The sequence below is a fragment of the Brienomyrus brachyistius genome, chromosome 7 (assembly GCF_023856365.1).
Source record: "Brienomyrus brachyistius isolate T26 chromosome 7, BBRACH_0.4, whole genome shotgun sequence".
Classification (NCBI taxonomy): Eukaryota; Metazoa; Chordata; class Actinopteri; order Osteoglossiformes; family Mormyridae; genus Brienomyrus; species Brienomyrus brachyistius.
This window is the reverse complement of record NC_064539.1, coordinates 5,661,788-5,805,966: the sequence shown is the minus strand read 5'-3', so window position 1 is coordinate 5,805,966 and position 144,179 is coordinate 5,661,788. Positions and strand designations below refer to the sequence as shown.

At 43.2% G+C, this 144,179-nt stretch overlaps 4 protein-coding genes across 7 annotated transcripts in view; 1 reads left to right on the top strand and 3 right to left on the bottom strand.

Moving 5' to 3' along the window:
* Window positions 1-32,815: 32,815 nt before the first annotated feature.
* Window positions 32,816-72,824, bottom strand: LOC125746855 (endoglin-like). 2 transcript variants are annotated; one of them, XM_049021424.1, is made up of 17 exons: window positions 72,669-72,824; window positions 71,346-71,509; window positions 61,462-61,616; window positions 55,154-55,270; window positions 51,958-52,120; window positions 51,160-51,326; window positions 50,609-50,842; window positions 49,461-49,533; window positions 46,976-47,115; window positions 46,446-46,676; window positions 45,531-45,609; window positions 45,100-45,150; window positions 40,296-40,435; window positions 39,428-39,664; window positions 38,563-38,638; window positions 36,186-36,293; window positions 32,816-35,700 (listed from the first exon to the last, which is right to left on the bottom strand). In XM_049021424.1, the coding sequence occupies exons 2-17, from the start codon at window positions 71,407-71,409 to the stop codon at window positions 35,579-35,581; spliced, it is 2,157 nt and encodes a 718-aa protein (XP_048877381.1). In that variant the 5' UTR covers window positions 71,410-71,509; window positions 72,669-72,824; the 3' UTR covers window positions 32,816-35,578. The 2 variants fall into 2 exon arrangements, with proteins under 2 accessions (XP_048877381.1, XP_048877382.1); XM_049021425.1 differs by having other exon boundaries at window positions 35,597-35,730.
* Window positions 72,825-77,458: 4,634 nt separating this feature from the next.
* ak1 (adenylate kinase 1) lies at window positions 77,459-88,414 on the bottom strand. The gene is made up of 7 exons (XM_049021429.1): window positions 88,268-88,414; window positions 83,516-83,563; window positions 81,299-81,334; window positions 80,630-80,793; window positions 78,735-78,851; window positions 78,452-78,643; window positions 77,459-77,549 (listed from the first exon to the last, which is right to left on the bottom strand). The coding sequence occupies exons 2-7, from the start codon at window positions 83,520-83,522 to the stop codon at window positions 77,481-77,483; spliced, it is 585 nt and encodes a 194-aa protein (XP_048877386.1). The 5' UTR covers window positions 83,523-83,563; window positions 88,268-88,414; the 3' UTR covers window positions 77,459-77,480.
* Window positions 88,415-89,987: 1,573 nt separating this feature from the next.
* gpsm1b (G protein signaling modulator 1b) lies at window positions 89,988-117,144 on the bottom strand. 2 transcript variants are annotated; one of them, XM_049021426.1, is made up of 14 exons: window positions 116,977-117,144; window positions 107,206-107,427; window positions 105,404-105,539; window positions 104,788-104,930; window positions 103,635-103,758; window positions 103,238-103,353; window positions 102,617-102,772; window positions 100,458-100,566; window positions 99,246-99,360; window positions 97,275-97,345; window positions 96,832-97,023; window positions 93,466-93,583; window positions 92,864-93,072; window positions 89,988-92,135 (listed from the first exon to the last, which is right to left on the bottom strand). In XM_049021426.1, exons 1-14 carry the CDS (start codon window positions 117,033-117,035, stop codon window positions 91,929-91,931), a joined length of 1,977 nt encoding a protein of 658 aa, XP_048877383.1. In that variant the 5' UTR covers window positions 117,036-117,144; the 3' UTR covers window positions 89,988-91,928. The 2 variants fall into 2 exon arrangements, with proteins under 2 accessions (XP_048877383.1, XP_048877384.1); XM_049021427.1 differs by having other exon boundaries at window positions 96,832-96,996; window positions 116,977-117,143.
* A 25,186-nt stretch (window positions 117,145-142,330) lies between these two features.
* lhx3 (LIM homeobox 3) overlaps window positions 142,331-144,179 on the top strand; it is a 15,887-nt gene continuing 14,038 nt past the window's right edge. The window contains exons 1-2 of one of the 2 annotated variants that reach the window (XM_049019932.1): window positions 142,331-142,400; window positions 143,438-143,443. In XM_049019932.1, coding sequence (XP_048875889.1) covers window positions 142,331-142,400; window positions 143,438-143,443 — 76 coding nt within the window. The remainder of the gene's footprint in view (window positions 142,401-143,437; window positions 143,444-144,179) is intronic. The other variant, XM_049019931.1, reaches the window with a different exon arrangement.

Sequence of the window (144,179 nt, the reverse complement as noted above, 5' to 3'; positions counted from 1 at the left end):
CTGAAGTAATCCTTCCAAAGATAATACAGCAGAGGTATTCTGATACAACAAAACCTCAAAAATTCAAAAACATTTAATGAAATCTGCAAGTATAATTTAATAGAAATGTTACCCATCTTCACAAATACCATTTCATAAACATTATGATATTAGAGTATTCTGAATCACCTGTACCATTCCATAAATATTACTACATCAGAGTATCCTGAATCACCTGTACCATTCCATAAACATTACTGCATTAGAGTATCCTGAATCACCTGTACAATTCCATAAACATTACTGTTTTAGAGTATCCTGAATCACCTGTACCATTCCATAAATATTACTGCATTAGAGTATCCTGAATCACCTGTACCATTCCATAAATATTACTGCATTAGAGTATTCTGAATCACCTGTTATTCCACTACTTCTTAGTTAATCACCTATAAACTCACGGAAGCCCTTTGAAGTTTTTTTATGCTGTCATCTGTAAGGTATATAAGGCTGATGTGTGAAACGTGCTTGTTAATATAAGTATGATCGTGTTTTGACTTTTAAAGGTCATGGGTAGAGACTGTATTAAAGATTTGGGCACAGTTACACCTTTTCCGGAGGAATATAAATCATCCTGTTTTACTGTCAGTAGGAGAGTGCAGTTAGGAGAAGGTGAACATAAAATCTTGACAGCTGTCAGAATTTCCTGAAAGATCCACAAAAATCCGATAACTTCCCAGCAGTCTGAAATGAAACGTGAATAAGCCAATGACTGATGCACTTTGATGGACACTACCTGCTCTTCCCTCTCACCAGAAGGCAAAAGTTTGGTGCCCACAGCATGTCCGCTCTATATCTAGTTATCCTTTACTTATTTTAATGGTCAAGTTTTGGTTGAGTCAATAGGGTAAAGAAAGACCACCATGATAAGAATTTATAATTGTTTGCATTGGTGTTATGAAATTACTGGTCTATATTTAATACAAACCATCAACCCAGAGACTCCAACACCATTCAAGATAAACCAACAAAAATAACAAAGGAAATAAATAACTTGCAGCATTTAAACAAATATAATTTTTGGCATATTTTTGCCAAATTACTACTTGAATACGTATGATGGCCTCTGAGCCGCTAAATAAGCTGCATAACAAGCTACTAATCAACGACAGATTCTATAAACAGTTGGACTTGAGCAGCTGAACAACAACAATTAAAATGCGAGTATTAATTGAGGTGCTCAGCATTGCTAAGCTCCAGCCAAACAACAATCAAATCCATTCGAAGCGTGTTCCACGATCTCCGGCAAAACACCACGATGCGCGGCAAGATCTTGACAGCAGTGTTTTGTGCAAGTTGCGTCGATTCTAATTAAATTGCCGCTGATGGTGGTGCTGATGAAAGGCCACAGCAGATGTTTCCATGGTGTTTGGCAGGAATCTTATAAAGTAACATCTGTAGAACTTTGTACTTCGCTGTGTTTTCAGATTCCTTGAACAGTTGGGGGTTGATGCGTTAGGCCACCACAGGGAGCCTGATGCCTTTCAAAGATGTCGCCGAACAAATTAAGTGCATTTTTTGCTCATCTCGCACAAGTCTCCACCCATTAAAAATATGGCCTTCCTGAATTCGACTAACAAATAAAACCATTTTGTCAATATTAATGCAAATATTCAATTGCAAAGAATATGTGTTAATGAGAGCAAGCATGGCTCAGGAAACATGCAGTTTTTCTGTGGCATTCTGGAGCTAACATCAGGATGGTCTTTCTTTTAATTGCCGTTGTTACATTAGGCTGTCGTCCAGATGATTACGCCTTCAGGCAATGAGATACAATGCATGAACAGCAGGTATGCAAAGAGCAGTAATCCTCCCTAGTTCGTTGTAAACAGGGCCTTTAGCGAAGAAATCACGAGGGCTTTGTACTTTCCTGACAAGGTTTAACAAAGAGGGGAAATCTGTATTAGCAGAGGTCAAGGCTTGTCAATTACCGTATACCGTCGCTGCTAAACACCCCATAACAATTTGTTCTGACAGCATTAAACAGATTTTCCCCACTGTTTTCCTTGAGATGCAGATTAACACCCAGATTAAGCTAATGAGACTGTGATTGCATGCTGAACTGAAATGAACAGAAGGGAAATTACCCTAACACTGCAGCAGAATATATATTTCTGTTTAGATTTTTTATTGTGTGCAGCTCTGAGTTTCACTCAACAAAATAAATGTAATCTATCATCATAGCTTTTTAATTATTACTGCAAAATACTGAAAAAATAATAAAGATATTTTTTTTATAGGGGCGGCATGGTGGTGCAGTGGTTAGCACAGTTGCCTCACACCTCTGGGACCTGGATTCGAATCTCCACCTGGGTCACATGTGTGTGGAGTTTGCATGTTCTCCCCATGTCGTCGTGGGGTTTCCTCCGGGTACTCCAGTTTCCCCCCACAGTCCAAAAACATGCTGAGGCTAATTGGAGTTGCTAAATTGCCCGTAGGTGTGCATGTGAGAGTGAATGGTGTGTGAGTGTGCCCTGCGATGGGCTGGGCCCCTGTCCTGGGTTGTTCCCTGCCTCGTGCCCATTGCTTCTGGGATAGGCTCCGGACCCCCGGAATGTGTATTCTACTACATTTGAAAAACCTCTGTTAAGAGGTTTTCATCTTGGTGTGGGGTACCTGGTCCCTATCCCAGGTCGAATTCGCACGCAGGATGGATGCTAATTTATCATGGCGAATGCACATGCACACACTATGGGCCATTCAAAGAATCCCGAGTCACTTAAGTACAGGCCTGTAGGGCATAGGGGGGACTGGAATGCCCATAGCACACCTACAAAGCAAGGGACACACAGATGGGATTTATTCAATTGCAATATCAATATTAATCCACGACAAAGAACGATATTTTGAAGTCCGAGCCTTTTGCTCCGAGAAAAGCAGAAAGATCTGCTCTGGTTAGAGTGAAGCCAGCAGTCATTTGAAAGGCATGTTCCTATATTTAGTGGTTTATATGATGAGTGACAGGAGTTCTTAAAGGTTTGTGTTGTTTCAGGCAGGCAATGAAGATTCAAATGTTGATTCTAGAACCAGAAGTAAACATAAAGTAATGGTAGTCAACGATTAACTAGTTTGAAGGCAGCACTTTCAGACTGTGTGTCCAGCATAGTAGTTCCTCTCGCAGGGGAGAATAAACGGGCATGTATTAGGCACCGAACCTGCCCCACGTCCGCTGGCCATCTTTGTCGCTCCCCTCAGCACATCCGTGAGAAGATTTCCTCTCATGACTTCTGAAGCATCTTGAAAGGTGCGCTTTACGAAACTCACTTTACCTGTCGAAACCACCGTTAAAGGCTATTTTAAGCCAGAACTGGATAGAGGTATCCGCTAAAATGTTAAATTCTAAACAAATTGACAGAGAAACAGGGAGTTTGCAAGCCACTAGGAAGTTAATAATCAAGTAATTATAAAAAGAACTGCAGGTGGCTGGAACAATTAAATGAGAAACACGTTCACTATAGTGATAACAAATCCCACCTCTCCAGTTTTTCCTTGACACTAGCTAGTTATCATATGACATTTTTTTACCCACCAGCATGTGCAATTTCAGCATTTTCAGCTGAACAGAGACTAAAAGTCTTTTTCACAAAGCGGAAAGACAAGCTGGAATCCTGCTTATTAAGTGTGACACTGTCGTTCTCAGCATCATCTGCGCTTTAGAGAATTTCCTGCTTCAAATATGGACAAAAGAAATTAAACCGTAAGTTAAATGCATTGATTAATCACACTGATAACTTGCAGTTTTTTTTGTGGCGGAATCCCAGGGTCAGAGCTTGGGGAGTTTCTACACCTTCAGACGGGTTAAAATTAATCAATTTCAGCAAAACCACTCAGTCACTGGCATGGATGACGTCGCCCGAGTGCGTGGCGGGAGACGTGTCACCAGCCACCGTCAGCTAGTCTTCTCCCAAGTGGCGAGCGAAGGAGCATTCAGAAAACGCTTCATCACGGGAGGACCTTGGGGGGCAGAACCGGCGAATCCAGTGGCATTAATCATGCTTGGGGCAGCTCAGCACTAATTGGGAATAATTCCAAGGTACAGAGGAGACAGGCATCTACCACCATAGGGTGCAATCCCTACCAGTGCAATGCCATGTGGAGCCCAAGGCAAGTTGCGCAGGGAGGGTGTGTTCCGGGGTAGCATTTCATAAGTCGGCACCCCTTCAAAAGACTGTGCCATATACCAGGGGGGTAGCTAGAGATGTTAGATGTTTGGGGGAAGATGGTGGCGCAGCAGGTCGTGCTATTGTTCCTCAACCGGAGGGTTGCAGGTTTGAGTCCTGGTTCCTCCTGACCCCATCAAAGTGTCCTTGAGCAAGACACTGAACCTAGAATTGCTCCCGGTGTGCAGGTTGGCACCTTGTACGGCAGCCTCCGCCATGGGTGTGTATGAGGCATGAAATGTAAAAGTGCTTTGAGTGCTCGTAAGAGTAGAAAAGCGCTACAGTATATAAATGCAGTCCATTTTGACCTCATGAAAGCACATCATATGTTGCCTCTAACCCAGACCAATCCAGTTATGTTCCAAATCAGCCCAATATTCCCTCCATTGACACCCCTCCCCTATGCCACCCATGTTGCCTAATTTGTTGACCAGCACTGGTTTTCATGTCATTACAATATATGTACAACTGACCCTAAACTGTAGCTGATATCTGCAACTCGACAATAACTGGCCTACGGCACCAGAACACCCCGAACCAGCCCTCGTCCCACAGTTGCTGTTTAGTCAGTTTTCTTGATGACAAATATCTCTTATTCATTGGTAATAATATGAATATAAAACTATTAAACATGTACCGAGGTAGCTTGTTAACAACTGCAAGTGTGGCACCACACAGAGCTCTGTGAGGAAAAAAGTTCAGTCCTAATAGTTTCTAAATATGTCGTTATATAAGTGCAAAAGCTGTAAAAGTGCAATGGCCACACGGTACTGCATCTTGTCATAAAATGTATTTGTTCTATTTTTTAAATTAACACATACTATCAAGTGTTTTTTTTCTCAGACTAAATGTCATTTTTATATTTTAAAATGATACATTGTTTTATTTATTTTTTAAGTCACATTTACATTATCATGCATTGGAAAAGAAATGATGCAGTAGCAAGTAAGAAACGGATGAAAACAGCAATTAATAGAAAACCACTAAGTTAACATTAGCATTATAACGTGGGTGAGGGCGGGGGGGGGGCAAGTTACATGCATTTCTCAAGTACAGAGCAACACGTACAAACTTCTTATGACAGTTTGTCAAATAAAGCATTAAAAATGCACATGCACTAGATGTATGTTCCGGATTTTCTCATGTTTAATTAGCTGGTTTTGTAAACACGCATTTTTACGCCTGTCCGCGTGGGAAGTTACACCTGCGTTGGCACGTGGCTGTGCGCGCGCTTCTCGCGCTTCAATATCAGATTCGGCGATAACCCGATGACAAGGCTGCTGTCAGCACGTGCAATTCCGGTATTCTTCACGCCGGCGCGCGAAGGGAGACCACGCGGGAGCTGCGTTGGTGCCGCAAGCTGCGCCGGTTCGGTTTGCCCTACTAGCTTTCCTGAGTCCTCCCGACCCCCGGTTTCCATTTAAGAAACTTATTGAAGGCCGCATGTTAATGAAAAGAATCCATTAATAAATTAATCATTCACAAAACCAGTTAAGATTTCTGAGCTGTTCGCAGTTCCTAGGTTTCTCCAGCAGCCTCCGCACGAACCCGGAAAGACGCCATCCCAAAGAGCACTGTATTTTCCCGACGAGCTCCTAATACGTTATTAAATAATGTAAAAATGAGCCTTCAAAATTTAAAGTCGGAGCTGCAAATCTCTTTAATAATGACCTATATCCCTCTAATGAGCTCTTCAGGACAATGAAGTGATCACTTCGCAACAGGGCTGTGCGGAGCCAGTCCCCCCTGGAAGCAGCCCAGCTTTGAGATAATACTTATTAAGGCACGGTCCACTGAGACCTTCGGCTTTTATTACCAGAGTATTAATCATCTGTGCGCGTATAAAATAACCAGTTTTCGCTACACGCAATATAATGCTCACCAACATTGCAGCATTTCCTTGTAATAGCTACTGTACATTTTTTCTGCAATAAGCAATTTACAACAGAAATATTATAACTAATAATCATTTTTATAAGGCACAGTGACAGGAAACCTGGAGTATGGAACTGGTGTGGTGAGATTTATTTACGTATTGCATAAATATTCTGTAAATGCATGTTTAAATACTTCCTAACAAGTGTTATTAAATTTAAAGAAAAAAAAGTGATAAAGCTATCATTTTTAATCAAGTTCATTGCATCCCACTCCGTTGTTGTATGATTTACAAAAACTATGTATCTTCCATTTAAAAATGTAAGTCTGGTGCAGTAGTAGAGGATGACTGCTTCTCTTCTGGCTCCTGCGTGTGTGCACACATGTTTGCATGCGTGCCTGCATGATCTGCAGAGTGGCATCATGTGCCTGTCAGTGGGGAGTTGAAGAGGCGTAATTAGAGAGACTAATGTAAATTCCCTGTGCTAGAAGGGCTGCTTCCAAGGGCCAAAAAATAATTTCTCAGAAGCTTGGAAGAATTATGATGTTTCTTAATTTTCTTAACCACCCGTCCATGTTTTCTTAAGTATTTTCTACACTGAATCTAGAAAAGAGATGCTTTACTTAACCATCAGTATCCCACTTCTTACTATATTAACAAACAAAATTATTATAATAATTAATAGAAGAATTAGCCTTAAATCCATACATTTTTTATAACCAAGCATTAAATATTTACAGAATTTTTACATATTTTGGTATAGCACTTGTAGCATTCTGTACTAATACTCTACATTTTAAAATAAGGCAGTGTGTATGCAGTCTCTTGCAATGTAATTAACCAGTTTTAACAATGCAATGGTGTATCTTCTTACTTTGATACCTCCTAAATCTCTCGCTGTGAAAAAAAGACATGCACTTGAAATGAAGAACAGCTCAATCAAGCACAGTGTGGCGCAGGCCACAGAGCACAGTCTGGTCCAATTGGCTGGGAGCGCAGCTGCTGAATGCTGCACGTGTGCATGCATTATACTGCAAACGCAGTTTACACCACTGCTGCCTCACAGCATGTTCGTACAGCAGTGACGTTTCGTCAGGCTGGGGCTCACGGTCCAGCGGGGGAAAGACCGTCGATGAAGGAGGGGAGGAGTCTGACGATACCCACAATTGCTGCAGGAGGCGGGGCGACATAATGAAGGGAACCTTCAGAGTGAGAGGAGCCATGCTTGATTGGGGATATCAGGGTATAGCTGGCAGAGAATGACAGGGACAGCAGGAGCGTGGATGAAGCAGCGTGTTTGCAGAGCTTCTGAATCCGCTTGTTATGTTATGATGTTTACATCACGTTTTTCCTGGGCCAAGCCAGGTACAAGCCAATATGCCTCAGTGGTGTGCGCCTCAGTGTCTTATGAATTGTCCTTCTACCATTTTCCAGTCGACGAGAAATAGAAGAGGAAGTGGCTCTGTAAATTAAACAGCCTTTTTCTGAATTTTTTTTTTCATGTTAAGTATCAGTGGTGTGTACAAAATTCACAGTAAAAACGAGTTTTGGGTTCACGGATTGGGGTAGTATAATAAGGAAAATAAAATTTGTTCTGAGGAAATTTATTATTGAAACTGAAAATTACTATTAGCAAAACGTGTAATGCAATGCGTTCATTGATATGTCTGAATAACAAGGCAGGCTTATTTGCAAAATACATAAAATTTGAAAATCGAAAATCCATAATCATAACAATCATAATGAACTAAATCTCGTGGTCTTTTCTACTGCGTATGGTTGCCTATATGCAGCTGAATTTGCTTAGAGTCATACTCAAACTCGGATGATATTGTTTCAAATGAGTTAGCACATTGGTTGTGTTTTCAGCAACATATTCAAGTTTGGTGTAACAGAGCCGACAGACAGCCTTGGTTTTATCAGCTACTATCTCTCCAGTAGCGGTGTAATTTAGTGAGAAACCAAAATGTTCCCAGAATGCCAATTATGACGGACTGTAACCAGGATTAGCTGTAACAAACTCACTGCCACAATTAGCATAATGTTTTCCATGTCGAACAGCTACTTGTGAATTTAGGTTCACCGGTGTCAAGAAATGTCTTCATTCGTTTCATTGTGCATACGAACCGAAAACGATGTGCCAACGATTCCTCCTGTGAGAACAGCTACACTCATAGTTCTGTTTGAATTTAAAGAATTTAGCATCTTTTTCGTCCATTTCCTTTCACCCTTTCCTTTTCGCAATCTAACCCCGTTAATGATGCCTTGGTGAAGAAAGAGGTCACGCTGAAAAATGTTTCTGGTTCCACCATTATGTTTTGTTACGTCCAAGTACGTCATGAGTTACGTCAGTCTTAACAAGCGATTCCAGGCATCCCCCCCCCCCCCCCCGTCTTCTGAGGGGGTGCCCACTTAGCAAACCTCTGCCTACTACCCAGCAAGGGCACAAGCATGGGCAACACTGGAGATTTGGGGCTCCATTAAAGCATGTCATACTGAACCCCCAGCCCCTGTCCCTCAGGGACCCTTGAAATCACCCTAAGTTTGTCCCCCTTTATGTCGCCCCGGGATGCCAGGGGTGAAATTTGCCTAGGACATCAAATAGGCTTTGACTAGCATGTGCACACTGCACGCACTGGTGCTTTTGGAAACCGTTAATGTTTGTTTGATGCTCTTTTCCAGCAGGATCACCCCAGCGAATCTGATTACATCTCAGCTTCCCAAAAGCAGCATGCAGTGCAATCAGATTGCAAACAACTCCAGGACAGCCATAACGGCAATGATAGAATGCCGCATGTGATGCAGTCAACACTCCTTCTGCATTTCTGGGCTTGTGAAACACTAAGCATTGAAAACGGCCCGCCTCTGCTTTCCAACAGTGTTACGTCTCAAGATCTGCCGAGCCTGATCACTCCACTGCCATGCAGACATCCCTCTCTTTGTCTGAATTAACATTCAGAGCCAAAACCGAAAAGTAATTTAAGAGGTCAGATATCCAACGTAAGGCAGAGGAATAGCGTGGAGTGGCTTGCTTGGGCTTCAATTTCTGTGCCTGCCACATAAAATTTGATTAATAGCAACATGAGGTTTCATGTCAAGAGGCAATAAAATATGAAGGTGCAAGTCAACCCTCATCTTGAGTTTGGCAGACGTTCAGGTCATCCTCATCAGGGACCAACCACCTCCCCGAAAACTCAATCCAATGCCAGGGGCGTGGGCTGCGTGGCCTGAAATTAATGCTACCTAGTGACTTCATTTTATTTGAAAAGTAGGGACAATTTTCGTTCAGCGGTTACAGCATTTAGGAGATTTTTTAAAGCCTCCAAAATTCGTTAATTATTATCAGTGAGTGACAGAGTGTCATAAAACATTGAAACCACGGATCGTCAACCTTTCCGCAAATGGACAAGCGTGTCCTTCGCAAGACTCGGCTGTGTCTGCGGTAAAATGTTTTGATTAAGAAATGAATGTTTAGGCTATCTTGGTGAAATTGTCCATCATAATTCACCATGGTGTTGACCTCTGACTGAAACCCAAAAGCTGAATTCTCTTTTATACTCTTTTTCATTCCAACATTGTCGTGTGAGAATTTGCTGGGCTCACTTTATCTTCATAAACTTCTATACATATAAATGTATATGAATCCCCACCTGCTAAATGTCATGAAGTAATAGTTTTAACTTTTATTAATGGTTCACTTTGTTTTGTCTGAGTGCATATATCTCGATATCCTCATAGACGACTTATATAACGCTGGGTAATTTTTCATGTAAGACTTTTAATTAGCCTGCAGTCATGTAATGTAGTACTGCATAATTTAAAAGAATTTCTGACAATCTTATTTTCCCCTATTTTTTGCCTTTTTTAACTCGTGGAGTTACTAGGCTCGGCCTATTTCAGGCTCATGAAAAATAAAAACCACCATCAAACACCTTTTGGATTTCTCCAGCCGACGGTGGTCAGCTGAGAATATGGATGACAGCATCCTCCCGTCGTACGACAGCTTCCTGCCGATGCACCGGGTGTCTATGATCACCTTCACGGCCGCTATCGCAAAGCCGTAAATTCAGGGTGGATGAGTTGCCATGTCTAGACATCCTTTTGGTCTTATGCACTGTGTACAGTATTTTGTATATTCCCAGGTCTGACATCGTTAACACTTTTCAGACTATGTTCAGAATTATTGGGCAGAGACAAATTCACTGGATCTTTGACAGAACCAAAATAAAATGAGAAAATAGCAGAAAAAGAACATAAGCCCTAAAATGAATATATACAGAACATGTAGCACAACATCATTTAACGTTATAAAAGTGAGCCTTTATTTAATAGTTGCCATAATCGTTTTCATCAGAATTTTATTTTTGTTTTGAATTGTGCACATATTCAGTCTTTTTTTTTTCTCCCTGGGAGCAGAAAAGAATACAAATGAAAGCAGTGACCGTACTCTGCTGTGAGACAGGAAGGAAGACACAATGAAACAAGGACACAGCAGTGGCGAGAGGAAGGGAACATGCTAGTGGTTAGTGGGGGGGGGGGGACAACATGCATCGCCAGCGAGTAACAAAGACAGGAGCCTGGCTGTACACGGTTCCAAATCCCAGAACCGCATTGCGGGTCACAGCTCATGTCAGCGTCTCCGGCCAGTCCCGGCAGGTTTTCAGGCTTCCGCCCGGTCGATTTCACGCGGATGAAGACGCGGAAGCGCTACCTGAGGCGTGACTCGGTTTTATGTCACGGCCGTAAATGTAAGCGATCCGTTGAAGCTGCTGACTTGCAGCTCTGGGCAGTCAGAGAGGCTGCCTCAGCTGCCGACCTACATCTACTCTGCGTGAGGTTTAAGTGTGACGGATCCCAACACAATACTGCAGCTTGTGCTCTGACTGGGTGACCTGACCCCTTTTACGCCTGCCTGCTGCACTTACACATGAACGTTACATTAGTGTCATTTAATAAATGTTTGCAAGATCACTTGCAGTCTGTAAATGTAACTGCACATCCTGTCCAGGGTGTCCCTGCGTTATACAGTTTGCAACTTTCAATGCAATGTTGCATATTTTTTAAGCAATTCCAGGTGAGTACTTCAGGGGTAGAATCGCAGGAATCTTTAATCACCTGCCCCTAAAATCTTCATATTCCCTCTGCAGTACTCCTGTATAAGCTTGGGTCAATATGTAGCACATGGCCAGATTTAATTTCCATAAATTCAATAAGTCAAAGATTTCAGCAAGAGACTTTTATTATGAAACGCGGTGCACTTTTTCATCCAGATTCATTCAGCATATGAGACAATGCTGGCCCCTACCACCCCATCTCACAACAATGTATTCACCTATCCCACTTCCATTGTTCATAAACAGGAAATCAGAACAACAGCAGGACAGACAATATAATGTGGGCAAGGAATTCAGCCACTTGGATTCCACTGCTCAGACTCAAAATTCACCCTGTTATGACTTTTTTGAGAAAAGTACATGCTGCAGTATTTTGCTTGTGTCAGAAAGGTGAGGTTGTAAACTCATATGTCCTTATTCTTGTTTCTCTCGCACAAAGGAAATGTCGTTGTGACACTGCATTGTGTTACACGATCCAAAAGATCCCCATTCACACACCCTGGTGTATGTAAGACTGTTAACGAGGAGAAGAAGATGCCTAACCCTTCCCGTCCAGGGAGGACAGCCAACCTTTTCTGTCTCCGTAGGACCCGGATAATGTAATTAATTTTGGCTAATGTGTACAAGCACGCCATTGTGACGAACGCATGCTCTTGCCAGTGTGAGACTGGTCTTATCACCCGCTCTCCAGACCTATTCCAAACTCGTATTAGCTTCCCTCTGCCAGATTTTTTTTACTAGTTTGCTCTGGGATGGCCTGTTTTTCCAAGTGCTCCGTCTCACTCCATTAAAAATTCATCTTTAAATTTACTGAAAAAGAAATGATCTTGCTTGGAATACTGTACAGGATCCGACTGCAGCAGGAAATGTAAAACCTAACCTTGGGAAGGAGATTCAGTGATTCAGTGACGTTAAAGAAAGAAGCACTGTGCCAATTTGAAGCGGAAGAGCACACCGACGAGGGCCTTCAGACTGTGGTGTCGCAGTGAGGTCATCAGCAGGGGTCAAGCACTGCCAGTGAGCTGTATTGTTTACCTGCATGGCATCATTATTATCATGCATTCCTGCAGGTTCACAGTGAGGCTGGAGCCTCATTCAGGAAGCATGGGGCACAAGAAAGGGGCTCATCCTGGACAGTCTATCACGTGGTACATTCTGATGCAAAGAACCAGGTACTACAGGCAATTTAAAGACACGATTTTGCAGGAGAAATCCAGAGTGTCCACGGGAAACCATGGGAACTCCAAACACACGCTCCCAGCGATTCGAACTCGGACTAGGAAGGTGCAAGGCTACAGAGCCACCATGTCACCACTAGTCTATTAAATCGCATCAGCGATGAGAAACTGCATCAGAAGAGAAAACGAATGACTAGATGAACAGGATGCTTCAATACATCTGGTCCCCACCTAAAAATCATTGCAATGACCTTGCCTGTTCCTCTTAACATGCATGTCTCATGCTGTTCCACCAAGGCCAGACGTCCGAGTAGGTAAATCATACCGATGGTCAGGGGGACAAATAACATTTTAAACATTTTCCCACAAGGATATTGTAAAAGAAGGACTAACTTTAAGGTTTGCACAGTCCACATGCTAGATGTCTCTTAAAGACCGTGCCCAGAACATCTTGGACGTAGCAGAAGGTGAAAATGATTCGACTAAAAGGTTTATCCAGTTGCTAGGTATTTTACAGCCAAATCATGAATAAGCACTATGACTGTCTGGATTTCTAAATAAAACCACCAGCACTTTTCTACCAGTTGTGCCAGTACATGAATATTGGATTCTCAGGTTCTTTTATTTAGTGTGGGCTTGGTTAGCCAGAGGCGGGAAAGGGAGGGAGGTGGAGGGTGGTGTATTTAACACTGGGATCACGAATGCTAATTAAAGACAGAAATTAGTGTTCGGTTTTTAAAACGTAATTAGGCTGCGAAAATTAAATTAAGTGACAGCAGGCCGCACCCTCTCTAAGCCTCCTTCCTGAAGACCGCCAAGCTGTCTAGGTTTACGACTCCAACACCCCACCCCACCCCCCCCCCCCCCCCAGCTGAGAGCAGCCCCCTCTTGTTTTGATTTCCTGGTGTGAATCTAGCAATGTTTCCCAAATCTCCCCGCGACGGGAGCCATTGGCTTTTGTAGCCCCCGAAACGTAAAGCCACCGTCGCTCTCTCAGCACTGCTCTGAGAAGACAGACGAACCCAGATAGCGGAAAATATGTACAAGATGCGAATCGGGTGACGGAACGGCATGATCCCGTTTAGCAGCGACGGTGGGGCCGCGTTAGCTGCCGCGGCATGGCAATCGTGGCGTGGGTGGGAGAGCCAGCCCAGGAAGAGACGGCCCCAGATGGGCGGCACCACCAGCGGCAGGTTCTTGCTGCTGAGCCCTGCTGTTAGCCTTCTGGTCTGGGCGTCGAAGGAGACTTCTCTCAAACCTGGGTAAAAAAGGGAGTACTGAGAATGTAGCGCCGGAAGAGGACTGTCTCTGGCAGAAACCTCTTGCTGGTTGCACACAGGTGGTGGGAAGAAAGATCTGAGCTGACAGCGACGGCTACAGAGCCGGTGTGATAGCTTTCTTGCCAAAGGCCTCTCTTCGTCTATGTAGCTTTTAGCCTACGCATCTCTCTTCCAGCCTCATATCGAGCTATTTCCCCGATTTTTGCTTTGTCTAACAAGTCTCCACCCACCAGCGATGGAGCCAGAAGCAGACAGAAGCTCAGACATGCACCTCTCTGACTTCTGTTCCATTATCTCATCGTAGAGTGGATTCTCGGTTGCCATGCGAGACCTAGGGAGAGCTAAATCTACGACCACTGAGCTGGGTGTCGATTTGAGGAGGGATGGGTCTCCCTGCTGGCAACCGGCAACCCGCAGACACCTGATAGCTCCACTGAGTCTCTTTGAAGCAGCTAGGCAGGATTCTCTGGTCAATTTATCCCTTAGCCCTTCATTCAAGTGGATTCAAGATTAGCACAAATGTTTTGCTATTTTTCATTGTATTTGTTTAACTTCCTCCCTCAGACGTACTTTATAGTCTCGATGTCGCTAGAGGGTGGTGAAAAAAATCCCAGCCCTTAAATTTCTATCAGTCCCCATTAGCCATTAAATCTAAATATGTGTCGTTAGGCTGCTCTGGTTGCTCGACAACATGTTGCCCAGCTCCCCCCCCCAATCCTTCAGCCTCATTTGATGGAGTTTGGCATGCCTCCCACTTGAGCTCAAGTCGCTGTCAAGCAGATATGGAAGTTTTCGATCATCTCTGACCGGTGGGGGTCCCTAAGGATGGTCTCTACCCCCAGTCACTCTTGCAGAGCTTTTTGTCAGTCTCATTAAATCAAACTACAAAGCATTTCTGCCCTAAAATACCTACTAGTACAGCAACTTACGTGTTGTTTCCAAGGTATTTCAATTTGATCTTGTTTTTTTGAGTCAAAAAGTCCAGCTCTGGGTCAATATGAAAGATGTCATTATGAAACATCTTTTGTTCCATGTTTTATTTTGGATATTTAAGCTACAATGTCAACGTCTAGTCCTGTTGTATCAATCCGTTTGTTCGACTTCAATTTGTAGTCAGGTACGATATATGTAATCAGAATCAATACGGTCCGTTTACTGAGAGCAATTGATTTTCCATGACGGATTTCTCCACCAGCAATCAGTTCCCATCACTGGAGTATATTTCCAGCACCCCAGGTCAGGAATTTGAGGTTGATGCTTTCTTTTCTACCAAAGGTGCATTTAATCCAAGATGCATCCCTCAGTTTACGTCTCACATGCTTCCTCGCATGTTCCTGCATAGTGAGATGAATATGCGGGATGTTGGCCAGATTTCTGCAGAGATATATGTCTGCCAGGATAGACAAAAGTCTAGAACAAAAAAGGTTAATTTGTGCCGTGAACCGAAAGTTATTACCGTATCATTAACTTCTGAGGAATTTTTAGCAGCCAGGTTCACCACTGATGAATTATCCAAGGTTAGGTGTAAGAAATGATTTCATTAATGCTTAACTAAAGGTAATATTTTGACAATGATAATTGGCAAATAATATTACATATGATATTTTATTAGTTAATTGCAATTTATAGTGTAATTCTTAATAGTATTACATGACAAATGAATTGCGCTTTAAATTAAAATCCAGTAAAATTATTACTCTTCCTGGGTACTGGCCCTCTGTCCCTTCATTTAAAACTCTCTGCCACCGAATGTAATGCAGTGTAAGCTTTGCCGTTGTTGTATATAGCTCAATATGGGATAGTGTTGTTTAGACTTTGCCATACTTTCTTATAAGTGGTGTTTCCATTACTGGTACAGTACTTACCTGACCCATATTGGCGTGTGTGTAGTTAATCTTTCCTTAGTAAACCAGAGTAGTTAGCACGGTGAGGTATACTAATAAGCTACACTGTACTGCTTTCATGGTACCAAAATTAACCTACAACCTTTGTCTTTAGATGGGAATGAAACGTGCAGTAATTTAAAAAAGTACCATCTGTTGACTGGCATGGGGTAAATGCAGATTATTTTTTTTCCCCCGGAAGGAATACAGTCAATTCAATTTTGCATGCTTACATCTATGATTCCGCAGTCAGTGAATAACAGCTACTGTGTAATTTTGTCTCAGAAATATCACAGAGATGACAGTGTACAATGAGATTAGAACTCTGCAATCATCTTTAATTTGAGCGAACATAAGAAAAACTAATGAGATGGTAACGAGGAGAGACAATCATGTATGACAGGCTGAAGTGTGATTTTTAAATGTTAGATATCTTGGAAATTCAGGTTCAAAGAAAGATACACTTCATATTTAAATATATCTGCAAATGAATATGTATAGGTGCATGCACAAATTTAGCTAGGAATATTATATGAATTAACATGAAAGCTATTATATTGAAAATAGTATTGATTTATGCCTGATTTAAAGTTCACCGTGACAGCAGAATATATTGTACGTCTTTTACCACATTGCCCAACTTGAAATAATGCATTCCTGTCACTCATAACGTTACCAGCTAAATAATAGAATGACATGGAGGAGATTAAAGACAAAATTCTGGTAAAAGAAATAAAAAATAACGATAAAGAAAACTTCCCTACTTGATGCTTTTTCCATTTTCCTCCTCAGATGCACCAAATAAACCAGCAGACTGCCATTTGATGTAATTTTCTTTGAAGAGGCTACAGAACTGGATTGCCACTGCATGGAGTGCTTACTTTAAAACATGTTTGTTTCCACAAGGTATACATTTAGCACTGGGGGATAACGGAGATTGCAGTGGGTTTTTTTTTTTTTTTTTGGTGGTTGCACGGAACATGTTAATTGGGGCAAACAATCTGAGACCTGGGCCAGGTGCAGAAAGAGAACGAAAATTGATTTCTTTAAGAACTATTCAAAGTGTTTGTCTGTCTTGAAAGTGTGTCAAGATGGAGGAAAATACTATGGCTGAACTTTCATGTTTCCCATTGACTTTGATTTGATTCAAATGTATATGCTTGTGCCTGGAAGCTCATAACATTTGCAGATTTGGTGCTATATATTTATAAATATATATGCATACATTCTTAGCAGGAAGTAATGCATGAACAGAAATTTTCCAAGCCATGGATACAGCAGGGATCCTGTAAAACCCATTAGGGACCATTAACGTCTCACCAAAAGGAGTCTGTGTCTGTCTCTGAAGCTGATAAGAGCTTCTTGGCGAACTACAGAGGGGCTGCAAGGTCTCAGTAATGACTTACCCCCCACCCCCATCTCCCCTCTCCTGATAGAGGTCTGCCCCCCTGCCCGGAGCTCCAATATGGACAGGGAAGAACTTGAAGGGGACATTTGGTGATGGTGTTGTTTGTGTCATGTGGGTTAATCTGGTGTTGCTGTCTCCAGGACATTATTGTGGTGACATCTGTGATAGAGCACGGTGACAGACGTGTGTTCTGCAAAATCCTGCAAGGTCGCTTCACCTCGGGGTGACAGTGGTAAGAAAGGAAAGGGGACACGATGTCGCCTGGCGGTTGAATCTGTGGCAAACAGCTGTGCCCTACAAGAGTGAACGAGCCAGTCGGAGATGCTGCAGTCTACTTCTGTCAAAGCATGAAAAGACAGAAATGAATGAGTTCCAAGGTCAGCAAGGTTCTTCTTAAAAGAATGGAGGACAAAATCATGGGTAGATCTTCAGATCCACACTAGGAGAGACCTTGGCATTTACAAACATTTGCTTAATCAACTTAACCTTTACAGTTTCCTTGATGTGCCAATATGCTAAACCTAGTGAGAAAATTAGTTTTTACAATAATTTGTTGGAATTATTCTAACTGGTAATTTGAATTACCAGTAAATCGATATGTTTCATAGTTTACTAGAAAGGACTGATATATCAAAACAAAACTGAACGTTCCTTTGGCTTCACAAACCAAACTTCACTTGCATTCTGAAAAAAAGTGTGCATAATTCAAATAAATATTATAAAATATGCTGTAGTAAAATCTCACCACTTATTTGAATTAAAAAAATAAAACAAGATCCTTTTTCATTATTCCATAGTAGCTCTCCTGCAATAAAATATGAGTAAATAACTGCCTTGCTGCCACCTGCAATAAAATGAAAAATGTTTTGGTTGGCTGAAATAGTCTCAGCCACATTAATTATTGGCCATTTACCTCTCAAATGAGATATCAAACTGGAGGGAAAGCCTGCCCAAGCTACGGAAAAATGGCAGCAGGATGTTCAGTTATGTGCTTCCTGGTTGGTTTCATTCCAAGATGGTGTCACATTACACCATCACGGGATCCATGTAAATAAACCATGAACTACTATACTGATTTCTGTTGTTAGCTTATATGGTTTGCACAGTATAATTTATTTATGATCAGTTGTTTGCATCGTTCCCACTGATTAACATTTAAATGGAGTCATCATTGAGTTTACATATTCACCGCGTTTGCCAAGGGTTCCTCTGCGTAGCCCGCGTTCCTTCCAAAAACACACATGTAGCTGAACTGGTGGCATCCCGTCCAGGGAGCCCCATGAAAACAGAATTTCCAGAAGCTACATATATGGATATAAGATAATATGATCATTTTGATTACAGCAATGCGTCTGCTATGTGCATTTTTAGCTGGCTGTAATGGACTATCCCTACTACCCAGCCGTCTTCACACTGGAGTCTCGTGGGAGGCTATCGGTTGCTTCACTGTTAAGCAAACTGTAGCCTAAGAGAAGAAGAAAGCAACATAGATAAACCAGACTAACACTGCATCTCCCATGCCTTTGATACTGCTCCTCTAGAGCACTCCCACCTCCCACCCTGAAAGGTAACTTTTACCGCTGGCACCCCGCACTTTGATAGGCAGATTATTGATGTTCTGTTTTAAGTTCCCTCCCATGTCAGTCCCTGGGATATATGGATGGATGGATGGATGGATGGATGGATGGATGGACATAAATAATCACCGAAATTAATGATGCAGGCCGCTCCACTTTCCCCCTACCTTGGGACCTATCTAGATATAATTACCCTCCTGACTAAAATGTATTCAGTTACTTATTCAAGGGCCCCTGTAAAGTGCTGGACCCCCCAAATCTGCCAGGGTATCCCTGCCCCTCCGTCACCCCTGCCTTTATGCCTTGAATTAGATCTCTGGATGTTCTAAGGATTCAAAGAGAAAGCTTAGTAATATTTGTTTGAATGTGAGGTTGCAAAGCTGTAATTTTAATGCATTGACTCAGGCACTTCAAACCCACGATTTAACTCATTCGGGCTGCGACGTTTCACCCGAGAGCTGGTCTGCTGCCCTGTGTCAGGTCAGTCCGTGACCTGTGCCGGTTGTTAGTGTGGAAGAACGTGCTGGTTCAGGGATCTCGCTCAGATGCCGAAAATGAAAGCAGGACAGAACAACATGGGCCTCGACTAAGGCCAGCTGCCCTTGCAATTATATTTGTCTGAAATACATTTAATGGTGAAAGGACTAATTAAAATTCATCTTTATCGCTAAAAACGATGCTAAATCACATTAATGAGAATTTGAAAACATCTTTTGGCATCTATTGGCATCAATTTTTAATCATGTGTATTATGTTCCATTTAAAATTGCTTCATAAATATTATTATAAACCATTAAGCCAGTCAGCCAGTTCCTTCCCACATTTTAACATCCATCTATTACAGAATTCGAACCCGGGTATCCTGTGAGCCCAGCTATCTACCTAGTTAAGTGTCAGCACACATCTATCAAAACAGCACATTTATCAAAACAGTAATTTGTAAAGAAATAAATGTATCCAAACAATGTGTAAAGTTAAAAGAAAAACCAATGACACCTTTTTCATAAACCCAGACACAGCGGCAACACTAGACTATGCCGTGCGGTCCGTTGTTTATTTTTATTATTACTCTGTATTCGTAAATTTTTTCGTAAATCGCAAGCTTTTAGGTTATAACATTTGTACAACTATTGCATATCTTTTTGGTGAGCAATGGCTACCAAAATGATATAAAGTTCAGTGTATTACCTGATATTTTCAATAAAAAAAGCACTATCACCAACAAGCAACGCTACCGCAGCGCATGCAAGGCTGAGACTGAAGCGTTACCCTTTGTTTCCGCTTAGAGACGCACCGCGTGACTCATTTCTCCGCGCGTAAAACTTATCTTAGGTCGGCGTTCACAGTTCGACTTCTGAGATTCACATCGAATTCTAGGTCATTTTTGTTTTCGAACCGGTTGGTTCAACTTTTAAGAAATTCGAGTTCTAATGAGTTCGAGTACTGAGGTACCACTGTACCAGTAAGATTGTACCTCCATGAATCAAAACGAGAACGTAAATCATTACATCTAACATTTGCTCATCATAGAATCATTGAACAAATTATGGTATTACGTGATTACGGTATGTAAATTAGATTTTAGGATAACCTTTAGGTCAGCTGTTGAAACCCAAGTGTGAGGACTCTTCAGCCAATCAATCTACTAATTAGTAATGTAATTATGGCGTTGCAGCGAAAAAGCACACACACAGCGGCCCTTTCTGGTTAAGATCGCCCAACCCGCTTTAGTCTACACACTTCCACAGAAGATGGAACATATTGTGACAATAAAACATATACAACATAATTCTGAATGCAGTGTATATCTAGCCGGCATATATAATGAAAAAAGATCCTTAATACACCCTGTTGCAAGCTGTCTTCCATGTATAATTTAAAAAATAATCTAAATGTAGTTTATAGCTGGCTTTATAGTACATAATGCAATGGTGGTATGAATTTAATTCTTAGCTAATGTATATGTATATCCCATGAATTTTCCACAAGAAAACCTAAATTATCCTGTGCTTAGGGGACCTATGAAATAGCAAGACTCCCAAAGTTTAGGAAAAATGTAATGAAATCATGCATTTTTTTCAGAGGATTTAAATGTATATGACTGGCTGAAATCTACGGACTTTTCTTCCTTCTTCCAGCAGCCTTATTTATTTTATCATAAATGAGGAAACTTTTAGCTTTTAGATTAAAGTAGGGCCCCGTAAAGTTTTCAATTATCATTGGCATAATTTTATGCTATTTTTGGACACCTCCCCTGGATATTACTCAAAATTAATATGCCTGTTTAGCACAAGTCACGTGTGAGCCACAGGCCAAGTAATATCATTTTTTAATTTTAAATAAAATATTTTGAAAAACAGAGCTACTGCCAATATTGAATTAATGCATGACGTACTTTTGGCCAAAACATTTAATTACGTTACAGGTTTTAGTAAAGTATTTTTTTTCCACTGTTGCTTCTATTTATTTACCTGAATGAAAACTAATTTACACTTATCTCTCATTTTCATAATTTTTCTGAAAATATGCTTTAAAAAATTTAAGTATTTCTGAACAACAGCAGATATCAGGAATGTCAGTCTTTATTGTATTTCAAAGGCTGAAGGTCTATTGTTGAATTTGAGTGTCAACTGTGTGGCAAGTTGGATGCTATACCTCTGATTGGAAGGTCAGTGGTTCAAATCCCAGGGTCAGCAGAGTGATGTCACTGTTGGGCCCTTGAGCAGGACCCTTAACCTCCGAGTGCTCCATGGACTGTCTGAGCCTTTTTTCTCCCAAAGAAAAATGCATGTAGCTTTGGATAAAAGCTGCTGCTAAATAAAAGTGTAAATATTTAGAGAAGATTTATCGACGGGATGTCGACAAGATTATGCTATTTCTTTTTAGGGTAAAAATTTTGCAAGCTTGAAACACAGCACATGTAAAATATACTTCAGATGTCAGGAATGAGGACTTCCTGCTTTAGCGTGATCCCTGTGAAGAACAGGAGATGAAGAGCCGTCTAAAAATGTTTCAGGTTTAATCAACAATACCCATCTGAGTGGGTGAAATATTACCTGAGAGGAATAAAAATGACACTAAGGCATAATTTATAAACGAAAGGAAATAAAGTTCCAGTCTCGGTGTAGGTAGAAAATACCTTTTGTATAAATAGTAGTCCGATAATAGTCTAATAATGGTGACTTAATAGGGTGACTTGATATGAATGACTACATTAGCGAGAACACCTGGGACAGTACTAATGGTGTGCGGGTTTAAGGAAAACAGTGCAGGCATTTGTTTTGGAAAATCGTTTAAAGAAATTGTAACCAGGTCGGGAGTAATCACTCAGGGAGCTGCGTGGCGATGATGCCTGTCTAAACTGCCATTTTCATATAAATCATCCGCCGTTGTCGACACTCACTTTGGGCGACAGCGGCTTTAAGACATCTCCGTGCGGACAGGAAAGAGGCATCTCAGCATTTCCTTGCCAAACAAGCACAGACTTAATTCTACAGTAGTGAGGAGGAAAACACGAAAACTCTCTGTTACTATTCAGCCACTGAGATGTATTATTTTTTACCAGAATATGGAGCAAATTTTACATATAATAACTACCAGTTAACACTCATAACATGTTATTTTGTGCCATTTGTTGGCCGTGTGGCTCAGTGGGTGAGGATGTTGCGCATGTGATCGGCTGGCCATCAGTTCAAATCCCAGGGTTGGCCGAGTGAGTACACCACTGGGCCTTGGAGCAAGGCCTGTACCCTCCAGTTGCTCCAGAGATTGATTGATCCTGCTGCCTCAAAAAAATATAATAAGTTACTTTAGCTAAAAGTGTCTGGTAGAATAAATAAAATGTATTAAGACGGCTGGAAATTCAGGCAAGGTCATAAACCATTGGACACTATGGCTTCTTCTCCGGACTTGACTCCTGAGAATGCATAAAATGATAATATTTCCATTTATATGCGCATTAGCATGAACGCTACTGCTAAGTTCGTTCTGCCGGTGTCATCGTTTGAGGGCCGTCGTCAGCAGATTGGTTTATGCTCCTGAGTAATTTTATCTATATGGCCAGGTCCCATCTGGTGCCTGGTTCCCTGCATCGGCCTGTGTAGTTGCTGCAGAAGGCTCCCCTCCAGCTAATTAAAGCATCCGTGATTGAGCGGATGCAAGGAGTTTCAGACGAGAGTGTGCAGCTCCCAATTCCGAGAGCGAAACCGGTCCTCTGTACAGCCAGAGTGATGTTTACCTACCACTACTGTCCTGATTTGCATTTTTGTTGCTCCTGCGATTTGCATATCTTGGGACACACTGATGTATGGTGTAAATATATCAATCATGCTTTATGGGAAGGCGTGCTTGACTGGAGTGGGGAAGGGGGGGGGGGGGTGGCGGGTGTCCAAGTGTCTATAAAAACTAGATTCATTATCTGCGAAAGAAGCGTTACCCTGAAGACACGGTTTAATAACTTAAGGTCTAATGTTAGGGTTAGTCTACTGTCAAAGATAGTCTGCAGCGAAATCATCAACATGACAGGATTATTATTTTATTATTATTAGAAATAAAAATACACCCACACATTTCTGGAAGCCCATCCGTCTTTTAAAATCAGGATTTATAAACTCAGTTTGAAAAATATCAATGGTCAGCTTAATTAAGCATGTTACTTCAGCTCTGTTTTGTTTAAATTCTAGAATGAAAAATATAGTGCTTATGAGTACATAGATTCAGTAACAGTATAAGGATGCATTTATCCCCATTCTGGTTCTTGAAGACTCACAGCTGGTCCATGTTTTTGCTCCCTCAATGATCCCTGCCAAACTGTCCACATCCCTACCGGGAACTGGGAAGGAGCAAAAACCTGGACTGCGTGTGGGTCCCCATGGAATGTACTGGGAAACACTGCACTAAAAGGTCACGTTGAGCGTGAACCTCTTTCCAGGACAGGCCACGAGGCAGGCGGCCCCCTGGTTGGGCTGCTGAGGAGCATCAGAGCCATTTTGAGCCGGTCATGAGGTAACAGCATGGAAGTGGCATAGTGAAGACAAAACTGGGATACGAAGTACAGGGTATTTTCCCAATTTTCTCATAAGATTGTGAACTTTGATTAAATTGCAGCTGGGTTTTTTTTAAGAAACACTGCTTACTTTGACTTTTGTTTCTCGGCGAAGTGCGGACACACGCACACGCACATATATGTAGGGTATACCTATCCTTATGAGGACCGCTCATTCACTTCTATGGGAAAGATGCTAACGCTAACTGTGACAACCTTAACCCCCAACCAGCCCTAACCATAACCAGAAGTAACCAAACAAAATAGAGTTTTACCTTATGGGGACCAGGAAATCGGTCCGCATAAGGGAAAAAAAACATTAATATTTGTCACGTTACGAGGACAATGTGTCCCTATAAGTATAGATATACCCGCTCACACACACACACACACACACACACATCCACATACATATACACACATATGGATTTTTTTCCAGCCTCCCTGTGATCTGAGAATGTCAATTAGCCATGGAGATATTATAGGGCAGAAAGGCACTTTGGAATCAACTACGACTGGTTAATTAAAGTGGATCCCATACCTTTATACAAAAATGCAGAACAGCGACTGTAGAAGTGCTGCTGCTGTACAACCCCCCAGTGGAATGGTAACAGAGTAATCTACAGGTGTGAGAATCGAACACGATCTATGCACCCCAGAGCCAGGTGCGAGCTGCTGTACGCTTCATAGTGGGAGCCGTTGGCTGGCAGTCGCTGTATAGAAGTATGTCTGGTTTCAGTAATTTCGTCAGGCATGGACAAGGACGGCCAAGGTTGTTGGTTGGTTCTCAGGCCTTGTCTGTCTCGTTATTATCAGTCAAAAGATCCAGTGTGGATGTAGGTTCCGTACCACTGAAGGCCTGCATTAATATTAATTTGTGACTTCTGGTGAGGTGTACAGGTAATTCTGACTGCACGCTTATTCCCAGTGACTATCTTCTGCTGAGTGTCCTCAGAAACCTAGAAAATATTGTACTTCGTTGTCAGGACTGGATCGGTCCTGCTAGTTTCTTGATAACATAATGATTCGAACGGATCATAAATGATCTATACGCTTAAATCAGCAGTGAGGACACAGATGGCTGTTTTCTCATCGCTCGGATTCCTTCCTTCACCAGCTGTCTTCCCTGGTTTTTTCCCGCCTTTATTTCACCGCATCGCTCATTAAGCCGTGATATATCGACGGGACACGCGAGTTAGGATAAGGATATCAAATCTCAGCTGTCGATACGTTCACACCATTAATCAGTCGATACGCTCAGTTTCTTGCGGCCGTGAGAATGTTTGGCTTGTATCAATGGTACGCAAGAGAGGACCTAAGGACAGGGAGGCTTTTCTAGGAGTGAAAGGTGGGGGGGGGGGATAAAAGGGGGTGTTTGACTGCCAGGCATCCGAGTACCGCGTATAACGAGTCATCGTATGAGCCTGAGGAGTGATTCTTCCGGGGAGCACAAAGAAGGCGCGGATCTAGGGGAGGGCGATATCTGCCTGCTTATAGAGGGGCAGCGAGGTGTGAGTGTCCGCACAGGAGTACTCAGCTCACCCCGGTGTGAAAGAGAAGCTTCCCAGAAGCGAGACGGACAAAGAAACGGCGAGACAGATGCAGTCAGTGCCTCTCAATAAGATTTACAAGCCCGGTTACAAAAAACTACGCAGGAGAATGTAGCAACCAGATGCTTCTGCGGTCCTCGTGATAAGCACATCTGGCAAAGATAGGGATAATAAATAGGTAATAAATATTATGTTGGCGGGGGGTGGGGGGGGCTCACGCTATGTAAAGTCTAAAACGCCCCTGACCAAACCTAGGCTGTCATTCTTGTGCTGACAGAAAAGAAACGTATAAAAGCGACTCAGATCTATATTCCCCCCATTTCCACTGCAATTACCCTTTGAATCGAAAGCAAAACATTAATGATGACAAGGAGGAAGTAACTGTGTAAATTGCACAGGAGTAATTAGAGACTGTCGTCTTAAAATAACTCCGAGCGCTGTCTGGGAGCTGCTCTCTCCGCCTGACGCAGCACTCATATATAAAACATAGAGAACGACGCGCGTGAGCGCCCCCCGGCCCCCCCCCCCCATCCCCAACTCCCACCCCCGCCGAGCGCATGCTAACGGGTGCCGCGCATATTTTAATGCGCATTTCACAGACCGCAATGTGTTGTAGTGTCACGTCTTTCCTGCGTCGCGTTTTATTTTAACTGCGAAATCGCTGTAATCCCCAGAGCTTTCCTTTTGTTCACTTCTGCTGCAGCACGCGCGCACTCAAAACAAAGGCAAGAATAAACTTTGAAATAATTCAGAGTCAATTAAATCTATGATCTATATGGGGTAGCCAGACTGAACTAAATTCCAAAAGATTTTAACCATTTTTTCCCCTGGAAGATTAATGGGAATCAGATCATTGTGCATTACAAAATGCAAATTAATGGATAGTTCAGGACTTTTTCACAATTTAAAACCTAGTATTCTTAATTGCTTTAAACTTAATATTTCACAGAATGAAATATTCTCATATTCATGTTGAAAAACACACATGAATCACCACGAAGGAAACGATTTATCCCCTAAAAAAATCACTGATACTGGCAAGCATACAAAGTATATTTATCATTTTACCCGTGAGGTGCTCAGATCTGCACTAAATCCGTACATGACAAATGAGCGCCCTTTCAGCTCCTGTGTCATGGCATCAGCAGAAAGTTAAAGAACATGTAGCTTTATTGACGAGCAGTGTGCGAGGTACACTGACGTGTGTGTGTGTCGGGCTTTCTGTCCATTAGTCATCACACTGGGGCCGCCGATTACAAAGTGTATAAGCAAGGCCACTAAAGCAGGACTGGAGCGCAGAGCCAAATGGGGGTGGCCAGGCTGCACGAATACACAAGGATTGGTGATTAGCAGGGGCGGCATGGTGGTGCAGTGGTTAGCACTGTTGCCTCACACCTCTGGGAACCGGGTTCGAGTCTCCGCCTGGGTCACATGTGTGTGGAGTTTGCATGTTCTCCCCATGTCGTCGTGGGGTTTCCTCCGGGTACTCCGGTTTCCCCCCACAGTCCAAAAACATGCTGAGGCTAATTGCACTTGCTAAATTGCCCGTAGGAATGCATGTGAGAGTGAATGGTGTGTGAGTGTGCCCTGCGATGGGCTGGCCCCCCATCCTGGGTTGTTCCCTGCCTCGTGCCCATTGCTTCCGGGATAGGCTCCAGACCCACGACGCAGTAGGATAAGCAGTTTGGTAAATGGATGGATGGTGATTAGCAAGCAAGGACCAATTAGAAACCAGAAAACAGAGCAAAATCGCTGAAAGGTCACGATTGGGTCAAAACCAGGAAAGCAGACCACCAAGAGTAGATATGACCTATCCTGAGGACTGAAGAAGAGGCATTAGTCAGAGGAGGTTTATACAGACTGATTGATTGATTGTGGGTGTGACCAATTACAGATTGACATTTGTAATAACTGGATGCGGGTTTGGCCATGGAGGATTGACTGCGTGTCACTTGTGAAATGGATTCTGCACCTGATGTGACTCTTTCTTCCACCAAATCCAATCACTCCATATTTAAATAATCCACATATCCCACCTTATACTTCCCATCCATCTTCCTTTTATTACTTAATATAATATAATATAAAATAATATAATAATATATTGTGTTTCTGTTTCAAACATAAAAACGATTACATTTTATACTCCCGCTATTACACCATCCAGTAACGGACGTGAAGGTGTCGTTAAATGTCAAGTGAATTATTCGGGGGTTAACAATGCCAGCAGAATATGCAACAGCAAAATAGCTAGCACACGTTGTAATACAGGTATTAATAATGCATTGTATGAACTGCTACACACGCTTACCAAACTACATTATAAAATATATCTGCAAACTGCAGGACCTGCAAAAAAAATAAATAAATAAAATTTGACAAATGCATGTCTCAAATTATAGCTCAGAGAATCTGGTAGCAAAGTGCATTTGAAATGGTGGAGGAAGGTTTAATAAGCTTTTTGCCTTTGATTAAATTTCTCCAAGAAACAACCAATATATTCTGAAGCTTTGTACTCACATGTAAGTGAGAGAGGAGTAGAGGATGAGGTTCATGAAAAATCGGAACAGGCCCTTACAGTCTCATATAAAATGCATCTAGACATATGCTAACTTGTTATCTAGCTGCTGTATTAGGTATTATGTTCGCATGCTAGGCTTGCCGATTTTTGATAGCTGCATTGTTCTATGAGTACTGCAAAAGTAATTGGTCATACCTCAGTGGTTTAACCTAAAAGACTTTTTTTTAAAAAACTACAGATGTTTTTATCGTTTTGCACAGTTGTTTGAAAGATAAGTGTATTGAACTAAAATATCTGCCGGTCTCCGTATTCTTTCTGATGTGGCGATATTAGAATTTTGAAATTAATTACTGTATTGTTTTCCTTGAGTCGGATCAGGCAGCGATTACAAGCACGCTGCCAAACCTGTCCGCTACGGCTTTCAAAACCTCGTTTCTTCCACCACTGTGTGGTCCGACTTAAGTGTGGGGGATGCCGCTTGGGCTAGTTAATAAAATACCACATTGACCCACATGCAAAGCAAAAATGCCCATGTTACAGATCCACGTACAACTTTCAGTTACGCCCGGAACACCCGAAGCAGTCTGATTTCTTTCTTGTTTCAAAGTCGGTCAATGAAGGTAGACGAAACATTGCATGGAATAATAAATGCAAAACTGAGGTCCTAAAACATCCCTGGGCATCTCTCCAGAGAGTAGGAGGTACCCCAGTGTCTTGGCTAAAATTGCCCCTTTCAAAAATCTGGCCTACCAGTCATCCCCTAAACTGTATCTAACTGGTGAATTCTCTCATGCCCCTTCACCACCTTAGCTACTATGTGGGGTGTGTACTGGTGCAGAAGAAAACATTATATGATTGTACTATTATGTTTATTATTATCATATAATATTTGTTGTTGATGTAAATTTAAGGTGTTACAGTATGCTAGGGTGTAAGGTTGACTTACACGCTGCTTGTGAATGTTCTATGGATGCATTATACTGTAAATGCATTATGAAGGTGCAGTTCATGTGAAGCTTTACCTAGAAATGTATCATACATTCATTCAAAAGTTAGTTCTTCGATTTCGGGTTTGTAAACTTTGGGAAGTTTGTGACATTATATTCCACACAATGAAAGTTTAGTAAAATTGTAAATGAAATGAATTTGCAAGAATTTCTGCCTTGTGATGAACTATCCTCCAATCCAGGAAGTACCTGTCATTGTGCTTTCTGGGATAGACTGTAGGCTGTGGATGGATGGATGGATGGATGGATGGATGGATGGATGGATGGATGGATGGATGGATGGATGGATGGATGGATGGATGGATGGATGGATGGATGGATGGATAATTTGTCTCTTACCACAATTGAGCAAAACACCATTACATCCAAAAATGTTTGAGGAGAAACATCTGGATCAGCACTGTTTGCATACTGGAGGAAAGCAAAAGCTCTGCATGCTGAAATCCAGGCTGACACTCTGTAAGGCCACATGTCATTCTGTCCTGCCTCTTGACAGAGGAAACACAGACGGTCTCTGCTAAAACGCCCAAAAAGCATCTCTGACTGGCCCAGCTTTTTGTCACCTGTGAACATGTCCATTCGTCAAGATCTTATGAAAGGCTATTATGTCCGATTATATCACTTTTCTCCACAGCCCCGTTATCCACAGCCGGCTCGTCCTGCTTCACTGGGCCGACGCACAGGCGTTTCCACATCTCATGAACAGTCCGTGGGCAGCAGCCTGTCCAGAATATTCTCTCCTGAAAGCACGATTCTCCACTCTGTCAGTGGTACGGGATGCGCACGACCCATTTTAAACTTTTCACAATCCTGATGTCTTGGATGGGTTCATCACACTGATTGGGGCAGTAATGAGAGTTTTTCTCTTATTCCTGCTGTTTTTCTTCCTGTAGTTCCATCCATCCATCCATCCATTCACTTTAACAGCTCTGGGTCACAGTAGGTCTTCCCAGGAAACACATGTGCTACCATCTTCTCCTTCTTCTTTTCTCCAATTTGAAATTGTAATCCTTTGAAGTACCGAAATTCATTGTACTCAGGTCCCCACGCTGGCATTGATGTACCTAAACGTATCGATTTGAACATGGAAGTAGCTTTTCTGCTCGAACCCACAAAGCACACTTAAGACTACCTTTTGGGAACCTGAGATCAGTCTAGATTTAAATGGATGGATGGATGGATGGATGGATGGATGGATGGATGGATGCATAAATGGATGGGTGGATGGATGCATGGATGGATGCATGGATGGGTGGAAGTGTTCATATGAAAACTTCTAGATGTAATTTAATCCTGACATCAGCTACATTGTTTTTCACCGTTTTATAAAATGAATTGAAATTTTAAAACAAATTGTTTCTTACTCTCCTGTTTACATAATGTTGGTTGAATCTAAGTTATTTTCTTATTTTGTTAATTGAAAACTGAAAATTATATCACATTTCTTCTTTTTTGTGGTGAGAGCTTAACTCTACTACCACAGTAATGCACATACATTGTATAGCACCTTGTTATTCCAGATTTGGCAGTTTTCTAGAAGGACATACTAGTAACTAAACCCAATTCAGCTGCATTTATTTTAGTAACACGTGGATAATGCAGCACATATCTATCCATTTAACTAACGTGGCCTTGCATTCCAGCCAATTTGTCAGTGATCAGTGAGACAATATAGCCTGCAATGTGACAGTAGTACTGTATAATTTAAAAAATGTCTAATGTAGCTCCTTGTCCTTGTGTAATTTAGCTAGCCCACTTAGCAGCCAACACACTGCTAGAACGTCCTATTAAACTTTAATTGCCTCTTATTCATGTAACATTATGACAACACAGGTTTTATTGAATTTTGAAGACCAGGCGTGGTGTAAAGACCACTTCTAATGGCTGGTCCTATTTAGTGCCCTGAGTTGTCATGGCAACTTCAGCATGCCGCTAAGGGCAGAATCCTTCTTAAACCCACTCGTGAACTCTCGTGCACGCATGCATGCAGATAAGCATTTCTATCACCTGTTTATTCGATTGCTTCAATGGGACGGTGCACGTTACCGTACCTGGCTGACATCAAGGTTGCCATGCCAACAACAACCCTGTCAAGGACTAAAAATTATGATGTATGAATGACTCGGGTGACAAATTATCATGGTGCAGCGCTAGACCTTTGGGCTACTGAGCACCTGACATTCCCCTCTAAGTGTGACCGCGTCAGAGAACCTGAGTTACCCCCTAATAGAGAAATTGAGTCTTTATCTGTCTCCAAGCAACTTAAAAGTAATACCACAGTACATTAACACTGCAACTGATTTCTGAGCGTGCTCTGCTGCGCAGACGGTAATCTCTGTTGAGGCGTGCATCTGGCACGTGGCTGGAGAGTCAAATGTACCTCTGGGATGTATCCCATAAGCCCACTCTCTCTGGGGTCTCATCAGCAGGCTCCACGGGAGCTAGCGTAAGCAAAACACCTGCACTGTCACCTCGCAGATGTACTGAAGCTGCAGTGGAATGCTATGAAAAAGAGTGGGGTGGGGTGGGATCGGGTTCCTGCAGTCACGTCACGGATGCGCAGCTGCAGTCAAGGTCATTGGGATGGCTCTTTGTCCATGCAATGGCTTACATTTATCAAACTGAACTGCTGCCAGGAGATGCACTCCCTGAGTTTTGGACTGTGGTGCCGATGGGACAAACCATTGAAATATTGCTTCTGACCCTCCGAAACAGTTGCCATACTTCACTGCCTTCCCCTCAGATCTGGCATCAGCGAGCAAGAATCCCCTATCATTCTTCATCAGTCAGAGATCAGACCTACACAATGTCTGCACAATGAAGACCAACACGCCCAACATCTTCTGTGGTAAATTTGACCCATTCCATCAGGGTTTGGCAAAAAAAAAAAAAAAAAGCTGAAAATTGCAGTAAATTAAAACAGCTGATTGACACAGCTAAACAAATCGAGGCATGACACGCCTGTAGATGAAAGACCTGTTGTTGACTGATGACCGTGTGAGACTACAGGAAGCATTGAACCATTAGTGTTAATTGCTCAATTAATAACAGAGCAGTCTGAGGTCAATAAATCATTTCACTGCAGAAGATTCAAAATCAAGTCCACGGTCCATGAAACATAGATGACATAATTTATAAAGCTATCAATTTGATTTTTCCCCCCATCTTATAGAGGTCTTATTTGCGAGAACAGGAACATTTTAATCAATCAGCAGCCAATGTTTGCTCTAAATTTCAGTCTCTAATATGTAAAATGCATTCTTGTTCATCTTCAGAAACCCCATATTACCGCATTTTTAATTATGCATCTGAAGAAAAAAGGTTTTTTCTTCCACAGGTGAATCCATTGCAATATATAGCACGAACCACAAGGTGGCAGCCAACATTAGCAAACTTTTGTAGCATGATTCTGAACCAAGAAATAGTCCAAAGGAAAAGTCACTTGGAGACTTAATAAGGTGCCAAACCCGGTGAGCTGGATGTCAGGATGGGAACAGAGATTAATCTGCTTCAAGGAAATGCTAAGCAGACGAGTGATGGACCTTCATTTATAAAATTTTGGATTCATGTGCTATCGTTAGCGCTGCTCTGAATAATATACCATGTTTGTAAGCATTCATTAAAAGAGCACTTTTTCCACAGAGTAACTTCCTGCAATTCAGCTCCAGTCCAGAAATTTAAAAAAGTATTTTAGATTCTCGAAAGGTGTCTTACTACTTGGTTTTAATTAATATATCTAATGCAGATATGTGTGCTTGATATTTAATGGGAAGCAAGACGCAAATCATAGATGCGGTATATCATCTGAGTGATTTGGCTAACATTTGGTGTGTGATGGAAAGTACCAGAACATGCACTGGACATCCTGGGTTCAGTTTCCAGATCATTTTGCAAGCTGAACAGTCCATAGGAACAGTATCGCCGACAGAAAGCAGCATTTACCGTTAAATCACTACCTACCAGATCTGTACCTCAGTCTCAAGGTATCTGGTGAAACAGCTTGCAGGAGACCCCCACTTCGAACTACGTGAGGAGCTTCACAGCGCGGTATGTGCATCAGCTAAATGGAAGCACTGGACTTGGGACTTGGAGGAAGAACGTGGTCTGATTACTCATACTGTCTATAAACAATGACAGGAAACCCATTCTGGTACATCAGCAATAATGAATACAACAAGCATACTTAGATTAGTTTATTTATGTCTGTTGGTATACAATGAAAATTATATAAGAGACACCTTTACAAAATAAAGTGAATTTGCAGTTATCGATGACTAAGTCCAGGCTTTGCAAGGGCATTTCTGAAGACACACAACAGTAATGAAGAGAGAGAGAGCCTCTCTTGCAGAAAGGTCTGGAAAATTCCACACTCTGGTCAGCTCATAACGTTGTCTCACCTGCTTAAAATAAGGAAAGACATACAACACACTGACAGAGATGTGTGGAGTGCTGTCTCCGGGCGGCGGGCTGTGGGTTCAGCACAGGTCTTCTTGTAAACTGTTTGGACGGGTCCCAAAGCTGTCAGCAGTAGTCGCTTCCCTGAAAGCACCCAGGCGATATCTCGGGGCCCTGCCCTCCACCCCGCGTCCTTTCCTCACGAGACGATACTGTTACACAAACAGGCAAAATTGTGCTTCTTACGCAGAGTGAGTGATTTGCCCGGTGATGTAGTATCTCTCAGAGTGAAACACTTGACCGAGGTGAAGAAGGGAGCCATGGTGACGAGGAGCAAGCGGGCTGACGGATTGTGTAACTCCCCCTCCACATGCCTCTCAATCACCCCCCTCCAAATGTCTGTCTTGACGTCCTTCCCAAGGAGGCTCTGTCACTCCAGGCCAAAAAATATCCATGCCAACCAGATCATCTCTATACTCTATGCTGTGAGTCTCCCTTCTTGGGGGTAGGGAAATGAAAAGACCCAAAAGAGGGGCCACGGACTGTCAGAAATGATTAGGTTAACTGGCAAGTTTTGACCAGCAATCACTCCTTGTTGTACAGCACAGATCATGGCTAACCACAGTACACAATGGGCGAGGAGGCCAACAACAAACACTTGGAGTTGCACAATCAGTCATAAGCAGGGACAGATACATTTTTCAATAGAAGACACGTGCATTTTGGCATTAAGCTCAAAATGATTTAGACTAGTGTTTCCCAACCCAGTCCTTGGGGGAACCCTGAATAATCCACATTTTTGCTACCTCCCAGCTCCCAGCCAATCAGGAACACTGAATACCTGGTACAGGCGCACTGGGAGCTGAGAGGAAGCAAAAATGTGGACTGTCCGGGGTTCCCCCAAGGACTGGGTTGGGAAACACTGATTTAGACCATTCATTAGCCATTACAAGTAGGGAAGTAACTAACAACACAGGAATAAAACTATTATGAAATAGGAGATACTTCAAATACTACGTAACATAAATGTATACTTCAAAATATTGCACCAACTCAAGTGGCAAATATTTATCTCATATTCTCTCCACTTGCCCACACCTTGTGTTCCCACAAAATCTATCTCTTTCTTCTTTTTCTCACGCACACACATGCACGCAACACACTACACATATACACAGAGAAACACAATGTAGTGTCACCCGACCTCAATACACCAACATTATGTAAAAAAAAACATTTACGTGTGACATATATCTTGTGTTAAGCTACATCAAGTGAATGTTCTCATTTTCAAACTGTACAGTACTTACTGAAAAGAATCAGAAAATGATTAAGAAGTCATTCGGGAAAAAAATCTAAAAGAAACTTCTCCAAGAGGCAAGATACCAAAATTGAAATTCCAGGAAATGCAGCAAAGGTTTATGACATTTTTTTTTTTTTTTTTAAAAGTCATATATTTTGTAGTGCTTGACATCCTCACCAGAGCTGAAAAATGTCTTTGTTCCCAGCCAGAAGAAAGAACAAAGTACATTTAATTGAAGATACAAATCTCGTAAGTTCATATTTTCTGCACAATAAGACACAAAAACAATATATATACAGACATTTACTTTTCATTCAGTCTCTCATTTCAACTTTGGTCAAAATACTAGCAATGTAACACTCTCGAATATGAAAAAAGGCAACAAAGTGTAACCTGAGATCGATATTTTAGTTATCTGATAACATTTTAAAAAATATGTGGTTACTTCTCTATTTGGCATTTGAGGAGAATAACTTATAGAAGATTCTGCTAAAAGCATCCGATTTTCCTCAACACTAAGGGTGCCTTTTTACGACATATTGGCCAGCAATTTCCGTCAATGATGATGTGGAGGCACGAAAAACAAGGGAAGATAGCCTAACTTAAGGTGACTAACGTAAAAAGGCTCATGTAGGGTATCAAACAGGGGCGAAAGCATCATGGTTACAATCATGCAGAAGTTGGAGGCAGCCTATTCCAAAACGACCTCCAGTCTGACAACAGACGACCTTAATTACATGGAAGGTGGTAAACCCACAAAAAAAAATACACTGTATCACAAGAGAGAAAACTTTTTTAAAATGACAGACCATCCTGATGAGAAATAGGAAGTTAAAATCTCCGTTTCTAGATTATTCAAAATAGTTACTTATGTCTTGCCACATCTACTGAAGCCACCATAGGGCAAAACAGTCTGCTGCACAATGTCTAATAGCCTGTCTTTCTTTGGTTTTTTTTCTGGAGACATCTTATTGAGTGGCTATTGGAGCAAAAGTGCTTATTAAAAAGAATGTAACAAATTTCCTGTTGGTCCTTGGGGGATAGTCTTTGTTTTTCCTGTTGCTGGAAGCAGACCTTTCTCTTGACTTCCCATGTGTTGTTTTGCTAAGAGGTCTGGGAGATGACTGGGAGGGTAGATCAGAACCTTCCCCCCCCCCCCAAAGTTAACCATACCTCTCCAGCCCCTACCTCCCGAACTTCCTACAGGACGTGTGGTGGACAGCACCCAGCTGAGAAGACCTCCCTACGCCATGCTGCTGGTGGGCGTGCTTTGGGTGCTGTCAATGCTGCCATTGGCGCTGCTGTTTTCAGAAGGGGGCGGGATGGCAGAGACCGGATCCTGCTTGGTTGGCGAACGGGGACACCCTTTATGAAACATACAAAAGAGGCATCACCCTTAGTGAGAAAAAACAAAATAAGCATCAGTGAGGCAGAAGGTAATGTCACTTGCAGATCACCACAGAGTTGGCCCACAGAAACAACAAACCCACCCCTGAGGCTGCATTGATGGTTCTGAACCTATTTGTCTCTATCTGCTGTTATTGAGGCTCATGGCAGTTTTACCTACACAAAACTGTTCTGAGGGCAGAATGAAAAATTATTGGTTCAAAGAGTTAAGGGGTTAGGGTTTACACACACACACACACACACACACAACCTGGGCCATATTCAATAAAACCAAGCAGCATTGTATGGACTGATTCCATGCCCTGGCTTGATTTATTTTTTAAATTAATTTTTGTCTTTGTCTTGTACTGTTGGCATGAAGCGTTACATCTAGCGATACCAAAGAGAAACAGCATACAAGCTGGCATCTTGCTGATTTTAGGAAAGCAGGACTGAGAACTCACCAGTACGCACTCTGATGAACCACAGAATTCCCACGAAGACCACGCCAGTCAGGAACCCCCCAAAAGCCACCCCCAGGACAGCAGAGGGACCAAAATCAACACACTGCCCTGAAAACGGCAGATGTGACTCGTTAGGATAAGCACAGTACTGCGATAATACACTTCCTGTAGGCTTCCTATCGGGATCGTATTTAGTTTTAGACACTACTCTGTTTGTCGTCTTCACAAAGTCTGTTACGTAAAAGACCAGGGCAATGAACCAGGCATGTAGGAGGACTTCCAGGCGAAGGGCGGGGGGTTATGGGGGGGGGGGGAGGGGCAGAGTAAGGGGTAAAGAACAACGAGCCGAAGCAACAGCATAAAGAAAGGGAGTACAGAACATCCAAACAAGGTGGCTGCGGAATTTATTGCCATCAAAGAAATGTCAAAAACTGGTTTCAGCTAAAGTAAACAGAAGCCCAGAGGGCAGCGTATGAACTTCTTAAAAATGCACTCATTCATACAAACATACAGGTATACAGGCGAATGAACATTGCCTTTGCAAGTCGCTTTGTTTGAATAAAAAAGATGTCAGTGAAGTTACTTGGTTACGTGATGTAATCTGACAGCTATTCTGGTTAAAGGACATCGCGGTCAACCTTCTGCCTCATCCCTCCAAGAGCACAACCCACCCCCGCCCCCACCCATCGCCAGCCCCCGCTCTTTTCCCAACAAAGCCAAACAAGCCAGCTGCAGGTGCCGGGGACTGCTCCCCGATCTCGCCACGACCAACGGGCTCGCAGGCCCTTCCCCTCCTGGCTGCTCCGAGCCCTGATGTGGATCAGGGGGTAAGTGTCAGCCGGCTAATCGTCAGGCCCTAAGAGGCACTGACCTTGAAAGTGTCTCACTTACACTGTGCACCTTCCCAGCTGGCCCTCACAGTCTAAACGCGCATGAAGTGTGGCCTTCTGTGCTGAAAGATGCTGCTTTTTGTTTCTCTTGGCCTCCAGTACTTATACAGCTATAGTTATATTTCCTATATATAGCTACACCAAAATGAATTCCATCCCACCGGGGGGTGCACCCCAGCTGCCTGAAATAGGCTCCAGGACCCCTGTGAAGTGAGATGGTATGGGTGAGGGTGGTCTATACTGTAACTCATTCTTCCTCTTAAAGGCGTATTACGATACTACAGTGAGATAAAAGTTACATTTTATATTAGAATCTATCTATCTATCCATCTATCTATCTATCTATCTATCTATCTATCTATCTATCTATCTATCTATCTTTATAAAGGCCTGTGTCACGTGACCAAATCATGGAAAAATGTATTTTTATTTCCTTGTTCTGAAGTGTCAGCTAATAGCTGAGGAAGCAGGCACAGGAAGCAGGTGTCCTGCGAAGGAGGGGCTTGCATTTCTGTCTCCTTGGGGGGTAATGGAAGGGGTGCAGTAAATCCGCCCTCCATCATAAAGACGACTGTTACAAAAGAAACAAGGCAAAGATCTGAAAGGAAATACGAAGTGAAGCTGAATGATCCCTTGTGGACTCGATGTCCGCTGAGCATCTGCTGGGGCCAAAGCAGAATGACTGGCAGGGAAAAGGCGAATCCGGCCCTGGAAAGTGATGTCACTGGCATCCGTGCCTGGCAGGGTTTTTAAGGTCACTAAGCAGCCGCACAAGGGCTGTTTTACAGCAGGAAGCTTTAGACTTCCCCTGCTGGCTTCAGTCCTCACCCCAGCAAACCCTATTGTCCCTGAAGTCACAACCCCATTCCAGGACACGAAACAGAGGAAAAGAAAACAGACAAAAACAAACATCGCGTCCACACCTATTTATTTCCACCCAGAGCCGATGATAATCGGCTTCTATAAAGGGTCGCCGGAAAAATACGGATGCAAGACAACAGGACAGTGAGGCGGACATAAGCACAGGTGACCGACCCCCCCCCCGAATCGCTTCTGGATCGACGGAAAGCGGTAGCGTCTGATGCCGTAGACAAGGCACGCGCTTCGCTTTAATGAGAATCCGCCCCACCCTCTCGCTCCCCCCCATTCCTGATTGTGGCCAGGAGGTCAGGCAACAGAAGCTTCCGGAGGTGAACCCCCACCGCCCCCCAGCCCCAGCAGACATCCCATAGTCGCCAACTTGACGACAGCCAACGGCCATCACACGTCGTAGGGCGACCGCTGAAAGGAAGTCTTTGGAGTTCAAGGCAAAGGGTGGTTTTTTTTCTCATTTAAATTCACTGTTTTTTTGTCCATTTTGAACAGGAAGAAAAGCAAAGTGAAAGAATAATATGATGCAGATTGTTTCTCAAATGCGAGAGAACAAAATATTCTCTCTTGTACTACGGTCTTTCAGTCTAGACAAAGCTCTCTGGTCAGATACTCACTGGCTGGAGATAAGGATGCTCTGGTGATCTCTAAGTTTCTCTTCACGGAGCCAACATCTATGCATTGATAATTTATCTGGTGAAAGATAAAAAATAATCAGCAAAAACTGAGCTATTGCACACTGCTATTGTTCTGCCTAAATTGATTGCGTTGGATTCACTCGCAATTAAGATAAAACATGATCTGAGACACACATATATAACCCAAAATTCAATGTATTACGTTATATAATTTGAGTTGCGTAATGTGGGGGTGATGTACGGCTCAGGGGATTAGGGGGGAAGGGTGCCGGTATAAATCCTGTGACTGGCAAAATGATACCACCATTGGGCCCTAGAGCGTGGCCCTTTACTTTAAGCATGTGGGTCAACCTTGCGGGTCATATGAAGCTCTCATCTATAATGAATTACGGTATAGATACCTTAATAATGCAGTACAAAGCACCCTTAATGCTTATACTGAGCATTATAATGCATTATCACTTGCTATGAAATTGTTTATAAATTACTAAAAACTGGACCTTGAGTAAAGTGTTACCAAAACCAGCTGGTAATATGCTAAGTCCTCGTCATGCATGGGACACATGTTTATCACTAATCAGAAAGCAAAGGGACGTCTTGCTCTTTGCCGTGCCTCTGTGAGAGAGACTTGGGGTATCTGGGTGGGGGGGTAATGACACTTGGAGCTGTCAGCTTTCTGGCAGGTTCCTGGCACGATTCCTCCTTCTCAAGCTCATCACGTTACGTCATACGACTGAAGCGCAATGTTATGCCGCTACTTGGGGAGAATGGAATTGACTGACAATGCACGGCCTGCTGTGAAAGGAGCCCGACACCCAGAGGGCTGCCTGGCAGGCGGACGGACCTCTGGGATGCACATCTGGACGGGGCACTCCAGGAGCCAGCTGGTGGGGCGCAGCTGCCGGAGAGGCAGGAGAGAAAAGCTGAGCCGGACGCTGTGGGGGCACACTTTGGGCGGGCAGTGCTCGGTGGTGAAGGGCAGGCTCAGGCTGGCGTCGCAGCTGGACCTCGAGGTCACTATGCACGCGGTCACTTGGAGATAGAGGGACATGTTGATGTCGCCCAGCGTGCGGTAGGCAACCTGTAGTGGGCGAGGTACCGAAGGATGTAAGGAGCTGCAAGTAATCAGCTAGTGAGCTAGTAAGTCAGCACTGTCTACATAAACCAGTACAGGCAAAAGCACCTCTGAAGGCAATAGGGAAAATAAAATATTTATATTCTATGATTTGGATAGGCTCAGTGCACACTTAGAAAAAAAGGGTATAAATTTGTACCTTTGCTTGTCACTGACGCTGTACCCTCAAGTGTCTGCTACTTGTACCCTTAGCTGTAGGTAATTGTACATTTTAAGGTACAAAAATGGACTCTGAGGAACATTTCTGTAGCATTGATGGTACATTAATACTGTTTGTACTTTTGGGATGTTCCTCAGAGTCCATTTCTGTACCTTAAAAGGTACAATTACAAGGGTACAGACCCAGTGACAAGCAAAGGTACAAATTTTTAACCTTTTTAAGTGGACTGGGAAACACTGGTCTAGGGTGTCCCCAGGCTTGTGCCTCACCATGGCCCTGTACTGGTTAAATTGTTATGGAAGCTGGTGGGATTGATGGATTTCCGTGTTTGAATTTAAGCTGGCTGCTGCTTAGGAGTCACACACGTTTCTGTATATGGAAAGCAGGAGTCATCAGTCCCGGGGGGGCCTGTCATACCTCAGCATAAAGGGGCTTGTCGCTAGGAACCCGGGTCATCAGGTCGATCGGATCGCTGAAATCCGGGGAGGTGAACAGCTGCATCAGCAGAGGTACCTGGTCTTTCTGGTTATCCGGGGGGGGCTGGCTGGGCCCAATGTCTGGGTAAAAAGAGCAAGAGAGGGATCCTGTGTCTACAGACGAGAATTCAGGGCACACAGCAGCAGAAACCGTTACCTGAAGGAGATTTGATAAACTGAATAAGAGATATGCGAAATGTTTCAATTAAAAAATAATTCAGACTCAGAAAATACAGTACGACTTAAGGCCAGGTTTTTAGTAATTTATAAACACATTCATAGTTATAATAGTTATAATTCAGAGCATTCAGAAAGCAGTACAAATATGGCTATAAATATTTTTCAAAAGGCATAATACATTATAGATATGTGTATTATGCATTATGAATGCTCTCATGTATAATGCACTATACATACCTTCATAATGCATTATAAAGGTTGGTATAAGCATTAAGGATGCTTTGCACTGCATTATGAATATATCTATAGTGCATTATAGATGAGAACTTCATAAAGCATTCATAATGCACAACAAACATGGCTATAATGTCTCGTCTTTTTATAAATATTTATAGTCATATTTGTAATGCTTTATGAATGCATTATAATGCATTATGAATGTGCTTATAAATTACTAAAAACATGGCCTTAAGTGTTACGGAAAATATATTTTCCATACAGAAGAAACCAAACTATTAAATCTGATAAATTCATATTAATACAGAACAAACTGCTGTATATATAGTTAGTCCTGTCAACCATTTTGCCAATCATTAAATATCATATTAATATAGTTATTAAGATGTTTATTATACTGTAAGCAGGTTAAGATCTAACATCCTTTCTAATATAAAGCAACAAAGACCTTCATATTGTCCTTGGAGCTTAAACGTAGCTCACTCAGGAACTTATCACAGCCAGGAAAACCTGGAAGTTTCATGAAGATATTGTTAAATTGCCGGAATCACACTGTTCTCTAAAGTCCCCGGTCATCATGACTAATTCAAAGACCATAAGTGAAACTAGGGGAAAGTAAATCAATCGCACAGGAGATGGCAGGACTGGTGGCATAAGTCAACACGGTGAATTATAAAGCCACATACCAGAATACTCTCATGCAAATGGGAAACGTGTGAGACAATCCCACACAGAGCAGGGCAGCAGAAAACATTATGGACATGACCCCTGCCAGAGAAAGCCTGCGGGATAAAAATCAGATACAGCGCAATGCAGGCTCTGAAGAACGACTGCCAAATGGGGTCTTAACTTTGGATGGGAATTATGCAGTTCAAGGCTTGATTCCAACATTGAATGTGAAACAGATAAACACTGAGCTAGATGCAGTCGCATTACTGACTGCAGCAAGCTGCGCGATGTGCCGCTAAATCATGCGACACTAAAACCCCAGAACGAGACACCCCTGTCCTCATGTAGGCGGATTTTAACGCAACACAACAAGACAAAGAAAGTCGAGGAACAGACTTTCGCCGAGCCCAGTTGCAAATGCTTGTTGACAAGGAGGACACAAGGGCACGCTGAGGTGTCATCTGCCTGTGCTTTTCTGGGAGCCAATGGGACAAAGGCTGATTAGGCTCCCCAGCTGTGTCTGTGCCTGTATCCGGAAGGTCGCTGGCTTGAATCTCATAGCTAGCAGAGTAATCTTATTGCCAGTGGGCCTTTGAACAAGGCCCTTAACCCAAAAACTGCTCTGGGGGTGACAGGAAAATGGCCCAGTACTCGGTCCCAACTGATATGCAAAACCCAAAGAAATCCTGAGTACTTGTGCTTGTACAGATGGCAAATAAACTATCGTCATTATATTGTAATCTTTTCCTTTCTAGTTATAATTGTGCTAGCAGAGCTTGATGGTCCATTTGGTTGATGCTTGCTGATGATCTTATTTCCCAAAGGCAGTGTGCTAATGCTAATTAGCCTTCCCAGAGTCCAAGGTTAACTAGACACCATATTAGATACTTTCAGAAATAATAAAGAGCATCTAAAGACCATTGGTGCCACACCAAGAAAGCAGAAAAGGGGAAATGGCACTTTTTCAGGATTATTTGGGTCACTATTGATGCTGAAGAACTTGACACAGCACGGCAGTGTTGCCCAGCAGAGTCCTCGGGGACCCACAGATGGTCCATGTTTTTGCTCCTTTCCAGTTCCCGGTCAGACAGTCCACATTTTTGCTCCCTCCCAGCCAAAAAACGTGTACTGTCTGTGGGTCTCTGAGGACCGGACTGGGAAGCACTGCAGTACTGAAAACCAAGGGCCGTGAGCACAGCAAATTCCGATACACATTTTGATCAAAGTGAATTTTTTACCACAGATTTGGTGTTTACAAACTGCAAAGTTTTTTTCTCAATCAAAACATTTTGCCAAGGAAACAGACCAGTCTTGCCTGGGACACATCTGTCTGCGTAGAGACAAGTTGGTGATCCCTGCTGACAACCAATAAAATGCTCATTCATAGGAACGGGTAAGTAACTGCGGAGAATAAAGTGCACCCCCCCTTGCTGGATATCGCACACGATGTTAGTCACTAACATCAAACACTAAGTCATACATTGAGGACAGGAAATCCACCGTGCATGGAAATGACAGCAGCCTGTCTTTGTTGCCACTTGCCAGTGCAACTTCATGACAGCTTGCTAAGGGAAGTCTTCTGTGCCTAACTAGTACACGATGCTCCTGTCAACACACAGCTGATCAAGAATGGAACGTGATCATATCTAGTTCTGTCTACTGCTGGATACACTGGATCCGGCAGTTGTAAAGGAATAGCAACATTGATTCTGCATTAAAAGAAAACATCCCGGTTTCTTTATAACGGCTTTCTCCACCACTTCGTCTTTTGGCAGACTTTCATACACTACTGTAAGACTGTCATACCGAAACTTCGGTATTTTACGATACTTTGAAGTGGTAAATGATTCAGTGCTGGAGCATTCGGTAACTTCCATATTTAAACGGCGGCATCGTGATTTCACGATTGTGCCGACTGACAAATGGACGTGCGACGTAGCAACGCATCTCACAGCAGTTTGTTCAATGAGAAAAAAAGCATGGACCAAACAAGGTTAGAGGAATATGGTGACAACTTGTAGCGACTGTACTGTAATTCATAGTCTCTGGCCAAACATCTCGCTGACTACCCGTCATGCCCGGCTCGTACGCTCCTCGTGTGTGCCACGCCCCCTGATTACCCACGTGTGCTTCCCTGATCGTCTCCAGCTTTGTCCGCTTACTTTGATTAGTCCCATCCTATTTAAGTCCTGGTCTTACCTGTTCCCCTTGTCCGTCATTGTGGTTATGGTGTGGTTTGTTCCTGTCGGATGTTCCCTAGTCTTGATCCCGTAATAAACCCCTAGTTTTGCCCTGATCTTTGCCTGTTTGCCTACTCATTGCACGCCTGCCCGCACGATCGCCGCTCTCCCCGCACGTGATCGTGACACTACCATCCCAACCAATACTGAGAGCTCAAAAGCTAGCCCCTTGGTAAAAAAAAACTTGGTAATTAATACTTTGATGGTATTAATATTTAAATTACTTTTTGATGGTATTAATGTTTAAAATAATATATCAAGATTAAGCATACAATTACATTTTTTTGTTGCTCCACTTTTTAAACAGTTGGAAGGCATTGTTACACGACTGAAATCTGAATATTTTACAAAACTTACTTTTCATATTTAAGTTTATTTTAGGTATTTAATTTCCTTCCATTTGTTAATGAAAATCTTTTTTATTGTTGTTGACTGCTGTTTTTTTTTTTGAAGTATGAATAAAAGTTAAAAATAAAGAAAAAGAAGAAGAAAAAATAAAATAAACCCATTTACCTTCGGACTATAACACTTTAATGTTCTTTCATTTTTGTCGTAGTATCATATCAGTATCGAGAACTATGATATTGATATCAAAGTCAAAATTCTATTGTGTCAACCCTATACTACCGCACATCTTACATGCTTTTATCTTTACTGTAAACACAGTAGCCCAAAGAACAATTAATTCTTCACAGCTAAAGGAAAAACAACTGGGAATGCATCTTGACTTAAGGCCTCCACAGACAAAGCAGTGGAGCAAAGCGATGTCAAGTGTGAAGGCACACGAGAGTTCAAAGGTCGTACACTTCACTCCAGAAGGAGATGTTCTGGTGTGAAGAGACACCAGAGGTGAAAACTGGGTCATTGCCTCCATCTCTCCGATGGGACCTGTGTCATACAGAGGAACAACCTTGTCTGGGGAAAAGACATGGACTATTTGCCATGAAGCACAGCACTGTCAAAGGGTAGCAGCCTTTGAGGAGATGGAGCAGGCATCCCTGACATTCAGCTAATGTCCAGGCAAAGTGGGTCAATAGGCGTAACTCTTATACGTTTGGCAGAGCAAGTGTCGACCAAAACAGTGCTACATGGAGATTCAGCTCAGAGATCAGTTTTTGCTTAGAAAGCCTATATATATATATATATATATATATATATATATATATATATCTGTCTCTGGTGAATAATACCAAAGATTTAGCTGGGTGTGGCTTGTCCGTCCTCTAACCCTGTTAAGTGAAACTTGAAGCGGAACGTTATTACTGTTTCCAAATTTAGTAGCAAAGAAAATGTCCATTGTAGGATGCAGCAACAGCAATGTATTGTGGGAAGAAGGATTGCTGCGAGAGAGAAACAAAGCAAAGATGTGCTTGTGTAGTAGTCTTAACTTCAGTGAAATTGTTAATCCTTGAAACCTACCTTTCCGCTCCCTAAATACATGCGCTTGGCTGTCTGCCGTAAATGGTAAACCTGGGAATTAAAGACGATACAGTCAGTGAAATATAACACCCACATCATAACGTATCTGCCCTTTGTGAACCACACAAACTGATTTACAAAGTGCACATCAGCTGGTCGAATTAAAAGGACAATGTATGTGGGCAGCTGAGGTCACTTACAAAGGGCACAGACTGATCAATGAATAAACTGAAGCGCCGTGGTATGTGGCAGGTCGCCCGTCCTATTAACCTCTAGTATCTTAACAAAAAGTTACACTGAGGAATTAAATATCTGGTCTGAGACCTGCCGAGGCCATATATTCTGTGTCAAAAAATCCAGTATAAAAATTCCTCTTAAACCAAAAAAAAAAAGATTACAGAGGATTGTTTGGCAATAGATATTGTACTTACTGGTTGGAAATAAATATGTGGTAACCATAAGGTGTTTCCTCACTGAGCCGACATTTACACATCCAGATGTAAAGTCATCCTGGGGAAAGAACAGATAAATAAAACTGTTATACCCGTGGGACTAAAACAAAACCTTTTCGAAAAGCATAATTTGGAAATAATGCATAACAGCATATATTCCAACCACGCTGCCCGTGACCCTGAAAGTCTCCTCAAGCTGTTTGAAAATGGATGGATGGTGTAAGACCACACTTTTACCTTCAGTAACTAGAAATAAAAGTAACATACATTAAGGCTGTTGTAAAACTTCATTTTAGGGGTAACAGTAAAATCCACCAGTAATTTATGGCCGAAGATCTTTCTGTACACAATATAGTGTGACTGATCTCCATAAACGGGGTTAATATGAAGTGTTAAATTAATTTTCATATTTATTGGAAATTACTGTTGCATTTTATATGATCATATAATTAAATCAATGTTTGCTGGCATACCTCAACATTACATTGTAGTATTTTATTAAACAAAAGCCTAAGATTCAGGAAATTAAAAAAATAAAATCACTAACAAGGTCTGTGTTTGATTTCTGAGCAGCAGAATTTTCACTTATTTTATTAGAGAACAATCATGGACTGTAATATTATACATTTTAAATTGTTTAAATAAAATTGAATCTATTATGGAAGTTTAAGTGGTTCTAGTTGGAAGGACACCACCAGGAATGACTGGGGGCTTCAGAGTTAAAGTAGGTACATCTAGACCATAGGCCCAAAGTTTCTGGAAGGCTTGAGCTCAAATATGTCTCTTAATTACGTCCTCAGCCCCATCACATTGCATTATATGCTTGATACTGCAGCTGTTTTTCAATTTTCAAACTTGGGCACTAAACACACTGGCACTAGAGGGCACACCAACCATGTTGGCGCACATCTGCGCAGAGCACTCCAAGGCCCAGCTGGCAGCGGTCGGCTCTGGGAGCTCCATGAGGGAGAGGCGGAGCCTGGTGCTGTGGCGACAGGCTTGCGGACTGCAGGGCACCTCAGTGAAGGGCAGATCCCACACCGGGCCGAGATCGAACCCTGAAGTCGCCGAACAGCTGGTTACTTTGAACTGGAGAACGATCCCTCCCAGGGTGGTGCTGGAAATCTGGAGCAGCAAAGGAGGTGGGACTTAAATGTCTCTTCTAAGTATAAGTACATCGGAGAATGCTTCTTTGCACAAATCCCATCTTCCTCCATTTTGAGACACAGACACAGTTAAAGTGAAGCTTGGGGTTTGAGTACAAGGTCGGGTCTTTTATCTGGCTCCCCTGGAGCATTTTGGTGGGGAACATGCTCTGCTCGAGGGCCCAATGCACATGTGACTCTTCTGCCGAGGTTGGGCCTCAACCCAGCTATTACTGACACAGAGGCCTAAACCCCCCGGTTTGTCCTGGGGAGTGGTACCTCGGCATAAATGGGACTGTCCCTCGGAATCCGGGTCATCTGGTCGATCGGATCCCTGAAATCCGGGGAGATGAACAGCTGCATCTTCAGAGGTACCTGGTCTTTTTGGTTATCTGGGGGGGGCTGGCTGGGCCCGATGTCTGGGTGAAAAGAGCGAAAGAAGAGTCTCTTTGCCACTGTGTCACATTTAATAGGCAGAAATTATCACGATATTTGGAAAGATATCCCCATAATCCATTTGGAAGACTGTCAGTTCTCGTTCCAAATACGGGTATCCCCTGTCTTGCCACGAATCGGGTGCCGCGTTAGTCACTAAAGTCAACCACTAAAGCGTTGATTGAGTAGAGCAAATCCACCATGCGTGGAAATGCCGACAGCTTCTCCTTCCTGTCACTACCTTGATGACAGCTTGCTAACAGAAGCCGCCTGCTTCTAACTAGTGAACGGCGCTCCTGTCACCACACAGCTGATCAAGAATGGAAAGTGAACGTATCCAGTTCTGACTATTCACGGTGTCAGTAAATATGCCAAGATCTCTAGGAGTAACTGCAGATATACACCCATATATACCCATTTCAAGGGGAACAGATTAAACCTTAGATTCAACCTTAGATTTACTCTGGGGAGGAAAATATAAGTTCAGGATGGTCATTGTGAAACAGGAGGCAAGAGATGAATGGGTAGTACTGATGACCTTCACCTCCAGAGTTGGGGGTTTGAGTCCCACCTCTGTGCATGTGGAGTCCACACATTCTCCCCATGTTACAGAAATTTCTTCCCATAGCCTAAAGACACATGGGGTGTTTCTCAATACCAGCAACGCAAAGATCTTACTTGTGGTCTTGGCAAGACCAGACTTGCTAACTTGTCTCCCAAAAACAACCTGGGGGCAATGAGTCATGGGATTGGTCTTGATTGGCAAGGATGCAACCAAGGTATCTTTGATATTTGGGGGGGACAAGAAGGCCATTGGGGCGGCATGGTGATGCAGTGGTTAGCACTGTTGCCTCACACCTCTGGGACCCAAGTTCGAGTCTCTATCTGGGTCGTATGTGTGAGGAGCTTGCCTGTTCTCCCCATGTCATCATGGGGTTTCCACCGGGTACACCAGTTTCCCCCCACAGTCCAAAGACATGCTGAGGCTGATCGGACTTGCTAAAATTGCCCGTAGGAGTGCATTTGTGAGTGAATGGTGTGTGAGTGTGCCCTGCGATGGGCTGGCCCCCCGTCCTGGGTTGTTCCCTGCCTCATGCCCATTGCTTCTGGGATAGGCTCCGGACCTCCGGACCGGATAAGCGGTTTGGAAAAAGGATGCATGGAAGAAGGACATCTAGGGATTTTTACCATCCTCTGTACTTCTCTTCTTAATATTGTAACTGGTTTCCAGTAATGGAAGATGACATAAAACAAGGACAGAAGAACACAAGTACGGTCAAGAACGCATATTGAGAAACACTTACGGTTAACTGGCATCTCTAAATTGCAAGTGCCTCCATGCCATAGACTGGTATCCTGTTCCAGTTCTGGATTTTTACGTTCTGGACCTCAAACATCTACCTCTGGTCAACAGAACCATGTTGTGTTCTGTGCTGCCATGGATGGGCTACGGGCCAGCCTGCAACCCTCACCCGGTTATCAGGTTTGAAGATAATTGGATAAAAAGTACATGCACAACCACTGTCAACTAAATCATCTCCCATTAGACTGGAAGAAAGATTTTTTTCAAACCAAGTTCTTGCAGCAACACTGGACACTGGACACTAGACACTGGACACTGCACACCTACTCATAAATATTCCGATAATAGGAACACAACCAAGAATGAATTTTAACTTAAAGCCAAAGAACAAGAAATCAGTGCACTAACATCAAGACGGACAAGTACAAGTGTTTTATAACTCAAGATTTTCCGGTGGAAAATGTCATTGTAGCCATTATCGCCATAAAGGAACCTATAAAATGTCAGGACTTGTACTAGGAACAAGTTCATAAGGATAATAAGTGAACCAGCTGATGTCAAGACCACCACCATCAACAACCATGACCAGAAGATCGTGAGTAGATCAAATGAGAAGCCCTGACATTCAGCTAATGCCGAGACAAAGCATGCCAGTAAGAATCAGTCTTCTACAGTGACAGACAAAGTACTATCATTTGAAACAGTGGCACATAAATATTCAGCTCAGGCATTATTTGACACGGAGGACCCCTGGAACACGAATACCTGTATCTGTCTCTTGTGAATGAAGTGAAATAATGAACCAGGCTCAGATGGGTGTTGAATTAGTCCATCCTCTCACCCTAGTTCACAAAATGTGAAGCAGAATGTTACTGGAGTTTCCAAATTTAGTTGGAAGGAAATGTGTTATGTACCATGTATCTGGACACAGTGCATAGGGGTTAGGGAAGAAGGACTACAAAGAGGAGAAAGCAATGTATGAATGTATTTGCGGGACAGTCTTAACAGAATGGATACTGTACTCACCTGCTGGATGTGAGGACGGAGGCGTAAGTTCAATGTTTCGCTTCACTGATGTAGTATGTGCACATGGATCACTCTGTTAGGTAAAAAAAAATTGGGGGGTGACTAAAACGATGCACTTTTTAAAAGCATACATAGTGTGATAATATACCTTTTCCTTTATTGAATAATATCAAAAGTTATCCTGCGGTTTAGCCTATAATTATCTCTGTGGCCTCCATTTGATGCACTCCCTTCAGAGTACAATACAGTACGACTGTGTTCAATTACAGATAAACAATCGTTGTACTAGATATCAGACTGCCAGAGTATTAGTAAAGACACAGGCCTGAACAAATGCTAAGCTAATATGGGTCCGTATGCTTTCGATTTTCCGCGAATAGTTATTGGGAAACAATCTGTCAGCCTAATCAGAATTTTTATTGCTTGCTTCAGTAAAGTTCAAACCATCACAGTGGTTTTAGACATGGTGTCCCATGACTAATCACATGTATTCCTACAGATTAAAATCACCCATTAGTCGGACACTGGGTCAGTGTCCTAAAGAAGACAGGTAGGAAAATGCCACTTAACATTCTTATCTGTAGGTCAGCACCGTGAATGACATGGACTATGGACATGGACCATTGGCGTGGCAGTGAACACAACTAAGTTATAGTCAGGCTGAGTACAGAAGTTTTTGGCTAAAGTACTTTGTTTATCATTCATACAGTGCTATGCAAATGAAAGCATGAGACAAAGCCACCCTTTCCTAACATTACACAACATTCTGACATTCTCCCATGTCCAAGCAACACTGAATATCAGTGCTTTGGGATACCAGTGAGAACATGCTTAAGCAACAATCAATTAAGTATGGAAGTATGAAGTCTGAAGAATTGCAGCATGTCATTGAAAGAGTGTGAAACCCTTGGCCTAGAGCAGGGGTAGGGAACCTGATCCATGGAGAGCCGGTGTGGATGCGGGTTTTTGGGATGACCTCTCAGTCAGCCAATAATAAAGCAGCGATTTTCAACTCCAGTCCTTGGAATCCACTGTTATTGGCTGATTGAGAGGCCATCCCAAAAACCCACACCGGCTCTCCATGGATCAGGTTCCCTACCCCTGGCTTAGAGAGTCCCCTGAAGCTCAATGGTGGGAGGTGAGCCAACCTCAGTGGTCCAGACCATCAAGGAGCACTCCAAGGCCCAGCTGGCAGCGGTCAGCTCTCGGGGCTCCATGAAGGAGAGGCTGAGCCTGGTGCTGTGGCGACAGGCTTGCGGAGGGCAGGGAACCTCAATGAAGGGCAGATCCCACACCATGCTATGGTCAGTGCTTGAAGACACTGAACAGCTGGTCACTTTGAAATGGAGAATGATCTCTCCCAGAGTAATGCTGCTGGAAATCTAGAGCACCCAAGGGAGAAGGCAAAGGATTGTGTGCTTAGGATGCAGAGAAAGAGGTTCAGGAATCAAAATCAACCACTGAAAAAGCTATGTTCTTAAGTAAAACACTTAACCCAAATTGTTTCAAATAGCATGCTAATCTAATGTGTAAAAGTAAAAGCAAATTGCTTTAAAAAACCTGCTAACTTAGTTCATTTGCATGCAGTGGTTTTCTGGGGAAATACGTGTAACACTAATTTACACTTTAAGTTCCTAGTACTTGTGTGAAGTCCAAAGCAGCACACAGATGGCCGAACATGTTGAGAGAGCTACTGCACCTCTGCATAAAGGAGCTTGCCGATCTGAACACGGGTGGCGACGTCTACAGGCGCTGTGTGATCTGGGGAGGTGTATAAGTTCATCTGAAAAGTCATCCGTTCCAACTGCTTGCAGATGCTCAGATCTGCAGTAGCTTGTTCTGTCGGTGGCTGGGTGGTTCCACTGGCTGAATGAAGAAAGGGAAGAAGAACTTCTTTCTAACCAAATGATGTCATGTAATCTGAGGTAGACAAGCTCTCATCGTCTTCATGTTCAAGGTGCTACATTCTGTATTTCCACAAACAAAGCTTACGATCCGGCCTTTGAGATATCATTTTGCTGCCTGTCCTTGTTAATCATGGGAGTTTTACTTCCACATAAATGTTCTGAGAGCAGAAGGACCAAGGGTCCAAGGAACTACAGGAAGCAGGATTAACCAATCAGATGCCTTGGTCCAGCCTCTTCTAGTTGCTTGATCCCACCTCCTCTACAATCTGACTGGTTATATCTCTGAACCAATCATTTTTCCTTCTGCCCACAGAACATTTCTGTGTGAGTAAACACCCAATCTGATCTCGACTGGGCTGCAGGGGAAATTATAATCAAACTTAATCCAGACGTATGTGTGTGCTCTTAATTATGTTCAGATGTGGAAGAATGCTGTACTTCTTCATGGTTATGTCTCTGGAGCAGTTCCTAGCCATGAAAAGCTTCTGAAATGTCAGTTGATGTTCTACCAAAGAGATAAGCAGCCGATTTGTCTTAGTAGGCTCAGGGAACATATTACAGAACATTGCCTCATGTCAGTCAGAACATACCTTCTCCCCCAGAGAAACTGATAGATTTTGGATCTTTAATCGAAGTTGAAGAAGTCACGCCCTTGAAGAGTCCGGTGATGTATTTCAGGAGATCCTCTGCATTTGAAGGGAGGTTCATCATGACTGAAACATGACCTTCTGTGGACACCTGATCGTTTGTCATCTGTGGGATGAAGTAAAGCAGCTTTAGCATTGTGTCAGGCCAAAGGTCGTAATCTCACTTCCCAGGTCCAGGGCTCTTGGTTTGAACCAGGTCCCTGCTTTTCTTGCGTGGAAATTAGTCATGGATAAACTCCGGATCGGCACGATTATGAGCCGAAAAGCTGGTTACTAAATACAGATGGTGCTTGCATAAATAGTAGGGGTGTAACGAGATCTTGTGTTACGAGATCTCGCGATATTACAACATGACGAGATTTCTCGTCGTAGGGAAACTACCATAAGTAGATGTCCCAGACACTTTTAAATCTTTTGCGTTGCAGCCTTTTGGGTACCTGGCGGAAAATATAAATGGTGAAAGGATGACAGACAAAACACGAACCATCTGTAAGCATTGTAGGAAAATAATGCCGTACACAGCGGCTAATGCTACTGCTATGCAAAGCCATCTGCACCATCATAGCTCTTTACTTAAAATCCACTAAAAAGCACGTCACCATAACTGCAACAAACGTATCTCTGTTTCGGCTGGTTTTCATACATTTCTATATCCAGATATTCAGGGCTAACTGGAAACATCTCCTCTCTGTAAACATGTCATTAAGCATGAAGTTTTCTTGTAATGCTGAAAAACTAATGATTCATAGAAAAAAAACACACACACAGCTACCTATTAGAATCAAAAGCCGATTATAAATTGCTGGTTAAAAATGCCTTTGCGCTCCTACTTTATCTCAGAAGGTTGGGTGACCTTTGAGCCTCTGCTCTTTCTCTGCTGGTACGCTTTGGTGCATCGGCCCTGTCATCCAATTATCGGCTGCACCATCTTTTCCCTTTATTCTAGGACCAGAAGAGTCCAAAAGAAGGATTTACTACAGTAAAGCATCTTTGGTCCTCGAGTAAAGCATTTCCTTTGTTTTGCTGGACAGGAGACAAATGAGATCTAAGTTTGTGCATCAATGTGAATCACTGGAGTTTGTCTGTACATACATATATGCATGAATGTCACCCCATGAGTCTTTTGCTATGTAATAGTGAGCAAAGGCAGTAATTTAAAGAGTAAAAAAGTACAGCAGCAATAGGTGCTGGTCCACACTGGCTCAAAAGACATGACTTTATAATGTTGCTTTGATTTTTTATTGGCAGCACGCTGGTTCTTCCCCTCACACCTCCTGGCTTGTGAATTCGGATCTCAGAGTTAGAGAATTCTCTCCCATATCTGTACTCTTGTCCTCCATAATGTAAATATGCCTCATGTTGCCCATTGTAGATGGTCTACAGAGCTTTATGACACATTTACCTCCTATCATCTAACAATGTTTACGTCAAGACCTTCGAGCAATAATATAAGAATGCTCTCTGGGTTCACTCAACCAAAGCTGAGTGCCAGAAAACTTTGGTTGAACTGACAATTATGCATCCGGCATGACAAATGAAATGAGAATGTGCTGCTTCAGTACTTCTACGTACCTCCCAAAACTTTAAACAATAAAACTTAAGGAATAATTTCCCTCAGTGTGATGCGTGTAGAGTTCAGAAAATACCACATAGTCGAACATGTCAAGACTGCCAAGGATTGTCATTGTCTTATCACTGTTGAGCCTGTACCGTTTTTATTTAATATGATTCAGAGGCGCTGAAATATGAGGATATGACAAATAAAGACGGAATGTGGAAAATAAGAAGATAAGTAAAAAGGGAAAATATAACTGATCTGGTTTTATGTCTGAGGTTATCTTGCTTGGAAAAGTGACACACAAAATATCATGACGCAATAGGATGAGGCCCCAGAATCTTCCAGAAAATGTCAGCCAGACTTCCTTCCTGACGCCTTGGTTGATATGGCCTTCGGAGGTGGATCCATATGCCCTCTGATCCACCGGTTTCATTAACCCCAGCGAGGGCTTCTGGCGTGGCAACAAAGTGCGACATGGGTCAGGTGGTAAATGGGTGACCCCCCCCCCCCCACACACACACACGCACACACGCAAGGTCGTGAGTTATCACCCATTAACAACATTGAGTGGAGACTGGAACAGAATCCAAGTCACTGTCATCTCTCATTACGGAGACCGAATCGCAGCCTGATGAAGGGAAAGGTTAGGGTAACTCCCCAGCTCCCTATGCCCTGAAATGCCTTTTTAGAAGGCTGCAAATTATGTTTTTTAATGTCCACTGAGCTTCAGGAAAATATCCATCTTTGCGCAATTCTCGGTGACGAATCAAATGAATTGCATAACTGTATAACAGCCCAAGTCTGACTTGCGTTTCTCCACCAGCACGTTAAATTGAACTTTCAGACACAAAATAAAATTATGTTCATACTCTTTTTTAGTATATCTTCACCATTATAGTATAGAAATTTACCCATCCATTAAACTCCACTATTCCAACTTTTTGATTAAAAGTTCCTCACAAAACATAGGCTATGGTAATTACAGTAGGGCTGCCGACAAAATATGAGTATCCTGCATTGCTAAAACTGTTTCTTTGAATCAAAGAGTCACATCATTTTATGTAAAGCCACAGCCTCATTAGGAGGATCTTTGAAAGGGAGTCAGATTGGTATACGGAGCAAAAACTAAACACGGACACCCATAGCTGGATTGGTGCTTTTTCATTGGTGCATAAATCCCACTGCATTATGGGACTGGTTAGATCCAAACCACGGTGTGAGCTGCAAGACCCATGTCTACATCTGGGAGGAGTGACTGGAGCCTTTAAGAGGCCCCAAACATATCTTAAGTTTTCCAAAACAAAGTTTCCTAATGAAAATGGTATGAGCTAATTAAAATATTTGTCTAACTTGAATTTGAAAAAAAAAACAAAGCTCAGTACGTTTCCTCTCACAATTTGGAGCCCAGCTATCAAAAGGGACAGCCAGTACACCACAATAATCAATTAAGAACATAAGACCAGAAAGACACGTCAATCCCCATCACGGGTTCACTGAATAAACAAATCGAGTCAAAACAGAACAGTTTTGTTGAATGGAAAGAAAAGCAGGCCGAATAAACGGACGAGAAGCCACACTTACGATACTGAGACGATCCTTATTTTCCAAAGCATTGACGTAGATGGAAATCCTGGCATTGCTGCTGACAATCAGATGTGATGGCTTCATCGCAGTCAAGTCGAGTAACATATTCGACGACTATAAAATAAAACAAAAACAGAAATTAGACAAATAGTCTAACAGAAATTCAAATAGTAAATGTAAACGACTTTCATGTCCTACTTTTAAATGCTTTCTAAATGATGACAGAAACCTGCAGTCAGTAAACAAAGGGAAAATACATTCACTCTTTTGAACAGGATTTTCACATACCCATGATCCTATGTGCCATATATATATATATAAAAGCAGGCAGCTTAAATAGCATGTGGATTTCAGGGAGCTGCTTGATGCAGAAACAATTCAAAAAAGCTCCCACAGGAAATGAGTCTTTATTAGAAAAAAGAAATGATGAGGTCAACTGCTGTAAATACATTTTTCGTCTGTGACTGGAGGTCACAGAGAAGTGTCACCGCTCACGTGCGTCTATCGTAACTTCTCCTGGGGTTCGAATTACACATTGGCTTTCGGTGTGCACCACAACCTCCCAAACCACATGCACGTGCGTACATATGTGCACAGCAGCACAGTTAGTGACAGGGCTACGGTAAAAAACATTCTACTATTACTACTGCGGGCAGTTAATGCTGTCGGTAACATTTCATGTAGGCACAGTAACAACAACATAAGAGTCATGAAAGAAGTTTAGTAGCCTAATCAGGGCAAGAAAAACAACAAAATCAGAAAGCAGAAGGACACAGGTAACATCTTCTGCTTCTCATACACTCCCCTTCAAGAACAACACATCAGTTATAGAAAAAAACTGAGCATTATTTAGCGAACTTGTTTTTAACGACAGTGAAATAGAACAGCAGTCTGCGGCTCGCAGCTCATATTTACACTGTTATATTGTTGTTTTTTTTTTTTCAGGCACCTTCGTGTACGGAAAATAAATTATAACCTTTAACACAAAAGTAGGCAATCTTTTAGAGCTCCCTCTAGTGGTCGCAGGGGAGGTTTACAGGAGAGGTCGTGTCCTTTTCAGGGGGGCTGAGCTGCCCTTAGCTCCCCCGTAATTCGAACCATGAGTTCTCCACTTTCTTCAACTTTGTACCAAGAAATGGAATGATTCACAATTAATATGTTCAATAGGGACATAAACTCTCCCCCCCACGCTGATCACACACTGGGCCGTGCCAAACCACTACCTCCCCAACCATCCAATCACCAGGGAGGTAGTACAGCTCCTGTGCTCACTGCGCTCTTTACACTGCAATGCTGATAAATTTACCCCATGCTTTTATTCGTTCAGGAAAAGATCCATGTCTGATACAACCATGTCAGTTACACAGAAAGCTCCTCACTGGTGCCTTAACGTACTGAACATTTTCTGTCCATAGACATACAGTCAACGAAAAACATGTTATTCAATGACCTAATGCTGTCTGATTCAAGTTTCTAAAATTCACAATGGAATGTGACAGAGTACTTCCCTTTTATATAATAATGCACAGTCGGCTTGCGTTTTCCACAAGACGGAAGCTAAATGTTGGAAAGTTCAGGCGAGAATATAAATGCTTTATGAATTACTGTATATGTACTTCATAGTATTTCTTAAATCAAAGCTAATAAATATTTATTGTTACAACTACATATTTCACTACATTCTGATATAAATGTAAATATAAAAATGTGACATTGCTTGGTGCTGAAATTCTTAACGTTTTTGATGCTACCATGAGAAAGTGCTTCATTAATTTAAAAACACGGACTGAATATTGATTGTTAAATATTATTCGCTAAAGGACCTTTTTGGCGAATACTGAGTGTCTGACTTTAAGTACCTGAATAAGGAGAGTTCTTTATCCACAGTGATACGGGAACAGAAAGGTAAGGAAAAGGCACCCTTCACATTTAAAACGGTTTTGGTTCCTTCAAACAGCTGCACGCCCCTTCGGTCTACTTGGAAATGACTTGTCAGGTCTTGCCGATTTCCCCCCATCGAAATCACTAGCTGCCGACTCTAAGAACATTCAGGATCTGAACAGCTATTTTGTTCTGCAATTGGCTCTTTCTTTCTGCAACATAAAAATCCTGCACACCTGTACAGTAAAATCCAACAAATATTCAAACCATATTTTGTCCATAAATCTGGATCAACAGCCCAAAGGTCAACAGCTCATCTAATACTAGCCAAAGACATCTCTCTGCATCTTTGTCTGGGTTAGCTAGAGAATTTATGGCCCGATATGCACCAATTGATGCATAATATCTACATGTACATCTTTTTTCCAGTCAGAAATCCATGATTCTGAATTTGTCTGGTTTCCTCAGTAAAGGCATCTTTCTCCTCTAAAACGTCATATATAAAACATATCTAACACTTTTTTTTCTAAACTGCCAGTTTCCAATTGAAATAACCTTTTACACAGGCATAAATTACACCAATGCCAAGTTTCCTACAGGTGCAATTAATCCTGTCTGCCTGCTGCGTCAAATAACTCTACGCTTAAAAATCTGATATGCAAATAACTAAGTGAAGACGAAGAATTTGATTTTGTCAAAAGACTTAACAGAACATTGAAATTAGAATTTTCTGTTATTTTATGCCAAGCGTTTGTAGTGTTGTAACTGCTACTGACATCTTCTAAAATGAAAGGATGTTACAGAATCACTTCATTTTCAATTAGACTCTCTCCCCGACATTTCCTAGGCCGTGCCGATTTCAAAGGAAAATGGTACATCTTCTTGATTAGTCAAGCCGGCACCTGCACCGTTTGGAGTCCTGATAGACTGAGAGCTTCGGGGCAGGGGGAGGCGGGGAGAAGCAGCCGGAGCAGCACACTTTTCCAGCAGAGACCTTACTACGCCCAAGGCGAGGATTCTCCACCACGAATAGCCGGCTCTCCGCTCAGCGCTGACAGGAATGTTAACACCGCTGCCTTATCTGTCGCTCACGGTGGCTAACAAGCTTGACCGGAACAGGTTCTGCATGGCTACGATCATGCCGTTTGTCTAGCCTGGCATGGAGAATTATCAGTGCACACAGACCTGCTAAGCTAAACACCTAAAACAGTCCGCATCACGCTGGGGGAACTGGATGCAGTGTCATTACTCTCTAGTTTTTACCACAAAGCTCTTTAATTAATGCATTTTTCTCTTCAGTTGTTTTTTCAACAGCTTCCTCTGTGCGTCTGCAACAGGCTTTCAAATTGTGTTTGAACTTCCTGCTCCAGTTCTTTTTATAGGACTCTAACAGTCGATGACATCGCCAAGCGCCCGGTCGGTGTGGAATGTGGGGGACACTAAGGAAGTGTCCCCCTTGGCATCCGAAGTCTACTGAATCACACACGTCCAGAAGGCCTCCCTTGCCCTCCCCCGCTCACAAGTTCCACATGAAACGCACGTCTATGGCAAAGGTCCAGTTTAATTCCTAATATGCTTGTCATCTGTCACTTGTTGCTGCCAGCTAGCATTTACAGAGCTTGTCCACTCTCTCTCACACCAATTTAACAAAAATAATAATAATAATAAACCATCCCCATGAGTGTTTAGATCTGACATCATGCAGTAATTTAGAGCAATTGTGTATGACAGACAAGTAAAAGCTCAATCTTCTACTACTGCAACAAAGGTATATTTGAAGTTCATATTTAAGCAACACTTTTCTTTTAATAGTGATACACTCTGTCGATAATACTGCATAACCAAACCCAGGTTTGACGCATTTTCATTCATGGACTTAAAAAAAAAAAAAAAAGGTCTCGTTGGACAGTTCGGTACATGAAAGAACTCCCTTCGATCTTGCTCAGTCAAAGACATTCCTGTTTTTTCATGCTCAGAATCCATTGTCGGTGTGATTCCTATTCAATTAACCACAGTCAGACTTCCCTTGAACTGGCTGCAGAGGACGGAAGCCGATAGCTGATTCACAGGAAGGCCAGCAGAACATTCCTCCTTGTTTATGTCCTGGAATTTCCTCCCCCCCCCCCCCCCCCCATCCCTTCCAGCGCCTCAAATAGGTGAGCTGTCTGGAACGCAAGACCTCCGGAGGAGAAAGGCAAAGGGACCGCCCTGACAAGGCTGATTATCTCGTGACATTTAGGTTACTCAATCACTGTCTTGGAAAGCTGGCACTAAAAGATGAAAGCATGATGAATAAATCAGGTCCTGCCCTGACCTGCATCCCCGTCGCATGTGTCCAGTGTCACTAGTTACTATATTTAATATGGAAATCAAAGCCCTCAGGAAACAAAAAAACCATTCATTTTGTTTCGTTTTTTCCCCCCTGCTTCTCACCGGTTTTTAAAGTGGAACAGCCCAGCATTTTTGTCCATTTTCTCCATCACTCCATCACTGGACCTCGTCACACAATAAGCACTACAGCCCATGATTACTCAGTGTGGCTATTTTGGTTCCAGGGCTTTTAATGTCCTTGTTTTCCTTTTCAGACCAGTTTTTTTTTCCTGTCGGTCTGCCTGGTGCGTTGACTTCCCATTATTCCTGTCTACACCTCATCTCATACTCCGGCACCCGGACGCTAGGTCACTTGGGGAAGAAAAGAGGGTGTGACCACAGGGCCTGAAGGCTGATGCCCAAGTGAAGGCCGCCCACCCCACCCTAAGCCCTGGGTCACCCACCAATTGTTTTTGGCTCCCAAAGACCCCCACTGTCTACAGCCACCTGGAAGACACTGAAAACAATGGCAGTGTCACTGCATCTGGAAAATGGAATTTAATGTCACATTAAATAATTTCATCGTAAATCACACTGGGGGTGGTGCAGGACTCAGCAGAATAGGCAGCTATGTCTGCGATTGGAAGGTTGCCAGTTCAAATCCCAGCATCCACAGTGGGATTTCACTGTTGAGTAAAGTCCGTAACCCCCAACTGCTCCAGGAATTGTGGTGGTTTTGACCCCGTTTTCTCAAACAAATGTATGTTGCTTTAAGGTAAAAACCATTTGCTAAATAAATGTAGATATTAAAGCATTGAACAGCAAGAAGTTGCTGACTCCATGCAAACATGTGGGGTTTCTAGGCAACAGACATGTCATGGAGCCCATGGTCTGCTGTTGCCTTATCATGACGGAGCGTCACAAATGAATCACAAATTTTCGGAGTAACAATTTATGTGAAACAATTGCCATTCAGTTTATCGTTTATCCTTGTCAGTTAGTTGCCACATCGAGAAAACAAAATAAATCCATTGCTCTAACCTGTGATTACAAAGGGTAAAAAACTAACTGTGTGTAACCACATTAGTAAAGGAGTCACAATGCAGCTACTGACTTGGAACAAATGGCATTTTCCTTTCTGACCTCTGCCAGGTCACTTCGAAAGGGCTCTGCTTGACTAAAGTCCCACCACTGGCATACAGGAACCAGGCTGTACCCAAGCCGTACTGTCAAGAGACACTAGATTACAGCGCAGTTCCAGTTCGCTTCGATTTTCCACTGCAGAAGGGTCGGCTCAGTAAAGGCATTGCTGGGTTTGGGTTTGTGATGTAAAACCAAAGAGACACTGTGAACATCATAATTTGCTACATGCTAATTTTCACTAGCATGTCAGTGGGAATCACCATGTTACGTTATCATTAAATGCTAGCAGAATTAGCATTAACTTGCATAAATCCGCATTACGAATCCATTCTGTTCAGCCATTCTCTAGTACTTTTTTAAGTAGATGTTTGGAAATTTTCAAGTCCCCAGAGATCTGGAATACATCAATACATCACAATGTGCAATACTACAATTAATATTTAATATATAGAATATGACCATTTTTCCCTCAGATAATCCATGCACATCAATGCAGATCACCAGTATCTCGATGCATTTCAACCAATCAGATGGTGGTGATGCAACCAAAGCGATTTGGTCATACTTTCGGCCATGTCAGTGTGGGTACAGCTCAGATAATTTATAATGGAAAACCGTGCCTTTGCGGAACGGTTCTTCTAAATACATCGCAGTTCTCATTTGCCTTCTGAACATCACTTGTTTCTCTCCTCAGTTGTGTGATTAACCAGAAGAGATGCCAGGAAGATACACAAAAACAATTCTACCTTTCTATATCACTTTTTCAATTACTGCAATTATCTGTGGAAGGAAATTCATGTTGATATCGATATTAAAGTAGCACCTCGCCTCGGGACATAAAGCTGAAGCTGTATTGCAACTATAATTAATTCATAATGTGTTTGGATGAGTTTTTTTATAACTGGGAGGACAAGCAGTAGAGATACCCTAATGGAATATGATGTAAAATAATTGTTTAGTTTTTAACTTACGTTGCTGTCCGTAACAGTGAACACCAGGTGCAGAATGTGGACCTCGTAACTGTTACTGCTGTAGTTGCTCTGGCAGGCAGTTGAAATGTTCTGGGCCTCACCCCTCCAGAGTCCCTTATCTGTTTTTTCCAGGGGCTCACAAGTCCTTGGGTATTCTACAAGAGAAGAGAAAGGGGGACGTTGATTACGACTCTTCGCACAACTGACGGCCTTTTTTCCCTGTTGTGTATCACGCAAGGATCCAGACCAGCAGTTTGGAGGTCTGGCAGAAGCGTGAGAGTGAGAGTCAGCCATGTCAATAAGCAGATCTTTCTTCACCAGTAAGAATGCACTGCAACATTCATCGTACTTCACTCGCTTGTACATTGCGGTGAAGAAACGCGGCTGTTAAATAAACAAATGCTGACTATGTGCTAATGTGATACCATAACACGTTATAGGGAATAGCTTGTCAGGTGGCAGACGTGCTCTTCTTTGGGAAGCTCGGAACTGTCTGGGGGGGGGGGGGGGGTCCTCAGACCCTGTCTGCTCTGTAAAGGTCCTCTGGTGATTTAGTGAGGATGCGTCCGCACTGGGGGGTGCAAAGGGGGAGGGTTAGAGCCAAACCATGAGGTCAAGCTGAAGCTGACGAACGAGCTGTTGAAACGATTTACTTGTCCTCTAGGGAATAACTTACACAGGGTCAATAAATACCCCCGGCAAAGAAAACAAGAAGTGCCTGGAGTCTGCCCAGTATGCAGCCGGACCAGTGTCTTTCTGAAGTGGACATGTTTTGGCAAAACACAGAAGGTTTAGCTGGGGGGGGTATTGGCCGACGTGCATCAGTGTGGAGGAGGTCAGCCACACCCAATTTCAGGGCACCAGACTGTCCGTCTCCCAGGGCCCAGTCTGGACACTGTGTCTCTGCCACAAAGCAGACACAGGCCCGGGATGCACCGGCTGAGTGGCACGTGTCACGGCTGCGGAAAATATCGATTTTCATTTCAGTCCCCATGTTAACAGATCAGAGCAGCCGCTTCCTGCGTGAGACAGGCAGCAGCGCATCTCGAGAATCTGCGTGGCACTTATTTTTCATGCGTGGTAAGCGGTTCTAAGCGAAAATAGACAGTTAAAAGATCCGTTTATAGCCATACTGACATCATACAAGCAAAATCATGTAACTGACATCATTCACTATAGTTTCACTGTCTAGGTATATATCATAGACATGAAAAATACTGCATATACATATTAATTTTAACCATTTTTCTAATTGCATGTTATTAAATGACAAAGTAAAGGCTACATGTGTTATATTATTTTGATAACTTAACAGAACATTATGTGAAGCTCAGTAGTTTTCAGGTGTACTCTCTCGCTCTGAACGAGGGTGAACAAAAACCAAAAAACGAATACACAGGGATTACTGTATATTATTTATAATAATAATGTAATTATCATTATTGATAATAATAATTATTATTGTTTATTGTTAGAAGTGAGCACATGCTTCTTAACCTTTGTCTAAAGTAAATTTAAGTAAAATTTTTATATTATTGATGCCCATTATCAAAGGTAAACTCAATGTAGAAAGACAGGATTCGCACTAGCAGCACCGTAGCAGCAACGCTGGCGGTGTGGACAAACGCAGTTCAGCACCGCAGTAGCAACGCTGGCGATGTGGACAAACGCAGTTCAGCACCGCAGTAGCAACGCTGGCGATGTGGACAAACGCAGTTCAGCACCGCAGCAGCAACACAGGCGATGTGGACAAACACGCAGTTCAGCACCGCAACAGCAACGCTGGCGGTGTGGACAAACGCAGTTCAGCACCGCAGTAGCAACGCTGGCGATGTGGACAAACGCAGTTCAGCACCGCAGCAGCAACACAGGCGATGTGGACGAACGCAGTTCAGCACCGCAGCAGCAACACAGGCGATGTGGACGAACGCAGTTCAGCACCGCAGCAGCAACGCTGGCGGTGTGGACAAATGCAGTTCAGCAACGCTGGCGATGTGGACAAACGCAGTTCAGCATCTCAGCAGCAACACAGGCGATGTGGACGAACACGCAGTTCAGCACCGCAGCAGCAACGCTGGCGATGTGGACAAACGCAGTTCAGCACCAAAGCAGCAACGCTGGTGATGTGGACAAACATGTTGCAGCGACATACACGCCGCGCAGCCGGTGGTCCCAGGCCTTACTTTCCTCCCACTACAGTACATTTCTGTACCAAAATGTCTTATTTAACTTCAAAGTTATAAACAGTATGACACACTGGAGAGGGGGTGCTAAGGCAGGTTTTTAGCCACCAACGTGCTTCTTCACCTAATAAAGGAACAGGGCCAGCCAATTCTGTAGGCCACACAGGCGACCATAGGTTTCCATCCTCTGAGGGGGTGCTGACTCCACCACCCTCACCCACCTCTGGGCAAGCTTCATACCCCAACCTCACTGTCCAAGACAAAGTGAAATTGGGCAGTTAAGTCTTCTAGTGGAGTGGGTGGGTCATCAGCAATAAAACTTGCCTAGGGTATCGTAAATGCTACATGTGAATAATTAGTTAATAAGCTTAGTGAACTATACGCAACCAACTATAGACCAGCGCAGAACAGCATTTCAGTTACTCTGACACTAAAATATTAATGATGATGATCACACAGCTACAATTACCAGTCAACAATAATAATCTTTTTGTCCTCATCATCATCAGCATAATTGTGTGAGTCCACATGGATGACTGAACTCAAAGCTCAGACACAGATGTATGAGCAGTCTGTCATGGCAATGTGGGGTTCATGTGACACTCACTTCATCAGTACAAAAAAAAATCTCTGGTCTTGCAGAGTGATGGTGTGAGTGGGGCTCAGACACTAGGTCAAGATGCTGGGGTTTGTGGTACGATTTTCTCCTCTTCCTCATCCATTTTACTAGGTCTCTGTTTCGTAATCATGACCACAAACTGGCAGCCTAGACATCCAGCCCTGCAGTTGGGTTTGCATAGTTCCTCAACATTCAGACGTGAGTTTAGCTTCCTTTTTTAAACCACACCGATTGGATGTTAAGACATGTCACACGGAGCCAGAGGTGGAGCATCTGGTATGAACCAACAAAAGCGTTACTGTGGCAAAAATTGCAGGTAATTTTGAAGATGGTCACAGAGCCTTGCTTGCTGGTCATAATGTTTTGGCCTATCGGTGTATACAGTTATATCATGTTTGCTTTAGAGGTCATGCTACAATCTCTAATATGTAACACATCTCTTCCGTTGTTCGCTAATGCCAGACTGACCCTTTGACAATGCACTCCACAGTACCCCCTCATTTCTGAAAATGCAAAACAGAGCAAAGCGTCCGTCCATCTCCATTCAAGCTGCGCCTGATGTAAGAGATTTTCCGATCCATGGCAGAGAATGCTGGGAAAGCCGCTCAGTTCAGAGACGTGGCTCCATCGGGCTTTGGCCCTGCTCTGCATCTTCCTGTCACCGGGGGCAATAGGAAATGCCCTGTTTAGACGATATGCCAACGGCAGTAGATGTGAGTGCGCTGCCTGCTTTAGGAAGGAGACTGGAACTGTAAACAAAGCCTTACGTCAACACTGTTTGTCAGCCAGACGGCCAAATTCATCTGTCCAGACGACGGCCGGTTCATTCCTCGCGTGAGCATGTGAGAACATGCGTATGTTTACGTTAAATTCGGACTAACCCTCCAGAGAAACATGCCAATGTGCCCGCCAAGGCTGCACTCTCCTGCCTTGCTGACCCAGTGCCTTGACCCGGAAATGCCAGTCATCTCAGTGAGCAGTTCTACACTAAATGAGGCATGAGAGCTACTGGATTCCCCTCCGACGTTATCTTTTCCGATCAGTGACTTCAATTTTGTTTTCCATGACAACAAATGTTCATGCGGCGGCATAGCACACAGGCTGGAGTCTCTGGGAGAGATGCGGTAAATGTTTATCGCCTGTAGGAGACTCAGGGATGACGACAGCCCCCAGGTTATATACACCCCCCCCAATCGCCACCATCTCATAATGCAGTTCCTTGAGTTCTGTCAACACTGCGGTGATGGGCACAGTTTATTCTATACGTCTCGTTTTTCCCCATCCACCGCCTGGGTCTGCCTCTAACCCATCATTTGGTTTAACCCGCTGACCTGCTGTTAGGACGGGATGAATGTCTCATCAGGGAAGTCGACCCTGAATCGATGTGAAGCAAATGGAGCGTTATATCTCACAGTGCTGCTGCCACACAGCAAAAGGCAAAACCGGAATGACATGGGGGGAGGACAGAGTTTAAGGAACAGCTGTAGGAATATCCAGACCACTGATAAGTGTGCTATTTTGTACTGGTGAGGTTTTGCTAAAGAGTTCTTTGTTCTGGCAGTACTTACGGCCTTAACAAAGATACGAGCTAACAAATGCCTGAAGTGGCCAAGATTTAAACGATTTTCAGTATTTATTTGTACTCGTCATGTCGCGCAAAGTCCGTCACATACTGCAAGAGCAGATACGGCTCTTGAATGTCTCACTTCAATGACCAATTGTTGCGTTAGAAGCAGGGAATGTGTACTGTGATAAGACCAATGACAAGCCAGATCAGAGTCATCAGATTTCGGCTGAAGCATTGGATTAGTTAAAAAAGTGAATTATCCATGAAAGTTACTGGTAAAATTTATGCACGGCCCTGTAGGTATAAAACCTTACCCCAACTGATGATTGATAAATGGTCTATTTATACAAAATTTTGTTAATTCATATTTCTCGTGTACAGAAACGCAGCAGCAGGTCAGCGAGGCAGACAGATTGTTGAAGTGCAGTCAAAAGAATATTTGCTGCCGGGATCTCACATTTCCCAGTACGTGAGCAAGAGATGGTTTGAAAGTACAGACAGGGCTTCCAGGAACAGTGCCCCTCCTTCATGGAGTGGCCAGGAGTCTCCCTCACAGCTATCACACCCCATCCAATCAAAAGTCACAAGCAATACTGAATTTGTATTCGAATCCTTCAACTGCATTAAATTTGCATCTCAATAGCTGCATCTGGTATTCTGTAGTCTGTGATGGTGCATCTATAAATATGTGCATCACACTAACTCTTCTGATTTATTTGTCTGTAAAATTCACCCCATTGCTAGAGGAACTTTCCACCTTCACGTGCCGAATTTAAAATATCTCAGGAAACGCAGCAGGTTATCCTTCATCAGCATGCAAAACACCCAGTTTACCAGCTGTGACATTAGCCGGCGCCTTCGTAAATTGTATGTTTTGATGCATGGTGCGCTATGCAGCACATCCAGTGTAAACTCAACCCTCCGTGTAAATTTCATATTCACCAGAAAACATCAACTCAGCTGTAAAAATTGAGTTCTCAGTCTGCACTTAGCAAGCAGCTATTCATTTCTCATCAGCTCGTAAATTTGCAAAGACTATGGTTAACCACACTGCCTACTTCTGGACTTTCATTTCGCAAAACAAAATTTTACCAGACAAAACATATTTTTGTTTGTTCTTCAAACGGTTATTCTTTTTCGAGTGGCCTATAAATTTACAAAGACTATGACTTCAAAACTTCAACAACAAAGACTTCATTTGGCTAATCACATTAACTACTTCTGCACTTTCTTTTGCTAAACAAAACTTTACCAGGCAAAAGGTAGTATCGTTTTATAATTTATATACAATAGCAGAGGCAGGGACTTGAGTCACTGACTCACAACTCAACTTGGACTCAAGTCTCAGATTTGATGACTTGTGACTTGATCAGCAAAACATGGAAAGACTTGGACTCGACTTGGACTTGAGGGCAAAGGACTTGGATCTGACTTGTGACTTGAGAAGACTTGAGGTTATTTTGGATACCATAATGTTAATTGTATAATTTCAGTGTATATTAATTCTCTGCTGTCTGCATTTTCATTTGGCTGAATACAAGGTCTCCTGAGACAGTATGTTGGAAAGATGCACCACTCCCTGCGTATACATGGATGTAAAAACTGTGTGATGACAATCGTGACAGAGTGGACACTCTCTCTTCAACCTACCCCTGCCTATGAAGCATTTAACCTACATATTGCAGTGGGTTTTTACTGTAGCAAGTTTTAATGACTAACGGTAAGAAAAAACGGACATAGGCAGGGATTCAAGTTACATGACTCACAACTCAACTTAGACTTGTGTCACAAATTTGATGGCTTGTGACTCAACAGCAAAAATGATGGAAACACGTGGACTCAACTAGGACTTGAGGGCACATAACTTGAGAGTTGACTTAGACTTGCAATGTTTTGACTTGAGAGTTGACTTAGACTTGCAATGTTTTGACTTGAGAGTTGACTTAGACTTGCAATGTTTTGACTTGAGAGTTGACTTAGACTTGCAATGTTTTGACTTGAGACTTGACTGAGACTCGCAAAGGACTTGTTCCTATCCCTGGTAAATACCTAGATACAGATGTTCACTGGATGCTGTAACCTGACAGTTTTTTTTTTTCCTAAAAACTCAACGGCATTTCTGCAGGTGGAGCCTGGCCCACTCTCCGGGGGCGGGTGAACGAACTGTTTGTAGCCCAGGGTCAGGGTGTGTGTGGGGGGGGGAGTGGGGGAATACAGAGGGTGAGAGGCCCCGCCAGCCACAGCTCTACACACCTATTGTCCCAGAGTTTCCTTGGCTGCAGACGGAGGGCTAACCATCCACAGGAAGGTAAACAAACTCTTATCAGGGGCCTGCAGAGACCTACAGTGTCCCCTGGCCTCTCACCCTATCACCGCGCCTCTCTTCCCCACTGCATCACAATGATTTCTCAGTCGTAATTATTATTATTACCCGAGGTAAGGTCCTACCTACATTCTTGGCTTGTTTTTCAGTAATTCTGTTAAGTGGAGAACAGCAAGAACGGAACGCCATGTGCCTTTTTACGCCAAATTGGTTTTCACATCAGAACCATTGGAACAAGAAGCTAGGTATGGGGGGGGAATCTTCTAGTAAGGTGGTTCTCTCCAGCTTTTTTTTATCCTCAATACCATTAATAGCAGCAGGCTCTTTTCAATGCTTTTCAATACATACAACCTCACTTCATATTTATAAACAAGAATATGTGGTACGTGGCGGAACATGAAGCGAGACAGCTCATTCGATAAAAGTCCAAATCGGTGCTTACTGGAATGTTCTGAACCGCATGCCAAGACCGGCAAGGGATGTTTGCAGGCAGCACAGAATCAATCTAAATCTGCATGAATTTACTTGGTCCCACATCTCACTACATTGAGAGTTAATTGCCTTTACAGGTAAACATGAGTGCTTTGTGTTTGTATGTGTCATATGGATTTAATATGGAAACTGGATAATTAACCACATCATGCTATTATGTCATTCAGTAATTACCTTTGTGGCTACAGGATAACCTCATATAGGGAGTAGCACACATATCTATCACGTAATGAGAATTACAAATGCTCTGCAATTTAGGGCTGAGATAAGTTATAATCAGCTGTAGTTAAATTGCCAAGAAGGTTCAGGCAGCCAGTCGCCATTAATGACAGAGCCGGACAAGCAGGCGATGTGGACACCACAGCACGTTTTGGGCCAGGGAGGACAGTCATCGTTTTGTTTGCTAGCTACGCCCCTGTGACCCGAAGTCGGCCAGGGAGCAGCGACTTGCGCGGCTGGCCGGTCAGCTAGCGGTGAAGGGACTGGAAGCCTGCAGGACGTCTCAGACCACAGATCAGTAGATCCACACCGATAAAACCATGTGGTAGCATCTCTTATCGGCACAGACGGCGGCCCGCTATCAGTGCCGCGAGTCGGCCGCGTTCTGTGGTGAAGGGTCTCCGGTGGGTGTGGCGGGGGGGGGCTAATCTCGACCCACGACTAATGAGGCATTCAGAACTCTCGCCATTGCCGCCAACCCCCCCCCCCCGGGGGAATCAGACACGCTGCCCAACTGGGAGGGTGGGGCATCGAGCCGTTGATCTGTACAGCAGAGAGGCTCCCAGATTCACTATGCCAGTCACACATGTGTTGCTCCTACATCCAGATCAGCTCTGTCATCTTTCCCATTTTACTAATTTATGTAAAATATGGTAAAAATTAACACTCCCTTCAAAGGCACAAACCAAGTCTTAACTATATGCTTCTGACTGTCACATTTAAACATACCTAAGATTACTGGGGGTACCATACTTCCATACAAAAGCAAATACAGTAACTGTACTGCATGGTTACCGTGTTTTGGTGTTATACATCAGTTTAGTTTAAAAAAATCAAAGTATTTAACCTGTCCACTGTGCCACTAGATGCAGAACTTTCAAAACCTACAGAAGAAAAGACTTTCTAATTCACAAGTTCAGACACAAGTTACGAGAGTAACAGAAAGCTGAAAAAAGTAAGGGAGTCGGACATGGGATTGTTATTTGCTGGTCTGAGATAGAAATCGGTCTCCAAGGGCGACAGCTGGTCGCGTCAGTAGGTCTCCCTGCCACCCAGTCTGGCCGGTCAACACAAGTGCGAGGAAGTGGCTTATTTAGACTCAAGACGCCATATTTAGTTTTTTTTTTTTTTTTTTTCTTTTTCGGACCTCAGAAGCCATCTGTCGTCTCCCGGTCTTTCTGTTATTACCGTAGCTGCCCTTCACCCTTGTGAGTGTCTGTGTTCCTAAACAGTTACATAACCCCCCGCCCCCCCGACCCCCACTGTTGATTCCTGAAGATATCATTCCTTAGGATCCCTAAGTCAATCTTCTCTGACTTACCTCCCCCCGCACCCTCCCTCCCTGCCCCAGAGAACCTCCTTCAAAAACCCGTTCATGCCAAAACGCCAACCCCCCCCCTCCCCCCCCCGCATCCGTCTGTCCCTCCGCACCCTACATTTCAAGCTCTGGGTAATTGCCTTTGTACTTTTCCTTCTGCCCGTGGACTGTGGACCGGAAACTGTAGACGAGGTAGTTGGCCGTGCCACCGAACAGCAGCCTCTGGGCCCCCGGGGCGGCCCTGCCCAGCCCAGAGGAGCTCCAGGGCCATGCTAAGCCCCAGTGAACCCTGCTCACTCTGCACCTCGCCACTGAATTGGTTTAGGTACCCAAAAAAGTTCCTGCTGTTGTACCCTTGAGCGAAGCACTCAATTCAAACAGCTCCAGTAAACCATAAGTGGGAAAAGCTGTTATTCACTTAGATTATGAAAAGCACTGAGGCTACAAGAGCACAAATTATAATATTCATTAGCCCAGCATTACATCTAATACACTAAAAAAAAAAACTAAAAAATAATATTCATCTCCAGTAGAACACTACAACTGCAGGGAGATATGGAAATGAATTCATTAGTTATGTATTGCATTTCATCCTCAATATTATAAGGTAATCAATCTTTAAAAGATTTTAAAATTTAACTCATTGTCTCGCAAGGAATTTTTTAGGTTTAGGAGTCAGAATAGGCTCTAACTTCTACTCCCAGTGACATTCATTCTATAAATCCAGAACAGGGACCATTTCTTTGCAGATCGTGTGGGAAAAGGGGAAAATAGTTCAAAAGGTAAAATGAACACATCATCATACTGCCCATGCACACCAGGTGCTCTAAATGAGCAGGAGAAAATTTCACAGCCATCCCATCCAAAATCAAATGTGCCGAGAAAGCATGTGGTGTAATTAAGATTCAGCACCAGGTAGGTAAAATCTAACACAGATTCACAGGTATATATACTGGCATCTCAAAATAGACTAATAAACCACACTGATGGGCTAGAATCTCATTTAACTGAGTTATTTAGAAATGTCACATAACTGCCTGAAGGTATGGTGTGTTCTGGATTCTGATACTGAAACGCTAAGCCTTAAACCGGCTTAATAAGCATAAAATTCACAAACTGTCAGTGAGACATGTTCCAGTACTAAGCGGGAGAAAAGCGCTTACCTGAGGTTGCCATGGTGGCGAAGGCCAAAATCAAGATGGCGGCAGCAACGACGGGGGTCTCCATGTGTGAAGAGTGACTGGTGCAGTGAAAGCAACGGTGGGGTGTGTTGTCTTTCCAGTGGGCCAGTGGAGTGGATTCGGGGGGTGGCTAAAGTCCCAGGCAGCTGTGGGGCAATGGGGCAGTTTAGGTCAGCGCGGCTTATTTTGAACAATATGACAGACACAATAAGACACAGCTCTTCGGGTCAATTAGTCAAGTTACTGTCTCCTGTTCTTGTCTGCTTTCACTCGAACTACATTTTTAATAATGTTAAGAAACAGGCAACCAGAGAACTAATTAATGTTGCCATGGTGCCCAAATGATATCCACGTGGTACCTCACCCCTATCCAGCCTTTACTACTCTGACAGGAATTTCATTAGCCCACTCAACAGTCCACACTCAAGTATATGTTTCCATGGCTGTTTAAAAACTCCATTAATTATTGTGTTCACTTGTTGATTTTCACGTGACCGCGTGCCTGCAGCACGGACAGCCTTCCAGCCGCTGTCTCGCATACGAAAAACAGCAAGAATTACAGTACAGTTTCTCGAATCGCGCCTAATTAGTTTCACTGGCTAATAATATGGCCTCATAATTCCGACGGCACCTTAAATACACAAGGGCTGCATGTACTAACATGTTTGTGTAATTGGAGAAAAGGTTCTTCATATGAAAATAAAGCAATTAATTAGGCAAAGTCCCACAGTCATAAACGTGCATCTTAAAAGATCACGCCCCGTCACGCACATTCTTGCCATCCAAGCAGCAAAAACTATACTATTTTGCGATAGGGTTCTTCCAAAAACGATCTTAAATGATGTATAATACTAATACTAATATAACTAATAAGAATAATAAGAAGAGTAACAACAACAGCAGTAATAATAATAATAATAATAATAGAAGAAGAACCAAAGATAAACACGTCATGTAAAAGACAACTCTGTTTCGTGTTTTAATACTATATATAAAATTATCACTCCGTATAAAATATAACAATATTTTACAGATACTGTACAGAGTACAGATGCTGGATTATTCCGTAAAGTATTTCTTCTGTACTTATTTAAGAGCTACACACTACTTGTCAGTAAAACTAGAATAATTAAAGAAAGTTACAAATAGGGTCAGACTAAGTTTACTACTGTAAAATTTTTTGTCGACTAACTTTTGTCTAAATGGTTAATACGGTCGGTTGATCATGCGTACATTTCCTACACTAAAGAAAGCGATTCAGCGCCAAGATAAGCGGTAACTTGTATAAAATATAAAGGCACTCACGTGTTTTAAGTTGAGAGTCGAAATGTGTCTTTGTGTATTGAAAGGTACAGAAAGGACGGGGAAGGCTCCTCGCTTTCAGCTGAACTTCTGCACCTCTTCCACTGGCTCCCAGTTTACACTCAGCAAGCAGACGGGAGCTGCGCAACAAGTCCGGTGCGTATGTTACTCACGCCTATGTCCGGTAATCCAGGTCGGGGGGTTGGGCTGGGGGCAGCACGCTATTTTAGTCTTCTGACAAAAGACTTCAATGCTTTATTCATATAAATCTTCATTTATAGGAAAACGTTAATTAGTTCATTCACTTCCCATGAGAAAGAAGTAAAACAATGCATGTCATTTTAGGGTTTAATTAATACGCCATGACCAGTCTCCAGAATACATAAAACAGACATTTCTTCTGTAGCCCTTCAAACAACACATTGTTTTTGCCTATATACGCTGTATACAGACGGATTCGTATATTGAATAAACTTGAAACCTATATAACTTTCCCCGGCTGAAAATTTTCAGGAACTCCTGAGTCTTACAATGAGAAAAAAAATGTACATTTACTGCGACAAACGGCGGTGATCAAATGCGAAAAAGTGATATTGCTAATTATCAAATTCGCGACTCAAAAATTGCGGGATTGTGAGTGTCCTGATTTGCGCCCCGTGCTGCCTGACCAGGAAAAGCAGTTAAAGGATGGATGGATGGATGGATGGATGGATGGATGGTTAGCTGTTTTCAAGCTGTCCAACATTCTCTGTGCCATGCTATGCTTGCTGCAGTATATAAAAATATCAGTGCAATACATTTCCCCTAATATGACATTGTACAGTATTGCAGCATTTAAAAATACAATATTATTATTATTATTATTGTTATTAGAATGCTGGCAGTTCATCAAAGCAGACACTGGAAAATGCAAACAATCCTTATGTGACATTAGGCTCAGACGGTGGAAGACGCACGTACTCATGGGTCATAAACATTCTAAGCTCAAACCTACTTTTGTCTGAGGTCCCCCCCCCCCCCCACCCCTTGCTGACTTCATCCTGTGCATTTCAATAACAGGAAACGTTTTATAGCCTGTGTCATCATCTGTCAGGGTGACCACAAAGCCAAGGCTCCACCATGGTGCTACACCTTTCAAAAAAATTGTAATAATAGATGGAAACTCAAACAAAACAGATAAACACAGTGTCTAAGGATGTCTGAAGGTTTCCTGACAGCCCTATGAGGACAAGCTAATGACGTGCGTGTGTGATGGAGACAAAGCTACAACTGAGAAGCTATAGGCTTCTTATTAGAATCATATTAATTAAACTCCAGTAATCATTAAATAATTCCCATGCGAATTGTGATTTCTCTGGGAGGGCGCGTTTGTTTCTAATGGCCCACAAGGTTGAGTGGCATTTAGTAACTTAAGCTACAGCGGTTCTCTTGTGTGAAGCTGAGACGCTAGGACTGTGCCTTCAGATTTTACCTCAGTCCAGTCAATGTGGATTCCAATGAGACAATTGCAGGTCATCTGAGGTTGCGGCAGTCAAGCTCAAAACAATTTCACAGAACTAATTCTTAGCAGCTGAGAGCACAATTACTTGCAGTCAGCTTCACGGTTAGTTCTTCGTTGCATTCAGAAGTGGGAGTTAAACTGCTTATCGATAGGCCGCTTATTAGGAAGGCCAATAATTTCGCTTGTGCACTTATCTGTGTCTTCAAAGCCGACGAGTGACCTCCACACCTCAAGGTGGCAGCAGACTGTTTTGCCATCATTAGAAGCATTTGCACCTTTTATGAATTACTAAGGAAGGGAATGCGTTGCCAAATAATTTTTTCAGCGACCAATGATTTAATTAAAAAAGCCCAGGTCTGAAAATGAGCCCCCTGATGCAGTCGCTATCTCGCAGAGGCAGGTGTTCAGGGGTCGCTATTGCTAAGGTTGCACCTCTGTTTGTTGCTTGTTTTATTTATTATTTCATTTTTCATGTTGTAAGGTGGCTGATAGGGATGTTTTCCAGGTACCGCTCGATTATACATGCCACCAATTTCAACCACCTCTCTGCTTCCTATTGGACCCTGTATCAGATAAAGCACTGTGATTGGATACAGGCTCAGTTTGAAGTTTCGTTAATGTCAAACAGGAAGTTGTGTTTTTTTCCTCCTAAATGGTACTCTCACATGCTTTTTCACATTACCATAAAAGGCCACTGCTGTGGGTTTCGCCTACAAAGTTTATTTCTACGTCGGTGTGACTGTTGTCCACTAGTGGGCAGTGTTCACAATTATACGAGATGTCACAGAACTGCCATAATCGATTTTGCTATGACTAAAGTGTTAAACAGTTTAATCTGATTTATTAATTAATTCAGTGGAATTTTAATAATAATAATAATAATTTCATAAATAATAATAATACTGTATTGAAATAGTGTCCTTTGGAACTAACTTAGACGCTGTAAAGTTAAAACCAAACTGATCAACTGAACAGATTTTACTGTTGCCTTATATGGACCCGTAGCCATAAATACAACTTGGGGGGGGAGGCTCAGCCACTCTCTGTAAATCTTGCCGATTTGGGGGGGGTCACTTCCCCGTAAGTTTTGCTAATGCGATGGGTGCGGGGGAGGTCACCATTCATGAATTACACGACTTGGGGGGCTGAGGAAATTTCAACCGGGACTCAGACTCACAGTTTTACTCCATGGCTGTGTGCCTGATTGGTAATGAATAATATATTTTTTTGGTGGGGGGGGGGGGGGGGATTAAGAGCTATGTGGCTGTGTGCCTGGCCCTATACCTTTGGGCTTGGGGACTCGGCACTGAGTGTGGGGCCTGAAGTTTCTCTTTCTTAGTGATTAAAGCATGAATATGGATGGAGGGTTCGAATTATATGCTTAGATTTTGTAAAATATAATCCAAAAAACCATGTGTGTTTGTGAGTGTGTGTGTTAAACAAATACATGTTTCATTGTTGAAGTTTGCACACAGGAGAAAGAGAGGCAGCTTTAACTGAACCTTTTCTGGATTAAATCAAACGCGGCAGGATAAAGGCAAATGTATACTGGGCAAGGTTAATGCATGGCTTTCTCTTTCGGTTTGCTCAGCAGTTTTACAGACAGGGCATGGTGGCTGCAACTCAGCTCTCCTGGGGAGTTAATGACCCTATTCCACCTTGCGCTGTTTAAGACTTCCTGTCCTGACCCCCCCCCCCGGCATCAGGGGAGGGGCTACAACAGTTTGCGTATTTAGATTCACCCCCCCTGGGTGGGGCATCAACTTTTTTCCCTTATAGTTGAGACGAGTTTATCATCTTTTTGCACCTACCCCAGCTCCAACTAATTGGCTGTTTATCTTTGAGGAACATGCTTCTATGATTTACGTCAACTTGAAACGTTTACGAGCGGCACGACGTGTGTACCGCGGCAAAAAGAACGCACGTGACCGGCGCTGATGCAGACCCAGCTGGCAGGCCGAATGACGCTTCGGTGCAGTTTGAATTATAACTTAAAAAAACATCTGTTCAGAGGCATCTTAACAAAGGTGGTCTTTTATATCGCCTAAGATGAAAGCTATGCACTGCACAATGCATTGATTGGTCTAGCTATTAATTAGGTGTAGGATAATATTAATAGGCTGTTGTAAAATGTACGGGGCAAAAGTTTTAAAGATTTCTTATTTACATTTTAATATTTATGTACTAATTCACCCTCCTGTCTCCACCTCCCCCCCCCCCCCCCCCCAAAAAAAAAGTAATTTTCTAATTTACCAACCACCTGAATTGTACATTCATTTACAGATATCCAGATATTTGCTCTTAGTGGTTACTCTATTTTGAAGACATCTATTAGGAAAAGCAATTATTCCAGATTCACCATATGCTTTCAATTTAGTCAATGAAACGCATTTTAAAGAGATGTACTCTGGGTACCTAACAAATAAGTAAACAAAATTGATTCACATAGCTTTGATTATGTTTCTCCCAGAACATTTTTGTTTTTTCATTTTCTTCTAACTAAGAGACAGGAAGATTAAACCCCGCTGTCCCTGAAAGCAAAAGGACACACTAATAGGATGGTATTGTTAACTATTAATAACTGTAGAGATAAAGTACTGTAAGTGCCCTTTCCAGAAAAAAAATAGCCTTTTTTTGCATTGGTTGCGAAGCCCAATGCTATATACCTCACTTGCTTATGTATGCACCCACCGCAAGCATCGCACAGCCAAGCTAGCGCAAGGAGCTGACAGCTGCTATAATTACAAACAGCTAGCGTCAGCGAGACCGGTTCTGCACATCGGAGTGTCCCAAAATGTACGCCAGGAACCCATGAGTAGAACCCAAGGGTCAGCCCAGTCTCTGGGGTCCTGCTCCGTTCTTCCCCAAAGGCAGATACGACGAGAACGGGGACAGGGATGCAGGATTTAAACAGACCTTTTTTTTTTTATTATTAAAGGTGGTATTTAATGGGAGCAGAACAGAAACAGAGGTTGACAAGCACCTCCGGTAACATCCAAAAACGGACTTTAGGAGGGACATCACAACAGCAGAAGGCAAAACAAGTGCCGTGCGGAGAGATGACAGCCAAACAGCCAGACAAACAAAAGTACCCATGGTGAAATGGACAACAAAGGCCAGCAACACAGGAAGATGCCGATGGGCATTTCGGAGGTTGCACTGCAGCACCCGCAGTTGATATAATACAGCTAGGGGGCGCTGTGAGGTAAGGGAGGGCTGACAAAAAACCATGGAGACATTTGGTGGGCTGTTCATGTAATTAGCGAAATATAAAAAGGCCAACAAAAGAGAAAATTCTTCCGCTTGTGGCGCCTTTATTTCATAGACTCGATGGCTTTGACAACTTGGCTGAAGACCGCATCCACAGTACCTTCTGAATCAATCTGCAAAAGATGGGAAAGTACAGTGAGATAGAATATAACGCAGTAACCCTTTAACTAAAATACTGCCTTCATGTACACAGTATATGTTTTAAGACTCGGTTGCTTCAGAGCTCACAATTTTAGCCTGTAAGGGAGACATTTTTTCTTTTATTGAATCATAAAAGTGTAGTATTAATGTATTTTTCATATTAAATCATTAAATCAACACAGCATATACACTGAACTCCAAGTAAATATATAGTGTTGCTAGGCAACTGAGCTTGTATATTCTAAATTAATTTGTTTTTTATAGCATGTACCATAAATAAAATCACCCAAATCAGATTATATATACTGGGAATTCTTAACGTGTGAATGTAAAATTAAATTACACAAATTCCATTTTCTGGATTAGATATAGTTAAAAATAATGAAACGCGCTTGTGTACCTAAGATATTAGACCCATAAATACCGAAAGCAAGATTCACTTACAGTGACATCTACTGGTTCAAAGTATTTCAATTATTACAAGAACGTAACTATACAGCACCCCCCAGTGGAACTTTCAAGTATTGTTTCTGCGTGAAGTATTAGACATGAATACAAAAACCTGAAATTCATTTTAATGTTTCAAAATGATTACAAGTGGTCTCTACCCTGCACAATATTGGTGCTAAATTTTCAAATTCATTTTGAATTGAGTAATTTAGTCAAATTATATTCTCCCTCACATTGCAGCAATGATCCAACCAAATATGAAAATTTTGTAATCCACAATTGGTAGGATTCTCAAACAGTGTCACTCAATTCTGTTGGTTGCTTTACTATTGACAACTCAGAGTATCCAAACAGTGACTGAGAGCGCAAACGAATCCCGCCTACTTTGCCTTTAAAAAGCCCCAGAATACCACCACAGGCTCACCTTCCTGACAATGCCGCGTCCCTCGTAGAAAGCAATCACCGGTTCAGTGGCTTTGTAGTATAGGTCGAGGCGCTTCTTGATTGTCTCCTCATTGTCATCAGCACGACCGCTGGTCTCCCCACGCTTCATAAGTCTTTTCACCATGGTTTCACCTTTGGCGTCAATGTACAGCAGCAAGCTGGGAGCCCCGATCTGTCAATCGATGGCCACAGGTCGTCTCAGAACACATCTGTGATGCTGATCATTACACCAGTAACAACAAGACGTCCCTCAGTCTGGGTACCTTCTTCTCAAACTCCTCGCCCTGCTTCACCTCGCGGGGATAACCGTCAATCAGGAAGCCCTTGGACACGTCGGCCTTGGCAATCATGGCTTCCTTTATCATATCCAAAACAGTGTCCTGAAAATACAGATATACAGATTAAAAAGGGCACCAAAATTCCCACCCCCAGACAGATCATCAAAAGTAAAATCATAAGGCGTCAGTCAGGTGCTAGATTTTAACTGAAAGGTTCCCAGTGCTTGGCCAATTCAATAAAGTATCTCACCAAATATCACAACAACTCCTTCCTCCACAACTTGACTCCCTATAATCCATCCTACCTCCAGTCAACTATTTAGCTTATCTGTGGCAGCATAAGGCACAAGGCATAGGACAGTCTTTGTAGGGTTACAGTCTGCAGGGTAGTCTCAGTACAATCTATTCATATCCATCCTCCATTAAAATAATTTTCTACTATCTAGAGAGCAACAGAACGGAAGAACAGAATTGTCTGCCAAAGGCATGTGGCATTCATTCATTTCTGTCAGCGTGTCCATATTTGAGAGTATTTCAGGTCCAATCCAAAACAACAAACAGCGAGGTGGACCAAGCAATATCAGTGAGCCAATGGGAAGCAAGGAAGGCTTGGCTGTAGTGATGATCAAAGGAAAGTTTAAGAACCACTTGTTGTATTTTCTGACCCCACTAGATGGTGCTCTCTGTTTAAAAAAAACATGCCCTAAAGCAAGCTAAGAGCACCATCTAGTGGGGTCAGAAAGTACAGCAAATGGTTCATGAAGCTTCGTTTGGCCATTACTAAAGAGCTTGATCAGGTGCGAACTGACAAGCCGCTGATATAAAACGTTGTTAAATATGAGTGTGTGCAGCAGGTCACTCGGCAAAAAACGATTTGCGAGGCCTTACTTGAGGGAGAAGCTAACACAGGCTATGCTGTCCCGATTAATCATTTCTGCTCTATAGCTATACCACTAAGCCGGGATCTAAGCTACTTGTGGGACAGTTCAAAGAAAACAGAATCAAAAGAGGGAAGCAACAACACTTTAGTCTTCAGTGTTTTTGCCCCTGGCTGAAAATGTCACGTCATGTGCTCACAGAGTGTTACATCCACTAATTTAGCAGCAATCTGGGACTTCGCTAAATGTCAATGAACCAGCCATTAAACACAGTCACAGGCAGAGTCAGCTTGCGTTTGTTTCTTCTATTTTTTATTTTTATCTGTGCTAAACTGCAGTTGCAGATTCATCCGGAGCAGGACTGAAGGCTCCACGTCAACCGTATGGGACACTAAGGGGCTCCAGGCGCGCAAGGCATTGGGGTCGGGTGTAGGTCTAATATGTCACATGGGCCACAGGATCCTCTGGAGGGGTTTGCCTGGGTGGGGGGGGGCGGTGGGGGGCAGGGGTTATGCAGAAGAGATTCTTCCAGAAGTTTAGCATTCATTACTTTGTAAATATCTTGAGAAAATAAGTCATAAGCCATATATGATGCTGATTTGATGATTATGAATATACAGCAACAATGAACATGACTGATCATCACATACTTGGATAGATATTGTCCCTTTGAAAAAGAAGGTCATTATTCCCCAAAGAATGTACACAACGTATTTAAAATTATGTAATATACCTCACAATCCAGTCCAGGATAAGTCTATGTAAGATGGGTAGATGGGTGGACCCCCCCATGAAAGTGACCTTTTTATTTCAGTTCTGCCCCCCCCCCCCCCCGAAATAGATAGATAGATAGATAGATAGATAGATAGATAGATAGATAGATAGATAGATAGATAGATAGATAGATAGATAGATAGATAGATAGATAGATAGATAGATAGATAGATAATGCAATCGAAGAAGGACATGCCAGAGACCGTTGGTTTTGGTACTCTCCCCTACCAGCGGGACGAGCTCTCCCCTCTGCATGATGGCGGACAGCTGCTTGCCCCTCTCAGATCCAGAGCTGACCTCGGCACGGAGCAGGTCCCCAGAAGAGAGGTGAGTATAGCCATACTGGGTTACTATCTTCTCACACTGCGTCCCTTTTCCGGAGCCCGGTCCGCCTTGGCAGGACAGAACAGTTCAGATTATGTGACTCCATAGAGAAAACGATCTTTTTCCCCTCTCTCTCCCTCTGATACTGAGTTATTGATGCATCGTCTATCGTGATTTCCAGCTTTGGCTCAGACCCAGGAACGGGCAGAAAAGTATGGATAGCAACAGGGACTCCTAAAAATAAAAATAAATGTAGCGCAGCCGATTCACGGGCGCAGCTCGTTTATGAGCTTGTTCAACATCACTGTTCCAAGAAAGACATGAAGTGAAATGGTCAATGCATTTACTATGTTAATTTTAATATGTGCATTCACATATATTGTTAAGTATATATAGATGTTTTAAACAGATTGTTATACACTATCAACAAGTATTTAGCACATTAATAAATGTTCTGATAATCTTTTTAAATGCTACTTCTGAGTCTTACAAAATTTGGTGGTTCGTTAAGATGACGGAATACCTTACAAGCGCTTTAATGGCATACACGAATTGTCGATAATATCCACTCACCCACAACGAAGATGATCTTGCTGTCCTTCAGTTTGTCTGAAAGTGAGGCAGAAATATTTGTGGATCAGTGCGTTTCAGAGGCATTTTTCTGACAGGCTTTTATGGGATTGTGAAAATACCGTCCGCAGTAGTTCCAATCCTTATTTAAAACCTTATGCGATGTGTTGGACTGTTGTTAACAGGTGTCACAAGCTGTTCCAGTCAAACAGAGGAGTGCTTTCACCTGGCGTCCCCGAAGGACGAGCAGAAGCATCGTTTGAGCAGCTGCCTCCCATTGCTTGCATGCAGCTCATCTTTTTAGAGCACTAGGGCGAGTCCCTTATTGCTTCAGAGGCCAGACAGTGAAACGTGGCATGTTACCATGGTGACGGTTGCTACAGCCACATGGCAACCTACCCTGACTACAGAAACTTTTTAGCTGCCCTGCATCAGCTATGTAAACACATTTGGGAGTGATTTTCATGTGTTTTTTTTATTGTCTGTTACTGTTACTCCCCACAAATCCAAGCACAAGTCGGGCGGAAATAACACACATCCCACATTTACTTGAAAATACATCCGCTAGAAATGCTCAACATGCAGTTATATGTAGTTATTACTGTGAACAAGTTAAGTCATTTTCTAAAAACAGGCCCCATAATTAGCATTTAACCAGCAGTGGAAAGTTCAGGTCTAGAAAGTACAAATCCAGGCCGAGACTTTGCTTCCGCCAACCAGCTGAGTGAAACAAAATCTTGGTCTGGATTTGTACTTTCTGAACCCGAACTTTCCACCTCTTTCACCTTTTTACCGTATTAGTCTAGAATGTATGACAATTTTGAAGTATTAATTAATAGAGTATTAATAGAGTACTAATTATGTTGTTTATATGTGAAGGTCTTGATTATTTGTTGAGCCTGATGGTCCGGCCTACTGCTGAGAGAAACTCAAGACTCAGTCAGGTGTGAAATTGGTTGGTTTCTTTCTCTGTCCCCAGAATTATCTATACAGTAATTTATTTCATATATTAAAAATGTATTCTCATAACTTTTATAGTTCTTAATAATACGTGTGAATGTGCTAAATAACTACGTCTTGCAGAATGGGGTCGTCTCTTCCTTTTAAAATATGCTGATTTAAATTATACCCCTCTGACAGTCAAGCTGAGTCATGTGGTGTTCTGAGTATGAATAGGGAGCAGACATCATATTCTGTCTAATTCTAAGTGGTACCATTTCATTCCCTTCTACGTGGAGTGCTAGAAGAGGGAGCCGCAGAATGAACTAGAGAATTTAATATAAGTATCTTGAGTTCGAACTGGGAGTTTGAACCTCAGCTAAACTGTGGAGGGATTCAAACTCCCTTTTGGCATTTGCAAGGTCTCTTTGACTGGGGCGGTTTCCACCATTCTCCAGCAGTCCAAAGACAAGCAGACAGACTATGTGGTGTCTCTGTGCCTGAGTTCCCTGTGCGGGATGCATGCAGTCCAGTAACCCCAGCCAGGATAAAATGATGAATAGCTTGGCAGTAGTCTTATTACGTATCCCAGAAGCAAATTTGCATCCTGCCTCTCGTTTTCATTTCTCGTGGTCGGTTTACCTAACAGTATTTTACTTCGGTTTTGGTTTTGTAATACCTGTAGTATAATTATCTCCAGTAGAGGTCGCAATAGATGGCAGAGAATATACCAACAAGAAAGGCAGCATAAATGTTTCATATACAACATTATATCTTGAATTTTATATTTGAAATATTATAGTATTTCCAGAAAAGCACATTCAATCGTTTGTTCGAGCTAAAGGGGCACTCTCAGCCCCCCGCCTGTACCTAATCTTACAGATATCATTTACTGCTATATATGGAAACATCTATAAATCAGAAATAATATGATGGTCACAGGCTTTGACAACTTTACCAGTTTTTTATATCACTGACTGTTTCTAAATAGGCGTTATTACATATTAACATTATAGATATGGGCTTGTGGTCTCTATCTACAACATGTATTATTTAGAATAGTAATTAGGTTGCAATAGTTATGTTCTTCTGGCTTTGCAGTGATATTGCTGGTTTTGGACGCATTTCTGTATTCCTTCTAAGTTCAGTATTAGTTATTGAGAATAATGGAAGCTTTACTATCAACAATTTCCTTCAACAGTTGTGATCCATGCCAGTAATTGTTCCAAAGTTTAATTGTTCAGAGCGACATGTGAAACAACCTGGGAAGGAGATATTTACCTGCCATGGTGTCCTGGTAGGTGCGAGATATTCTTCCAGCTCAAATCCCTGGAGAGAGGAAAAAATGTAAAGGATAATTAAGATATTTATGTCTGTTATACCCTCATACTGCAAGGTTTCTTGAACTTAGGCCTATTAGCCTTAGCTGACTACTTCTCGTAAAGACCGATTTAATTATCGGTCTCAAATCAAATCAAAGTTTATTTGTCAAAAGTACAACAAGGTAGCAAACAGTGGTGGTCTGAAGTACCTCTTGAAAGTTATTCTTAAATAAGCCTTTCCTTCTGTATACAGTATTTTGTTCAATTTATGCTCCTTAACCATGAAGTGTTATTACACTGCATCAACTGTCTTTAGGTCTAACAAGGGATTTTATCAACGTAATAGTGTTAACAGCGATTTATGTTGCTTTGTTAGTGAAACATTGTGCAATAACTAGATTAACCTGTCTTGTAAATGTTTTATTGGTGTCTTATTCTAATAACAAAGGCATGCGGAATATTCATTTTAGCATAAATGTTGATACCAGCACTGCTGATAAGATATCCCGGCAATTAGAAAACAATAAATAGTTTTTAATCACTTCAGGATATTGCTGGTATTTCAGAACATCACCATTTACGTTTGCTTGGATGGGATATTACATATACAATTAATCACTAAATTCTAAATAAAATAAGATAGGTATTGTTGCTGATCTATTGATGCATAATGTTATAAAGGTGAAAGTAATGTGATTTAAGTGAAATCAATGACTGACAACACTCCTAATTTCCACGGGTTTCTCCCAATTTCCCACCCTTCCTTGCGTGGTACTCCTGAATTTCCAACATCCATACTTTTACAATACCCACCCCTCCCCACCCCCCGCCGCCTGCACTGAGCAATGTTGAATTGTAGGCCTACTTAACATTCATTCCCTTTGCACCTTCACATCTAAATGACTGCCAATACTGTAACTTCACAAAAAGTGAATTATTAATATTTTTCATCCCATAGTAATCTGTATGTCTGGAGTTCTGCAAGTTAAATGTAAGTTTGAGTGACTCACACACCCATGTTACAAAATAATCAGCAATATGAGATGTGGTCACTCTAATGACTTATGGTAGCTGGAGTCAGTTACTTAGCCTGCAAAGGCCAGTGGGGATCCCCATGAATTGGCAAGGTTTCCATAGGTGTTAAATGAACAGACGAGAGAATCAGTGGGATACAGGGAGTCAAAAGATGAACAGAAAACATTGATCATTCATATTTACTTTTGTTCTTGGGGAAATGTGAATATTTTAGGTGAAATAAAGGGTGTTGGTTTGGGTTTTAGCATTGGTGGGGACTAAATCAGCCCTGGACCCCCCCGTCTCCCTAAACATACACAGTACCCCCAAAATATTGGTAGGGACGTGTTCTTACCATCCATAACCAGATCTACAAGGGTTGCCAACTCTCACAAATCTGGCATGACACTCGCTTTCAGACTCAAGAAATCACTCAGGAAATCTTACAACAAATCTAAATTATTTCATCATAAACCTAAAATTAGCTACGTCCAAACATTCCAGTAGCAAACCCTATTTACATAAGAAATTTACAAACAAGAAGAGGCCATTTGGCCCATCAAGCTCATTTGAGAGAAATTACACTAATAGCTCAGAGCTAACATCTTATCTAGCTGTGATTTAAAGAAAGCCAAGGTTTTAGCTTGCACTACATTAACAGGAAGGCTATTCCATACTCTAACCACATGCTGTGTAAAGAAGTGTTTTCTCGAATCCAGTGTAAAATGTTCTCCCGCTAATTTCCACCTATGGCCATTTGTACTAATATTGAAATAACTATTTGGTTGAACAGCATCCAGACCTGTTATTTTATTACCAGAAAATAAAACTGCCTTATACATGCAAATGTATGTGCATATCTGTGCAGACTTCTCTCAAATTTAAAATCTCCCACCGGTTAGCTGATCAAATTTGGCAGCCCTGGAAATAGGAACTATGACTTATAAAACATAGATGAAGCAACCAGCAATTGTAAGAGCTGTCCTTGTGCACTTTATAATCAACTAAAATCCTACAATAAATCAGTTTTGGCCTACAGATAGAGAGAATCCCTGTGACTCGCTCATACTTTGACTGCTCATCTCTCCTCTCCTTCCTGTACTGGTCCTCAGGGAATCCGATTCCCTTGGTATAGCCTCTTACAATCGTGGCCTCAGTAACCAGATCCCAAGTCACGGTGACCCTCACAATGTCTGCTCTTGCAACACACCCCAGCATCTCCCTTTCCCCTTAAATAATGGAAGCCGCAAGTTAAATAGACTCCCCCAGGTTTCTGCATTTCAGGAACTGCACATGTTTTTTATCCTTCTTCGCGTCACGGGTGCATAAATGTTATCTGTGTTTTCTGGTGCTGTGTGACATTTTGATTTGAATAATTTGCCACCCCAAATAGGCTTTATCTAAAGGGGCTGTATGCAAATTCCATAGCGTTTAATTTGTGAAAACATGCTGAACGTCAAGTCTGCGTGCTGTTACGTTCCTGACAGCTCTCTTACTCTCTGTAAACCACAGTTACAGATAATGTACAAACATTTTCAAGTACTGGAACTACTCAGATATTTAGCAATTATGTTTTTTCAGACTATGTTATTATCCTGACAATATTTTAATATTTCATTTTGCATGATATACCGTAGATTCTTAAGCATACAATTTAGAGCTTCAGAACTAATGACCAAGTTAAACTGACAAATTCTGGACTCTAACCGCTATGAAAAAAAGTCTGCAACTAGGACATATTTAGTGTCTTGCTTCTTAGTTTAAGGCTTCGAAGACTGTCGTGTTACCCTGTGAGGTCACGGCTCGGTTCCCTTCCCTGCTGTATACGCTTTATGGGCACTGCAGTGACCCTGTGGTCTTTACAAATGTCACCAGAAACCCTGAGTCAGGACCGCACCTCGCAGAGACTCCCTCCCTGGCCAATTATGGAATGTTCCACCGTAATGCCAGCGTCCTGGGCATGTCAGGCAAATTCTCCTTATAAACGGGGGTGTGACGGCCAGTGGGCAGGTGCTTGGGATGCGGATGGGATATCCGTCTGGGGTAAGTCAAGGATTCTATTTTTGTCCGCCATAGTTGCACTTCCGAAACAGAATTTCAAAGAACTTCATATAGACACATTTTTTCCCAAAAATTAATCTCGTGTAAATATGTCTATTGGCACTAGCGGACGATTGTTCTCTAAATATATATCGTTCTAGATACTTGAGAATGATGTCTTAAAAAATAGCAAAATGCCCTAGCATAAGTCTTATCAGCAATTATCAATTGTCTCCTGATGTGTGAAACCATAGGGCATGTTTACACTAATACATTTTCTTGAGAGTATATTTCTTTTCCCACTAAATAATTCACATTTAAAATGTGAATTGCAATAGCATTAGACCTTTGCAGCTGCTGCCCTGGGTCACATAGTTAAACTGCATTCCAGTGGTTATGGTGTCAGGCAATGGCATGATGCAGTTGGTTAATAAAAACAAACCAAGCAGGCTTCAGAATCTCCCTTATGCAGTTAATATATTGCTACATACTATAATACAGTAAATAATAAGCAATGCATCTGAATGAGTTGCTAAATTTGTCCATAAGCACTTTATATTTTAAAAACATCAACTTTCCTAGTATTCAGTATTATTTATATTATATTAATGTCTTACGACACAAATTTATGCTGATCATTAAAAATCTATTATGCAATAACTTATAAATGGTGATTATGTTACCACACGGTGCAATATTTGTGTAATTTTTTTAATGACTTGAGTAAGATTCCATTAAAGACTTTAAATGGCTTAAAATCTTGTGATAAGCTTCCTATTGCGGTTGGTAAAGTGAGTTAATACCGTAGCTTGAGAGTCTGTCCCGTGGGCCTCGTCGCTGCCCTCAGACATGCCACGGGGCTAAAAAAAGGCTGGGGTGCTGCAGCTGCTCGAGTCACGTCAGCAGTCAGAAAGCGCCTCGGAAGAGACGCTCTCAGCTCGGCAGACAGATATTCCGGCAGCCGTGTCCTGCAGGCGTCTGCGCGCTGCATTCTCGCCGTCGGCCATTTAGCGAAGCAATATCGTGTTTATGGTTGCTATGGCCGCTGGACCGCATGCCCCCCCAGTGAGCATTCGCTTGACATCACTAGGCATGTGCAAGCGAGGTTTATAACGTCGCCATGGCAACAGACGTGTCGGTGACGCCCGGCGGTCCTGACGGAGAGACGTAAACAGAGCCAGCCGGTGAAATGCGCGGCGACCTTGCGGTTGCGGTACAGCAGCCGGGCGAGCGGTACTGCGGGCACGCTGAGTGCACTGGCGCGTCCCCTTTAAAATCTCGCGGCACGCTTGTGCATTTGCGAGGCAAACCCATCCCCAGACCTTCACACGTTCATGCACGCCCTCCTGCATTCCAGGGGCACCTCTTTGCCATACCCTTGCATCTAATATGTGTACATATTATACACCCCATGCACCCACCCAGTCAGAAATCATTTATCTGGGGGGGCCTGCACTGCATGAGGCGTGAGACAGCGCTTCCTTGTAATGGCATTCCATTTTCTCAGAATAAAAAGCTTAATCGGGGTTTGAGACCCCGTGCTGCAGGGATCTGCCTTTCCTGGTTTGGCTAATCTCTTTCCCCCACCGCTCGATGCTGTCAGCCAAATCTCACTATCTGTGCAGTCGTCCTACTCTAGCGATCCTCCGGCACTGACCTCTTTCAGCGCTGAGACTCTCCAGTGAGGTTTCCCCCGGCTCCCGCCTGTCTAAGCAGTGTTTCTCCTGCTCGGCACCCCTCCCTCTTCTCCTGGCTGCCTTTATACAGAGCGTCGAGCAGCTCAAGGGTGCAGTGCATTGTGGGGAAACTGGCAACCGGAGAGGAAGGGAGGGAGAGGAGGTGGGGCTTCAGAGATACTGTCCTTCTTGTGAAGCAGAGGAACTGGTTACTCAAGCTACTCCCTTGCATTTCAACTTCTAGCTCTGCTGCTTCGGACTGTGAGGGGGGTGGGGGTTTTGTAACGAAAGGGAGCATTGTTTGGGGGGGGGTTTAGCTTCTTTTGAGTTCGTAAGGAAATGCCATGGCTGCACTCTGGTACTGTGTCTCTGTCCTGGCTGTGTCAGATCAGCAAAACATGTTTGTAACGCAAGAATAAGTTCCTCTTTTTTGGCATAAATGTGTTTCAGCTTCTGAGTGTGAACTGAGGGTGACAAAGATCCGCCCAGCAAAAGTACAGGCCCAGCGACAAAAACAAACACAGGGTAGCACCTTCCACACACAGACATTTATCACATAATCTAATTTAAAAACCCTTGTTTGGTTGTCGCCATTGAATCTTGACCCTGTCATGGTTTTGTTTAAACTGCATGTGAACAAACTGACTTACAGACTCACAGAAAGTCTTGGGACGCTTTGCTTAATTCTGTAGAAATGTTGCAAATTTGTTTCATAAGAAAAGCCAGTTGACAAGCAACAGAATCTGCACGGACATTTTCAAGTGTGTTTTTTAACATATTAATTCAGCTGTTGCCATTTTTCTATTATTGGCATTTTATGTTGTTGCAAATGTGTAACTAATCACAAAGCAGCCAAAAAAACCTGTTTTTCAAACAACTTTTTAACCCAGAACAGCCTTTAAGTCAAGGGAGGTGATGCTACGATTATATAATTCCTTGGTAAGACCCCACCTACAATATTGTGTGCAGGTTTGGTCGCCTTACCTTAAGAAGGACATTGCTGCCTTGGAAAGGGTGCAACGTAGGGCTACAATAAATGATTCCTGGTCTTAGATTTCTCCCCAAATGAGCTTGATGGGCTGAATGGCCTCCTCTCGTTTGTAAATTTGTCATACTCTTATGTATCTCTTTAAGAACTATAGTTTGGGTTTCAATTTATTACTATTTGAAATTGTTTTACTTAAACCTATTGCCTTTTTCTAACACGATATATATATTTTTGTTAACACTTGAATAAAGTCATGATTTTTGTTATAAAACCAATAAATTTGCGATATATTTAGTGAATTATGGGACTGTCATGACTGAATTACCCCTGACCTAAAAAGCTCGTGATCAGAAAGCAGAACTGAAGCGAGTCTGGATGCAAGTAGAGAGAGCAAAGGGCAGCGGAGGCAACTGCGCCTGTCTGTTCGGAAACATAACCGGCTGACTACAGCATCGCAGGCATTTACTTTATCTGCCACAAATGATCAGTGTATCTGCATGCCAGTGTTTTGCATGTTGAGACAGTTGATGACCAGTGTGTCATATTTTACATTAAAAACTTAATACCGCAGGTGTGGCATGAAAGCTGAGAGTGGGCCAGCAAAGTAAAGGCAGATACAGGTTCTACACAAAAATTCAGGCTCCAAAATGCATCCAAGATAAAAACTTAGAAATTGAGGATGAGTAAATTAAAAGAACAAAGACCACAACAAATCAGATCATGTTTTAATAAAAGCCCATTTTTATAGAAATTTTATTTAAAGCAATTATGAGGTCCTCATGTTTCTATACAACTTAAATAGAAAGCATGAACTACTTGACAGTGATCATTAAAAGCGTACCGACTGATTCAGAAGAGCTAAGTACATTGGTTTCAAATGGCAGTTTCTCTACAGAAAACCCAACAACCCCTTAAGAAGAAAACATACAGCTATTTCATTAGAAAATAAATGAGAGCAATTGAGTAAACAGGTCCAGACTCCAAAATTCCGCTCCACAGGGTTAGATTATTCTGCTACAGAGATGTCTGTTTTGAAGTCATTTATATTTAATTAAGAGCACCCAGAGCAAAGCTCATATATTGGCCCAAGACTGCAGATTTCTAAAGGGGTTCGCACCACATATCAGAAATAAGTCTAGTCCGTTACTTTGAAAAAAATTAAATTTGCTGTTTTTTTTTTGTTATGTGCACAATACTTTTGTATTATTAAAGTGCATACTCGAGTTAGTCGATAGAAAGAGCAAATTGCTAAAAAGAAATAAAGTTAAAAAAAGTAAATAGTCAATTTGCTGTACTGTTAAAGGACTTACTGACTGAATCATGCTTCGATTTTAAAAAATGTCATTTGCCGTTTTCCATGCCTCGCTCCGACTCAGACCACAAGAAAGAATCACGAGTAATTTTTAACAATTAGCAAAATGAGTCTTCATCCCTTTAGTTGTTGGCACGGTGTTTAATCCTAAAGACTCGTGCAGCTATTGACTCAGAGAGGTGCTTGTCAGTGGTCCAGGTTTACATTGGCACACAGCACTCACATGGCACAGATAGTCAACCAATCAAATCGTACCTGAATTGGACCTTTGGGTTTTTATTGGCTGGAGGCACAGGTGGGCAGTTTGCCCTTAGCTTGTTATGCAGCAGGTACATTCTTGCACTCAGCTTATAAAAATCTACTAGATAATGATGGTACTAGATAATGGTATAAGAACTCCAGCATCCAGATTTAACTGCAATCTGTGGTTCTATTTTAATGATTATTTCCTGAATAACATTTTTTTGCTTATCTACATTTAAAAGCAGTCCTTTCACCAGACCCCAGAACAGGCATGGAAAATATACAACACTGTGAGTGTGTAACGTGTTAAGTGTGTAGCAGGAGACAGGTAAACAGTTTCACTCACTACGTTTTTAAAACGGTCCGATTCCTTTCTTTCTCACATTGCATCCCTTGACATAAGGGGGTGGAACTTCCATCCTAATCTTAAACGCACATAAAATAAATTCACAGTCATCTTTAAGGTCCACATCACCACCCAGAAAAGAAAAAGGCATTTTATCCCATTTTCTGTCCACCTAGAACTTTTAAGAACATGGATATTTTGCGCTGGAAAACATCACATGTAGGAGATACATAATGCATGCAGGTGCTGCGTGTCGCAAATCTGTCCATGAGTAGCTCTCACAGCCATGTTCGAAACAGCTCCCAAACGCAAACTGTCAATCAATGTGGGGAAACTAGGAGTGAAACTAGTCGCCTGATTCAAAAATGCTGCCGTCCACTTAGTAATTCTGCTGCCCGGTAACTTTAATCTTACAAACAGGCTTTGATGAGCAGTGTTACCGTCCATCAATTGTAACAAAAAAGCTAACTAAAGCTAATCCAATGAAAATAAGGCATAGACAGCTGGATACATCTGCCATGCATCTGGAAACTCTGAAGCATCTTCTGTCTTCTGGTCTCTCCTCTCAAACATCAAGTTGGTGCTCCAAGCGGTTCAGCCTGGACCGGAGCGGTGTCCAATGGAACATCGAGACTGGGCCCCTTGTTAGTTTATCCTAAGCTGGGTTCCCCACTCACTCGACCACACGCAGACACGGAACCGCTGCCGGTTAAGCTCTATTCGAGGTTCCCCGGGCTCCGGTCGGCCGGTCCCCTAACTCGAGTCCCCAGACACGGCGATCCCTGTTCCGTGCTCCGAGTCGGGCCCGTCCTGCTCATCAGAGGGCAGGTGGACTCTCTGCTCATCCATGCGTTTGGCCTGCACGCGCTGGATCAGGCTGAAAAAATCCTCGTCCGGCACGGTTGGCGCGCGGGGGCCAGGGTCAGGGGGCGAGCACCTCTGATCGTTGATCCTGGAGGACTGGAGGGAAAGAGATAGGCTAGTGAAAGGGGAAGGGCGGGCTACAAAATGAAGAGAGGGGCCTCTAACAGCACTGAGGGGACCTGGGGAACCAAGATAAGAGGTTGGGCAAAGTGCTGAGCAAAGAAAAAGCAAATCGGTGCAGGATTACAGTTTATATATTTATGCAATCTTAACTGAATACCGCAAACCTTAAACAATCGGATCTTTGCTATTCAAGAATAATCAATACGTTTGGCAACAGCTGTAACGGGATACATTAAAAACGGACTGATTTGCTGCAATGTGCCAGGTTCACCACTAGATGTCACCAAAGATGTGGGTGAAGTATCTTAATATAACGCTTAAAATTTATTATTGAATCTAATCAATAAGGGAAAAGGACATATTACCATTTGTAATTTAATACCAACTAATATATTATTACTTTAATGCAATATATTATTTCAGTTTTTTCTTTAGCTACGACCAGGGCTAATTCCAGTATAGGTACATAATTATTACAATGTATCATATTAATTCATGAATAGGTGTATTTTGTTCTTGCCGGAGGTTTAACAAAAGGCTATGAAGAGTCATATGTATATAGTTCATCCACATATTTTATGAATTGTCCCAGTTCTAAGCACCACTTAATGTTTCTCACTTAAGTCTATAATTCTCAGGAATCTGAGGCCGCCACAGCGCCCCCTGCAGGACACGTGTGCCCATGCGCCCCACCCTGTTACCTGGCACTTGATAAGCATGTTGAAGAAGTCGTCTCCAGGCTCCTGCGGGTCACCATCCACGCATAGGTGGCCCAGGTTATTGTGTGTGATGCGGAGCCCTGGTAGGTTACTGACGCTGACCCGCTGGTCGTCAAGGCGGCGACTCTGCGAGCTGGCGATCAGGTCGAACAGCTCCTCTGTCTGGGGGGAGGTCATCAGGGAGCAGGCGTCTAGGGACACGCACAGGAAAAATAAAGAGAACAGCTCTCGTATTTTGGGTACTTAGCTTATTTATCATACAAGAAATTAATGTCTTTCAGATCTTCAGTAAGCTACCAGCATTACAGGCGTTAGTGAATTTTCAATTCAAATTTGCAATTATTTGATGTACTACTTGATATTTATTTTAAGTACTACAATGACTTAAATGTTTGACGGGTCGCCATTAACAAATATTTATGGTTTTGTTGACTTGTTGATACAATTCTATAAACTTGTCAGTAGTAAAAAAAAAAAAAAGGGGGACCTGAACCCACAACCATTTGGGTCTCTAAGTTAAGGGACTTGATGATGATGGAGGGTGCTTGTTTATGACATCACCAGAGAGTGACGCAGGGGGATACCTCTGGCACCGTTCTGCTGCTCGTCCAGACGGCACCGCTGGTCGTCCATCCGGCTACTCTGGAACTTGCTGAGCAGGTCGAAGAAGCAGTCCTCGTCCGAGGGATCTCGACCTAGCTTCTGGAACAGAGCATTGCGCTGGATCAGGGAATGCCCCCACTCCCAGGCAGTCTTTAACATTTACTTCAGGTCAGGGGTCTAGAACTACCGGCCAGAGGATTTCTTATGACTTCCTCCATGTTTTTAATTCAATATTAAATCTGGCCTGCAGATCGATTTTTCGTTTTCCACAGAGAATAAAAAACAATGTTACGCTAATCACCTCCAGCACACCCCCCAACTCCCATTACCCTTTCAGCTCAAAAAGAAATAGCTTAAGTGACCCCCTTGGGAGAAGACCTGCTAGCCAGTGCTGTGGCCCCCAGGTTATTTAAATCTGAGGCTCCTGTTTTAGCTTCTGCTTGCCCTTGAAGTAAGAATTAGCACCGTTTATAAGTGGTGACGCTCTCCATTACAGAATTACAGTAATGCTAGTGTTTGGGCCCATTGCCTTCAGGTCAGAAGTGCACATCCCTTCCGGTCACATCACTGCGACCATACAGCCAACACTGCGCTAATATGCAGATCTGCGTGCAGCCACCCCATCTGCGGCCCGGTCTGCGTCTGCGCTGCCCCTGCGGTACCGGGTGAAGGCAAATGGATCAGCCAGTTCCTTCACTCATTTTCCATTTGGTGTAAAAGCAGGTAAGACCATGATTAAGCAGGAACGATGATTCTGGTGAAATGCACGTCCGTGGAAATGAAAGCAAAAATAAATAAATAAAACTTTTCATTCCCTTGTACTTTTATGCAAAGTGACAAACAGAGGAAGAATCCACTCTATATTAAACACAGTGAACTGATTAACGCCGCGACTTCTCAAGGTCTGCATCTTAAGTTAATTACATATTACGTCCAATGTCGTTAAATTATTTTAAAAGGGTCCGATTCTGCCAGTATGTAAAACCGGTGGTGACTCACTTTTGCATGAGGCAAGATATTATTTTCATAATGCAGTTCTCAGTTCCCTGACCTCCGTGATTGAGGACACCAAGTGGATACACTGCAGGGAATATTTAATGGAATGACACGCCAACCTCTGGTAAGACATTATTCAAGTAAAGCAAAATTACTGTCTGCAAGCGCAGGAAATGTTGCCTGTCCTATTATGAAATAACAGGCCGGGTCAACAAAAGGTCGGTAGCACTGAACACTAAAGAACACAGAAGCAAATCAATGGCAGACACACAGCATCCACCCTGTTTTGGGACACGCCCACGCACAACTGTAGGTGAAACACGATCGATCGCCTTGGCAACCTATCCACAGTGTTGACTTAAGGCCCATTAAGCAGCCGTCACTCGTTATGAATGTCATTTCAGGGACGGTCTCTTTATAGTAAACAATGGGTCACCATGCTGGCATAACAGTAGGCCCTGGATAAGAAATGTGGGTCCCGGGCCGATGTCGTCTCACATGTGGAGCATCGTCCAAAGCACATTTAAATAGCAAGCATTACTTGCCATGGTCCTCGGATGTCTGCACGAGAACTTTAAAGTAAAAAAAACTGGTTCATGAAAGAACACACCGACTCAAGAGAAGCCGCTCGCTAAAGTCTTAGAGAGTGCTGGAGCCGGGAGCAGACAGAGGCGCCCTCTACAGGAGGCACCTGTACACTGTAATGTCGCCACGGTCTCCCTGCCTCCCCGCTCACGGCCCCCAAAAAAAACCCATCAGCCACCATCACCTCCTCCTGTGCTTCTCCTCCCCCTCTTCCACTGGGTACTAATGTCGCCTGCATTGTTCGGTGAAACGGATGGAATGAGTGAAAGAAAGAGAGAGAGAATAGGGGGGTGGAGGAGGAAGGGGCTCTCTTTGGCTTACATCACGGTCTCTATAGAAACCAGGACCCCATTTCCAAACCCTCTCCGTTTCCTGCTGGTCTGTGAATCTGCACACACACGCATGTACGCACATGGGCAAAGAGCAACACGCACTAACACTCCAGTACCACACACACACACACACACACACACACACACACACACACACACACACACACACGTTTGTACCCATGTCTTTGTGGGGACTCTCCATTCATTTCTATGGAAAAACTCTAAATCCCAACATGACGACCTTAACCCCTACCAAGCCCTAACCTTTATCATAAATAATTAAACAAAATAGAAGACTTTTAGTTTTCTTTTCATAAAATTGAGTTTGTGGGGACTGAAAAAATGGTCCCCAAAGGTCAAAATGACAGGTTTTTGATCCCTACAGTGTAATGTGTACATGGACCCCCAAATGCCCCCCCCCGAGACTCGATCCAGCCACTAAGACATATGACTGGATCTAGGCGCCACAACTCACATCTGGCACAGTGTGAACACGAAACCTGCTCTCTTGATCAGATTTTCTGATCTACAGATAAAATCGAATTGGGTGGGGGGACGAATCCAAACAAACGGGGGGGCTCTGATAAGAAAGAGGCTTTTGGGATGGAAACCCCATTGTTCCTAGTAACAAGCAAAACACACCAAGCGTCTGTGTTCGTGCCTAATTCACCCTGAAACCGCAAAGAGGAAGACACCCCACCCATGACGCCTTCAGGCTTTCCTGACCTCCTCGGCTCCCAGCAGGTTTCTACACTGACCTGGAAATATGTAGAGCATGCTCACGGCATGCCATTCCGACTGAGCGCGTGGGAAGAGAAAAAAGCTGCATGCTTCTTTAACAAATGGAAGATGAGGGGCGGCCATCTTTGATAAGGGCGTTTTTAAGGACTAGAAATCAAATTAAGTTTAAGCCTTCATCCGACACCAACATCGGATGGATGAGCTGGTTCTCTCAAAGAGCCTCGTTGATCTTCCACCCCGCCCAGCAACTGACCCGGTTACCAGGGAACCGGCCCAGCCGCTGCTGGCACACGCCACTTAGCATAGTGGGGAGGACGTGGAATAGCATAACCCACAGCATTTAGGCTGCCGATAATGTGGACTGTGAGATGTACCAACTAATGGTCTGCTCTACCAATCATAACGCGGGATGAGATCCTGGGCCGTGGTGTGTCCCTTCGGACATTAGCTAAGAAAGTCATTAACCATTAAGGATTTACATAAGGAAATAAGCCGTCAGTTATGAGTTTGAGCTTAAAATTCCCATTCAGGCTTCATAACCTTTATCCCATACAGGGTCACAGTAACCCTGAAGTCAATCCCCTACAATTTGCTGTGGTCTAAAAATCTGCCGCATTTAACTGGTGCACATTTGTGCTTTCCAGCCAATCATAAGAGGGCCCCAAGTGACAGATCCCTTATCGGAGTGGGTACCGGTGCAGCGCCATCCTGAGATTCCACCGGAGAGGCCCGGCTATCCGGCCATGGCTGGTCGTCTAGCGGCTGCCCGTCGGCGGCTTTCCGCCTGGCCGGCCGTGACATACGGTTCCTGCTCCTCCTCGACACGTCGTCCAGGTCCTGGCTGCTCCCGTTCTGTCCCTGGAGAAGGGCAACATAAGCACCATGCTACTGCAAAGTTAGCTTCTCAGAGAGAACAGCTCACGGGAGTTGCATTTACACAAAAATGTTCCGAGGGCAGAAGGACAACTTATTGGTTCTCTCTCTGAACCAATCAGATTGCAGAGGAGGTGGGTCCAAAGCATTTCTCCTTCTGTCCTCAGAATACTTTTGTGTAAAACTCCCATGAACTGAGAGAACAGCATGGAAGATCAGAGGTCATACAAGTTGGTTATTCAAAAAGGGGGAGCTGAGGTCACCTTTTCTGGGGGGTACTTCCACAGCTCCACACTGTCCATGCTGCTGGCTTTGCTAAATTTTGGTCTTGCTCCTGTGAGAGAAGGAATCGCATCACACATCCTTATTGAAAAAGGACTTCACTGCAAGACGTTCTTGTTGACAAAAGAGTTCTTTATATAAGAAAGAATCTATTACCAACAGAGGAGGTTCTCAGTAAAGAGGTTCCTATAAAATCAAAACTTCAAATGAACCATAGTGGTTCCCAATCTAGTTCTTGGAGACCCACAGTCGGTCCATGTTTTTGCTCCCTCTGAGCTCCTCCCCAGACAGTCCCTGCCAGGGGCTGGGACGGAGCAAAAACGTGGACCATCTGTGGGTCCCTGAGGATCACATTGGGAAACACTAATCTACCACATCAACTTATCCAGGATGTGTTTAAGGTGAACCTAGAGTCTGTGTCAGGCAGCATGAGGCACAAGGCAGGGACACCCTGGACAAAACACCAATAGTTCATGTTTTGTACTTTCATTACCAAATTTGGAAATTTAAACTCAGGAACATCACTGAATGTTTTGCTTGAATGTGGTGAACGACTCCACCGGTCTGAGCTGCAGAGATAATCCATTAAGTTTCTTATGCCAGCTGTCGTAATGATTTTGGGATAATTATACCAGCAAACTGTCAGACGGAGCGAAGATCTAGACGTATTTAGGGGGAGAAGCTAATCCAATCAGCTATAGTCCGTCACTAATTATTAATGACAAAGTAGGGTCACGGAGCAAGCAAATGTTTATACAACCATCACTGGGAAATCAGCAAGGTAATTAGATATATTTATGAAAACAATGACGAGAACTTTGAGAACGTCGCTAGCTCTGTGAAGACAGCGAGGGACAGCGAGGGATGACCGTCGGTGAGGACAGGCGAAGCAATCGCAGACTAAATTGGACTCCCTATCCGGCGGGTTTACGCACGTCAGCCAAATTCCCATTAGTGTCACTTGACCACAGGATACTTCCCCAGGTGCCCACTTAGGGCGATGGGCATCGCCACGGAAACTGCCAAGTGCTTTCGGGGGGAGGAGAGCGGGCTTTTAATGACATCATTTTGGGACTCGCTTCACTTCAGTACCATCGCGGCAGTACATGGCATCATTACTCACTGCCAGACCAGCCGCCAGTCGTCTGTATTTATTCCCAATAATGACGACTCTGCATATGATCTATTGAACGACAGCATTATTAAAAATCCCAAATGTACAACGGCCCTTCTCAGTATGATGACATCATGTGTATTAATATAAACACTTAACACAATCCTCACAGGCCTGACAGACAACATTAATATTTCTTCACTCTCCATATTTAAATGTCAATTTGTGTAATTTAAGTTGTGCAAACGGTGGCGTAGAACCTCAGTGGACACTTTCGTTTAACTTCTTTACTTCCTTACACTGAGTATCTAATTTTGATGGTAAATAAATTAACCAAAAGATATATGTATGTTGGCTTATGTGGTATGACTGTTGATTTTCACACCAAATATTTCATTCAGTATTACAAAAGGTCTAATGTCAGAAAAAGATTATAAAAATAAATATGGGCCGAATGGCCTCCTCTCGTTTGTAAAGTACTTATTCTTTACTTGTGTTTTTCTATTCACAACTAACCAAACATATCTGGTGATAATGACATTCTCTGTTGACCAGCACAGTGGACTGAGATTAACATTTCAACTTTTTTGCCATTTCGAAATGGGCTTATTGCAGAGATCAATGTTTGAGCAATTCCACTTATAACCAACAGAGGGCGCATTGCCTCCACTTTATGTATTTTGTGCACAGAGAGGCATATGAAACACACACGAATATGACATAATGGTGAAAGTGATTAAATTATTTAAATAGTTAAATCATTGATAACCGTGCTGTAAATTAGTCATATGAATTAGTTTCTGGAAAACTCCAAAGCAGATGGCAGTTTTTAGCCTACCTTGCACCTCAAACTCGGACCCGCATGATGAAAGGTCTGCCTCGCTTATGTCCAAGGTCTCCATGAGCTCCTCCATGTTCATCTTAGCGGTCTGTTCGCCTTCGTGGTCCCCGATCTGCACAGAAACCGTTTCCATGGTGAGCGCCCACAGCTAAAATGTACAGCACCAGATTCCCTGAGGGCAAACAGAAACTCAACCGAGATGAGTTTCCACTCCATCCTCGACCTTCTGTTTAACCAACTGGGAGCCTCACTTTTCCATAAGGGGAAGAGGGTGCTTACATTCAATGTCACAGAAGGTCACGTTTACCTACCAAGGGCTACCCTCCACACCACTTCACATACCAGAGGGGATTAAGCGAGATCAAGGGTTGACACCCGGCCAGTAGAGTTGGAATGTGCTGATGCATTACATGAGGTCACAGACTGGCCTCCAAACCACAGTCGGCTGCATGATGCACTAGATAAAAGATTCCTTTGTGTCCTGAACATTATATTTCATTTATTCAGCAAAGTCTTTTGTCCAAAGTGACTTACATGTAAGGGAAGCTTGGGGTCACCCACCATCTGACACCAATGGGCTTTGCTCAAGGCCTTAACAGTAATATGACTACTATACCAATGACGGAATTGGAGCCCACAACCTTCTGGACATGAGCCTCTAACCTACTAATCTATACAGTGCCTCATAACACTAAAGAGAGCAGATCATCATACGATACGAGCAAAACAATCAGGGGTGCTTTTGGTGTTGCGTGTGCTTTGTGCATGACGGCAGTGCTGTCATCTGACCTCCAACAGTCAAAATAAGAGGAGAAAGTGGAGTAAGAAAATGTATCTTTACCCCAAACAGCACAGGGCACAAGGCTGTGGGGCTCACCGGACAGAATTCCAGTCCATCGCATGTTCAGCGTCACACTCACACACAGTCATATTTTATGGGCAGTTCATGTCTTTGGACTGAGAAAAAACCCATGTGAGAAAATGCAAACTTCACGCACACTGAATGATGGTGGAATTCAAACTCACAGCCCTTGTCCGTTGTCTGTGCCAAAAAAAATATTTAAGATGCTGCAGGAGCCATTTGTTATTGAGGCTGTCCTCATCTTACGAGCCGTTCGTGCAGAAAGTGAGGGATTCACAAACGTTTCTCACAACCGTAGCAGCGTACTTTGGCCAGGTGTCCAATGTCTTCGGCTAACAGCTCCTCACCTCTCTGGAGATCTCCAGGTGCTTGCGGGCATAGTGCAGCGCCCTCCGGTGGTTCCCCAGGGCCACGTAGGCATTCCCCAGGCTCCAGCAAGCACGGCCCTCCCCAACCCTGCCGACCAAAAGCAGCAAACCATCCCAGGCGTTGAACAAAGCTGACCTCAGGAATTACAGTCAGTCCTGCTACAATGCAACCAATGCATTACTGAAAAACCTCACACTCATTAAAATCACATACTAAAAATACACATAATCCAACGGGACAAATCGGTTTAGGGGAATGCAGCTAAAAAAAAAAACTTAGTAACTTACGCCAAAATAAATGAATTCAATAATAAAAACGGTGACACCACTGGTCAATAATATAATGATATGCATATTAAATAAATGTTAATAATGCAATAATAAATTATATCATAAACATTTCCTATGAGTCTTACGAGTTCTCTTATGAGAATTGCCTAGTAATTGCTTCAACTGAACGTGCTGAACTCTAACATGTCAGTTGCCGAAAGTCAGGAATAACGACGGCTAAAATGATGCTTGTGGAAATTTTTCTTACACAGAAATGGTCTGAGGGAACAAGAAACAATGATTGGTTCAGGAAGATAACCAATCATTTTTGCTTCTGCGTGCAGAACATTTCTATGCAAGTAAATCTCCCAAGAGCTACAACAATGCTTTATGAACCATTCGCTGTATTTTATGACACCACAAGATGGTGCTCTTTGTTTACTTTGAAACTCTTTTTTACCAATTGCCTATGGAATCCTGGGGTTGGAGTCTTGCACATTCTGGTCTTGACAGGCCACTATAGGACTTCCCTCCCAAGGGGGCTTCTTGACGAGTGGGGTCAGAAAATACAGCAAAGGGCTTATGAAGTGTCGTTTTAGCTACTGTTAGCTAGGAGTAGTGGGCCACAGCCACTGCGCAGCTGGGCATGCACACAGCACAAATACAAAGGATCATGGTATGCAGAGGACCACTGAAGGCAACAAGGAAATGTACGTGACTTAAAAAGGTTGCTGTGTTTTTATACGATTATATGGAAAATATTTTTAGATTCTTAGAATTTAAGACTTTGACCTGTGCAATGCGTGGATGTGCAAAAAATTCATTTCTCTTAGATCTGAAAATAGTGCAGAGCCCAGTTCATGACATAACAATAAATATTATACACATCGTGGCCATGTTTTATTAATTCACTCCCTCATTTTAGTTAAATGGTGGGCAGGTTTTATGAATTTTATTAATCCATTCCCACGATATATTAAAATGAGGGCAGGTTTTATGACATAGCCCGCTCACAATGAAATTATACCAATTTTTTCTCACGATGTACTAAATCCGTTCCCCAGTTTCAGTTCAATTGTAGCCACATTTTACTAATGCGTTCGCACAATGTGAACCGTGGGTGAGATATGCATCATTTTTATCGTCATGGTGGGGCTCCGGTTAACAGGTCAGATAAGACAGCAAAATGACACCGTATGATGTGGAATAGAAGGGCATCCAACATCCAGTCCTGAGGGGAGTCTTTTTTCCCCCATCACCGAGCTTTTGTTGTACCCAAATTAAGTAAATTATTTAAGCATAATTAAACATCCAATTTTTTGCTTCAGATTTTGTTGATGGTATTTGTACCAATGAGAAATACTGGAGGTAAATAAAAGCTTTCTTGACCTTATGACTATTTAAAAAAAAAGTATTAACATAATTATCTTAGTTGTTGTTTTAAGGTGGAGAATGTAACCAAAGCCATTTTTTATGTGCGATCATTCCTGAGAAATGGTGCCACAATAGGTCCACTGCCAGTAACGACGGCTTATTTACGTGTTTTTGGTTATAAAACTAGTTCACACATGGGGCCACCTATGGCCAGGGCTCAGAGCTGCCAAACCCGGATCAGCTAGGGAATGGGGCAAGGTTCACAAACTCCGCATGCACCCTCTGAGGCCCCTCCCCCCACATTCATTTGACTTTGTCTTTTATGCATACCTTGTGCAGGGAGGAGGGGGGGGAATAAAAGCTGTCGACCGGGATGGGGCTAAGTTGGGGCTAAGTTGGGGCTAAGTTGGGGCTAAGTCTGGCCTAAGTCGGGCTCTGCGGAGCTGCCCATTTTGCCCACCCGGATGAGCTCCTGGCTCAGCGAATGGACGCACCTGTCAGTCAGCTGCTGGGCGATGGTCAGGTGCTTCAGGTGATAGTCGACCGCTCGCTCATACTGCTGCAGCAGCGTGTAGGTGTTGCCCAGGCTGTAGCAGGCCTGTGCCTCCATCACCTGGTCCTTCAGCTGGTAGGAGAGCTGCAGCGTCTTCCTGCATATGGGCAGCAGGAGACGTCAGGTGGGGTTGGAGGTAGCAAAGAGAGTTGGGGAAAGGGGACGGACTATATAACCTGCATATCCACATCTTCAAAAGGCAACATATGGGACCTATTAAAAACATCCACACCAGGGGTTTATACAGGGGCAAGGCCATAACCCCACTGGCCCTAGCTGAAAGCTGATTGGCCCACAAAGTGCCCCTCCCCTCACTGATTCAAAACGTATCATTGGCTAATAAGGTCAGCCCCTCTGTATGGAATTTGTTCCTTCTTTTGCCCCCCTCCCACCTTTAAACATCCTAGAATGGCCCCCACTGCACACCCAGGGAGAACAGAAGAACTTCGGAAATGGCCGCACAGCAGAGCCATCTATGCATCCCGGTGGCTTATTTGCATCACGCGTTGTATGCTCTGCCAAGGACGCCGTATCCTTTTGTCAAAGCCGCTTCTGCTCTTACCTGTAATATTCTGTGGCAGTGTCAAACTCCCCCAGGAATATGAGGGCGTTGCCAAGGTTACTGTACGCCCGGCGTTCTGCCGCCTTATCGCCAAACTCCTTGGCGATGGAGAGTCTCTGCGTGACGCAAGAAACACAGTTATGGTCTATTGTTCAGCCGCTGGTGTCCCCTACTACCCCAGCACGTCAGCACTGGCTGAGAATGTGCTAACAGCTGGACGCTGATAGGTGATAATTAATTCCCAATGATACATGCTGGCAACCCCATCCAGACTGTACTGCCCTCTACCCTGTGCTGCCTGAGACAGCCTAAGCTCCCCCATGTCCCAGATGAGGATAAGCAGTTAGATGATGGATGGATGGATGACCTGCTGATGCTTAATTGCAATTTCAGTCACCTCTCTATGGAATTTGATGGCTTCCCCAAAGTTCCCCAGCAGGTAGTGGGTGTTTCCCAGGTTCCCATAGGCCCTGCCCTGTGCGGCTCGGTCTCCAAGCTCCTTGACCAGGGAGAGGTTCATCCTGATGGACAAAGCATGACAGGAAAACCCGGAGTGAAGTGGGCCGACACGTTTAAATCAGCAACGGGACACTCCTGAGCCAGAAATGGTACCCTGTATCCTAACGAAGGCAAAAGAAGCACGCCGGGGGAAAGGGAAATGTATAATTATTTGTGACAATCTCATTGGACTGTCTTCATTCCAACCATTAAACAGCACTTCATTCAAACCAATTATATTCAAATTCAATTTCCATTTGACACGCAGGATCTGCGCAAATGTGCAAAACTCAGCTAGCATAATGTGCTAACTGCTAATCGCCCTGGGGCTAGACTCCTGCAGATTCTGGCACTGACAGGTCACCGTGGGACTTCCCCCCCCCCGAGTGGGCACCGCCTTAACGAACCGTTACTGCTCCCACCACACTGGGTAAAATTGACAAGGCGCGGCGAGAGAAAGGGAATGTGTAATTATATGCTAATAAGCACGGGGCTACCATAGTACGACGAGTGATCCCTAAGTCACAAAGGAGTCACAAGGGACTTGCTAGGGAGTCATGACGCTCACCGGCTGCAAAGAGGTACAAGCAGCATGTGATTCCCACTGGATCGATTTGCACTAAAGGGATTATTATTGCTCAATGAACACATTTTATCTGCATCAATCTATGTTTCCGTCAGGCGTTCAAGATATGTCTGCATATTCTTTGTTAATGCTGTCCCCAGTGGGATTGTGGTTATATTCCATGAAGCAGCTGCTCCTGTTGTGGATGTGGAAATGTGGATGGATGAATGAATGAATGAATGAATGAATGGATGGAAAAAACGTATTTGATGAATTTAATTTTTCCCCAATAAATTCTCATTTGGAAATGCATGTTTATTTAATGTATGGATGGATGTTTTAAATATTACCTAAATATTTATTCAATGAAGTTTATAGTTGATTCACGGAGAGAGAGAATTTCCTAATTACTTTACTTATTACACACCAACTATTATTTTTACAACTTAACTCTGGTTAGAGTTAAAAGAACATTACAGGCACTTACTCATAGAAGACCGCCGCCTTCTCCAGGGTTTCTCTGACCTCAGGCGGGAGATTCCCAGGGTCCTGATTGCAGCCCCACGACTGCTGCTTGCCCTTGGCGTGGAACACATTGCCGATGTTGTAGAGTGCTCGGGCCTCTCCCACCTAGTGGCCAGACACAGAAGTGCAATCAGTCATCAGCTCTAAATTCCAGCTCCATGAGCACCCTGGAGCCAGAACAATGGCTGCATGAGAAACATCACCGTCATGCTCCCTGAAGGCTCAGTCATACAGCATATAAACAATGAGTCATCATTAGCAGCATTACAATGGGTCGGAGTCCAATAAAAGTTTATCTGGTACTGATAAGGGCTAAAGATACGGATTACTGGCTGGACTTAATGGACTTGTACTACCTCTCTTAGAATTTACAAATGTCCATCATGAGTTAAATAAATACAAATTAATGAAACCATTACAATATTCTATTGTCTGGTTTTGGATCAGAAATGTAGGGCATATAGTTTCTGTGTGGCACTATGCAAAACCCTGAGATGGGGCAACACCCCCCCCCCCCCCAAAAAAAAGTGCCTCCAGGTTCCGCTGAGGACAGGAGGTCCCGGAGGAAGGTCACATACCTTGTCCTCCTGCTCTCTGGAGATGTCCAGATGCCGCTGGCAGCAAACCACTGCCTCGTCGTAACGGGCCAGGACCTTAAGGGTATTCCCGAGGTTGCCACTGGCCTTTCCCTCCCCAATCCTGTCCCCGATAGTTCTGGAAAGGGAGATCAGACTTAGGTTTATTGACCAAGTATGTTCACACACACAGTGTATTTGTCTCCAGTTGTCAATGACCCTCATACATACAGCAGATACGCACACAGCTAAGACAAGTCAACACTCACATGCAGTCCAGCTGATATATGCAACACGCTGCTGTGGTCGACCGATGTACAAAGAATGCATTTCAGTGCAAAGAACGTTGGGAAAAAAATACACCCATCTACTGCTTTTCCGGGAATAAATACAATGCATGCAATAAAATATAATAAGTACAAAGAGTTATTGATAACAATGAGATATTGTGCAGTACTGGGTGGGAATTGTGCAACTGAGCTGGGAGATCACAACGCATCATGATTATTTCAATTTCCTCCTACAGAAAATGTTTATTGAATAGGCTTGTACACTAAGCAGCATGAACGTGTTTCCCCATGGAATGAAAAATGCACAAGATTCCTGTATCATACCATGCAGAAAAGTGCTAAGAAAATGAGGCTTCCAGACAGAACATCCCGTCCATTAGAAATTATTATGGACTTCAAGTGGAAATTAAAAGGCTATTTTCAGTTCGGTCCATATGAAGAGGCAGAGTGATAATGGCAAACAGATGTTTCTAGAATAATGAGTCAGAAGGTGACCTCAGTTTAGCTCTTGTTGGCAGCGTTAACCCTGGTCGGCTAAAACAAGTCAAAGGCGGCCGGCCGCCCATCAGACCCTCCCTGCCAGCCCTGGGATTTCTGAACCTACGGACTCTAAGTTTGGACTTAATAATGTAGGATTCAGACTATTGTGGGGTGAAGGTCTTGACTTTGGCCTGATCTGAGTATCCTTTGGCTGGCGGAACAACGCCCTGATTATACACTGCAGAGGTCACGATAATCACTGTAATTGTGACACACACTTGCTTATGTGCTTGGGGACACTGCACGCCGTTGAATGTTTCTGTGTAATGTCTGGTCTTCCCGAGTCGTCCCATATCCATCCATCCATTTTCCAAACCGCTTATCCTATTGGGTCGCGGGGGGTCCGGAGCCTATCCCGGAATCAATGGGCACGAGGCAGGGAACAACCCAGGATGGGGGGCCAGCCCATCGCAGGGCACACTCACACACCATTCACTCACACATGCACACCTACGGGCAATTCAGCAACTCCAATTAGCCTCAGCATGTTTTTGGACTGTGGGGGGAAACCGGAGTACCCGGAGGAAACCCCACGACGACATGGGGAGAACATGCAAACTCCACACACATGTGACCCAGGCGGAGACTCGAACCCGGGTCCCAGAGGTGTGAGGCGACAGTGCTAACCACTGCACCACCATGCCGCCCCCGTCGTCCCATATATGCATCTTAAATTCTTCTTCCTAAGCAGTTCAGGCTACCTCAGCGGAAGGTCACCAGTTCGATTCCCATCCTTGGGAAAACAATCACATGTCCGTTGGACTCTCGAGCGAAGCCCTTGTTCCCCCGGAACGCTCCAGGGATGACAAATTATTGGGTGACCCTGTGATTGGACCGCAAGCTTCACTCTCAACTATGTGTTGTGCGTGTGTTTGTGTGGCGTATCCTGTGCTCATACTTGTGCAAAAGGCAAATAAAGCATCATATCTGGTCTAAGCCGTCTGTGCTCTGAATCACCACTGCAGGCTCCTTTACCTGGCCAAGGTGAGGTCATGCCGGTGGAACTCCAGTGCCTTTCCATACTCCTTCAGGTAGAAGTAGGCATTGCCCAGCTGGCTGTAGATGGCGCTGAGGGTCTTCAGATCTTCGGTGCCCACCTGGACGGCTGCCTCGAAGTACGCTGCGCCCTCCTTGAAGTTCCCGGCCTTACAAAGCCGCTCCCCCTCCAGGGCCAGATCCAAACAGGAGGCCTCCACCCTGAATGCAGAGGGAACGACGCGAATGTTAGTGTCCGACACCCGGCCAAATTACCGTTTCACAGGCTAAAGCACCCCCGCTCTGACTGCACACAGAGCACATGATTACATACGCAAACTCCCCAGTAACTGCCCAGTAACTGCCACTTAGTCTTTTCTCGGAACACAGGAACTTCTTCGGCAGGTCGATAAGTACACCCCAGCACCGCATTCTTCACGGTCTTACGCAATAACAGTCGAAGTCCACATGGGCTCCTGTGCACCTCTCAGGACTAAATGCCTGAACTTCGATGAGACCTTCAGACCCTCCACCAGCGGCATTGCTAGGGACTCGCAACAAGAAGGGAGATTTGCTGGTTAATTAGATAGGTTGTCAGGTTTATGGTGCACTTAATAACCCAGACTACCTTAAATCTGACAAGTTATCCGGCTTAGCAAAAAATCCTGAAGAAATCATACTGAACGGTCTCTCTCTGATGTTGCGATGATCATAGCACTACGAGCCTGGCGATTCTGAGAAAACGCAACCCTGGACTGAGACCGCTGTGTGTGTGGAAGTATGGAATTTTCAAACTGATTGAAAGGGTGTTAAAATATCAGAGCTAAAATAAATCATTCGGGGCTCGTCCAGGCTCGCGATGAATCTGCCCTCAAACATCCACCCTCTTTTTTGTTCAATTCCCCTGCCTGTCACTGTGGAAAAGCTCTTAAATCATTATAAGTTCTCCACCTACACTGCAGATGTGTACTGTGACAAGTATCGATGTCCATTTCTGTTTGCATGCAATCTTTTTGCATCAGACTAAAATGTTTTTTCCCCTTTTTACACAGACATGAAATAGGACTGAGCAATGTTTTTCTTCGGGGGAAAAGACAAAACATCCACTGCAGCCTTCTTCACGGTCACCATGGTAACGGTGCACTGGAAAAGGGGCTGGGGACGGCGCCTTCTGGCTCGTCTCGAAATGTCAGCCGACAACGAACTTCTCCTTGGCTCGAAGAAACTCTGCAAATGCGGTGTGTGTGTGTGTGTGTGTGTGTGTTTCCCATCCTAAATACAAAAATGCAATAATGTCACCGCAAGAGCCGTCTCTAATGGGCCGTTCCCTCCCTGCCTTTCTAACCCGAACACACTTCCACATTTTCTCTGGCTTAGCTTAGGAATTTTATTTCATTTTTTCTTTTGCAAAGTCGGCCAGACCAACATAAACAGAACAAAAATATCTAAAAATAAACTGTGCAGCCGCCTGCTGCTGTTTGAACCCCCCACCACCTCTGAGCAGTTAGGAACTTCGGCGTGGATGAATCCACAGCTATCAGCACGGAGAAGTAACGTGTCTACGATATACTGTCTCCTCTTTCTGGGTAACGTGCATAACCAGCCCCCGCTCAGTGCATCAGTAGGCCCACGAGATCACTGATCACTTGACCACAAGGTAAATCTGGAGAAGAAAGTCCACAGCTAGTAGCCCCCTCCCCCATCCATCATCTGAAGAATTTCCTGCGCTCTGGGTGGGGGGGGGGCCCTCAGAGAGGCTGCATAGACCTTGGAATGATTCAAGGAGGAACACATCCCAGACGCTTTGTCAGCCAAAGCTGAACTCTCAAGAAAGAGCCAATGTAATGTCACTTGTACAGTAAGTTCTTGGCACCATGATAGGACTAGATCCAATGGATAGGAGATCCATTATACTAGATCCAAGACGCCGTGATTCCGGCTTTGAACCAAAATGTCTTCACCCACATGGCATCTAGGGACCGTTATCATTGCAGCTGGAGCTTGTAGGTCTTATAACTGCTGATCCTGCTCCACACGCTCAGCACTCTCCAGAACGGGAGACAAACTCCCTTTATAATTTTAAATTAAATGCTACTGCAAACCCTTACTAGTTCGGCGAAGGGCACAGAGGAAGAGGTGCCCTTGAATATTCATGACTCTTTCAAATCAAAGGGCGGATGAAGACCACAGGAAGGTCTTTATGGTCGGAGATCCGTCTGCGCGTAAAAGCAAACTGGGGCTGGGTGGGGGGGGGGGGGTTCTTGGCCTTGAGAGTGATGGTAGTATTTTTCAAAGTGGGAGGGCATAAGAGGGACCCACCTTATTATTAGCCAATGAATTTTTTTTAATCGATGAGTGACAGGGAAGATGAACTCCAGGGGCCAATCAGCTTTCAGCTGGGACCAGTGCCCTTGTGACCCCGCCCCTGTATATGCCCCTGCTTGGCTTATCGGATGAATGTAAATCCAGAGCTTCCACATCGCAGCCAAGGCCAGATCACAGAGAAAGGAAGCCCTGTTTTCAAACAACACGCGTGGGCCTGCATAAATATGTAAATGTCGCTGTATGTATTTTTGCAACACAAAGCGACTGAAATTTCAGTTGGGTCTTTTTCACCACAGCACTGGAGGCCGAAAGACCTTAAAGGCTCCGTGACGTAAACCACAAAATGATTTTTTGGTAGCTAAAAGCTTAACGTTTTTTTATGTGCACTGCAATTACAGCATGCTGTATATAAATCGCAATATGGAAATATCGCTGGTCGAGAGCTCTCATCTACCCATTTAATGAGACATAATATTCAGATCCCCCGAGGCAAACCGGGGTTGCTAAAGGGAGGGTCAACGGCATCAGCCAAAGCGCGTGAATCCTTGTTAAACCCACGAGAGCCTGGCGTAAAATCCTGCACAATAGGCCAGGCTGCGTATTAACGTTCAGTCATGTCGAGTCTTCCACTTAATCCAGCTCTTACACACGATCTTGTGCTGAGCAGCGGAGCTGAATCCAATCGTCACTCGACTGCTCTTCACAACAGGAGGCCTACCACCACTAAGCTGCAGTATGGCATGTAGGGCTGTAACGTTACACGAAAACCACAGTTCGGTACATACCTTGGTTTGTATGTTTATGCTGCTTAGTGTACACGGTTTGGTATGTTTCCGGTACAGCGGTGGTCCAACAAACTAAACATAAATTGCTTCTATTTTACTTCATTAAACAGTGGTTTACTGAATGAAGTATGACTTTCTTAAATAAAAAGACACTGTCAGTACTGCTGCAACCTATTAATAAAAAACTAAAATTTACTTTAAGTAAATCAAGATAAATATTCTCTCAGTATTCACATCACCAGCTTTCAGTTTCACATCAGAACCGTGCACTGCCTCAAAAAAAATGCAAAGCATAACAAAATAAATATCCATTGACAGCTTCCAGCTTCACATTAGGACGCAGCGTGCATGCGTAGCGTGGCCTCGTCCGCCCTTTGCGAATGGGGAAACACAAGAAGGTTCCGCATTTGCTGCACTGGTTTGGTATAAGTGCGCACCAAACCGAAAGACCCACACCGAATATTTTCGGCACGGATGTGTGTGCTGTTACACTCCTAATGGCCTGGTGTGTTAGGATGCTGCGGCAATGATCGAAAGGTCAGCGGTTCAAAGGTCAGCAGTTCAAATCCCAGGGTTGGCAGAGTGCTGTCACTATTGGGCCGTTGAGTAAGATTTTCAACCCCCGATTGTTCCAAGGACGGTCTGAGTTTTTCTCAAAAAGGAAGAGAGAAAAAAAAAAAAAACGTGTTGCTTCGGATATCAGCATTTAACATTAGACTGGAAGTGGGAAAGAGTCTTGTGCTGAATACTGAAATAGACACATTACTCCGAGCTCTTTGGGTGATTATTCATGCATTTCACCTACACAGCTAAAATCTCCAGCTTCCGTGCGAAGTGTGATTTGGCGCTCCTCTCAGTCCCTGTTTGGCCTGCACGGGAGCCGGAACATTCCTCAGTCGTCAGTAACACTGGGATGTAATGACATCATCGAGGACCTTTACTCCGAGCCCATGGGTGTGGATCTAGCATGTGCTGGGAGGAGGTACGAAAACCCACCACTCCCTAGCTGCTGGGGGACCTCCAGCACTCTTCTCCACCCAAAAGCCAAGCGTCACACTTTGATGCCTCCAAAGTCTTCCACAAAAGTCAAAACTCCCCAATTAAACTACCTGCGGCTTCATTCATAACACTCACTGGTGCCCAAAGGAAGACGGAACCTCACCTGTACACAACTCATTGCAAGTTGGCCTGTAAACCGTTTTAGAAGTATTGATGGAAGGAATCAAGTTTGGAACAAGACTAGGTAGATCAGTGAATAGCAATTCTGACACCCACGCCCAAGGTCGGGAACAGTCCAGAACCCACCTGTATTTCCCCAGGCATGCAGTTTTGAATAACTGCTATCTCTGAATTATCCAGATAGTGGAAAATTGGGTGTGTGTGCTGTGTGATGGACTGCCAGCCCCTTTCCAGGGTGTCCTGCCCGAAAGGAGGACGGATTTGTCAATGATTGCATGATTCAGCACAGAGAACCAATCAATGTGTGACACATCACGACAATCCCGCCCACCACGGGAATACACAGGTGCATATCATCAGCATTATTGCATAAAACCTACACAGCAGTGATAACTCTGTGGGGTTTTTGTAGAAGCAGCCTTTGGCAAATACGTATTGCACCCTAAAGCCCGGGCCCACTGTCCGGAATGGGACCGTCTTGTTTACCAATTGCAACAGGATGAAATACTTTGCTCCAGTGATTTGAGGGCGGAGCTTTGTGGCGCTCCTCCAGTTCCCGCTCGTCCAATATGCTGACAGTGACAAACTCGAGTGAGTGGGGGATGAGAATCAGCAGGGCATGCGTGTGCCGCCCCAGGGCCCTAGGCACTGACAGACACTGTCATGTGATGACAGATCAGCCTAAGTGGGGGTGTTGACTGGAATGTTTTAACCTGTGGTGTAGTAAAGACCAGTTGCTCTATTCCAAAGCCTTTTCAGGACTGACCTCTGTCATTCTTTGGGCAACAAACTCAATATATCCAGTGTGATACCAAGTTACACTTGTAGCCTTTCAGTGTGTTTACATTTATTTCCACAGCGGCTGACAAGACAAGCACACACTTGTCGACGGACGAACTTAGGAAAAGGCCTCAGCCAGAAAAAGGTGAGACAGTCATCCTCACTTTTGGGAGTCCTGAGCCATAATCAGTCTATGTCAATCAGTCTATGTCACGCCCAATTATGTCTTTTTTTGTAGGTCCACTTGCTAGCTGACAAACCCCTCACGCCCTGCACATCAAAACAGGTTTATCCCTAGTGAAAAAAAGTGCACACAACACCGTCAACCCTGCATAAGTGTAAAAACGATTATTGTGGCTGCACTGGAATATTTTGAATGCCAAGAAGTATATACCTCTTTGCCCGTAATCTGGATTAGATTGAAGGCTAATCCAGATTTCATAAAAGCAGGTAGGTTTACAAAGGAGAAACATACTTATCCCAACAAAAAAACTCAGCATTGACCTGAACAGCACATGGACATAATTAATGCAGATAACATTGAATGTAAAATGTATGTGTTAGACAATGTTATTGATTTCCTTCATTTCTGATTATAGTACGATTATAGTAAACGGCACAAATCTTTCCATATCATATCCTACAATTCTTCTTAACAATTCTCTAAAATGTGGCACTAAAACACATGAGGCTCACGGAGTTAGCGGCGCAGCCACTGATCAACGCTAAACAACCAGCTCTGCTTCTAGCGTTGCATCCGATGCGATGCTGGCCCCCACGGGCACAGCTAGACAGTCTGGGGGACTGTGGGTTGGGGGGCACCTTACTAGAATATTTTGGTGTGTTCCAGAACCATGACACACTGCTACCCCCCCCCCCCGCAATCTACCAGGGTATCAATGCTCCTAATGGCCCGGATGAAATTTCACCAACTCCCCCCAGTCCTCTCTATGGGGGTTAGGTCCACAGGGCGCTAGTGGAGACCCTCTCCTTCATAATCAGTGCTCGCCGAGACCAGGATTCGTCAGGAATCCCCACCAGCAACCTCCGCCTGCAATGAGGGATGGCATGACCGTGGCTATGCCCCCTCCATCCGAGCCACATGAGGACGATCGCTCTGCAATTACACCCCTGCGGTCGGTGCGGGGCCGGAATGTGTGTGTATGTGTGTGTGGGGGTGGGGGGGATGCGGCTCCTACCAACCTCATGGGACACCCTCCGCTTCCTGAAGGAACAATGGCCCCCATTATTGCTAGTGCAGCTGTTGCCAGATGTGGGAAGCAGCCGATCCATGCGATTAACATAGCTGTGATTTTTGGGGTGAGTGCGTCCGCTTGTCAACAGCAAAACCAGGCTTGTTTATGGCAAATCAAATGGGACGAAAAGATCCCGGGCTTAGTAAGAAGAGTCTGCTGCCAGTGTTACTTCATGCTATTCCTCCCTACAGTCAGGGCCATCCACATTTCCCTCCCTTAGAACCACCATCTGGAAATTAAACTGAGGATTACACTGCGAGTGAGTATTCTCAAAAGAAAACACTGACTTATTTTATAATTAAGCATGAATTCCTGAGGTTTTGACCTTCAGAGGCCGTATAAGAGACGGCACAAGCTCACCCACACACAAACCACTGCAATTCATAAGCTTCATTCTCCCACAAATGCAAAGTCTCTTAAACAGTACAGACGATGGCCAAGGTAGGTTAGTTTCATCTGGACCTATAAGACACTTCTGTTCTATAGAAACCTCGTAGCTGCACCCTGATGTGGGTTTTTAGTTACTAGATTATTCCCTATGGTCACACACGGGCTGCGTTGTCGTAGATGATGTAATGGGGACTGGATAGTGAATCATCACTGGAGGACCTGGAGGAGCACTGTCAAAGACGGAGATTGATATATTAATTAGGGCTGCACAATATCGCACTGTGATTATATGGCACGTGCGGAATAATCACCAGAGATTTAGATGATGGCCGTAAACATATATCCGGATGCCAGGCTTTTGGTACTATACAGACATTTACTTACTCAGACAATTTGGTAAGCAGATCTGTAGCACATCTAAAATATTAATGAGAGACGTATTGTAATGTGCAAAAGTTAGTAATCTGTAGTCAGACTTTAAACTGCAAAACACACCTTCACACCACTGATCTCTTGTTTATCCACAATATCTCCCATTTTAAAAGAGCAGTTGAGCTGTTCCTTTCTTCGCCGTCATTTCAATGCCTCTCTCTTCCATGATAAAACAGTAGAATGCGAGTCCTCCACTAACTGAATTTAATAAACATAAGGATACACAGAATTCACCAAACTAAGGACGCATCTATACCAGGGGTCACCAACCTTTTTGAAACTGAGAGCTACGTCACGGGTACTGAGCCATACGAAGGGCTGCCAGTTTGAAACTCCCTCCTAAACTTATCTAACCTTCATGTATAATAAACATGTTTGAAATGCTTTTATTTTTAGATATTTTCATTTCCAAATCTATATAAATGCAAATGTGATTAAAGAAGAATAACAACAGGATAAAACTAAATTTTAGACGCTGCTGACTGGTGAGTTGTGCTATTTTTATAACAGGTTCGTGGGCGACTCATAGGGTGCTTGTGGGCATCCTGGTGCCCGTGGGCACCATGCTGGTGACCCCTGATGTATATAGTATCGAAAAGCTGACGACTGCCCAAATATTTACACCCACTAAAGCCCCAGTGATTATTGTGCATGTGCCATATAACTGCAATTAATCGCGATGTGATATCATGCAGACCTAATATTAGTGGATAAACCTTGACAATTACATAGAGATAAACGATGTGGCCACGTCTTCAAAGAAGCCACAGAGCAGCGACATACAGCTTTATATAAATCTGTATTTTCTTTTGCGTCATTTTAAAGAAAATATTCCATGACGAGGGTGCAAAGTAGCAGCCTGTAACGGCCAAGATGGTCCAGTTCATTTAAGCTTCTAAAGAAAATATCTTAAGGGTCCGAAAAAAACCTCACAGATGCAGAAAATTCAAGAAATCGGACAAATCAAAACGATGGGTCACTTTCTTCATCCAGAGACACCCATGAGCAGCTTCAAGCTACAGGACATTAAGCTGAGCCGATTTAGCACTAGGTGCTTCCAAGGCAATCAAACCATAGAACATATCTGTCAAGAGGAATTATCACTGCAAGTAATCCACAGATGTTTATTAAAGGGTTGTGAGGTACCTTCTGAAAGCTTAAATATAACGTAAAAATCTGTGTTTTTTGAGTAAATTATCTAGTTGGGGCAAGAACTTCTCTTTATAAAAGCTAACCAACCAAATGCTATCCTGAATAAGTTATTGACTACTATAATTAGATAATCAAACTATGGATTACAGTCAACCGGAACTGAACACAATCCCTCCCACCCACACACACACACACACACACACACACATCTGTACATCTGTATATAATATTTATTGTTATTTATTGCCTCCCAACTCCTTACTCTTCTATACCACGGCATTTTTGCACATATAACCTTCGCTGCTACCATACAGTAACTTAAATACTGTATCCAGACTGATACCACCGTTATTTGGCACTGTATGTTGTCTTGTCAATCTGCAGTGCTATGCTGTCCTGTCTGCACTTATGATGTTGCTCTGTCTTTGTCCTGCTCTGTGTTGCACCATGGTCATGGAGGAACGTTATCTCATTTCTCTATATACTGTGTGTATGGTTGAAATGACAATAAAACCTACTTGACTTGACTTGATCAAGTAGTGACATCTCTCTAAATGCCCGTGAGAACTAACAAAAGAGTTTGCGGATCCGGCTTGCTTCTCGGTTTCATGCACCAGACTTATTTCATTACAATGGCCGTGTGCAGAACTGAGAGCCCGCCGGGGACGTGATCAATGACCACAGCCTGAAGAACCAAAGCCAGCGCGCTTCCTTCCCACGGTGCTACGAGTCCGCAGGGCAGGCGCTGCTCAGCACTCACGGCAGCCTCCTGGATGGGGGCGAAACTGCGACGCCAGGCGTTTGTGTCAACAGTCTCCCCATTCACACAATCTGCCCTCCCCCCGACACACTTGTTTGCTGTACACGCACAGCCTCACATGCCGGACAGGGAAGTGGCAGGGAAAGGACGCGCTGATACCGACCGATCAGCGTGGAGTCCCCGACCCGACTCTCAGACGGGTTGGCCCTTCTTCTTGCCGGGTTCCGCCTTATTTTCCGACGGCATGCACAGCTCCTCCGATTAACAGCAGGCAGCTGTGGGTCTAAGCTACATAAATGCGCGGTTAGACTCGAGCAGGAAGACCGCATGAAGCCGACTGCCATGCTCACGATGGGGAGAGGGAAAACAAAGCAGCGTTAGGAGCGGTCCGGGGAGCGGCGGTCTGCGGGGAGCAACCTTGCGCTCTGCGTGATCTGATAAGTGCCGAGGGGCTGGGATCTCTTTCAGATATTCTTCACGACATGCGGATATGGAGCGTGTCCCCTCGGCTGGCACATTGCAGCGCGTTTCCATGTGCCGAGCTCAGGAGGAGGGTGGGGGGGGGAATGTGGCCTCGAAGACTGAGCTAAAAAGTCTGCACCTCACACAAGCCGGAGAATTGGTAAATCTCGCTCCTTAGTCCCTCTCTCTTACCCCCTCCACCGACAGCAGGCCTGCCCTCCCCAGTGCTTTTTCTCCTTCAGCCTCTTACCTTGAGTGGAGCCTCTTGCCTGGTGCCTCCTGGTCCATACCATTAGCAGCATGAGCCATGAACCGGGTCCGGTGCTCCCTCGCGTGAATCCCAGCTGCGTATCGCTACCCCCACCCCTTCGCTCCTCTCCCGGCAGCTCCCTCCGTAGCAATGGCAGGAGCCGAGGAAGTGATGTATTATACAAGTTAATGAAAAAAAAGCTGGCGCCTCCTCCCCAGCCATGACATCAGAGCGGGGCTGTGGGACTGTACAGCGGTGCTTGCTGATCCGCTCCTCGAGGACCCACAGCCGGTCCATGCTTTTGCTCCCTCCCAGCCCCCTACCAGACAGCCCACATTTTTGCTCCCTACCAGGAGCTGGGAAAGAGAAAAAACGTGGACTGTTGTGGGTCGCAGCGGATCGGGTTGGGAGCAGCATGGGAGCTCATTGATACGCACAATCAGTCGCACTCACCGCCGTTGAAGGTGTGTGTAGTTCATTCTCAGCCTTAAAATATTTTTGCATTTGCATGTATACATCTCCGCTCTTTTACTTATTTTTCTTTGTTACTTTCTCTTTTCTCCTCCCACGCTCATTCTGTCTTGATTTCCTAAAACGTATTTTGTGTTTTTTTTCTATTTAAGACCCGCATTTTTTCCACATTATAAATTGTTTTGTTCATGTACTTTAGATTTTGTAGTTGTACAGCGCTACGTGGCTTTGTCTGTGAAAAGTGCCTTATAAATAAACTTTTACATAGTTCACATTACTTCCTAAAAAAAGTTTCGATTTCTATTATTTTCTATCTTTTTATCTGTATATGGTTGATAAACTAGATGCATCTTACGTGTGGCCAGCAGATACGGTCTTAAGCTCCACAATACTTCAACGAAATCTTCGCATACAGAACGAAAGTGCCCTCTGATAAATAGCCTATTTACATAAATAATCCGTTATATGGGGATGATTTGCATTAGTTGTTTCCATATAATAATGAAAAAACGTTTAACATGAATAAGGATAATTGTTTATTCTGCATAGCCTACTTTTTGTCCCCCGATTTGACGTGCGATTGTCGTATTTGTTCTGCCTGTCATTTTCCATTCTGCAAACTCGGGTGCGGAGCTGCTGTACGCCGTTTACCCGAAACTTTCCGCTAATTAAACGGGCAATCGCTCGGGGGAAATTGTTTGCATGCGTGCTGCAATCGCTCGCCCTTTGTATTTCTGCAGACTAATGCCTTCTTGGGTTTTGAAAGAGGCCTGAATACAGCGCTTTGACTCATTGAAGCCTCGGCTTCCGGTGCTGGGTGGCTTTGGGCAGCGAATGACTGCAGAGGTTCGTGCCTGACAGACCATCCGACTTCTAAAGATAGAAATGCGCCTCACGAAGCGTCGCCTTAGGGCTCAATCGCGATTTCCGCATCCGTTTATTACAGAAGCTGAGGTCCTCTTCTAACAGTTTTCTACTAATTAGCGCGACGCCGTGACTGTAAGGCGGCGAGCAGGAATGTCCCTTTGGTCTTATTATTTTTTACTGTTATTTGCAGAGCGACGTGTGTTACAGGAAAAGAAAATCTTAGAGGAAATTAAAAACCCATATTGGGTGACTCTTAGTGCACGAAACGCCACACAGATAAATGTTAGATCTTCAGCAGAGGTGTAGCGCAAGGTGTCGTGCTGGGGTTTATAGGTACCGAAAGGTGTTGCAGCAATGTGTTGCAAGCTCCGAGGTGTACAGTGTGATTTGCAGTTTTGATCTGAATGTTTGATTTTCAGAGGCACAATAAGGTCGGAGGTGACAATTGGGCTTCAGCATTGGGCCCGTGCATTAAAGCGCCCATTAACAAAATAATGTAGGCCTGACTTTTCTTAGTAATGCAATAGCCTAGTGTGAAAATAACGCAAATGCAGTTTAAAGTTATTATTATATAAATTTGGCTTTGCGGTATGTTAGATCTCATGACGCCGCTGAGCAGCACACTTAAAATAGGGCTTCCGAACGCTAAGCTCCGCCGTCTCGTTGCTCGTTTCGCGCAGGCGCCGGTATCCCGAGCTCTCCGAAAACCGCACTGTTCAGTTCCCGGAATCACAGCTTCAGACGGTCCAAGCCAAGCACGCAAACATATGACAAGCAATTAACATACTTACAAAGTGTTGCCCGGAAAATAACCATACTGTTCGATCTGGTAAATTAACAGAGTGCATTTGGAGATGTGATGTGGAGCCATTATAACAGTATTTATATAACTGTTTTTTTTACAATTCAGGTTAATATATTACATGTTTTCCTGCCATTTGATCCCATAAGTCTTTGTGGCAAACTTTTGCATTCTCGTGGTCCTCTGTGTGATCTTCATTTGAAATTAAAAAGCCCTTTTATTTACTTTAGAGGAAGTCTTCCACAATAAACTATTTTAGGCTGCCACAAACAATCCAGGGCGATGTGTTTATTTTCCTAAGCCACAAGTTGAACTTTTATTTCTGTGGGTTAACATATTTGGCTAGGGTATTCTGATGAGTAGGCGACGGTTATATTAAACCTGTTTATTTGGAAAGCTAAAGGAATATCATTACAGTGTTGGTCTGCATAAGTTGCTGAGACCTAAATTTGTGATCTGAAATTTCAAATAATCATTACCATGGGTCTTATTGGCCTGTGTCAACAGGAATTTAAAATTGACTATAATTTTGAGGAAGAAGAAAGTGCTGTCGTTATGTAATTAATTGGTACAGCTTATTATTGTGCAAACAATAATAATACATTAATATAGTTTCCAGCTGAATAATATGGTGAAGGTTATGGGAGACTTAGTACAGGTCGAAGTTCATGTCGGGCGTATAGCTGGACAAGCTATACCGCCCTTAGTCCCCCATAGTCACCTCTTAATGGGTTTATCGGCATCACGGTTAATAATAATAATAACATAATAACATATAATAATAATAATATTAAATAGGGGGTGGCATGGTGGTTAGCACTGTTGCCTCACACCTCTGAGACCCAGGTTCGAGTCTCTGCCTGGGTCACGTGTATGGAGTTTGCATGTTCTCCCCATGTCGTCATGGGGTTTCCGCCGGGTACTCCGGTTTCCCCCCCACAGTCCAAAAACATGCTGAGGCTAATTGGACTTGCTAAATTGCCCGTAGGTGTGCATGTGTGAGTGAATGGTGTGTGAGTGTGCCCTGCGATGGGCTGGCCCCCCGTCCTGGCTTGTTCCCTGCCTCGTGCCTATTGCTTCCAGGATAGGCTCCGGACCCCCCGCGACCCAGTAGAATAACCGGTTTGGAAAATGGATGGATAATAATACATTTAATGCCGTACATTTTAATGGAATGTTGGCTCCCTCTTGTGGTCAGAGGCGGTAGTTGCGAGAATTTTGCTGCTAAGTAAGGGTACCTTAACGCTTACGTACTGGAACATTTATGCGTCTATATTATTTTCTGATATGAATGTCATAGTATATGTCGAACTGTGTTCAGTTTTAATGTAATGCAACATGAAAAGTACCCCATTACCCATTCCAGATATTAATTTAATTATGGAAATTCAGATTTGTATCGCACTGAACACAGGCAACAGTAAGAAGCGGAGTTGAATATGGTATAGCTGTATGCAGTTGGGGAATCAGAGTGCACACTTGCAAGAAAGTATACGTGTATACGTGCTTTCTACCTGACGGCTTAAAATGATTATGTCATTTATCTGCCCAACTTCAGATTTCAGATTATTCTGATTATGCTCACTGTGGGAGCTGGCGCCTACCCAATACAGCGCCTTGAATGTGATACCGGTTCATTACGAAGCACATAAACACACAAACACTCACACAAAGCCATACACTACGCGTAATGTACAGATGGCACTTATCCTACTTGCGTGTTTTCGGACTTTCGGTGGACAGTCAGTGCTAAATTAAAAGATATCTTCAGTGGTTATTGTTGTTGCCTAAATTTAACATTGCGGGCTGCAGATTTGAATCCTGTTTCCAGCTCTATGTGTAATTTGTGAGTAATCTTTTTTGTGGATGTACTTTCAGTGTCTAAGGTATGCCGTCTTTTGCCGGCGTCCTGAGCTGGGTGTAATGCTTTTTACCATAAAGCCTGAATCGCTCAAACCTAGACTGGATAAGTGGTTATTTCAAATGGCATGCGAGTTATCGAGTGGAAATATTGGCTAAAAAGTGTATTATTCACTAGCTGAGGATGATCACTGAAATAGCATTAGAGAATAACACTTGCCTTTTCACACCGAGACTTAAATCCCATTGTTGGCCGGGGCATAAAAGACATATTGTGTTGATAACACTTTGTGTGTGTTTTCCCTTATATCGTTTTCCATGTACCGCCTGCGTTGCGAAGGGATGCGCTTTTGTGAGTCTGAAATTAATACACTTGTGGAGCGAAGGCAATTGGAGAGGATGCGCCCCCGCTTCGCGACGATCAAAGGGGACTGGAGATGGAAGCGAGGAAGCGACACCGAGCGGCATGCAAATGCGAGGGGGGCACGTGGCGCGTGGGGGGCTATTTGATTTACGCTAAACACGCGCTGCCTTTGTAGCGTTTTGATATCTTTTACGGCGTCACTCTGCTGCTAATTGCATTGCTTCTCTCTCGGGGGAAATATAAGACGTACGCCGGCATTATCCATTTTTACTGCAATTATATTTAACAGATTGCAAATTCATTATCAACCCTGTAATATGAAACTTTTTTGCAGCTTAAGAAATATAATTTCTTAAACAACCAGATGATGCTGATTTAGACTTTTGAGTCAGTCAGACAGTTATATGTTTAAATTGTTTTTAATAACTAGCTATATATCTGATAAATTGAAATACTTAACCAAAATAAATAATGTCTTTCATGACCTGGTAGATATGAAACAACTAGCCCTAATAAATTTGTGTTTATTCTAATTTTGGATTCCCAAATGATAGGAAAATATGAATGATGTGTTTTCCCTTAGTTTTTCTCAAAAAGATGCTGGTTTCACAGTCAGAAATAAGCAAAGCCCCGTAGTTAGAGCACAGACATAATTGTTTGCGAGCCTAATGCTGATTTAAGGCTGTGATGCATGGTCCTGGAAGGCCGTAGAAGATGTATGAAACTGAGCGCACTGTCAAGCACCTCAACAGATGGCCTGAGTGACCCACAGCAGCACGGCTGCAGGCGGAGACTGAATGCATCACTCACAGCCGTCTGCCAGGGGCCAAGGTGGGGTCGGAGTTCGGCAAATAGATGAGGCCTATATGTCTCCCACAGACGGAGACTCGTGGACACCGGTGTGACGTATGTCTAATTTGCTAGTAAGTCCTCGTGCTGGGGTCAGAAAGGGGGGCAGGTAATCTCTCCATCGCTGAAGTGTCATCGTTAGCTTCCATTCCGAAGACACCTCTCCCTTTATCCATGATTAGAGGGCTTGTACTTGTCTCCCAGGAATGTCATATCTGTTGCCTATTACACATTTGCCTTTCCGATATATGGATATATTGTTCTTATGTTCTGGTTTGAAACTCATCTCCTATTTTTGGCTTCTGTCTTCCTCTGGCCGTTGTGGAAATGATGGGCCCAGACTGGTAAGTTTGCTAGCAGTAGAATAGAATGTTTTCCCATTAAAGGCTATTAAATGTTTTTTCCCCCTTTTGACCCCCCAGTGCAGAGTTACCTTATTTTCATGTGTAAATATTCCTGTTTTATCTATCATGCATTTTGAGTTTAAGGCAGCAGTACACAAGTGTAATGTACACCCTGGTAATAGTGCCCCCCCAGGTACTCTCCCATTTTCATTGGTGATGTTGATCACAGAAATCGGAATACAGTTTTTAGCAGTTTCCAGATTTGCCCGAATATACATATAGTGAATATTTATTGTGTAATTATATGCAGTTAATTTTATGTGTATCCATCCATCCATTTTCCAAACCGCTTATCCTACTGGGTCGCGGGGGGTCCGGAGCCTATCCCGGGAGCAATAGGCACAAGGCAGGGAAGCAGGGATGGGGGGCCAGCCCATCACAGGCCACACTCAAACACCATTCACTCACACATGCACACCTATGGGCAATTTAGCAACTCCAATTAGCCTCAGCATGTTTTTGGACTGTGGGGGGAAACCGGAGTACCCGGAGGAAATCCCACAACGACATGGGGAGAACATGCAAACTTCATACACATGTACAACAACAACAACAACAAATTTATTTTTATATAGCGCATTATCACAACATTACATTGTCTCAAAGCGCTTTACAGTATCCTCACCCAAAGCCCCCAGTGAGTAAACCATAGGCGACAGTGGCAAGGAAAAACTCCCTAGAAGGAAGAAACCTTGAGAGGGACCAGACTCAAAGGGGGAGCCCATCCTCCAGGGGCCAGCAGGGATAGTCAAATAGAGAGAACCCAGGCGGAGACTCGAACCTGGGACCCAGAGGTGTGAGGCAACAGTGCTAACCACTGCACCACCATGCCACCCAATTTTATGTGTATGACTGCCTTAATTTTCTTCTCTTAGGACGACCCTGTACCCTCCCATGCCCCACCATGGGTGCTTCTGCTGCCTGACCACAGAAATTAATTTTCTTTTATTTGAATTTTTACAATATCATGAGATGTGTTTGAATTTTTTTTGCGTCTGTTTGGACGGGCTAGTTTTTCCAGAATTAGGCAATCAATCCTTTGCACTTCCGCTTTAATTACAGTCATTTCAGACTTCAACGTCTTACAATGTACAGCATTATAACATTTTGCCAGGAGAGGGCAGTGCTCACCTGCTTTCTGTTCATGGCTGCCACCGTCACTGGAAAATAACCGTAATATATTCGGTTATGTTTGCCTTAATATTTGCATTATTATATTTCTGAGCGTTTTAACGGAAATGGGAGTAGGCAGTTTCTCATAACCCTATCGGCAGAACAACAGATACTTACGGTCGATTAGATTATTGTTTGTTCTTAAATATTTCATAGTTTTTCCCGACTGTGGATAATCTGTATAATGTTAAGCATAAAATTTGTCATAAAATTGCTAGTTATATAATGTGATACTGCAAGTATTCTTATAGTATTTATCTTATTGTGTATGATAGCAGTGTTGTTGCATATATATTATATTATATACAATATGTGACATTCCATTGTTATTGACCGCTTGAAATTACTTTCACTGAAGCCTGTTTCCACCCTACTGACAAGTTTGGAGTGACATGTTCTGCTGCGTTCTTTTTGCGAACCGCCCCTCACGCCTTCCGAAAATGAATGTATATATAATGCACTACAACTACCGTGATCAGGGGAATAAAGACATAAGATCACTCACTTATCTTCCATCTTCCTTCATCTGTTTTATTTTTTATTTATTGTTTTTGGTGCAATTGATTTATTTTATTTGTTTGTTTATTTTGTTGTGTTTCGTCCATTCTCGAAGCATCTTACGAGCCACCTGGCACATCTGGGCTGATTGCGATCTGAAAGAGTCAGGACACGTAACACCACAAACCAGACTACATGAACTGTTTTAAGTAGATTTTGCTTGTTCCGGGATAAAAATTTGACCCCTGGTGACTGATTTCATCTTAATCCCTTTGTTTTTGTACTGTTACTATGTAATGCACATCTTTCTTTCACAAATATGTGTTCATAACAATATATAAAACACTATTATATAGTGGTGTATCTCTTGATTCAATGGTAATATCCTGAATGATGTAAAGATAAATATTTATTACCATAATATATCTTATGAACCACCTGGTACAGCTGACAGAAACATACCTAACATGAATAAAACAGAGCTTCAGCCCAACCTTAAAGGATTGTCAATGTTTAAGCAAACACCCCTGAAAATTTGGACTTTAATATCGGTTTTCGGAAAAGGAAGGGCTGTGTTTTCTTTGTCTAGAAAGACAATAAATACTAATATTAATGAGGTTTATTTATCTTAAATCACTCATTAGATTTCCAGTCCACTAGACATACTTATATCTCATACGAAAATAAATTTAAGAGAATCTTATTTAAGTGGCTTTTATTGATAATATAATCGGGGCGGCCCTGGAGGATCACGTGACTTGGTGCTCTCACATCCTTTGGTTGACAGCGCATCCTCTTGCAGTGGAATAGCGTGCATATTTTGATGGTGTCTAAATTGTCCTTAGTCTGGGTCTGCCATCCTGTCCAAGGTGTACCTTTGGTGTTTTTTTTTTGTTTTTTGTTTTTTTCTTGAAACAGGATCCAGGTTTGGATAAGTGGTTATGATAGATGGAAAGAAAATATAGCTTAATAAGTTATTCCAGTTATGTGTACGTCAGTGGCATGGCAGTGTGATGAAGTTTCATAAATTACCTTTAAATCATTCTAAGCAGGATGAAATCCTTTGGGCCACCAAGTCATTACGCGGATATATACGTTTGATGCTTAGAACACGAATCTGGTGCAATTCTCGCGTAAGGCCGTTAGGAGGAGATTTTTCTCATTAGTTTTGGACTCAATTGAATCTTATAAGTACATTTGGAACAAATGAAACGCACAACGTAATCATGTAGCTGAATTGTGTAGTTATTGTGTAGAATAAAATATAAAATATCGATCTTTTAACAATAAATACTTTCTGGTGAGAATTGTTGGTATTGTCGTATTTGGGCAGAAAATATCCATTGTGATATTTTAAAATTAAAAACCCCACACTTTCAAATTATTCAGATCCAGCTGTATCAATAGTTGCTTCTGTGGGATCTATGCACTTCGCAGTGGGATGATGCAAAAACGACCCAATAGGGCAGATTATTTTTGTATGATTTCTAATCTCCATTTTATTTGGCTGAAATTTTTTTTATTTATGTTTGTTGTGGTGATTATCGCGGCCGGGTATGGCATTAAGGAGTATCTCTGCAACACACAACACAACACACAAGAAAACAAGACTAACATGAAAACAAACTGATTTTCTCCCTAATCTCCGAATCGTTTGTCTCTGTCAGTTCTCTCTGTGACCCACCAAAATGATCAGCCTATTACGTAAGAGGGAACGAGAAAAAGATAAATGAGATTTGAGTAAGCTGGTTTAAAGCGGACTAGTTTATTTTTTGAAGTTCTATAAAACAAACCAACCATCTGTCTATATTGCTTTTTCTTTGTTGGGGTCCCTGTGTCACACAACTAATGTCGTGACATTTTTTTTTGACTGATCTTATTCGAACTTTGCATTTACAACAATGTTCACATGCTCTGCAGCAGTGCAGACTGCATACGTTACGCACAAGGGAATTACTATGTGACGCAGCACGCTGATGCTCATCCGCACGGCCGCACAAATAACTAGAAACCAAAGTGGGTTAGCCTATAACAGGCCGTGTACCAGCATCTTCGGGTTTGGCCCGTTTATTAGCCGACTGTACAAAGTCGGGGGAGGGGGTTTATTTTAGTAACTTGCTAGGGACAAGTAAGTCACCAGCTGGTTCTGCCAGTCCTGTGTGGTCCATGATTGGCAGCTACACATTACTTATCAGCTTCAATAGACAGTGTTTGTTGGATAAAGTTTGAAATAAAAAAATAAATCTGTAAATGGGATGGCGTCCTATCATTTGTTTTCCAACCTCTTATCTTGGTCGGGGTCAAAGGTGAACTTGGAGCCCATTCCTGACAACATTAGGTTGGGCTACACCCTAGACAGGATTCCTACCCATCGCAGGGCACATGCAAGCACATAATAATGCATCACGTGCAACTGAGGCACCCCAGTCAGCCGAACTGCAGGAGGGAACCCACATTACACATACAGAACAGAGGTGGGACTCGAACCCTCGACCTCAGAGGTATGAGGCAGCGCTGAGCCACCCCTTACTGGGCTGTCAGCATCTGACAATAGCGTGGTCATTGGCATGTTGAATGACGGCCTTATTAAACATGGATGAATCCACAGAGTAAGGACATCTGCTGGTAAATCCAGTGTTTCCTGCACCCTGCACTGCATGATGCAGGTGGCACAGGTGCCTCAGCATTTGCACCAGACTTCAACCCCCCTCACCTGGCCAACTAACCCATGACCCCACCTCCCTGCATGTAGGCCTCCACGGGCTAAGGGGGGTTAAGAACCACAGTTCATCCCGTAATGGCCTCTCATTGGTCCGATGTCATGTCAGCTTACCACCCAGACTGAAAAAAACGTGTCTGTCCTTTGTGCACCAGCAGGAAAAGGTATAAATCCTATTGTGCTGCACTCATTGTACAATGAATATTGTTTTCTTAGCAGTAGCAGCTGAAAGCAGAGAGATGGACAGATAGAAACCAGTATACAATGTCCAATAATTTAAAAACACGCAATCTAATCTGAAGTTTCAATTTTCCCACAAACACGAATGAATGGAGATGAGGCTAGTTTTACTAAAAAAAAAAAAACGCACATTTAGAGTGATGGTCTCTGAAAATGAAAAAATACCCAGCTATGCAGAGAGCAGAAGTCCGCCTCCGGTGATCTGGTCTCATCAGGAAATGCACTGTTGCCACAAGCTAAGATGCAATGATTACAAGCACCCCTGGACCACCCACGGTGGCACTTCCCACAGGACACACCAGCAGATCCCACTGCCCCATCCAAACAGGAAGCTAAATAAGTGAGATTTCATTTCGGTTTGTAAAAACCTTAAACGGCATGGATTCCTGTGATTTCTCTCTGCTCGGGTTTTCGATCCGCACTTCTGCTCCCTGGAAGTGTACCTGTACCAAAGAAGACTATTCCGTTAATCAGAAAGTATTTCTTGATGCTTTGCACCCTGTAAATTCCACTCAGAAGTCCTATATGCTCTTTTTCTTCATCCAGTACTGACTGGCGTTACAGCAACAGCCTTCGCATGCATTGGCACAGAGTGACCGCAGAGATGAGGTGGCTTGTGCAAATTCTCTAAAAAGTGCTCATATCTTTGACCCTGGTCACTCTACATTCCAGCACATTGTAGCCCATTAAATGTCAGACCTTCAACCAAACAGCCAGGCTAACAGGAGAACGGCGGGCACAGCGCTCTGCTTTGATAAAGCCAATAAATTCTCTGTTACTAGCGCAGGAAGTGTCCGATTTAATTCCTCTCTGGTCACATGTTTGCATGTTATTACAACCCATTTCCCTGCATGGTAGCACCAAATTGTTGTCAATTTGCTAAGCGCTATTTATGTTCGTGCTTTTATGCTGCAATATAATCCTGGAAGGCTCTTAGCCTTCTCCAACATTAACGCGAATACATTGCGGAAAAAAAGTCATTTAAAAACGCTGCAGGAGAATTGAGCTAATCAAGTAATTAGGGTTTGAGTTTGGTAAGACTAATAAGAAAATCTCTTATCCACAAGATTCAGCACCTTCTGAATGTCTTCATCTCTCCGAACTGGATTGGTGAAGATGCACTGAGGGTCCTACAGCCCAATCTCATAAAATGACCTTGTTCTTAAACAGGACTCCCACGGACTCCAAACCGACAGCCCCGGGCGCTAATGCGGCAAAGTTAACGAGGTATGCCGCACTCTTCATTAGTCCGCTCGTTATGCTGCAGGCCTGACCTCGCTCCGGAGCCTCCACACTTTGGCTTCGTAGTGCCAGATCTTCTTGGAAACTTTGCCAATTAGTGTGATTGCTCCTTAAGCAAATTGCTCATTTGGAGTTCAGATTGAAGTGAACAAAATCTCCACGGAAAGTGTACATTTTCTGTAATGTGCATGTCATATAGACTAAATTAAAAGTACCATGTATATTGCAATAGCTGTACCTGTACTTCACCCTACCCACTGCATCATGGTGTCAACAATCAGCTCTCCTTGCCACTAGGGTGACTGCCTACTGCCTAATCCACATCAGGGGGGCTGGGATACAATGAGCTACTTCAGATTTTGCAAACTACTTTATAACTGAAAGGCTCCTTCACTTGGCTATGCTTCAATTCTGCTTGTGCCTTGACTGGTTTGTTTCCTTGATTGAGAGACTCATCCAGCTGTTTCACATTAACATTAGTGACACCTGCATGATTATAGGAGACTGACCAATCAGCACACAGCAAGAACTCAGTGCTGAAGTGAAATCCTGTGGCCTGTACTACAAAGCGGGGTTACTGGCTTATCGGGGTCGGATTTAAGGTACCACAGTTTAAATGGACTTCATGTTCGTTCACTTACATTTTGCCCAGACTACCTTAAATCCGACAAGTTACCCCGATAAGCCAGTACGCCCACTTCGTAGTACAGGCCCCAGGTCTTTTTAGTTTACAAACCCTGTCCTAGCTCATAGTTCCCCCCACCCCCGACATGGATTAGGTGGGCACCCGACTCGCCACCATTCAGAGCAGTGTGGCAGATGATACATCACAGCTGTGAAGGGACCAACTTAGGTAGAAGTGCTGCTGGGCCAATAGCAAGTGCAAGTCAGCAATGGAGTTCATGCAATATATTGCAAACCATGTGCAGCCAGCCAGCAAGTTGGCTGGGTTGATGCGTGTGTGGACAAGGGATACCCCCAAAAGGAATCGGTCCTCAGGTTTCTTGGTTAGGTACCATCACTTTCTTGTGATGGTATCTTCAACCTAGAAGTTACCAATCTGTCAAAACCGAATTGTAATATTAATAATTCTGAGCCTCTCTAGAAAGTTCCAGAAGTGCGGCCAACAAGAAACATGCCCGTCAGAAGCTCGATTACACAGCTTCTTTCCATAAATTGCAATTCAAGCAGACGCTACCTGGGAATTTTGATGTCATTTGCGTTTATGTGGCAGTCGTGTTCTCTACATCATCTGTAGGTGGGTGTTTGAGTGAAAATAACGTTGCATTTTCATTTTTCACTATGTACTATGTGTGAGTCTGCACATGAATTTGTCTAATGTAACAGAGTAGTAATGCGGGGGGTGGGAGGGGAGGGGGGGTTGCATTACCTTTTGAGAGCGGCGCTACCTGGTCACCAGATGCTGGAGAGCAGTGACCTCACAACCTCCAGGGGTTGAGTTACATCGGTCGCCAAGGTAGCGAGCCCAGGTTCAGGTTTCCATAAAGGATGCCGTCACCCCCCCCCCCCCCTCCAACAATACGCATCACGGTTAAAGGGTCTCGTCTCTCTGTGTACCCTCCCTCTGTTTTTTGAAGGGAAGGCCGCCCGTCAACCCAGAAAAGAGCCGTCACCCTCTGTTACCCCATCCCCCCCCCCCATTTCAAAGCTACCCACATGGAGGTGGGTGAATGGGGAGGGTCTGCATGCTTGGTCTGTCCAAGCTCCACGGCTCTACTGATATGTGGGTACGACGACGGCATCCCATAGTCTCAGAAGACAGAAATTAGATGCCTCTCACTTCTATTCCATTGTGTCTGTCGAGGATTTTAAAAAGAGCCACAGTTTGTGGGGGATGTAATTTTGGATTAAAAGGAGAAAAAAAAAACAGAATTCAGAAGTACGACCAAGAGGTCTGACAAGAGACGAAGCGTCCTGCTGAGGGCCAGCCTGCTTCAGGTTATCCGGCATAATCATCGAGGATCACACATACTCCGTTGCTTCTGCCTCTCACACTGGGTGGTGCATTCATTAAAAAATCGTATTTTTCGTTTTACCCGAGACTCACCTCTCTCCCATAGTCTTGTCTATTTTAACATGCATAATTTATCTTAAGCTTCCATTCGAAGTTCTGGACTTGAAGTTCCAGTTGGAGTTAAAGGCTTGGCTGAAGTGTTTCTGCAGGCACAAAGGAGAGGTGATTCGGGGAATCTCCACAAACTTCCATTTGCCCAAGCAGTCTGCCCTGCCATCCTCAGCCTGCCCAGCAATGGCAGAGGGCGCCCCTGCCTTCATCGCCAAGGGTCCGGAGAATAACTGGCCTTTGTGTTGCTGCATTGTAAACGCAGCAGGGACCGCGCTTGGCTTTCACATACCTGTGCTGTCATATTATGTAGCTTGTATCTCTACGTCTTTCAGCTTAGTAAGGGTGTCTTGTCTGGTGGTTTTATAATCTTCCCCAAGGGCAACTCAGAATATGAACTTCTAATTGATCTTTTGTGCGTCTTTAGCTTTCAGCTGCTGAGTAAGATGCTATATTAAGTGGGTTATAAGGCTGCTTCAGGGTGTATGTTTTGCGCTCATTTTAAGGCCCCGACTCCATAATTCATAGGAGCTGTTAGACAGGGAGCTTAGAATTTCTGTTGCCATGGTGACCAATAAGGGTATTTTCTGATGTGGCTGGAAGAGGCCGGGTCAGGGTCAGGTAATGCTGTTGTGGGCCTTTTCTGAGCTACTGCTTTAGTCTAAACGCCTTTTACTTTACCAGCCTCCTGGACGTCTTGTCTTGAGCTCGTCCCACATGCCCCCAGATATCCAAGAACCTGGACGGATTCAGTAACCATAGCAGATTCCAGGTCGTCCCTCCTGCAGTTTATTACTTGATGTCCCTGTTACATCAACCCCTTCCCACTAGTGCTACCCCCATTCAACTCCCTTTAATCACCAGTATCCATCACAACTCTACCAAATTTTATTTGTTTGTTTGTTTTTGCACAGAGATGTATCTGCTGATCTCCGCAAAGACACCCTCAAGGTGCAGTCGGTTTTGAGTATGTCGCGATTGTCGTAGATACTCTCCAGCTGCACAGTTTTTCCCCTGATGGAAACAATTTAGCTTCATGAAAATAAAATAACAAATTCCTAGGCCTCGTCGCCGTCGTGGTTTCGAATGAGATATGCGCGATTTGCAGGGCGCACAATAGATTGTTTTCTAATTTATAGAGTCGAGAGCAGTCCGGCAACATAATGACATATCATAACAGCACAATGATAAATGCAAGCGTTTAAATGCTCGATCTCCTTGACATCTCACTGGCAGCCTGTTTGTCCACCAGCTTCCACCGTTTGATGACACGGAGCCTGATTAATACTCAAATAAATTCTAAATAATAAATACATTAATTCCGAGGCTGGCTGATTACATCCATCATTAAGAGCAGTTTCTGCCCCCCCCCGTGTCACTTCCTGCTCATCCCACTGCCGCCAATTCTTCAGTAGGTGTCATCCCAGATGCATGCCAGCAAATTGTGAAGAGCCTTTTGTGTCTGATAATGCAGGCCTTAAATATCTCCGGACAGGAGACCATAATTTATTTTAGAATTATTCTGAAGGATTTCGTCCGGCGACTTATCTCAGGTATGCGACAGCAGGGTTCAGAAGTTTAAATCGGGGTGTGGACAGAAGATACAATTCAGGTTGGATCACGACTGACCTACTTTTCATCTCGATTATGACTACACGAGTTAGGTGTAGCTAATACGAATGTTTACATCTTAATATTTCTGGGCGTTGCTGTAATCGGATTGTGCACCGTGGACTGTAGAAGGCATCTGAAGAAGGGGGTTTCATGGGGGGGCATAAAGCCTGTCCACTTGATTGTTTGTTTTTGAAAAACTCAGATATAACCATCTGTTTAAAAAAAAAGCATGGATATGACTCAGGCTTTTGTTAACAGAGTTTTATCCAATCCATCTATCCATTTTCCGTACCTGCTATGTACCTATGCAGGGTAAACAGTCTATCCCAGAACAAGGCAGGGAATAACCCTGGATGGGGCACCAATTCATTGCAGTAAAGCTTTATCGGATTGCAGTAAATTATTAGGTGATGCTTTACATTAACTGCACCTCCATAATTAATTCATTCTGCATTCATAGAACATTCATAAGCAGCATGTAAGTATATCTTAACATTTCTTAAAGCATGATTCATGATTCCTCCAATGACCTAGATATGTCAGTTGTAATAAACATTAATGGCAAACATTATAATAATACAATGTTTGTTATTAATGCATATTAAAGGTATGGTAAGGCATACTTGCATGCAGCTTATGAATGCTCTATGAATGCATTATGAAGGCTTCATAAAGATGCAGGAAATGTAAAGCATTACTGGTTACATGAAGGTTTGCGTTCCACGGTCCATGTGGTGCACGTTGTGAACCAAAGATACAAAGCAAATATTTCACACACCAGAAGATATTATATCATGTGGATATTAGCTCTTTTGGATTTGGGAAACAATTACACTAACCCCCCAAGTCCTCTATGAGAAAGGACCCCCCTTACGTGACAAAGAAGCTAATTATTGGCCTCATTTACTCCAAGAGCACAATAGCAAAGTGGGTGTTTGTGCTCACTGCTATTCACTGGTTTCACACCCAAAACAGTTGCCAGTAGTGCAGTAAACCCAAAGAAAAGCTAAAGGGCTCAAAGAATAAGTAGGGCATCAAATCCCTGTGCTTTGTTGATGAACGTATCAGGTCTTCCTTATATTCATTGCACCCAACAACCAACAACCTGACACCCCCACACCCAACCCTGTCCCCTTCGTCCCACCATGCTCCAGCCCCTTCACCGTTAGGTTATCATGGATACGTGTGATGCACCAGGGCCAGTCTGGTGCGATGGCGACATACGGCCAAGCCGACAAACCATCCAGCCCAGCCCAGGACCCCAGGACCGGCCCGTAGCACCCAATCCAGGCTCGCCGCACAGGGAACGATGAATCGCTGAAAGCCTCGTTTTTTAAAGAAGGGTTTATTCTCGTCGCCATTATCCCGGGCGGCGAATGGACGAAGTTCCGGAACAAAGAGCTAGAGAGGAGTGCAGCGGCTGGGGAATCGGAAGACATAGACAGTTATTTCCTCTTATTGTGCGACTCCCTCCACCAGGGACACATGTTGAGTGGTAAAAGTGTCGGACTTGAGTTAAGTGCCGTTGTGATGGCTAGCAGTCCCCCCCTCAAAGCCTTTGTTCCCAGCGTTGTACATCATTAGCATCTGACCATACTGTTGTCTGAGATGGTATTTCCCTTTAAAATGCCTTCTGTTCCCCAGGCCCCTAATGGTCCTTCTCGGCTCCAAAGACGGCCAGCTGACGTATCCGCCAGCGCGACCTGTCACCGACGGTCAGGAGCCGCGACTCGATGGCACCGTCGAGTTGTTTTTGTATTGTGCTAAATCACCACCATCCTGGGTTCTTCCCCGCCTTGCGCCCATGGGCTCCGGACCCCCCGCGACCATGAATAGGATAAGTGGTTATAGAAACTGGATGCATGAATGGATGGTAATAGACTTTTTTTTAATTGTCAGTGCTTGTAATTCTGCAACATTAAAACCCAGTTACAGTCAGGTAATGGTCCGGCGCTTTCAGTCAGTTGTCATAGTGGTTAAAGCTCAGAGATGCGCCCCCCCACCCCCACCCCCCCCCCCCAGGCAAAAGGTCCTTGGAAGGGTCAATGTCAGTTACTCTGAGCGGTTGGGCGGTTTGTCCAGCTGCCATGGGGGGGGGGGTCATCAGTTGTTGGCCAGTAAAACCTGACAGATGGAGGCAGTGGAGACAAAGGGCCGTCACCTTGCCTGGCACGGCGGTACGCTCGCCCTTCAGCCACTGGCCACCGACGACCTCTGGGGGGGGTCAGGCCTTCCCCACTCTCTGTGTCTACAACCTCTAAGGCTCCACCCAAACTGGGCCGGGCCAGCGGCCACTGATTCTGCCCGCGGATCCACTTTGTCTCAGATTTAAACTAGACGGCACCTCAGATCCTTCATGGGCCGCGCACATTCGCAAAGGTTCAAGCCCAATAAAGACGATAAATGCAGCACCCCTCCTCCCTCCACAGCTCCCCTCCCCCGGTTAGACCCCACCCTCAGACAGCAACAGGCTGAGTGCCCTGGGACGACTCCAGCATTAAGGACCAAACCGGGGGTAATGGGGCAAATGATTCAAACCCTCCTTACAGGCACAAGCCTGGCCATTGAGTGACATGATTGATTATGACAGCCTGACAATAGGAGGGTCTAGTGTCAGGAGGTGGCTGGATTGTGTCGTCTGAATAGACACTCCCCCCCTTCCCCCCTCCCCGCAACTAAGCACCACCCCCACACACTCACATATACCCACACACAACTTTGGTGAAGGGACAGAGTGTGAGGCTGCACACTGACCCTATCCTTTCTGGGTAACACTCTGCTCACTAGTGATCTTACAGCCAGGATCTTCCTTGATTCACATGGAAGTTTCAAGAAGCATTTTCATGGGCAATTATCAATTATAATTTTTTTATGCAACTATTTTTGTTACTTGTGTGATATGTCCAACAAAGAACAGGCTTCAGGAATTAAGGTTGTCATGTTGGAATTAGATTTTTCCCCACAGAACTGAATGAAGAGTCCCCACAGATATAATTACAAACCTGTGTGTGTGTGTGTGTGTGTGTCTGTGTGTGTGTGTGTGTGTGTGTCTGTGTCTGTGTGTGTGTGTGTGTGTGTGTGTGTGTGTGTGTGTCTGTGTGTGTACAGCTAAGAAACATCAGAAGTCCTTCTCTTGTTTGACTGATTTTTTTCTGATTTTATTATCCAGTTTCTTAAATGCAGTAATAGGATTCCCCGAGTCCGGTCTAATAATCAAAACTATAAGATTTAAAACCCAATTGTGACAAAATCTTCCCAGTGCTTATCAATATATTTGTGTTGTAACGATTAAAGGCCTCTCACACACTGATAAAAAGACGTCCATCACAGTATGTGTATTACCTGCATGCACGATGCATATACGATATGATACATTTTTCACATTATTTGTCCATCAGTCCAGTCTTATATCTATAGTGAGCTTGCACACTTTTGCTCGAGGAATTCCGCCAGATTTCCGCCTCCGTGTGTGTGTGTGTGTGTGTGTGTGTGTGTGTGTGTGTGTGTGTGTGTGTGTGTGTGTGCATGTGAACGCGTGTGTGTTTATGCACATCTATTGGGAAAATTGGCCGCACTAGTGGCGCTCGCGCTTTTCCCAGAAGCGAAATCTCGGTGATGCATTGCAGCGTGCGCCGCACTGCAACCGGCGTCCGGCAGATGATTCATTCCGCTGCCAGCGGGCTGCAAGCTGCAGCAGTGGATGCCAGGCATTTCGCCGACTGACGACTGCGGACTTGAGTGCCGGTAACGCGGTTTAGCTGACTCATCAAAAGCCATCAGTTTCTAACGATCCGAACTTTTTTTCTGCTGACAGGTGCATACCTTTCCGGTCCCCTGCGCGACCCCCGAAATGGTAATCTGCCGAATTAAATAAATCAGAGTTTATTTTGTTTGCTTTATGCTTCCCTCAGGGCGCTGGTTGATTGCGGCATTTTTGTTGCCGCTCACACTTTGTCGTTATGTATTGCTATGTATATGATTTCCGAGCGAGCCATAAATTTGGAATGACTTCGTAATCAATATTACCATTAAGTAAATATGGTTCTTGCATATGCAAAGACATCCAAATGCATAACTTTCCTAAGGGAAATAAGATTTAACTAATGAATAAAACTTTTCTCGCCGCGCCCATCAATCACGCTGGCACCCTTAGCTGCACTCACATACCTTACGGGGAAATACTCCAAAAATAATCACGCACAGTCCTAGTTGTATGACTTTTGCGTGTCACATGATCACATTTTAGACTAATAAAAAGATTTTTGTATGCGCCTTCAGGCGGAAATCTTCACCAGGCTTATCACTATATGATGATTTTCAGTTACATATCCACATATTATATACGATAAAGCGAAGTTTTAATGATTAAGAGCGCATATTGTTAAATCCAAAGCAATTTTTACTATTTTCTGACTGCGATGGGCTAGCATTTCATACTGGAGGTCCCCTGCTTCGCCAAAAATATCCGAGGTCCAGTCTTACCGGACCATGGATTGAATAAGTACAGTCCTGGAAATTTATTAATGGATGGACGAGTTAAAAACGTGTACATAATAAAATTTGATTTAAAAAATTAGTCCTACGCTGTAAATAAAATTCCCTTTATGTCTTTATAGTGACTGAAAAGAAGAGAAGAGGAAGCAAAATGAAACCATTTCGCTTTTCCAAATCCTGAAAAAAATCTGATTTTTAATCATAACTAAACATTTATAGCTACATGCATGAAACCTTTTAGTTTTGTACAATGCTAAACTTGTGTGGGTGACCTCCAGCTTGATATTATTACTGCTGTTATTGTGTATGTCTGGTTTATATTCTGTGTAAACCCCTTGTTTTCTGAAAGAGTATTGATGAATGAAAAAGCATCGTCTTTCTATGCACCTATTTTGTCTTATTTGCATTTCCAAGAATCCAGCTATTCAGCTTCATTACCACTGGATGCCAAGTAACCTGACTGCATATTTTTTGACTGCAGGAGAATTCCAGAGTACTTTATGGCGATCTGGACAACATGGGGAGGAGGTGCAAACTCAACATGCACAGAACAGGGGTGCAACTCAAACCCCAACCTTACAGATGTCAGGTAACGCTGCTGTCCACTACTCCACTGTTCCACTATTTACAATTTTCATGTTTTTTTTTTATTTCAATGCACAGTGAACACACAAACATTGAATATCAACGATAAATGTTAAAACAGAAAGTAGCTTAGACGAATGAAATGAATGAGAGTAACGAAATCTGCTATTTTCCTACCAAGTCTTATGTCATTAGTCAAAGTGTTGCCTTTAGGCGTTTTAGAGAAATACCTGTGAATCATGTAAGGAATTGCAGCATGCAAGCGTTGGCGAAATCCATCCTACTGTTTTTAATCAAAAGTTTACTGCTCCTGTTTTCAATCTGCTCTGCCGCTAGACTTTGCCTCGCATAGGCGCACAAATCTGTGATTTGCAAGAATAAAGTGGGGAGAGAGGCAGGGTTGATGGATGGGGACGTTGTGACTTTTTCAGTCGTCCCTCAGCAGTGTGAACCAAAGGGCAGTTTCGCACGAGGGAATGGCGGCGGGCCCTTGTGGTGCATGGACGACAAATAGAGAGGAAGACCCTGTCTGGTGCTAAAAGAGGGGATGATGGACTATAAGGGGCCCGTGTACTGAGTTGGATTGTGGAGGAAAATGGTTTATACATTTTGTCTCGGGCCTGTAGAGGTGTAATTGCAAATTGGCCTCACTCCCATCCTCAAGGGCTCCTCGGCGTTTGATAAAAATCCGAAAGGAATTCCGTCAAGGCCGACGCGACAACCACTTTTGGCATTGATATTCATTGCTTTGAGCGCCGTTAGCACTTAGAGGCGGCTTAGTCCGCGACGACGGGGGGCCAAGCTGAGTTGCTGCTCTGGCGAGGGTCTGCCGGAGATGAAAAGAGGACCTGCAGCAGGAGAACACACGAAGTAGGCTGGGGAGAAACATCTCAAGCCTCACTTCACCCTTCTGAAGACAAGTGTGCCGACACTTGCACTCCTTGTCCCTGCGGGCGACCGAGGGCCATCTTAAACCCTCCGTGCTGCCCTGAGCGGGAGGGCATGAGTACGGGCGTAAACGCTCTCGCCATTGTTCGGGCCTCGATTGCGGCAGACCCTTTGACTGGGACCCAGGTGTGTCGTTTCTCTGCCAATCTGTGGTAATGAAGCTCCACACTGTGCTAAGGGTGCCTGAGAGGCGCTGGATGAAAGCATCAGCCTCTTCACAGGAACATTCAGCTGGAGCTTCACGGCATGGCAGGCAAATTAGAACTAAACGATGCTGCAGCATCCAGTTTCGTTGAATTTAAACTCAGCTGATTTTTCCAAATAAAATGAAAAGGTTTGTTTGTTTGGTAAATTTTATATCCCCAAGACGCTAACTTCACCCAGATGACATTCGTGCTTACTGATATAGTGAAGGATCACATCATATTTTTTTATTAAAATTACCTATATTTTGGGAGACATTGAGTGAATCGTTCTGCATCACCGGGGCGTGTGCAACAATGTACCCAAGATGTCACTTAATTTCTCATTTTGCAACAGACAGCATTCCCTTTTCCCAAGGATGGAAACTGTTTACTGTTAAACCAACAGTACAAAGAAATATAACTTCCTACTTGGACTTTTTACAGGCATTGTTAATATTTCCTTGTAAAGCATATTTTAGAGAATAGCCGCAATGATACAAGAAGAGACTAATGAAGACATTAAACATTAAGACACAGTGACCTTGACGCTGAGTATCTATACATGACAAAATGTTAATTATAAGCCATAGTGCAGTGTTTGTGACACAGGATACAGGAAACTATGCTAAGGTAGTGCTTCTTCAAGTGTAAAGATGGTGTAGTTGTGCGTAGTTTTATTTAAGTCGATGCAAACTCACGTGAAACAAGAAGAAAAGAAGCATATCCTGGATATATGTCTACTTTAGAAAGAATTCAATATAATGTATCACGTAATAAGTTGCACTGTACATTCCTCAGGGTTTTTAAAAGCAAGAGCAATTTTTAAATGATACAAATCAGAGATAGCGACAAATGTTTTGTATGAATAAAAAGGCTGACTCACACGAAAATCAAATTGTTTTCCATATGTTATGTTTTATAGTAATAATTATTGACTGTGACTGCAATTTGTCTGCAGTATCAATCACACTTTCACATGTCATTTTGTACAGTTTCCCAGGCTTATTCTCACAGGGAGATTCAGGGTCAAAATATAAATCTGTCCATCCATCTTTCAACCATTCATCCAGTACAGGGGTCATGGGACAAAATACAAATGATTCCTTGAATTAAATATTATATCATTTCAGCAGTTTAACCACAAGGCTGCATGCCAGGACTAAATAATAAGCACATCATCATATATACAGAAAGGCAGCCATAAATATTCTGTAAAATAACATAAAAATGTACTTAGAAGTGGAACTAATTCCATCTAGCCAATCACAGAAAAACAGAAAATAATTATATGCAATATATCTTTGAAATGTAGTCCACAGAATTTCAGTGCACCAAATATGTGTTTTAACGCAAGAGTTCAGACTTAGCTTGGCGCAATTCAGTATTATATATGAATATTGTATATTTACTGGGATTTTAAAGCAAAATTCTACAGTGACAGATAAAAACTTTTGGAAATCATAATACTGCGATAACTTTTAATAATAGTCAAAATACATTATTTGCATCAGACACAGTTATACAAATTTTTAAGTACATTAAATACACAATTCATACATCAGTAAGAAAAAATCTTTTGCTCATTTCGGAGAGATTTAAGCTGTTGTTTTCTATTTCTATAAGTCCTCTAAGATTTTTATTTCCTCTAGCATTTCTATTTCTATAAGTCCTCTAAGATTTCTATTTCCTCTAGCATTTCTATTTCTATAAGTCCATTAAGATTTCTATTCCCTCTAACAGATTTCTATTTCCTCTAACATTTCTATTTCTGTAAGTCCTCTAAGATTTCTATTTCCTTTAGCATTTCTATTTCTATAAGTCCACTAAGATTTCTATTTCCTCTAACATTTCTATTTCTATAAGTCCACTAAGATTTCTATTTCCTCTAGCATTTCTATTTCTATAAGCCCAATAAGATTTCTATTTCCTCTAGCATTTCTATTTCTATAAGTCCACTAAGATTTCATCCAGTTTTAGTCCTTTTTGCAGTTCATGGTTCCTACATTCTTACTCTTTGTCCTAAATAATCTTCAGCAAAGAGATCAGGGAGTTTTGGTAGTGGGTTATAAGACAGCAAATTCCTTCCTGACTCCAGCTGTTATGTTTATGAATTTAAGGTATAATCACCAGCTGTAAACAACCCTTATAAAAGTATTGCAGGTGCTTTGTGCATACAAATGCCCACATTCACAAAAAGAGATACAGAATGCATTTATTTTTGTTACTATATAGAATTCCACAGTTAAGGGGTATTTATGTATTCCAAGCACAGTTAAAAGTGGAATCATATAAAAAATGCAATTGATTTTGAATTGGAATTCACTAAACTTAAATCATCCTAGTTTTGAATTTTACATTTAAATTACATTTAAATTTGCTTTGACATTTTTGTCCAAAGTGAAATACGCGTGAGGCCAGGTTAGACTACAAACATGCAAAAGGAGCCGACTGCTGCTGGCTAAGCTTCTAACGAGCAACCAGTAGCAAGTGCTCGTTAGCACAGGAGCAGGAGCGTCCACAAAGCAGGAGGGCATAACCAGCAGGGAGCCAGTGCTGACAGAGAGGAGCTCAGCATCAGCCAGAGTTAACTGAGGATTTTCTCCTTCACCCGTGATGCCATTTCTTGGCCCAATGTCATGTCATCGTTTCTATTGTGTAATCTCTGTTTACAGTCCTTTGTTTCTTTCATAATGATGTTTTTACATCCCAGGATCTCGTGATGCACCGGCCAAAATAACAGTGCTGGAATGCCTGGCAGAGATATCTAACGATGCATAACGAATGGCATATTTAAACTTGAATCATAAAATCATTTTACTTAATACATATTTATCTCTTGGGAACGTTTTGATTATGTCTGGAGGTCAGATTTATTGTAGAAGATCTAGAATTTAAATCAATTAACAAGAAGTAAAAAAAATTGGAATATGCAAAATTTGAGTTTTTTTCTAGTACTCTTACACCCTGATAATTATTGTATAACTAAACATGATTTTTGGGATTTAGAAGTAAATGAGATTTAGGGGACTAATTATGTAATCTTCACTTACATGTAAAGCATGCCAAACGGGGAAGAGGCTGTATTATTTTATAGAAATATTTCTGTAGTTTCCAGATTGTTTTACAAGGTCGCAACACCACGGCATTCCTAAAACTATGCATTTCCAGGCGCTATAAATCAAACAAAAGGGGGGAAAAAACTTTTTAAATCACATTGTTCCTCGGACAATTGCCACTTCTGTTAGTGTTCTTTCTCGTGGGTCTTTTGTTGAACAGAGGCGAAGCATTAAAATGCAAACGCACCACGACAATGTCCCGACGCAGCGCTCTATTGTGTGCGTTGAAAGATGGACACGTGTACAGCTAGACGGATAAGGGAGGCCAGCCTCCGCGCGGGCACATTATGAGGAGGAGGCACACGCCTCGCGCGTCGCTCTTCTTCAGCACCCTGGACAGCGGAGACCTTTCAGTGCACCGCGTCCCACTCTGCTCGCCCGCTCCGTTTACTATTGTTATGCTAAAACGGACACCGGTGGCAGCCCGAGGTCAGCTGACTCTTTTTAATTGCCAGGGATCCCCCCCCTCCTTCCCCATCAGCCTCTTGAACCCACCGGCAAGTTGTAGCATTTTAAAGTTCTCAGCCACAGCGACAGTGGCAGCAGGATCGTGAATTTTTCAGCTGTCCAGTCAGTTTTTTTCGATTTTGTGCGAACATTGTACTTAATACTTTACTTAATACGCCTATCATTTCTCTGTTGTTAAATATAAACTGCTACAGAGAGCAATCGCTACTGAAAACTAGCGACAAAGCATGTAATTGCTGTTTTGGTCTTCTAGTACTACAGGAATATAGTACAACATATATATTCTTATATTATATTATAGTTATATATTGAACGCGTTGATTTAGCTTAATAAAATAAAAGCATATAAATATAAGACGCGTGTTGTTCAGAATGTTGCTCGAAAATCCAGGATCGAGTTGTCAGAACCTTGGAAATTATTCCAGATACAGCTCAAGTCAAGGTAAGAAACCTGTTCGCTTGTTAAAGTTACGACCGGTTGCTTTTGCGGCGTGGTTTGTTATGCTAATTGTGGCACTTTGTAACGTTACAAAGAACGGCATTATGCCAATTTTACGCCCATCACTTTCTCCTCGTTAAGCAGTGGGATGTAAGTTAGCGTGAAATCGCGCAATATACAGAAAAGTACGTACTGGCACTGTGGGAAATCCGCTTACCAATGCTTGAAATGCTCCGTTGACAGGACTGCTCAAGGGATGAACGTTATTGCACTGTGTAGCTATGCAGTTAAAATTGGCGTTTCTTCTAATTTTGTCTCAATCCTCCAAAATAAACATTCACGGAAAACATTTTCTTTGTGCAAACGTTAGATATTAAAATATATTTATGAATTGAATAGTTTAAATACGATTTTGCTTTTAAGAGTATGTATATCTGAATGAGTTCACTTGTGTTGTCATTTATATTAATAGTGGTTATATTCACGCTCTTGGGTTTTAAGTCCACGCACTTGGGTTATTTGAAATTGTCTTAATACTTAAAATATGGTTTTGTCGAAGAGGAAAAAACAATAAAACATTACGGTTATGTTTATTTATTGGGTTTTAGCGTCCACCAGCCCTGAGAGAGACGTTATGAATACGTAATGAGCGGCATTGTTAGCGCCCCGTATGAGCAGATGTTAAGCGCTTACTGTCATTTTACACCATCACTCACTGCTGTCATGAGACCACCGCAATGCCGCTAAGCCCCCCCCCCCCCCCCCCAGTGGCGGAGACTGGCCGACTCTCGGCGGGGCGCACCGCGCCAGCTTGTCTCCCTGCACTCGGGACAAAACACTCAACAGGTATCGGATTCCATCAACAGTTGCGGCACCTGAGGTTATCTTGCATATAAAATATGATAAAAAGATATAGAAATGCAGATATGGAGATAGTTATTCGTAGACTTTTTATACGTCTGAAATTGATGAAGGTGCCGTGAAATAAATAAGAATCTGAAGGAACACTGGTAAACTACATATAAATCACAAAATTTCAGAGGCTGGTGTCTGGTGTATTTTTTATTTATTTATTTATTTATTGTGTAGGTCTAGAGGGAAAACATTTCAAGCTGTTAGTTTTAAAGTTTTACATGATTAAAAATATCCCATTAAAAACTGTAACTGATGTTTCACTCTAAATAAATAGCCAAAGTAATTCGTTTAATACAACCGAATCTATATCCATTTTAAATTTAAGGGAATTATAATCGCTGACACCTTAAATTCTCCGCAAAACAACATCTACACCGTGGAAATTAATGTTATTTTTTCATGAAGTAATATATGCATGCCTGTATATACTAATATGTTATTAATGCATATCAGGAGATAAGTGCATTTGTAATTGTTAACGGTAGGTACATTGACTTTGGTCATCCCAATAGAGGGCAAATTGAAAATGAAGAATGTGTTTTTCCATTATATGCCTTTTTGGAAGCCCCATTGAGATCCGTCCGTCTTCCAATTCGTTTCATCAGTATGATTATAAGCGTCAGTCGTTTTACCCCATTACTGTCTTCTCGCCCTTCAGAATGGCACGATCAATGAGACATAAAAATATTATTAAAGTTCAAAACCTGTAAAGAGCATCGAAGCATCGCGCCCCCTTCGCCAAAATGTATTTCATATACTCGGAAAACGCAGGCAAATGGGACATTGATTTTGAATTCATCAGAGGACCGGTACAGGGTGGCACTACGTCTGATTTCCCATGGCGCTCTTACGCACTAAAGATTCGTG

Excerpts from the sequence above, each read along its gene's own strand:
- LOC125746855 (XM_049021424.1), bottom strand. The coding sequence starts at position 71,409 with ATGGAGACCCCCGTCGTTGCTGCCGCCATCTTGATTTTGGCCTTCGCC. Across the intron at positions 45,610-46,445 it reads CGCAGATGTGCGCCAACATG|GATGACTTTACATCTGGATG; the intron begins GTTGGTGTGCCC and ends TTCTTTCCCCAG. Across the intron at positions 35,701-36,185 it reads GTTCATCAGAGTGCGTACTG|GGTGTCCCCGTTCGCCAACC; the intron begins GTGAGTTCTCAG and ends TGTTTCATAAAG.
- ak1 (XM_049021429.1), bottom strand. Across the intron at positions 80,794-81,298 it reads CAAGATCATCTTCGTTGTGG|GCGGACCGGGCTCCGGAAAA; the intron begins GTGAGTGGATAT and ends TGTCCTGCCAAG. Across the intron at positions 78,644-78,734 it reads GCGAGGAGTTTGAGAAGAAG|ATCGGGGCTCCCAGCTTGCT; the intron begins GTACCCAGACTG and ends ATCGATTGACAG.
- gpsm1b (XM_049021426.1), bottom strand. The coding sequence starts at position 117,035 with ATGGCTCATGCTGCTAATGGTATGGACCAGGAGGCACCAGGCAAGAGG. Across the intron at positions 104,931-105,403 it reads CCAGAGAGCAGGAGGACAAG|GTGGGAGAGGCCCGAGCACT; the intron begins GTATGTGACCTT and ends TCTGGCCACTAG. Across the intron at positions 92,136-92,863 it reads ACATGCTTATCAAGTGCCAG|TCCTCCAGGATCAACGATCA; the intron begins GTAACAGGGTGG and ends CTTTCCCTCCAG.